The sequence below is a fragment of the Pelecanus crispus genome, chromosome 4 (assembly GCF_030463565.1).
Source record: "Pelecanus crispus isolate bPelCri1 chromosome 4, bPelCri1.pri, whole genome shotgun sequence".
NCBI lineage: Eukaryota > Metazoa > Chordata > Aves > Pelecaniformes > Pelecanidae > Pelecanus > Pelecanus crispus.
Window position 1 is genome coordinate 2,238,162 of NC_134646.1, and position 142,744 is coordinate 2,380,905.

General features: G+C 45.4%; 5 protein-coding genes across 9 annotated transcripts in view; 1 reads left to right on the forward strand and 4 right to left on the reverse strand.

Moving 5' to 3' along the window:
• Positions 1 to 1,708: 1,708 nt before the first annotated feature.
• DCK (deoxycytidine kinase) lies at positions 1,709 to 12,493 on the reverse strand. The gene is made up of 7 exons (XM_075709330.1): positions 12,424 to 12,493; positions 10,546 to 10,664; positions 8,055 to 8,248; positions 7,143 to 7,290; positions 5,517 to 5,632; positions 4,929 to 5,028; positions 1,709 to 1,743 (listed from the first exon to the last, which is right to left on the reverse strand). The coding sequence occupies exons 1-7, from the start codon at positions 12,491 to 12,493 to the stop codon at positions 1,717 to 1,719; spliced, it is 774 nt and encodes a 257-aa protein (XP_075565445.1). The 3' UTR covers positions 1,709 to 1,716.
• Positions 12,494 to 16,076: 3,583 nt separating this feature from the next.
• MOB1B (MOB kinase activator 1B) lies at positions 16,077 to 60,913 on the reverse strand. 2 transcript variants are annotated; one of them, XM_075709140.1, is made up of 6 exons: positions 60,880 to 60,913; positions 36,556 to 36,722; positions 31,508 to 31,601; positions 24,748 to 24,881; positions 22,268 to 22,431; positions 16,077 to 21,681 (listed from the first exon to the last, which is right to left on the reverse strand). In XM_075709140.1, exons 1-6 carry the CDS (start codon positions 60,891 to 60,893, stop codon positions 21,604 to 21,606), a joined length of 651 nt encoding a protein of 216 aa, XP_075565255.1. In that variant the 5' UTR covers positions 60,894 to 60,913; the 3' UTR covers positions 16,077 to 21,603. The 2 variants fall into 2 exon arrangements, with proteins under 2 accessions (XP_075565255.1, XP_009487043.1); XM_009488768.2 differs by lacking the exon at positions 60,880 to 60,913 and adding an exon at positions 37,914 to 37,933 and having other exon boundaries at positions 36,556 to 36,716.
• A 6,278-nt stretch (positions 60,914 to 67,191) lies between these two features.
• GRSF1 (G-rich RNA sequence binding factor 1) lies at positions 67,192 to 75,460 on the forward strand. The gene is made up of 10 exons (XM_075709385.1): positions 67,192 to 67,366; positions 67,851 to 67,863; positions 67,911 to 68,041; positions 68,939 to 69,094; positions 69,437 to 69,577; positions 70,989 to 71,118; positions 73,625 to 73,785; positions 73,933 to 74,054; positions 75,031 to 75,166; positions 75,399 to 75,460. Exons 1-10 carry the CDS (start codon positions 67,192 to 67,194, stop codon positions 75,458 to 75,460), a joined length of 1,227 nt encoding a protein of 408 aa, XP_075565500.1.
• Positions 75,461 to 90,968: 15,508 nt separating this feature from the next.
• RUFY3 (RUN and FYVE domain containing 3) lies at positions 90,969 to 126,724 on the reverse strand. 2 transcript variants are annotated; one of them, XM_009482515.2, is made up of 14 exons: positions 126,547 to 126,724; positions 113,309 to 113,362; positions 103,985 to 104,158; positions 102,524 to 102,641; positions 100,660 to 100,761; positions 99,524 to 99,647; positions 98,633 to 98,694; positions 97,451 to 97,516; positions 97,277 to 97,346; positions 95,025 to 95,123; positions 94,213 to 94,293; positions 92,962 to 93,129; positions 92,117 to 92,214; positions 90,969 to 91,041 (listed from the first exon to the last, which is right to left on the reverse strand). In XM_009482515.2, exons 1-14 carry the CDS (start codon positions 126,722 to 126,724, stop codon positions 90,969 to 90,971), a joined length of 1,467 nt encoding a protein of 488 aa, XP_009480790.1. The 2 variants fall into 2 exon arrangements, with proteins under 2 accessions (XP_009480790.1, XP_009480791.1); XM_009482516.2 differs by lacking the exon at positions 113,309 to 113,362.
• A 15,649-nt stretch (positions 126,725 to 142,373) lies between these two features.
• Positions 142,374 to 142,744, reverse strand: part of UTP3 (UTP3 small subunit processome component) — a 1,648-nt gene continuing 1,277 nt past the window's right edge. For all 3 annotated transcript variants that reach the window (XM_075709540.1, XM_075709541.1, XM_075709539.1), the window contains one exon: positions 142,374 to 142,744. This exon is cut by the window's right edge. In XM_075709540.1, coding sequence (XP_075565655.1) covers positions 142,420 to 142,744 — 325 coding nt within the window. In that variant the 3' untranslated portion in view covers positions 142,374 to 142,419.

Sequence of the window (142,744 nt, forward strand, 5' to 3'; positions counted from 1 at the left end):
ATCCATTCCACCTGACTTCATTTCTGGAGCAAAGATCTTAATTTTTTTCCTTTTGCTAGGCAACCTTGAAGTCCAAAACACAATTTTCTACCATACTGTCACTACATCCCACTATGACATGAATATTATACAAAACACTTCTGCTGATCACAAAGTTATACATGATACATTTTATATAATCCTGTGTCTCTATCCCAGCAGATCATTTCCCATACATGAAAATCTGAAGCCAGTCAGTGTTTCAGAAATCTTAGAGAATTTGTACACCAAATACACTCAGAATACATCACCTTAAATTCACCCATAGTACTAGTATGACGTACCAGCCATCTACAACATGATTTCTTTTATGAGACAAGGGAGCCAACACTACCAAGCATTGAAAAAGTCTTTCCAGCCACTTTTATTTTTCAGTCAACGGTTAGAGAACGCCAGCACAATTCCAACCACAAAGCAAAAAATTTCATCGCAAATTAGCAGGTAACGCAGGCACCACAGCAGACAATAAAATTTTGCATTCAAAAGCCAACTGTGCAATCATTCAGAAACGTTCAAAGCAGAACAAGGCAGCTCATAAAACACAGTACTTGAGATGTGTACCCTGTGTAGTTTATGTTTTCTGCACCTGAAACAAAAGTGGCTCAGTTAGTAAAACAAGATGCACTAGAACAGCAGCTACTCCACAAAGGTCTCCCCTTCGTCCTACAAGACGACGAGAAAGGACAGCCTACTTCCAATATTGCAGTATCTTGTATAAGCACTCGGAAGGCTCAGTCAACAAATGGAGAAGCTGGAACAAAAGCAGGAAGCCACCTCTGACATCCACAATGTAATTAAGGAAATGTTTAGAAACACGTCATTTACAGATGGAGGCCATTTGCAAAGTTTTCTTCTTCCTTTTATGGTACCCGTCAAGCCAACACACTCCTTCTCCAGGAAAAGAGGACTTCCCAACAACAAAAACCAGGTCTGTTTTCTTAAGAGCTTAAAAAAAAAAAATTTAAAAAAAAAAAAAAAAAAACCACAACCATGCCATGAAAGCAAACATGCTACAGAATGGAAAGCCTCTTAATATCCTTGTTTGCAGTGCACCATGAAAACAGATATAAAAACTAATGTGATATCTACACAATTTCAGCCATATTTGGGTTCATTTTCATTCAGTGTATTCTGCCAAGAACTTCATCCATCAAAATCTGTAGGGCGACTTTTTTTTTTTTAATACCTTACAATATAAAACTCCAGGTTATATTACAATTCCCTCACCAGCAAAAATGGTTTTTACTTCTTTCTTCCTCAGAACAATGAGACATCCGTTACAAATCAATTCCGCTAAAAAAAACCACTGAAGAGATCTAAAATACCACTACCTTCTTCAGAATTCAATAGCTACTGGGCACAATATAAATTAAACAGAATACAGTAAGATACTCCAGAACAACTTACTGGTCTGATTAGAAACAGGCGCAATGTTCCGGAACTCTCAGAATTCTAGTATCTTCAAATTTGTGTGTGTTACTTAATGTAATACTTGACAGACCTACTGATTTATTGAATAATTTCCCTATTCACAAAGTTTGTTTGTTCCTCACAATTACATCAACAGGATCGAGTCCTGCCTCTCCAGAGGCCTTCTATAAAAGCAGAAGCTGTACTTCAGACTTTGATCGCACAGATGTTTGGAACAGTTTGACTCTGCCTGTGCTTCAAAGAGGATTATAACGTGCTCAAAAATTCTTTGACCTGCAAAAAGAAACAAATAGCGTCAATCAAACCAAGTATTTATCAACAGAAACATACAGCAGCTACATTTACCTCTCCATTGCTTTACACTGTACTACTACCTACAGAAACAGGAACTGGGAAAAATAATCTTGGGCTCAGCTATGCCATTTCTTGTCCATCAAGGACTTTTTCAGCCACAGTCCCTGTAATTTAGCAGGTGCGGAGAGAGACGCATTGGAATGACGCTCATTCCTCACGAGTCCTAAACTACAGCCCTACATCGCAAATCAATTATCTCAAAAGCAGGTCTAACCTAAACACGAGGAAGATAATGACAACCTCAAAGGATCTGTCATTTGGAAAACACCGAGTCACACCCACTACCAGAGCACCGTTCATATTTAATGTCAACGAACAACCCAGTGCATCTAATGAGTATGTTCCTTGGAATTTGAGGTTGGCAAATGAATACTAAAACAATATCAAGCAAAACCATAGTACTTGAAAAAAAATCTGATACTGTAGAACAATGCTATAAATATTTCAGCTACTGCTGAACTCCATTTCCAGTATTTGAAGAGTGGCTCAAACAGCTACAGCTACCTAAAAATTCATAGTGAAGTTCTGGCCCATAGAATGCTACTAGAACCCCGAGTCAGAAGTCCGTGATTCTACACAGAGCACCAAGACCCAGCACAGCACCTCAAATAATCCATGCAGTTGCACGAGAACGGGATCCAAAACAGGCAGCGCAGCAAGCAGCAGGCTAGCGTTACACTTATAAGCGTGGTCACTTTAGACAACATCTTAAATTCAGGTCACTACCAAAGGCTGCAGGAAGACGACGTGCGGAGAATGCGCTTCTTGCCACAGGTATCCGTGTCCTTCTGTTGTCCTCCCTCCACTCCCCCTCCCCAAAAGTAGAGAGTTATTACTCCCTCCCTTTGAAGCATAGGAGTTGGAAGAGGTGGCAGCCACCTTTTTTAAAATACAACCACCCAGCAGACACAAGACCCAAGGAATACAGGCTCTAGGCACAAAACTCCTATCTCTCAGTTTTAAGAGCATCCTAGCACCTACACTGCGATGGAATGTGAACTGGGAGCACTGTCCACTCTGTCCACTCAAGCTAGCCTACAGCATAGAACGGAACCGACGGCTCGCCAGAGAACATGGTGTTATTCTTTTGGCAGAGGCTCTCATACACAGAGCGCATCTGTAAACGTTTTGTCCAAACTCTTGATGTGAAATGGAAACAGACCTTGGATCACATTCTCCAACTGTGACCCTCTCCTTCCTAGTTCAGGGCTCAAGGAGGTGGGGAATATAAAAAATTTTAAATAAGAGGTCAAATCCCTTCACATAGAGAAGAGAACACATAACCGTGCCACTGCTCTAACTGGAAAGGTATCATGAGAAAGCCACCCTCCACTTTAGAAAGTAGCAACAGTAATACTGGATGAGCAACCTTATCACGATTTACACACTAAGCACAGTCTCCGGGCCGGTCCCCAAAAGCGAGCAGCGCAACAGAGGTGAGAAGGAAACGCAGGTTTTGGGTCCCCACGCTGGGGACATAAGCATACACTGAAAGCCGAAGCACCCAGCCTCATAAAGAGCATAACAGTCCTGGGCCTGCACTTAGGAAATGCCAAAAAATAAGGCCAACGCAGGGCTTAAGCTGTTCCCAGATAACCTGACAGCTACGCAAGAGTAAACTCCTCTGAAATCCCTGTTGAGGTGCCTGTGCTTGGCCTTATCTCCTGGTGCAGATGAGAAGCATATTCAGTCCACAGCTGCGACGCCCAGTCATTCCATCAATTAACAAGCTTTAAAAGGGCAAATATCATGAAGGCTGGTTTTAATCAGGTGAACAGTTCTACTCCTGAGTGGATAAACTGAGATGAAAGGACAAAGCTGCTCTTCTCCTGAAGTAAACAATTTATTTCCAAAGAGCAGAAAAATGTGCACATACCATTGCTAAGGTCTGCAACTCATTGCAACTACACAAATAAAAGCCAAGTTGTCCTCAGCTGAATCTCATCATGATTCAAATACCAGACACCTGAGCAGTTGAAATGTTGCTCATTTGGCCTAGCTTTAAAATACATATTACACCCTTTTGTGCTGAGGATTAGATCTTCTTAATGCAAACAGAGATCTCAACTGCACTTCTTTTTATATCAAATAGACATTTTTTTTTCCATGCCTTCAAATAAAGCTAAAAAATACTTCTGATATATATTCGACATTACATCCTAAACAAAATAGAGAGCTACATTTGAAAAGCACTCCCCGAAGTTTCAGACCACTGCTTTCGAGCAGGACTTTGAATAACACTTTAAATAAACACAACTGAAGGGAAAAACTTCAGTGATAGTGCCAATTTAATAAACAAGACTAAAAATAAGCGGTATTGCAGCAGGCTAGAAGACTGTTCATTATCTGAATGTCACTCCATGACTTAAATATTCTAGAAAAATGATTATACAATGAAGTATATTTTTAGAGCAAAGGATCCCTGTTTGCATCAGCTGTACTGCCCTTTGCTGTGACACGCTAACCAGAAGAGAGGGTAGCCCATACTCTCTTTTGTTCAGCTAGAAAATCTGCAAAACCTAAAATAGTTCGCCGTTGGCTCAGTGCTTTGGATCAAAATTCAGCTGCAAGTTCAGCAAACTCATCCTTCGATTTTCCATTTTGACGGGTTTGTACTGTGTTTTCACAGTACCTTGGAACCAAAATTCTTTTACTGATTAGCACTGTAGGCTAGACGCTTCCACACCTAACACAAGGAAGACTTCAGCCCAGACATCCAGCTCGGACCTATGTAGTCTTCTTCCTCTCGCCCTCATCCTCTCCCGCCCCCGCCACATTTCTAACGATACCTGCACAATGTCAGAAGCAGGATGTAGCAAATAACCCTCAGCTGTTTAAAAGAACTGTTCTTTAAATTAGAAATCGTATTTGCGAACAAAGCTACTAGTGAAAGTCTTCTCAAACAAGCCTGGAATATTTCCTTTCCTGTTTTCCTTTTTTTAATGGAAAATTTAAGTAGGAAACAGCATGAAAAAACACAAGTTTTCAGTCTAGTCTGACTTCCAAGAATGCCATACTTGGAGATGCAAGAAGTATCCTGAATTCATTTTGACATGCTGGCAATAAAACTAAATCATCAGTTTGTTCTGCTTGTGAAATTTTACCTTTTCAGTCATGTGATCATATCTGTCCTTTTTGCCTTTGAAGTCTTCATTAACATCTAATGTTAAAATAGGTATTTCCTGCAGGTATTCAAAATCCGTTCTGTATTGAGATAGGAACAAAGATAATATTACTAGCTGGAAAAAAAAAAACCCTATCATTCAAGCCTCTGTCAGTATTTTCATTATTAAGAATGCCACGAAAAGAATGCATATGTAAAATTACAGCCATGAATTCTGAATAGAAAGCAGCTTGAATTTACAGTGTGGCTCCTAGGATATATTACTGATTCTTGAACATTCTGTTCCCCCAGCACCTAACATTGCATTCAACTGTGTATTAAAATTAGTTCAGCTGAATCCTCTGCTATTCAGAGCGCTACATGAAGAGAACTCAAGGCATGTTGCATGTCCTGGCAATTATTAACATGCTGTAAAGCCAATACTACTAAGCAAGTATAGATAGAAATATTCCTGGAGTTTAACTTCAATTATCACAGGAAAAGCTGAAGTCTCACTGATGGAAAAAGCATTATGGAACAGCCTTACAAAGATTTATCCATCTTTAAATAACCACTGAACAAACCCTACCGCAGTGTCCTATGCTGAAGCCAACTTTCATGTTTGTAATGAAGCTTCTCCAGATACTCAATGGGAATTTCTTGCTCTTCGTCTCTTCCACGCAAGTAAATCCTGTTTAAGCATTTCTAAAGGCAAAAGATATTGGGGGGAGGGGGGACAAAAAAAAAAAAAAAAAAAAAGAAGATTGGTTGTTTTTGCAAACCTACAGAGAAAGCCTACTTAGCTGATTTTTTTTTTGCCAACCCTTCCTACTGTGCTCAATACACCACTCTTTGCCAAAGATGAATATTCAACTTGCTAACTATTTTACGACCATAGAAATGTTACGCCTTGTTCAGCTGATGGAGCCCACAGACTACACACAAAATCAAAGGACCCAAGGAAAGGTATCTCATTATTTCTCCACTACAAGGAAAGGTCTCAAATAAGCTCTTTATTACAAGAAGGGCTACCAGTGTATTGCATGAAAAGAGCACAGAAATATCCATTTGACATTATAGACAGGCATTTCAAATTCTCATTATATATTTCCAGCTCTTAGGAACCCAGTTTTCAAATGTATTAAGTCATTTGTTCCTGTCCTGAACACATCCAAAGCCTCAATAATAAGCCAATCAAAACTGTTTAAAACTGTTGTACTTTGTAATTTAAATATACATTCTTGACTTAGAGGGGGAAAAAAAAAAAAACCTCAATAGCAAGCCTAATAAAAAAAGCCCTGAAAGAAACTCTAGTATGTTACATTACACACTTGTTTACAACAAAGTTGAAAGCATGAAGGTTGGAAGTCAGGAAGTATGGAAGTGACCTGTAAGTTAATGACTGTAATTAGAGCTCTTCTAACCTCTTACAGTTTTCTCTTGTTCATTTAAGTGTCATACTCAAAAGACATATTCATTATATTCTTTTCTCCTTTTAAACACTATTAGACTCCCCAAGATCAAAGCATTGTCATAAAGCCTCACATACAGTAGGTGCATTCACCTGGCTTCGCTCCGTTGCTCCAGGTGAAAGGGCTTCACGCACACATCCCCCAGATCAGCTGTGGCATTCACTATAAATTGTTATATCTATCACAGCAATGTTCCTATAGCTATTACAAGCTTTTTTTTTTTTTTTTTTCTCCAGTGGTATTTTATGGTTTGCGCTTGTCATATATTCATCACATTTTACTTAAAAATACACAGCCTACATTTGAAAGAACATTCTTTTTTTAAGTATTTCCAGACTGTATTAGTCATAACTCAAGTATTATAGTCTTCAGGGGAATACTACAAGCTGAACCGAACTCCAATCATTAGGACTTTAGCAGTGAAAGGTGAGGGTAGCTCAAGATTTTGAGAAGATTACATTTCAAGGAGAGTTTCTCGACTGTTTCCTTGCCTGTGACATTCAAAGCAATCCCTAAAACAACGATACAGTGATATGCAGTGACACACAATTGTGACCTTACTGGAGTTGACTGCAAGCGTATTATTCTTTTATCGTAAAAAAGGTCTAGAATCATAGTTAAATCCTACATTTTTTTAGGAAAAAAAAAATACTACTGAAGCATAGACAAAGATCAAATTTTACAGGCAAGGCATAGAACGTGTACTGTCATTCGCTGTGCAGTCATAAATTTTTATTCCTCACCTCAGGAGTGGCTCTGAGATAAATGATCCCATCCAGCGCTAGGCTTTGCCCAAACTGCTTATTCATCCAGTCATGCCAGTCTTGGTAAATAGTCCATTCAGTTTCATTCATGCAATCAGACTCGTATAAATTAGCTGCAAAGATGTATCTGTGAACACAAAATAGTTACGTAAACAAGAGTTAGCCTGAACACAGTTAGCACTTTGTTTGCCTGAAGTACCGCACAGTGACTAGAACAGAAGGCGAGCACAGCAATTCTGTAACTTCTTCAATGTATGCTTGGAGTGGAAAGAAACAGCTGGTATCCTCATCCCGTAACCGTGGCCACTGCAGTTGCCCATAGTGTCCACAAAAAGCAGTAACATTTGCAGCTCCGCTATCTGTTCAGAAATAATCTACAAACCACCACTGGTTTGTACACCATGGTCATTTATTTACAAATACTAGAACACAGCGAACACTTAAGGATTACGTGATGGGATTTAGTTATCAGAAACACAGGTTATGGCAATATGAAATAGCTACGTCTGGTTCAAGAAGCATAAAAGAAAACAAGGCTAAGTGACAAAGAAAGCAACTGCTCTTGACTCTTCTTGATGCCTACTCCCCTCTTTTCTTTGAAGGGAAATGTGCGTCACAAATCACAAAAAACCTGCCCACAACGGATGAGAAACTACACATAGTTAGGGTATACACCAAAATTATAAACCTTCAAACCAGTAATTTTACTTTGCTGTCAACACCAATGAGAGAAAGGTAACAAACCAGTTACTGAGGCTACTGTGATTCACCAGTATCAAAATTATGACGAAAAGGAGGTACAAAACTCGGTCGCGCTCTGCTTTTTATTTATTTATGCATTTTACTTAGGAGATGTTTGATCTTCGCTTTAAGGACTTCAGTCCAACATACCTGTCACTGTAGACAGATCGCTCGAAGAAGACCACGGGATTCTCCCCCTCGCTGAGTTTGCCATCAAGGGATCTGAGCTGAGCCCGGATCCTGCTGAGGCACGCGTACGTCTGGAAAGTGAAAGACCACCTCTCCGGTTTCTCGTACATCATCCGAAGCACATTTTTGCCGCCCTTCTGCGATGCAGTCAGCTCCTGGTTTTAAACAAACACAGTGACCCTTTAAGTTGAGAAGGCAGACCATTAAGGCGGAACAGAATTGCTCTACTACGTTAAAGCTGTTCACCCTTTATTTCAGGTTTACAATTGCATCATTTACGTCTCAACGCTATTCGCAATACAAGGCATACGTGCCAGTAATGTTATTCCTCCTATGGCACTGAGCTGAATACGCAACTCTGCCATCCACAACGTCAAAATGCTCAAGTACCCAAATACTTTGATCACTATATACAAGCTTTATTGAAGTAACAACATCCTATTAGTACAAAAAGTCAACAACACTGCAGAAAAATCCATGTGCCTTTTACTCTGACGAGCATGAGTTGAAAGTTGGGCTCGTTTTGGTTGTGCATCTATTAGTTACAGTTCCTATGGTAACAGCTGCTGAGGCAGCATCTTAAGATATGATTACACTCTCATCTTACCTGGGAGGAGGTTCAGAAGACACTCCAGGCCAGAGATGTCCCTCAGCCCGCGAGGCAGAGCTAACACCTCGAGACAGCCGCTAAAGCTCATGGGAACAGAAAGCTGCGTGCCTCAGTTTTACTAGAAAACACAGCTTATCAACAACGACTGCTTCTGTCTGAATCCTTTTGCTACTTTAACGCCGAATCCAAATATTAACATATTTTCAAAAATCTAGAGATAGAAGTCAATTCCTAGGTGACAACAATTAAGATTCTGGAATACCAGGCTTCATCCTCACCTCTAATTCCCCGCAACCATACCTACACTAGTAAACCCAACACCCCCAGCACCATGCTCAGACGCTGTGGCCAAGCGGCGCACAGGAGCAATATCCACAGCGCTAAACTTTCTAAGTCTCCAAAAGGAGGTAGCTACATGCAGCGCGCTTTTGGCCGAGTCCCCGGGCTAGCCTACTGCCCAACCCATGCCTGTGAAGTGCTTGGAAGAGTCCTAGCTGGCACGGGACAGAAGTATGCTAGGGACAGGGGACACGGCTTGCTTCCACTATCCAGGATACGCCCGCCGCCTCCACAATCAAGCAGAGAAGATGCAGCTACAGCGACCTTCCAAAAGTCCGAAGACCCTTATTTATCAGCTTCACCAGTAAGAAATAAAAGATACGGAACTATCCTCTGGAAAAGATTCCAAGATCCTTGAAAAACACTGTATTAAAAAGCACCGTACTAAGCCATCCGAAGTATTTCAGGTGCAACTTTCCTAAGAACTAGCAACTACAAAAGCAGTAATGCACACATCTTCCTGTGAAGGCATACACACATAAAAATGAACTTCCCAAATCTTCCCCCCCCCTCCCCCCCCCCCCGGTACTGTGGTACAATCAAAGTACCAGCTTTATTAAAGATGGAAAAGTCAGAGTTTACTTTTTGGTATTAAACTACATTAAAAAAAAAAGCAATTATAAAGATCTTGAATGCTGATAACTTTTCTCAGAAAAGGGAAGGAAGAAGGGAAAAAATAGGTCAAGGGCTATTGCTCAAGCTGTACAATATTCTTACTAGAAGCAGAACTGGCGCACAATAACTGTGCTGTTTTGCAGCAACTGCTGCTGTTCCCGCGTGAATTAGGCAACAGCAAGGAGAACATCACAAGCTACTGACAACGCACACAAGACTGTAAGAGATACATCTGAGAGACACATGCACAAACAACTTCATACCCCAAGTACAGTCTTGTCTTCAGGAACCTTTCTTTAAGCGTTTTCTGACTAATTTTAGGAGTCACATATAACATCGCATTTCTGCACACCAGCCAAAGCAAAAGGAGGAAAGAGCGAATTAGTAAGTCCAACTTCAGGGATGATTATGACAGATTGGAAATTTTATGCTAAGCTTACCGGACCTGAGTGGGATGGCGTTAACTTTCTTCGTGACAGCCCATACGGTGACATACTTTGTGTTTGTGGCCAAACCCACGTTAGTAACACACCAGTGTTTTGGCCGTTGCTGAACAGTGCTCTCACCTGGCTAGCTCACAGTTGCTAAAAGTAACTTCCACCTAACTTTTTTCCATCCCTTGCTTTTATACATAAAATAGAACTGGCTCTTACCGTTTTTATAATTTACATCCTGATGCTGAATAACGTTTATTCTGTAACACACCGAGCAGACTGGAAAACAGGAACTCAACTATTATAAGAACCAGCAAAAACGTTGCTATCGCATATATTTTCTAAAATACCTAGCCTACCAGATATATTGGTCTTCTCAAATCAGGAAAACATTTGGCTGGTTTTGGTTTTTTATTTTATTTTGAAAGCGTCACCTTAGTTTCTTTTACCATACCTCGCAATCCTCCTCAGAGCTTTGCTGAACATTGCACCACCTAGCTACAGGCTCAGGAACAACTTCCCATTCCTCATCAGCTTGCTTGAGAATATTCACAAATGTCGATTTCCCTGCAGCTGTAGAAAAAGCATTCAGGAAGAGAGGTCAAAAACCACCAATAGTGTCATTATTTAACTATCCAACTCTAGTTTCAAGTCCCACAAATGACTCTCCCACACCCACGTACTTCTGACTTCATGACAAGCCATGAATCAGAACCCTGTGTACCACAGATCATTAATTATTTGAGCAACAGGGCTTTTTATTTTGTACCACACGACACCAATAGCCAATTCAACACAAATTGATCATGACAAGAAGTCTCAGCCCACACCAATTATCTAAATTCCAGAAAATTACATTTGCAATTAGAACACCAAGTCTTAAATTTTTCAAGGTACTCCACAGTCCAGTCTCAGGCATGAAGGTGCAGTCTTCCTAAGTTATTTTAGGAAGGGGGGGGGGGGTAAAAAGAAAAGCGAGCAATGACAAAAGTAACACAAAGCAAAAGCGATGGTTTCTCAAAGCAAGACACAAAGTTCCATTGCTAGTTATTTCCTACAGCACAGACGCCATTAATCTGCCGCCAGCTGAAAAACAGCTCAGGAAGTTTTAAAAAGCGATCTTTAAACCTGACAGAGGCCAATCAGTTGGCTATCAACCACCAAAGTACGTATCAGCGAGCAAGCTGACACCCTGGCAACTCCAGTCCTCAATTTTAAGCACAGCCTCTTAGGAGGAGGAAAAAAAAAAAAAAAAAAAAAAAAAAAAGAGGGCGGGGAGAGGAAGAGGGGGAAGGAAGGAAAGAAAGAAAGGGGGAAGGAAGAAAGGGGGAAGGAAGAAAAAAAAGAAAGGGGGAAGAAAGAAAGGGGGAAGAAAGGGAAAAAAGCAAGAAAGAAAGGGGGAAGGAAGGAAAAAAAGCAAGAAAGAAAGGGGGAAGGAAGGGAAAAAAGCAAGAAAGAAAGGGGGAAGGAAGGAAAAAAGAAAGAAAGAAAGGGGGAAGAAAGAAAGGGGGAAGGAAGGGAAAAAAGAAAGGAAGAAAGGGGGAAGGAAGGGAAAAAAGAAAGAAAGAAAGGGGGAAGGAAGGGAAAAAAGAAAGAAAGAAAGGGGGAAGGAAGGGAAAAAAGCAAGAAAAGGGGAAGAAAGAAAGGGGGAAGGAAGAAAAAAAAGAAAGAAAGGGGGAAGAAAGAAAGGGGGAAGGAAGAAAAAAGAAAAAGAAAGAAAGGGGGAAGGAAGGAAAAAAAGAAAAAAGAAAGAAAGGGGGAAGGAAGGAAAAAAAGAAAAAAGAAAGAAAGAAAGAGGGGGAAAGAGGATGTCATTACAAACAGCCCATAACTTCTCCTGCTCGTTACAGCAGTTAATCAGGCTTCTCTTGTTAATTAGCAGTATTGAACACTACAAGTGGGACCCGACAGTCTGCATTTCCACAGGCGCTTCACGCCACAGTCACGAAAGGCATGGGAGAAGTCTTACCCAGGACTTCAGTGCAGCTTTAAAAACAGGTGAATCGGTTAAAAACTGTAACAGAAAGCCTCCCCAAAGAAAAAAAATCTCGTCATTTTTATAAGATTAATTGCTACGGGGTCTGCTGAACGCTGCTTCTGAAGGTACCAGCTGGCACGGTACGAGCCGTCTCGCTAAGTCGCCTCTCCCGAGCCGGCTCGGAGCCGCCTCGGCCGGGCAAAGGCGAGAAGCAGCCCGGGGAAGGGCCCCGCCGGCCGGGCAGGGCGGGCCGGCCCGGGGCGGGGGAGGCGGCCGAGCCCCGCCGCCGCCTCCCTCAGGGCCGCCGAGCCCGGCCGCCCCGCCGGCCCCCTCAGCCTCCCCGATGTTACTCACCGATGTTACCCTCGACGGCGATCTTCTTGATCCTGCCCTCCAGCCGCCCGCGCTTGGGAGGAGTGGCCATGGCGGCCGGGATGTGGAGGAGCGGCGGGCGCCAACGGCCGCTAACGGAAATAACCGCCGCCGCGCTCGCGCCCCGCAGCCCCGCACCCGCCTTCGAATTTGGCGGGCTCGCCGGACCGGCCCCTCGCGTCACCGGCGGGCGGGAGGGCGGGCGCCGCGGCGCCTACGGGTGGCCGCGGGGGCCAAAAGGCGAAGGCAGGGCCCCCGGGCCGGCCGCGGCGGCGAGCGCGGAGGGCGCTGGGCGGGAGGGCCCCGCAGGGCGGGCGGTCGAGCTCGGCGCTGCGGATCCAGGCAGAGCCGCGGAAGGAGAAGCGCATCGATGGGCGGGCGCCAGCGCTGCCGGGAGCTGCTCGCTGCTCGGCCGGCTCAGGGGAGGCGGGAGCGGGCCCGTGTCCGCCTGAGGGGCTGCGGCTCCCCGCGGCCGAACGCCAGAGCGCGGCCACGGCCAGCGGCAGCTGCTCACAGGCAGCCGTTTGCCTTAAAAATCTTCCAGGAATACCTTGACAGCGGCACGCAGGTTGGGTCTCGAGGAGCTCAAGGCCACTTGGGTCTTTATTATTAACCGAAAACCCTAAAACTGCCCCCAAACAGCCAGCGGGCCCGTACTTGGCAATGGCTTTCCCAAAATGCCGCCAGAGCGTATGGCAGTTTTGGTTCTGGAAGGGCCAGGATAAACGGGCAAAAAACGCCAACTCCACAAAATGGGCGGGAAAACCCCGGATCTACAAAAAGGGGGATAAAACCCCGAATCGACAAAATGGGCAGTAAAACCCCAAATGTACAAAACGGGAGGTAAAACCCCCACAAATCTACGAAACGGTAGATAAAACCCCAAATCATAAACAGGGAATAAAACCACAAACCTACGAAAAGGGGGATAAAACCCCAAATCCACAGAACAGGGGATAAAACCCCGAATCTATGAAAAGGGGGGTAAAACCCCAAATCTACAAAAAGGGGGATAAAACCCACACAAATCCACAAAATGGGTGGAAAAAACACACAAATCTGCGAAGCGGGCAGAAAAAAAAACAAATCATAAACAGGCAATAAAACCCCAAATCTACGAAAAGGGGGATAAAACCCCAAATCTACATAAAGGGGGATAAAACCCACACAAATATACAAAATGGGCGGAAAAAACCCAAATCATAAACAGGGAATAAAACCACAAATCTACAAAATGGGTGGAAAAAAACACACAAATCTACGGAGTGGGCAGAAAAAAAACAAATCATAAACAGGGAATAAAACCACAAACCTACAAAAAGGGGGATAAAACCCCAAATCCACAGAACAGGGGATAAAACCCCGAATCTATGAAAAGGGGGGTAAAACCCCAAATCTACAAAAAGGGGGATAAAACCCACACAAATCCACAAAATGGGCGGAAAAAAACCCAAATCATAAACAGGGAATAAAACCACAAATCTACAAAATGGGTGGAAAAAACACACAAATCTGCGAAGCGGGCAGAAAAAAAAACGCCAAATCATAAAGAGGGAATAAAACCCCAAATCTACAAAAAGGGGGATAAAACCCCAAATCTACACAACAGGTGGAAAACCCACACAAATCTACAAAATGGGCAGAAAAACCCCAAATCATAAACAGGGAATAAAACCACAAATCTACAAAACGGGTGGAAAAAACACACAAATCTACAAAGCGGGCAGAAAAAAAACAAATCATAAACAGGGAATAAAACCCCAAATCTACGAAAAGGGGGATAAAACCCCAAATCTACAGAACAGGAGATAAAACCCCAAATCTACAAAAAGGGGGATAAAACCCCAAATCTACAAAAAGGGGGATAAAACCCACACAAATCTACAAAATGGGTGGAAAAAACCCAAATCATAAACAGGGAATAAAACCACAAATCCACAAAATGGGTGGAAAAAACACACAAATCTGCGAAGCGGGCAGAAAAAAAACCAAATCATAAAGAGGGAATAAAACCACAAATCTACGAAAAGGGGGATAAAACCCCAAATCTACAGAACAGGTGGAAAACCCACACAAATCTACAAAACGGGCAGAAAAACCCCAAATCATAAACAGGGAATAAAACCACAAATCTACAAAAAGGGGGGATGAAACCCCAAATCTACAAAAAGGGGGGATGAAACCCCAAATCTACAAAAAGGGGGGATGAAACCCCAAATCTACAAAACAGGCAGAAAAAAACCCTAATCTACAAAACAGGCAGAAAAAAACCCCAAATCTACAAAACAGGCAGAAAAAAACCCCAAATCTACAAAATGGGTGGAAAAGCCCCAAATCTACGAAACGGGGAATAAAGCCCCAAATCTACGAAACGGGGAATAAAGCCCCAAATCTACGAAACGGGCAGAGGCAGCGAGCAGTCGCGGCCACCGCACGCTCTCGCGTCAAAGCGCGTACGCCGGCCGCAGGCTGCGAATGCCGCCCGAGACGAGACCCTTTCTGCACGGTCCCTCAACCAGGCACCAAACCCGCGATCTGTGGGGACCGAAGTAAAAGCGGGTTTGTTTTTTTTTTTTTTTTAAACCACCTTTCCAAGGCGATGGCCCAAAAGGCTTTCCAGCCGGAGGCGAGAGATGACTTACCACGGGACGGGGCGCTTTGGGGCTACGGGTGTGAGCGGAGAAGGCGGAGGGAGTCGGATGCGGATGGGAGGGTCGGAGACCTGGAGTGCTGCAGCTGTCAGGGTCACAGGAGGCTTTCAGGAGAAAGAAAGGAAGGAGGGGGAAAAAAAAAAAAAAAAAGGTGCCTGTGCTGCTGAGCACAACCAAAAGCAGAGCATGCATTTTGTGTGAAGCTGGTGACCCACGACAGCGGAGAGCTCCGGCTGCGACGGGACACCCTCCTCGTAGCAAAGCGTTCAAAACCACCCCGGGGATCGGCACTGAGATGCACTTAATGCGGTACCAAACTCGTTGTCGGCAATCCCACCCCGAGCTCCATCCGCACGAGGTAAATTCAGGTCATGAAACAAGGAAATGAAAAGGGTATCAGGTTGTTTTATTGCTTTTGTGTCTGTCTGCAATACAAATATTCACAAATTCAGACAAGGCGATTACAAAAATCTAATCTGTATGTGTAATGTTCGTATGTCTACAATATACAGAAAAAAAAATTCTATCTACAGGTAGAAGATAAGTTAGAAACAAGTTCAAGAAGGAAATAAAAACAATCATGGTCAAACATAACTATTTATTTTCCTCTTATAAACAGCCTTCAGTTTCTTACTGAAAAAACCTAGAATTTAAATATTTTGTCAATACAACAATCTGTATACATTATTTACAACTCTCAAATAAACGTTGCAGATTTTCAGACATTCAACTTTTTTTTTTTTTGTCATCAAAAGCTGTTCTCATTTAGAGCGAAAATACCAATCAGTGACTACAAACTGAAGCGATATTGGCACAGTTAGCTTACAGTTAAGGGTTCTCATCTCGCATTTTATATTTTACACCACATTCTCTCCCATGGATTTTAGGATTTTAAAGAAGGAGGAAAGGTTAGTGTTGCTTTCGTAATATCTTTTTTTTTTTTTCTTTTTTCTTTTTTCTTTTTTTTTTTTGCCTTCCAACACGGCCTTTTGTCAAAACCTCATTCGCTTTTATTGCGTTCTTCTCTCCCATTGCACATCAAGGTATGTGCTTCTAGGTACTAAGCAACACAACCACAGCATACCAAAGTAGTATGAATAGGCATGAAAATAAGTGTTCCCTCCGCAACACGTCTCTGAAAAATGTCAGAACTTGCAAACGTACAAAAATAATGAGTATAGTTTAGTGGCTATAAAAATTAATTTCCCCTAAAAATACAATACTCTATGAACAATTTAGGGAATTGGTTCTTCAAACAAAAACGTAATCTGCTATCCACCCAGACTGCAATCTTAACCTGGCACGAGGAAATTGTAAGCAAAGCAGGAAAATAAAAAGGTTTAACACTTAAAATAACCAATGTTAGTCTCATCTTAAAGGAGAAGATAGCCAGGAAAAGACGACAGGCATCCATAAAACTGCTAGTGGTTTTAGTAGTGCAGTTTGGAAAAAAGACAACTGATACCAGCAGCGAAGGAAACAAGATTCAGCGTAACAGGGAATCGTTTAGTGAAAGAAAAGCAAGGAGTCTGTGTTCATGCTGCAGCTTTTTCAATAGTCCAACTAAAAGGGGGCGGGGTTTATATACAGTCATACAGCACTGGCAGGTAGGGAGGGGGGAGAGGGTAGCACGAAAAAGAGTAACTATCCAAAAAGGATGTGTTTATACTGAAATTGTGTCTGGTGATTCAAGGAAAAGGGGGAGGAGAGGGGCGAGAAACAGAAAGGAACGATCTGAAAGGTATGTAAAGTCCATAGCAGCAAATCGGCATCCTTACCTGCTCAGTGAGTGTCAGGGAGACTGGGAGAGTGTTCAGTACCTAAATACCGAGTAAGGACAGTGCTCCTCTGTATCTTAAAGTAAAAGCAAAAGTTCAAAGCTCTACATTGCATAGTAAGCAGTAAAAGAAACTGGAGAGTTGCAGACGGGCCACCTGCCCCTCGAAACCTGTTTTCTCCCTTCAGCTACCATTCAGCTACCTGCAACAGCACAACGTGGCGTCTTGATTTTCTATTTGCATGATTAACTTGGATCCCTGACTTGAATTTGAAAGACTCGAAAAATTATTTCTGCAAACCTAATGTATCCATGCCATCTAAACAGCGTCAATATTGGCAACGGTGGCTGAACTTGACGAACTTAGCAGAGTTTGCCCCATCCCGTCTCGAGGTAGATGACCTCCTGAAGTTACCACCCAAATCACTGACACGGTCTAACACGCTGGTAGCTGAAAACCACCGCAAACCACGGATTTGAAGGACCCTACTGCACTGGAAGGCCTCAGCCAGCGCTGGCAGCCGAGCCTGGTTTAACCCCACCAGAGCGCCTTCCGCTCCCAGCAACAACGAAGCTCCAAGTTTTTGTCTCAAAGCGCTCGTGACGCGTAAGAGTCCATCTGCAACGCGGGGTTTGTTCAGGGTTCGTTCCTCTGGGTTTTACCTGGGGGGTGAGGGGGTGTCCTTCCCCTTCCCCCCAACAAATGCACTGTTTTATAAACACATTCACTCCATCCGGATTCCATTTGTACAACATGGCAACTTTTGTTTAGCATTTCAGCACGCACTTACTTCAAGAGCGTAAACACAAATCAGTTTCTGGTCCCACATCTTTTTGAAACAAAAAACCCCAATTAAAAGCTGCAAATATAAACAGCATAGGGATACTAAACCCCAAACACTGCATACCTATCTTTAATGTTGTTTTTTCAAGTGTTGTATAATTAAACAATGTGTTCATACAGCTGTCAGGCAAATCACGATCTCCAAGCTTTTATTACATGCCTAGAAAAAATTCTGTAAAAGTGTTTTCTACTGCCAGTTACTAAATACAAAAAAATACACTATCCACGTAAGACTGATTTTTTTACATAATACATTCTAATTTCTATCAGATGAACTGCAGCAGATGCCTCAACTTCTAGAACTGTCTATTTAAAAAAAAAAAAAATCCAGCAACAACAACAAAACCCAACCTTCCAGAGCAGAAGTCCACCAAAAACGAGAGCCACTGCACTGGCATCGCTCCAAGCAAATCCTCACTCCTAAGTATTTTTGAGTTTCTTGCTGGTACATGACATCTAAACCACCGAGAAAACTTTAAATCTAACGGAGGCTATCTCCTATTCAGCACCTCGGAGCAGGCTTCTGCCATTCTGGCTCTCCTGCCTTGCTGTGACGGGATGACATGAGCTCCAGCCCTGGCTAAAAGGCTGCTCTCCAGTAAGCGTGACCAGCACAGCGAAGGTACACACGCAGCCTCTTGAGAGGCACCGACTCCACTCAAAGCTGTTTTGATTGGGAAGTTTACAGTGGTTTTAATATCAAACTGCATCTACAGTGCTTTTCACGCCTCTGTAGCTGGAAATGTTCAGTCATTAAACACTCCTCAGATAGAAGCACGCGTAAAAGGCTGTGTGTGTAAGATCACGTTCTTAAATTCAGCTTCTTGCATGACTGCAGTCCGTACAGTTCAAATCTGGGAGTTAAGCTGCTTTTGTATAGTCAAGTGGACGCTGACCGCTCCCGTAACTCTGAAAAGACGACGGTCTTCTGTGTTCCTGACCTAAGAGAGCCCTCCAACCCTGCACCCAAAGCTAGCACTGCCGTCCTACCGCTCCCAACCCAGGCGTACGTAGTCGTGTCCAGGTCGGATGTCAGGTACGCTACTCAGTTAAGAACAATCCTACGGCTCCAAAGATATCACAAAGGATGCATGCAGTCCGTAGGAGTACTGCATTCCCAGCTACCTTGTCAAACATACCATACAGCACATGAAAAGGACAGTGCATACCGAAGGAACGCTTGTTCTCCAACTGTTTAACAGGATGGTACTTGCCCAGTCCAACACAGGGGATAATCTGCTTTCTTATCAGCCCATTACGCGACTCCAGAGAGCAGCATTTAGGTGCTACAGTGCTGACTGCCTCTTCCACTGGCCAACAGAACTGCATGGGGAAACCCAATGTTTGCCAGAGCAGGCATGTCCTACGAGCAGCAGGACTGCCAAGGGCACTGGGGTCAACGCCGCAGTCATCGGAGACTTGCCAAAGGACAGAAAATTGTGCTCCTGCTTCTTGTTTTGCTTTTGCCTCTAATTCTCTTAAACCTCGTACATACTTTTTCCAACCCCCAACTCCCTGAAGAGCTAACACAACATTCAGTATCTCCCCTCTTTTCCTCCCACGTGTGTATGCACACGGGAGAGTCAAGACCCTTACTGGCTCAGAAGGGACAAGACCTTGCTGTACCTTTTTTAAACTAGGACTTTGTTAAAATATTTGAGGGAAAGCTCTTTGCATCGTCAGCTTGACTCAGTGTGGAGGACTGTGGTAACTCCAATCCAAGTCCAACACTCGATGTTAAGAAAAACACAATATACAAGTCCCTTCCTCTGATGTCCACACATTAAGAAAACTTGATAATTCTGTGTGACATAGAAAAACCCAAAACATAAAGACAACTGAAAGTTTCACAAGCACACAATGCCAGTTTCTAGCTCAATACCAGGTTTTCTCAGTTGTTCTCGAGTCTGTTCAGGAGGGGGAAGGAGTGACAGAAGAGCTAACAAAACATTAAGTGGTTTCTCCAGGAAGCGGTTTAAGCAGACTAGGAAATTTAACTCTGTTGAAGGTAACATAGTTCTTAAAATAACCTTCAGATGCTTCCAAAATACATCCTTTTAACTCAGAAGTAGTGATTCTAGTCTCCCAAATGAGTATGTTTATTACTGTGCTTAGATGTTTATTAGCTGGCTATATTAATGGCCACTTAAGATATTTTGCAAGCTGCCGCACAGTATTTTCCACTTTACTCAGCATTTTCAGTCAAGCAAAGGCGCACAAAACCTAAGCTCAACTCTTCTGTCGCATGCTAACCTTGGCTTCACCTGTAAGTTCTAAGAGGACCACGAGTCAGTCTAGCGTACACCAGTCAGTTCAGGTCTTCACGTTATTCAGGTCTAAAAACGGTGCTTTTGCAGCGTCACAATCTAGCAAAGCCTGGCAACATTAAGCACCTAGTGTACTGTACTTGGCAACTAGTGATACCATGGGATAGCACGTTGAAGAACCTAACAGAGATTTCTTTGAATCCAAAATACAACGGCTTTGATGAGATCCATAAATGAACAAGAGAGCTAGTCACACGGGCTTCTGCAACGGGAAACCGAACTGATAACAGCTGCAGCAGAAATTTCCAAGTCATCATCTGTGGATCACCCCAGAGGTTAACTTCTCACAGGCGATTCCCATTTCTGGCTTGAGAAAACACAAGGCTAGAGAGGCAAAGACACTAACCCGGGTGGGGGAAGGCCACATGTTGATTAGCTTTTCTCAGAAACAGAAGATGCACTTACAAATTACTAACCACTAAAAACTCACCAGTATGTTCCTATTACTTATGCCAACTGCTGTAGTTCCTTGGAGATGGGCTGTAACGTTAAATGGGGAAGAACAGCATCGTGCTAACGGAAATCCTAAGCGGTCCTTGAAATTATATTTGCTCCAAGATACATTTCCTACCACAGAAAATGCTGGCCACCAGAGCTCCTCCACGAAGCCAGGCCTTTTAGTCATAGCTTACAAACATCATTTCACTAGTTATTTCTCAAGCCAGATTTTTCTCAGTATTATTACCCCAGTGCATTCTATTTTTTTTTATATTGACTCTTTTCCCTAACTGTATTTGTGCAAACTAACCTTTCGTTTGGCAAATGCTAGGAAACTTCACAAAAGTGACGGGCCCAACTTGACGCTTCCCTGTTAAAAAGAACAAGAGCAACTACGAAAAGCCAAAACCAATGGCAACAGACATATAACTACTTGCTAAGCATGGGTTCTTTATAATTTTGACACCACCTTCATCGTTTCGCTTTAGCGACTAGAACTGCACCATCATTTTTCTTTATAAGAAATATCTAGTTTTGAAAAATTCTATATTAATCTCTAAAAAAATAAGACAAATATTTGTATTAAAAGCTGGAGATCATTGATTTCAGTAAGTTATGGCTTTTTTTAGTGTAAGCATATATATATTTTTCTAAAACAAGCATCAGTAAGTGTCCTGGGTGTTAGTTCATATTTTCTGTTTCCAGCAATGTTCAGTATCGTATGTGCTTTGCACCTCAGAAGTGAGTCTGCCAAGGCACTTAGAGAATGTAAGCAAGTCTTTTAGGGACTTCATGAGAATGGGCTACCACTGACACAACACAAGAACCCATCCACCAGCAGAGTCAATCCCCCAACCAAGCATGTTTCCTTTATAAACACTCAGCACCTGCTAAAATTCCACAATTAATAACAACAGTAATTAAAAAAAAAAAAAGGCTATTTACCACGTGTCACTAACAGATAACAGATTTCCCCTAATAAAAGCACATAAAGTAGATCTTGGCTGTCTTTAGTAACAGCACAGGTTTTTGTTTTGTTTTTTAAAAAAAAAAAACAAATGAACAAAAAACAAATACCACACGCTTGCTTAAAGGAACAAGTGACTTCAAGAAATCCTCTTCCTTTTATCTGTCCTTAGAGGTGAGTTTTTCAATCAGTTCTTGAAGTGGTGCAAGTTCTCTTCTATCAATAAGGTTGAATTCCTGTAACAAGGATGAGGAAAAAGACATACATACAGACTTTTTTATGTGCAGCTCAGGTGAGAAGTCTTACTCAGATAGTAGAAGTTACTTGGTAGTAGGCTCTTTGATTCCAGGCTTAGCCACTACAGCATCTTCTGCCTGCCCGCCGTTAGCTGAACGGCAGCGCTCGACTGCCTAAAGCTTTTTCCCCCACTTAAAGGAAGGAAATGTAAGAAGATGCTCCTTTTTTATGAGGGGAGAGAGGGAATGTTGCTTTGAAGCAAGCACACTCTCTTCAGTCTAGCTTCAGATGCCATCCTCCCTCTTCCTTCTGTTAGGAATTACTGTTCTACTGAATTATTTGGTAGGGAACGCTTTTTGGTATTCAATTCTGTAGCAAACAAATCCTTTGTTGAAAACTTCTCCATTCCTCGAATGCTTCTAGCAGCGAATACACATAAAAATGGAGCAAGACACTATCTTAGGGTCCTGGAGGTGTTGACCCTCCTACAAACACACCAGCTGCTAAGAAACTCAAGGGGCATTCCTTCGATAGATTACTTTTTCCAGAACATAACTGTAACCATAATACTCCTGCCATGCTTACCTGAACAAAAAATATAAAGTGCTTGAAAGAAGTGTTAAGGTGTGCCTCTTCCTGTAGCTGGATCACTGGATCAAAGTGCTGGTGATAAATGTGAGCATAAACTCTGAAGAGACGCTTTAAAATTGTCTTTGCCACTGACATGAAATTCTTTGGGAACGGTACACCTGGAAAGAAGGAAACAGATGGCTTATTTTTTAACGCCCATGCCACGTTCACGTATTTTGAAAGCCATTATAACCCAACCCTACCTCTTGCACAAATAGGGCTGTTGTGCTTCACTCACAATTCTGGCTGTAAATCACACAACGTACTTAGGCTGAAGCATGACGACAAGCTCACCGAAAGACCAGAGGGGAGATTCCCCTCCCTTCAGCAGACCAAAATCTGACTACATTTCTATGCTGAACCCTCCTAGCTTCAGCTTCCAGCTACTAAATCTTTGTTATGCCTCAGTGCAGTTCAGCCTTCTCTCACCAACTAATCGTCCTCCCTTCTGGCAGGATTCAGACACCCAACCACAGGTATCCGATGTGCTTACAGATGCCCTCTCAGTACCTGCCTGGCCTCTGACTGCCGATGCAGAAAAGGGGAACTCTCCTGCAGGCTCCGAGACTCACCAACGGCTCTGCGCACGTGTCCAAGATACCACAGGATACTCCAAGGGACACCAGATACCTTCGCGTAGGTAACTGAAACCACTTCTGGTATCAGGCGTCAAGTTTTACACTTCTCTTGGCTAAAGTGAACTCAGGAAGAGGCTCTCTTCCACCTGTCTCGTGCCCAGCAAAAAAAGTTTCCATCCTGCTTGTCACCATCCCTTGACCCAGAGGCTGCTGCTTCCTTAACTGCCTGCTCAAGTACTCTGAAACATGCTCCCTTCAGTCATTTCAGTGAAAATGACCCAGGACAGGTAAAATCAGTTTCAACAGCAGATCTTGTCAGTGCACAAATTTTATTAAAATTGGTTAGGAAACAGCAACCAGCTACTGGGAGCAATAATCTCTTTAGTTGACACATCTGCAGGATAAAGAAAGATACGTTATCAACCATCTAAAAAGATTAAACCTGTCTAGCTTCTGATCACGTAGCAGTTTTCCCAGGCAGCTTTGTTCTTTTGCAGTCTTTCCAATTGCTGCAGTCCTGTCCAAGGGCCAGAGGCCCAAACTGGATGCTGTAGTCCAATCGTGATCTCCCCAGTGCTTGATAACCCTAGCAATAAAGTTTTCATACTCCTTACTTAAGGTTGCCCTGCTTACACGTACATCGCATTTCCTTCGCTGGCTGCTGCATCCCATGGGAAGTTCATATTCAGTTGGTTTTCCATTATGGCCTTTAAGCCTCTTTCTGAATCGCTACCTTTCAAAAATATATCCTATTAAACCAAAAAAGAGTCTGCAGCAAAGTATACGCTGCAGCTAAAGACAGATCAAGTCCTGATGTAGTCTTTTGAAAACAACTTTAGAATTAACTATTTTCTATCATTCCTATTAGTGGACTTCTACCCAGCTCTGAACTCTACCCTGAAACGCTGAAGCACATGCCATAGAACGCGAAGAAACCGTGCTCGCATCTACTGAGCAAGGACGACTTTGCTTTCTGTCGCTTCTTCCCAAACTAACCAGCCTTCCCTGCGTATCTGCTTAACTGTAAGTAAAAACAAAGGCCTCTCGATTCTGAAACAGGTGGCCCTGTTTCTCTGAAGAGGCTTACTGAAAATGGGTCAAATGCTTCAGAAACTATCCACAAAATACAAGCAATTTAGAGGTCTCCCTTCCTTCTTCCACAATGGATCATAAGCCTACGAGTAGTGGCATACTGGAAAACTGCCAATTAGGAGCTTTAGAACACGTAGTCCTTCGTGCCTCTAGAAGCAAGATTTTCTTCTTGTTATCGTTTCTGAACGAAATGATGCGGTTGCCGGTGGTCGCTCGTTATTTTCCTCCTGCTTTTCTGAAAGAAACCTCTTAAAAACATACCTCTTTCATCTTCACTCGAAAAGAAAAGAAATCATTAACTTAAGATTGAAGATGCAATTCAGGTTCTTTAGAGGAAAGGCCTAGGAGAAGCTCCTCATGAGGACCAAACATCCTTCCTGCATCGAAAAGCTGCCAGTTTGTAGCATTTACTGGTTATAAGGTTTCGAAACCCTCTGCCTTATTTCTAAGGAAACAACCCACTGGTCAAAACGAAAAAACATCCAATTTGATCAACACAGTCAGTTGTTAAATAGAAACAGTACTTCCTGCATTCTGGGTTATGATAGATGTTTATTAGGAGTAGTAACACATGGATCAGAGTTCAGGTACTACCGCATACATTTTATCTTAAGAGGTAAAAGTGCCTTTATATATACACAACGTAACCTCTTAAAGTTGCCCTACTCGTCAGTCATTTAGGAGACCTTTTAATGCTGTAAGACTTGAATATTCCTGTACAACTGTAATCCAAATACATTGTTCAGTTTTACTTGTTTACTTTACCTATTTTAGAAGGAAATAGCGTTTCATCATCCAGCTGATCCTGGACCCAAGTCATCAGGTAATCGATGTACTTTGGTGCAGAGCACTTAATTGGTTTCTTTATGTTTGTCCCATCTGCCCAGTGGTACTCATATCTGGGTTGGGACGACAACAAGACGACATTTCTTAACACAAGTGAATCATGAATATCAAGGCCTGGAAGGTTGCTCTTCCTGCTCCGCTCCCCGTACTCCCACACCCTCCCACAGCCCTTCCTTGAACCTAAGGTCCAAATGCTCCTGAATCATCTGCAGCTGCTCCGTACCCAGCCTCCCCACTGCAACCCTGCTTTAGCTGGACTCTCTTCTGCACTCTGTGAAGGCCTCCAAAAACTTCACCCTTTATAGCACAACTCACTCATCCTCAGTTGCAACCTTCCTGCCAAAACGCACGTGGCAGCCTGCGGTCAAACCTGCATCCCTTTACATCAAAAGGTGCTGTACGAGTAGGGTGCCAAACGCTGAGAGGCCAATAGCTACTTACTCTTTTCTAAAGCTTCCCCCCAACACCAAAAGAAAAACATTCCAGCCTGTTCAAGTGAAACATCAAGAAGTTACATGAGGTTCTCGCACAAATAAAAGCTAAGCTCCAGGGCCCATATGCGTGAAGGCACCTGATTGATTTCTAACATGAAATTTCACCCCATCAGCCCTAGCAATGGACTTCTCTTCACGTCCACTGGCAGAGAAGAACTGCAAAGCGAGTGGCAATGGTCAACATCTGCAGCAGCTACCACCCAGACACATAAGACCCCTAAAAATCACCGAGTTTTTACAGTTGAAAATATTCTTGTAGATTTTGCATAACTGAAGACCAAATGCTATTGCCTTTTGCCAGAGATCCCAAATTATGATCGTATTAGAGACACAGAATAGATTCAGAGGTAGGTTAATGGCAAGGAATACTATTACAAAACTAGAAGGTGGTATAAAGTGCCTTTCAGCTAACAGTTAGAAGAAAGCTTCTAGAGTAAATAGTCCTCCTTCAAAAAGGTTGATGTCTGAAGGTCTAGTGCTACCACGCAGCGCACCGAGATTCAGAAAAACCTTGGTTTCCAGTTATACCACTGACCCACTCGATAGTTGCCAGCCCGTAACTGTCTTTTAGCTTTATTTTTCCATCTAGGTGATATCACACCTTTACGAACCACTGACACGAGTATGGAACAGTAAAACATGTGCTCTTTCTACCCTTTTCCATTCACAGAGCTAGTAATGTTGACATCTTTCACGTAGCACATTTAATGAGCAGATTCCAGCGTCATTTATTTTACAGTTATCATTTTAACTTCAGGAATTTAAAAAGCCATGGGAAAACATATTAAATGGCATCCATTTACATGCACAACCAGACAGAAACAAGTCCTCGTGAAATTAGAATGGAAGAGATCTTTTGACAGGCTTGGGGAGTGCAACCGACAAGTCCATACACAGGAGAAGGCGGCTAATTTGGGGAACATAGAGCTTAAAAAACCCAAACACTTTTAACATTGGGAGTCTGAGAAGACCAGCTTTCAAGCGAACCACAGTGTTTCTTTCTATGCCTTGCTGAGTACAAATGCATGTATCTTAATATTCCTCGCCAACCCGTAACATCTGAGCAGTTTCTTCTCATCGGCACAGAGCCGTGCGTAGCCCTCTCTTTTAGATCTCAGCACAGCCTCATCTCCCACGTCGGTTTTAAATCAGCCAGCCTTGCTGCAGAACGACTATCCGTGGGGCGAGCCTGCCTCCAAGCCAGAAGCCAAAAGGACTGCTGAGCTCTGCAGCTCTGAAATCCTCCCCGAGAAACAAATGAACAGTGATTCAGATGAGCTGCAACACTCCTCTTTTACAAATACAAAATTAAAAAAAAAAAAAAAAAAAAAAACCAAAAGAAAACAAAAAAACACCCAGCAAACAAAACAAAACATACAAGGATAGTGATGTCAGCTCAGTCATGCTTTTACAAGAAACATACCCACTTCATGGACAAGTTTCATCTCAGTTCTTTTTAAAAGAAGAGTTGTAATTAATAGTTAATACTTCTTTTCACAGAGGACAGCATGCTCACTTTGGCTGTTATTTCTCAGTACAGTAGTAGCATACCCCAGCGTTTGGGCTGCGACCACCGCTGTTTACACTTGCCCTTGCTATCTCAAATTAGCACTGTGCCGACGCTGGAGAAGGTCTTCTATTTTAAAGACCATACACATCATTTTATGCAAAGCTTAACTGTATCTGATAATTCTGGCTTCTAATTTTGTTTAACAAATTCAGTTTTGTCAGAACAGCAACTGACAGAACATTTTCACAATAAACACATTTTACCAGTGGTTACGAGGGTGCTGAGCACAATGGTATAAAAAGATCCCATTTTTATAACGGCAACAAATCAGAAGGTCTGAAAGCGTTTTAAAGTTGTAGTTCAAAACATGCAAAAATTCCGTACACGCTGAATGGACCACAACGTGTCTGCATTTCTGAAAAATCAGTATTCCTCACCACTCGGTATTGCCCTAATACTGAGATTTAAGTGGTATTAATGTCAGATAAATACCGAAACTTAGGTGAGGTGCCAGGTTTAGTCTGGAGACAGAGTAAGACGACAAACTACATTGCATGCTAAAAATGTCATCCAAACAACACGTATCTATAAGAAGCCTCCCTCCCTCCCCACCCTCCAACACTAAGGGTTAGTTCTGCATTTTTTAGAGGAAGGAATGCCATAGAATGACCCTTTAAGCGACACAGCTCTCGTATATCCTGACAAAAATAAAGTCAGATCGAGAATCTGAAAGTGTTCCGGCAAACACCCCATGCTCCACACAGCGGGCGTAATGTTCACGGTTGTTCCTAGGCTGTTAAAAGGCTCAGGGTTCGCAAGGGAAGGGAAAATGAACTCTTCCTACCAGACTAAATACCTCACTGAGAACAAATCAAGAATCCTAGCCCAACTTCTTAAACTAACAAGCAAGAAAAAAAAAAAAAAAAACCCCAAAACCAACCAACCAAACACACACAAAATATTCCCACATATTAGAATAATTTGAACTGCTACAGGAAACAAAGGATAAAAATCAGATTTCTAGCTCAAGCTGTGAGCTGACACCTACAGCTCTGGTGATATAAACAAATTAACCTTATCATGATAGGCAGTTCCTCTACAGAAAATACATTTTTAGAAACCGCTACAGTTTAGTACAGCCTTTTAAGGGCAAAACAATATGTGAAGTATAGAGCAAGAAATATACAGTTCACTTCAGCAAGTGCAGGGGAAAAGCTAACAATCCCTTACGAATCTGGCAGAATTCTCTCATGCTAATACACACAAGTTATTTGCCATCTATAAACAGAAAACCCAACTATGCTTCTCACACTAGAAAATATCCCAAAGTATAAACAATCACAGGACCAGCTCCTCTACCGCACAATTACATGTACATGGCTAAAAAAAAAACCCCAACAAAACAGAACCAGCTTGACTAAAATTAAAGCTGTTCCCTTGTCCAACAACAATAAAACGCAGTGGCTCAGTAATGCCTTTTAAAAGATTCTCAGGCATTTATTTGGACCCATCATCTCTAGATCTCAGCAAAACTGTATTACATCAAGACCGCTGAAAAAAATTTATTCTGTTTTGTCCCTCAGTCAAGTGACACAGGCACAAAGCAAAGCGTCACAAAAAGGCAAAAGGATTGATATTGCTAAGAGACACAGGGTATTTCAAGGACCCAATTACACGACCGATTTATTTTTTTGCTGCAGAAGGCAGCATGCGAACATTCAATTACACCGTATTACGCCTGTGTAGGATTTATGGGAGCTGTCCACTTCGGAGCGCCAGCTACTCTGCTTTGAACATATGAAGACAGAAGCACTGCACACCAACAAACCTCAGGAAAATCAGAAGGATTTCACTGCCATTAAGAGTGAGCTTAGCGTACTCATGCAAATGCCTAAATATGGATTTCAGAGCTCTAGTTCAGACATCCAGCTTTGCAAAACGCAGCAGCCATGTCCCTCCTTCATGTTCTCATTGAAGACTTACAACCAGGGAGGAAAATAAAGAAAATTCCCCCACCCAATGCTGGTTAACAAACATATTACTTCTATGGAAGTTCTTAACTTATTATCATGCCTGTTGCACTGATGGCAATACTGCAACTGATAGAAGAATGGCAAGTGATAACCAACTAGGGCTGGTTTGGGTAAGAAATGATTGGTCTCTGCTGAAGTGGTAAGAATGGAACACTACCGTGAGTAATCATATGTTTTGGAACAAGTTAAACCGATACTTTTTTCAAATTGTTAGACAGTGAGCTGTGCAGCAGGAGAGGGAGATCTGTTCTTGATTTTATGTCAATCCTTAGCTAACTCAACCTACTAATGCTCCGATGCAAGCTAAGTCAGCAATCCTTCCAACAAAGGCAAGTGCATCACAAAGGAAACTGATCCCAAAGCACACAAAAACTTACCTGCCTCAGCTAAGCCCTTCTGTACGAGATGGCTACTGAAAAGAACCAGTGGGCCAGAGAAGTAGCCACACAGCCCCAAGCATTTACTGAAAGGTAGCCCTTTAGAGAAGATAACCCTCCCTGTATCAAAAATAAAACACAGAAAACCAGACACGAACCTCAGTGACCTGTCTGTTGCCAGGTCCAACTTTTTCTTTTAAAGGGGTTGTAAAGGCCAAACACCGTACCAGGCAGCAGGTACAGGAACCATCACACTTCTGCTCTAGTTACCCTCTCACTTCACATCTGGTTTAATTCTTCCATAGAGTGCTACAAGTTTGTCAGCTGTGCTATGAAAATTGTGACTGAGCCACAACGAGCTCTAAACAGCTACCTATGTATGCACCAGCACCTTACAGCCCTTTTTTAATATACGGACCATAAACACTTTTCCAGTGGGAACGCAAAAAATCAGACTTTAGAGCCACAGAGTGCTTGCTGCTTTTGATTCTCTCCAGCTACTCATGCTACAGCTGCCTAACCTGTTCCAAACAACTTTAAGTTGTTTCAGCTAACTTGTACTCTTTTGTCTGAAATAGATCGGGATGCAATATTGGTGGCAGCTCAGCCACGGATATGAGCAGACAGCAACCTTCAGCCTAGAAATACTAATGACACCTAACACTCAATGCCTCTTCAACTAAGATAGCTTGGGCCAGACAAGAACAGGAAACAGAAAAGAAACGGGGGGGGGGGGGGGGGGGGGGGGGGAAACCCAAACCTGTAGATATCAGTGCTTTCATGCTGACAGGTTTTCCAGCAGTGCTTCCCTGAAAAAAAATTTTGCAGGCCATCTTTTAAGTGAAAGCAAGGCACGCTCACTCGAACTAAAAACCAGCGTATATGCTCCGCTGCCAGTCACCGCCAGCCTCACAACTGGCCTGTTCCTGTGCCTGCCTGGCCTCGGCCCCGCATGTGCACAGGCGCTTCCGAGGCTGTCACAAAACCCATCCCTGAGCACAGGTCGGGGGGCAGAGTTTGGGGAATGCTCTACAAACCCCTGAGACAAGATCGCCTCATTAAAACCTCGGCAGAACGCATCTTCCAGCCTCTAGCATCTCTCTTCTACCCTGCTCGGTAACTACTGGAGTACGACATAGATTGCTGTCAATGGTTATCGGTCTCTCTGGAGAGAAATAAATGGTTCAGTCTGGCAACCAGAGAGCTAAGCCTTTAATAATTGACCTCCACCCCCAAATAACTGCTTCTCAGCAGACAAACAACAACGCAAAGAAGTATTTTATACTCTTATTGAATAAATAAGAGTCTGTTCTGCATGCCAAAGCACAAAGCAGACCATGGGCTATGCTATTGCACAAGCTTACGCCGGAGTTCCTTTGCATCATGGTAAACTTCTATACCTTTTGCCTTTTCACCCCTCCCCGCTTTGCAGCGGCAGGTCTGCCTGCCCACGCTGGTTTTGGCATTCAGCAGTGCCCATTTTCAGTTTAAGAACGAAACCTTTTTGCATGTCCTCAGCTCTCCATCACACTGGCTGGCAATTACTGGCTTCAGACAATAACAAATGTCATTATAAAGGAGGAGCAAGTGGAGGAGATGATTGTTTTTCTTTATTGTTTATTTAAGATTTTACAGTCTTTTGAAAGGAAGCAGTGCCCTCCCTCTCCACTCGCTTAGAAATGCAGATATTTTCCTCCTTAGAAGACACTAAGCAGCTTGAGAGCAAGAAAACCCACAAATGTTGAATGCCTGTACAAAGCGTAAGCCAGAATCAAAGAAGTGAAACTTAACTGAGGGACAGGGTGATTCTTATCCAGAGTACTAAAGACTGTAGCCAAGCTTATTTCTACAATACCTACTCAAACACCTAAAAACACAACCGTTTTGGTAAGCCCTAACTGAATGCTTGTATATAAAAACTTTAAATGTTAATTTAAGAGGCCCTCATTGACATTTTAAAAAAAAAAAAAAAAAAAAAGATAAGATAGTTTTGATAATAACTTCCCAAGCTAAATTGGGAATTTAAATTGGGGGGGGGGGGGAGAAAAAACAAACAAGAAAAACACCCCAAAACCCCACCTTCCCATTCCTCACTCCCTTAACAAAGGTTCAAATTTTTTTCCCTCCACAGTTAACAAGAGAACACATCCTTTCCACCCACAGAAGCTACCTCATCTTTGTCACTCAACTGAGCTAGTGTCAAGTTTTCAAATGCAGAATCATCTCAAAAATTGCACACTCTCAACGTGTAAAAAATAATCTTACTTTGGGCCAGCAGACATCACGGGGCAGCTCTCTTCTGTGCAGAAGTCCGTAATGGTTCCATAAAGCATATTGATCTGGTTGAAGAAGTCGACAGCTGTAAAGCATTTAAACCATTAATTAACACTCTGCAGCGTAACGGCAACACAAGCTTCCTACAGCCTTAACTGTAAAGCGCACACTGCTGAAGAGCGCCTTGAAATTCTTTTTGTGAAAAAAACTTCATTATTATTGCTTTTTAAGATGTATGAGAAAGGAGATGCAGAACGCAACCACCAACTTTTAGAACAGCCTCTGGCAATAACTATTTAATTGTTCACTGCAACAAAATCTTCATTTGAAAGAAGGACAAGAGAAAGACGAGTTATTTCCTTTTCTGAAAGTTTGGTGCATTTTAGTAGAATCCCAAATTCCACTGGCAAGTCTGGAATAAAACAAAGATTTTCAGCGTAAACTTTCCAACTAAAGAGCTGTTGCTCATTAGGTGACACTAACTTCCCTTGGGCTTTGTACACAGCAGACTAACTTTTCAAAGAACATTTCATAGAATCACAGAATGGTTTGGGTCAGAAGGTACCTTTTAACACCATCTAGGCCAACCACCCTGCTATGGGCAGGGACGTCTTCCACTACACCAAGTTGCCCAAAACCCCGTCCAGCCTGACGTTGAACACTTCCAGGGACGGGGCATCTGCAGCTTCTCTGGGCAACCTGTTCCAGTGCCTCACCACCCTCACAGTGAAGAATTTCCTCCTTACATCCAATCTAAATCTGCTCATCTTTCAGTTATGTTATTGTCAAACACGACATGTATGGGAGGTGAGCACAGAAGTCATGACATCCTTCTGTTTCTTAAATTACCAATTCATTACCACAAATCAATATTTCATCCATAATGTTTATTCATTATAAACTAGTCTTGGAGTTTTCTTCTGGGGGGTTATTGCTTAAGTTTTGTTATATATCTGGGAAAGCAGTTCTCTTAGCCAAAACTTTTTTTTTTTAAATGGGCTACAGTTGAATTACTGAAATAAAAGACCAAAAGTTAGCCTATTTAAATATTCCCATAGTTCCTACTACATTAAATAGGTGCTTGATTACTTAGAACTCTCAGAAAGCAAGGCTCTTCTTCAATAGCCTAACGGCAGGTTCTGTACTTAGCAACTGCGATCACTGTAATCAGTTTATAAAATCCATTTTGTCTCCCCTCAATGAAAGGCCCCCTTGCATCTGTTGGGGAGCACAGCACATTACCAAGGTATCAGTATGCAAGTTTATCTTTTCAAACTGTCTTTCAGACAATGGATGTCATGAGTAAAAATTGAAAGGTGACCAACATTAAGCACTAGGAAATAGAAATTTAAGTAGGCTGCGTCAAATTCTTACGACTAAGTGCATGACATGGTTCCAGAATAACAGTTTTACTACATATTCCTGTCTCCCTTATCCTGCAACAGTTCCTGTAAATTCTGCTTTTGGATGAACCCACGCAATACAAGCGTACAGAAACTTCAGACTTGTGGGACTAGCTTTGGTGCCCTTAATCATCCATTTTCACGCATGGATGAAATTCAGCAATCACATAAAAACCCAAATCAAGTGTGGTGGAGTTCAGCGCCTTCTATTGAACCGCAGTGCTTTGCAAATTTAACCATTCCACCGACATACCCTCACCCTGAAAGGAACCATATGTAACATATAAATAGATTTAATGCCCCAGTGCCCAGTCCAGGCTCCATCGCTTGTACTGCTAAGAGCGTTGGGCCTGCCGCCTCTGACAACAGGAGCCTTTACAGCTAGAAACTTCATTTATGAATCATGTCTGCAGAGCTAGTCCTCAGCATGAGAAACCAGTGCGCAGTCTGTCCGGGCTCAACATCACTTACAACTTACTTCACTTCAGTGCTACCCGTCTTACGCCTGCTATTCAGTGTGCCAGTGACAAACTGTTTCTTTATTGAGACAGATTTCGGGAACACTCAAATAAAACCCCTTATCAGCAGTACTGACAGTCTAATCATGTCACCAAATAGCCATGTGTTTTGTGAACACTAAATGTGTTCAGGTGACAAAGCTCTTCATTCGGAACCAACAGGGAAAGGTTTTCCTGTGACCATTCTCTGCAGTAGACAAACACGCTTGTCTTAACTTAAAAAATGAGTTTAGAAAAATGAGTTTAAAGAAGAGTTACCACTTGCAACACTGAATAGTCTCATACAACCAAGCTGCAGGACACTGTGGAATTAACACCAACAACACACTCCTCTCAATCCGGCGCCACGCCAAAGAGAAGCCAGCACATTACTGGGTAGCCTGCCCAAATTTGTGTCCCTTGCTTCACTCTATTACAGAGATATACAGTCTTGCTGTAATGAAATGGAGATTGACATCCTAAATGCAAGCACTAGCAGACACCACGTACTGTGGAAGTAACCCATGGCTGAAGGAAAGGGAGGCTTAAATACTGCAGCTCCCCGCACTGATTTTTCCAGAGAATAAACATTAAAGATTACACAAACATCACGGCACCAAGTTACAGCTACCGTTCAGCAGATGCAGGATACCAGCCACAACCGTGTCATGCAACTTCCCAGGTACCAAAAAAGGGAAGCAAATAAGGAGTAGTATGGCATGCACCTAGCACAGCTCATGTCCAGCAACAAAATCTTCCCCTGCCTCCCCCGCACAGCAAAAGCAGAAAACAATAAAACAACATTAGGCAAGGCTGATAAAAAAAAAGTTACAGGGGACCAGGAGGACTCCTGAAGGTTGTTTGGGCGGAGGGAGGAGGCAGTTAACACCGAAGGCAGCAAGAAGTCGTTATACACAGCCCTTGTTTCTTAAGCGTATACAAGAACGGTTAATTAAGTTTCCATTCCCTGCTCCCAGTAGAAACCACAGCCCAATGTTTGCTTCAAGGCAAGCATGTTCAAAAAACCCACACAGACTTCAACAAGATGACTGATTATTGTGAATCCCACACTCGCAAGTCTCCGAAGCCCACGAGACACACCACCCATCCACCAAAGCCAGCAGTGTGTGACAAACAAGAGAAATGCCAGAACCTCCTTTCCAACATGGGCAAAGCTGTACAGTGCCTCTGCATATTTTCATTTCCTCTTTTTACCCGTTGTTCTTAAGTTTCGAGGGCTTAGATAATTTTTTCCAAGTGCTTTTCTACTCAAAGAAGTGCACGCTGTCTGGTCTTCTGTTACAAAGATACGGGCAAGGTGTACTTCTGAAATTATTTTTTAGTATTTTCAAATCAAGGAGATTCCAAATGCAACTCAAAACAAACTGAGTACACACTTGTCACCTCTTTTTACTTTGAAAACATATCTGAAAAATCTACATGTACATCAACTCATTATCATAAGACAATCAGCAGAGAGTTGAGCAAGAAGTAGAAGAGCAGAGCAATTTGTTCCCGTGCTCTCACTATTGTGAAGGGCAAAACCAATGACATCAGGTCACCCATTTCATTTCCTTATGAGAAATCTCAATCAACCGAAGCAGCTCACAGCTATCCTGAACTGGCACTAGGTGTGGCAGAGGGATCTTGTAAATGATGGGAGCACGTAAGCAGTTGATCACTTCTAGATAAAAAAATTAAACATTAAAAACCCACTTTGCTGCAGGAGGCATCAAAGAGGACCATTTCATTACAGAATGCAGCTGTTACCAAAAGGCAGCTCCCACTCTTTTGTCAAGTGCTTCGCTGCCTTTTGCCACCCAGCTAATTTAGCAGTTAAATCATTTAGGAAGGGAAGAACACCGCCACCACACAGGAAAGAAGAGACATGAAGCAGAGGAACCACCAAAAGGGAAGGATGCCAGCAGCAGATGAGGCATCTTTAGTAATGCTTACTCATAAAAATGGGCTGGCCTTTTTTCTAGACAGTTTTGCAACACAGAGGGAATAAACTTTCATAAAGAATGGTGTCAGCAATTTCAACATACCCTGGAAGCAGTGGCAAGTCATATACCAGAGCACTGTGTGGCTAATTAAGAACCCGAAGGTTGAAGTCAGTAGGACAGTTTCACTTCCCAAAGACGTCAGAGAGCAAGAAGAAATAGGCAGAACCACATAAACAATTAGAAGACATTTATCTTGAGCAGAATTGATACTGCACTGCAGTGCACAATCAATACCGTACAATCACGGAAGCACGCCAAGCCAAAGGCACAAAAGATGAGGAAATATCCAAACAGGGCACAGAGTCTGTGGCAGCCAAAACTCTGCACGGGCTACGGAGCATGACAGGACTTGGGTTAATCCATTCCTTAAGAGCAGAAGGCAGGCAGCAAATTCATGCAGCAGAGAGAGGAAGGAGGAGGAAACGTGGTCAAGCAATCAGTAAACTCTAATTTGGGCATCATTGTTTGGCCTGACCTAGCATAAAAGGAGAGAGTCAGGACAAACAGCTTTAGAGGAAGTTAAAATAATGACATCAGACTTACCAGAGCAAAGGCTCACAACTTGGTAGAAACAAAAAGAAGGAACTTTAGGAAAATCGCAAAGATCGATCTCTGGGTTTGTTACAGGCAAAAGGAAAGCCAGGCCACGCACACGACTGTAGCCTTTACCATCTTTTAGAGCTGGCCCTCACACTTAACTAAATTAAGGTTTGATGCTTAGCACGTAGAGGCTTGACTATACCACTGGCTAACAACCCTCGCTGAAAAAGAGCTAGATTAAACATATAAAGATGGCACTGACAGGCGACTTTCTAAAAACAGCAGTGACATTTCTACTTCAGCACTTGTTTGTGATCAAGTGCTCAGACTTTAACCACTAAGACTAAGAACAATTTTGTTAACAGGAACATATTTTTTGGCACAAGGAGATTAAGCAGTTTTTGCCTCGGTGAGACGCTCTGCATCTGCCAGCTCTGAACAATATGACATTCGCCTCTCCCAACAGCAGCTGAGCGGCGCATGCAGGACAGAAGAGCCTACCCCACAAGAAAGGAGTACACGGCTGTCCTCCCAGAAGAGTCAGCCCACATTCAACACCCCACTTATGGAAAAAAAAGGAGTAGCCGACTTACTGTTAACTGCAACCCATTCATTTAAGTCTTCGCCCTCTGGAAGCATAACGGCCATCCGGAGATTACCACTTCCAAGCGTGGCTTCGGCATGTTTTAGCAGCTCGTACTGGTGAGACCCCTCTGGAATATTCTTCTTTGGTTTGAAGGTTTTGGAAGAGCGACTACCACTGCGAAAGGGAGAGGAAGTATTTAGAGAACTTGTGGAAACGGAAGGGAAAAAGAAAGCAGCCGACAAGTCACACATAAGTACGGGGTTAACATTAAATACTTTCCCCACACCCACATTTTCATCTCAAAAAAGGATATTTAACAAAAACTGGAATGCAAAAGCAACAGGTGCTTTCACTTGTTGTTTTAAACCATTAAATGATTCTCCACTACCCTGCCTTCTCATCTGCTCACCCTACTGTTAAGCCAGCCGGACAACTGGGAACGCTCAGACTCCCTTCCGCCTCTCAGCAAGCTGTATCATGGGCAAGAGGAGACCAAAAATATTTCCTTCCCCAGAATTTGGACAGCCACATATCAAGGGTAGCAACCCAGCCAAACAGAAACATTATTTACGCCAAACAGTCAAGAAGCTTGTCACAGTAATTAAAGATACTATTTATTTAACAGAAAAACCATGTTCTTTCTGTAACACCCACCGTCATGAGACATGAAATGTCATCACACCTGCACAAGTGTAATAAGGAGGCAGGCACAGCTCGTTCAGACCCCTGTCTTTCCAAATCAGGTATGATGTGTTAAATAGTTACCGTCAATTCCTCAAAACCAACCTGCTATTACTTAGAAAAGCGTACTTTCTGCAGGCCTAGTTGATTCAGAATATTATCATAGAATCATAGAATCATCTAGGTTGGAAAAGACCTTTAAGATCATCCAGTCCAACCATTAACCTACACTACCAAGCCCACTCTAGACTAATCAAGGGTAGACCAGACTAAACCATATCCCGAAGTGCCACATCTACCCGTTTTTTAAACGCCTCCAGGGATGGTGACTCCCCCACCTCTCTGGGCAGCCTGTTCCAATGCCTGACCACCCTTTCCGTAAAGAAATTTTTCCTAATTTCCAGTCATATCTTAGCTACCAACACAAAGTAACTGTTACAGTACCTGGTATTGTTTAGGAACTTAGTTTTTAAAATACAGTTGCTCAAAAATACACTAACGCTTTAGCTGAAGACTGATACAATTCCACATTTTCCACAAGCTTTCTGTGTCATTTTCCCCTGGTTTCACAGGTTACAAACTTTTCAGTCCGCCACTTGGGCAAGAAATAACAATGAAAACTTTTACAAGTTACATTTAAATCATTTCCTTATCTATAATTTTGTTTGAAAAACATGGACTGACTTAGAAAAAAGTTTAGACATTTGAATTTTAAACGATGGCAGTAAGCCAGGATGGCACATTAACCCCTAACGTGTCAGAAACATGACATGGAAAATTAAATATTTGCAGGAAAGTGTCAAATGAGCCAATAATTGTGAATGGTTTAGCATATAAGCTGAGAAAAGATTTCCGTCAGAAAAGGAAAACTGAGCTCTGAACTCCAATGAAAGAAAGTGGAAAGATGTGAAACCCAGACAGCCTAATTTTCGTTGCAAATATTATCCAGTTCTCGTTTCTTTACATAAAAGACTGGGCCAATTTCTCACCATCTCTCTACAGGACCGAACAGAAATTTTTGTTAATGGGGCGAAAGGGTTCTCCCCAGCTCCCTAAATATTTAAACTGCACGTTTGAACACACAAGAGCTGTAGCTTATCTTTGGGGCAACGCTAGTGTAGTGACATCGTCACACAAAAACACTCTAAGAAACTTAATTCTGCATCTCATTTTCCCCACCATACCACAGCCAGCAACAGAAGATTAACCAAGCTCGCTCGCTTCTACAATCCTAAATGCCAACAGCTCTAGCAGAGACACAACGCGCGCCAAAGAACGCAACAAGCATTGTTCTTTCCAGAACACATAATGACAGGTCATCACCAACATGTCATTTGCCAGGCAGATGACTAAATTGCCTAAGAGTTCATTAAGTCTCAGTTAAAACCTGGACAAGTGCAGCAGCAGAAGAAAACATACTGAAACTGGAGATAAATAATGAGTTGCCCCAATTCTTTTGGGCCGATGACAACATCTTTGGGTATTGAACAGATCCCACAAGTCTGGCTGGTTAGAGATTTACATGGCCCTCATCCTATTCTGACTCTCCCAAGCTATGGAGGAGCAGCAGCATCCTTGCCCTCCGGACTAATCCTGTTTTCTAATCCAGCCAAAGCAGCACTTGGCTGGACTAACAGGGATTGTGGGGTGATGCAGTTGAACAGACCATGTACGCTCACACAGACACCAGAACAATACTAATGCAGTCAGCTACTAAATGCAACTCAGAGCCAAAAATAGGTAGAGGAAACGTATGCCTCCCATATATTCTGTAACAGGACACTTTGAACATGCACCCCGTCATTTGCATTTCACCCTAAGCAGGGATACCAGATTCAAATCTTAAATAAAATAATTGCCTCCCAGTGGGAGTGAGAAGCTATTGCGGCTCAGGGAGTTCCCTTCACCTCCCACCCCTCCAGCCACCTGCATTTGTTGCCAGGCCAAGTTCAAACCAACTCTGAAGAAAAAGCAACTTAAAAAAACAAAACAAAACAAAAACAAAACAAACCAACCACACAAACAAAATAAACCCCAAATCTTTTAACTGACTGCTTAAAGACCCAACTTTTTCTCTTCAGGAACATATCCACTTCATAGCCACTATGCCAACACAGCGGGTAAATATACAACTTGAAACATCTGGCAATTGCTTTGGTGTATGGCTACAGGGACAGCGCTGACGCAAGGTAATTCACAACAACTGAAGAGCAGGAGAGACTGGTATCGTTATCTTCCCACACGTGACAGCATAAGCAGAAGAGAAACAGCACATGCTAATAACAAGCACAGCACTTCCTAACTTGCTCACAAGATTTTGCTCTCGCTCCGTCGTAACGAAATGACGAGCAAAACCAACTGCTAATACTTTCATGAAAAGCAAGCCAAAGGTTTCCACAGGCTTACCACCACTCCAAAGCTCAGGTCATTCATTCATCAAAAATGAGAAAGGAAAATAAAAGAGAACCCTCCCCCCGGCCCCGCTTACGTAGAATCCCAATTCCTAAAGCCTACGTCCTCCTTTCACCACGTTTCAAAGCCTAACGCGCATCAGCTTCTCTTTCGCAATACTATCATTTTCATACATTGACAAAGACTGAAAAACTTCAGTGCTGCAACTAGTCGTGCCCAAGGCAAGATCTACAAGCTCATTAGAGAGACTACTACTGGGTGTGTGGAGCTCCCCGAGTGCGATGAGGAAAGCTGTGTCCAGACAGAAGGAGCCCTCACCAAGAGGACTCAGGTCGTGAAGGGCAGCACCCCACTTACAGCTTCAGCAGAAAAATCTTCGCTCAGGAGGAGAAGATGGTATAGAAAATTATGAAGCAGTAACTGGAAAAAGGTTATGAAATAACTAACCCAAGAAAGTGTTTGCATTTTAGCAAAAAGGGTAAGCCAACAGAAGGGATGAGGGTTCAAGAACAAGGCACAAGGAAAGCATGGTGAAGGAACTCCCTAAATAAAATCCTAGAATCAGAGAATCATTTAGGTTGGAAAAGACCTTTAAGATCATCAGTCCAACCATTAACCTACACTACCAAGTCCACACTAAACCAATCAAGGGTAGACTAGACTAAACCATGTCCCGAAGTGCCACCTCTGCCCATTTTTTGAACGCTTCCAGGGATGGGGACTCCACCACCTCAAATAGTCTAGTTTGAGAAAACTCTGGGTAGGAATTCACCATATCTACCCCACACTGTGAGCTTGCCAGATAACAAACTGAGTCCTTGCAGATCTGCTGAATACCCAGCAGAAATCCGCCATGGTCAAGGAAGCAGCACAACACTCTGGAAAATCATTAGGTATCACTTAGTCCCTGCTATCCTCTTCCCAGAAACAGGGAGTTCTTCCCATTAACTGGCAAAAGCTGTAACAAGAGGATACACGATGATTTTGTCCCGCCAACTATTCCAAATAAGCCATTCCCTCCTCCACTACCTTTCTGATCACCACTTCTCAAATTCAGCACAGCCATCCCAAGACAGCAGGAAATGGTTTCACACAAAAGGCAGGCAGGCATCCAAAGGGAAAAGTAGTTAGGATAAATGCAGGCTGCTAGTCGTCACGCGCTATGGAAATATCTGCAATTTTGGCAAGAAATTATCAGAATTCCGTGCATTTATGCAGGTCACTGTATGTGAAGCCCGTTAACTGCATGCAGGTCATACACTCCTTAATACAAACAAAAGTTCAGGGATTCAACAACCTAATACAGCTTCTCTAAGCCAAAAAAAACCCCTTAGAGGCCACGTTTGCTCTTGGGCAGCCTAGTTGTAAATGTTGCTGCAAACATTATTCCAACTGTCATCTTAGTTCGGAAGCTCTCCTGTTATTTAACCGAAAAACATCCTCATTTATTTATGCCTTCGCACCATCAGCTCCCCATGAGAACCCCTTCAAATGGTGACCTAAGTAATCCTGCTTCCTCCCTAAACCACGACCGCAGCAGCATCTTGTTCCTACTATCCCACATTACAATTCCCAACACTGAGCTGAAGGCATCTTTAAAAACCAAACCAAATAAATAATAATTTTTTTTCTATTATGTCAATCTGTTACATGTGACAGATTTTGGAAGTCTTCTTGTTCCAGGTCCATTTCCTCAACTCCTTGAGCATTCAGTGAAAAAAGTAACTTTCAAGAGTTCTGTCTGGTGGCCAACAATACACACAGCAATAGATGTCTTGATCAAGTATGACATTTTATTTTCACCTACATTCCATAGCAGAATTAGCTGTATCTGTGAGCCATTTCTCCCGAGATCTGCTCCGAGCTAGTAGGCAGCATGTGCCTTTCCCTGCTAAGAGTCTCTGACCTCTCCTTCAGTTTCAAAACATGACATTAATGCAGAAGTGAAAGGGGACAGAGAAACCCTCAATAACGCCACGCTGAAGATCCCATTTTCCTTGGACACAACAAGGTCATGAAATCAGGAACACGTTGCATCATTCCACTATTTGTCACAACCAATTTCTTATCTCCCAAGTAAGAACTGACTTCTCAAAAATTTCTTGCAATTCCAAGGACGTTTTGCTCCCTGCACTCCCACATCCAACATTTCTAACAAATTATGACCTTCTATTTTTATAGGTAAGTACAGCTACAGCAGTGCCAGATGCAGTTTGCCCTAGCACTAAATCAGGAGATGTCTTTAAAGCAATTGACTCACTGAGCCGGGATGAGTCTGGAAGCCACACCTCCGAGGCACAAAAAGCGCTTCCCACTGTCAGAATCCCACACGCCGCTTGGCCTCACAAAGACGTCACAACTTGCTTGTAAGCAAGATGACAAAATTTCCTCCAAAGCTGTGATTTTTATCTAGTCATCTGCTGACAGGGAGGGTTTTTAATGATGAGGATTCTGCAGGCTGTTCCGTCTTAGGTTAGCAAGATGATGCTTCCAGCAGAAAGGAAAATGTTCAGGCGTCCTGCTTACACCACACTTAACCAAGCTGCCTCAGCAGCCCACTTCAGCTTCAAATGCAGCGCTGGCACATCTTCTACAATCAAAGCAGCTAAATATCCAGCGTAAACTCTCGATACGCTTCTTGTTAACCGCAGGAAAGGAGCCGCTTAAACCTTCGCACTCCTGAAAGAAGCACTTTGGCTGACCCTGCTTAGACCTCCTCACGCCCAACTATTTGTGCACTGGAGTCTTTCAGTGGAGCTTTTTTTATCAATTTCCATCAAGTCTGTTGCATATCCAGGCAAACTTGAATTAAAACAAAGAAATTTAGGCTCCTTATGCATAAAACTTAAGACTTCACAGCCTGTTCTTACCAGAGAACCAACCTCAAGCTCTTACCTACTGCTGTGTCTAACACGGCCCAAACTGACAGGGAAAAATCCTTGTCCTCTATCTAGCGTGCTTCATGATCAAACATATGGGTGCAGATCGAAGCCCAAATCCTGCCTCTGCCCAGACTGCCAACCTATCCACTTCGCAGCAGCACCACAACCTAAACCACTGAAATATTGGCAGTTCTCCAAAGTCTTCCTCAAATTCCTCTTGAGTGAACAAAACCGAAGCAAGTTATCCCATAATTCACTACCAATTCATTACAGCATCTTGAACTAATGCAGTACTTACAGTACCCCATTACGATGCCATTGGCAAAATGAAAGAAAAGACGCCACCCTGGAGAAGATGTGAGAATCCAAAACCCTTTCTTCACCCCCCCCCCCCACCCCCCCCCCCCCCCCGCACACCTACTTGCACACCACATACCAAACTGACATGTTTTACAAGAAATTAAGATTTTATTTTAAAATATCACAAGCATTCAACTTCCATGGAAAGTATAGACCACTGCTCCTCCAATCTGTTTCAGGCTACCTGTAGGCTCAAGAACACAGTGCGGCAATTACCGTAAAATCATTTCATACGGGGTTCACCAGTGGACTGTTTCATCAAACACTGCAAAGGACAGAAACCTCCCCTGGGGAAAAATAAATAGAAAACACGGCAGCGGCACCATTTTCAGGATACACCTGCCACCTATATTCTTCTAACTCGTACATAATGCTGAGACGGTGGATCATCATCTTTCTTTCTTTCTTTCCTCGAGGGAAAATGCAAGTAACTAACTTCTGCAAGTATAGCTGTACCGCTCAGTGCCTCCCAAAAGTGTTCAACACCATGGTCTGACTGAAATCAGCCTTTCAAAATACTTGGAATTGCTCAAAGAGTTTCTGAAAAAGCCTAACTCAAGACAGTACACAGAACATGTACCTGCGGCATGGAAACTTTTCGCATTTCAACTCCTGCTTTTTCATCTTCAAAGGCCTTTGCAAGCATTAATTAATCCTCACAAAGTACCTTTGAAGTGGGCATCATTAGCGTCTCGTTAGACACAGGGAAACTGAGGCAGAGACTCATTGCCAAAGGCCACTGAGTAAATTTATCGTCAAAGTCCCCAAGTTTTAGTTCTGTACCTCCTTGCCTCCCTTCTCCTGCTGCACCTCTTTTTAAACCCCAATACACAGAAACACTGTAAGGCAAGAACCAAATCCCAGAAAAGCAAACATTTCAAGCCTTCAAACAATAATATGGCACTCCAAATGATAACATCCTGCTAAGAACTGACACATCAGAGTATGATCACGGTAGTTTCCAATAGCCAACATGTCAAAATAGAAATTAAAACAAAAGCTCAAGCTACTTTTCGGAAATCAAATCAGTAGTTGCAGCATTTAAACACGTTTTCCCTGTGACAATCACAGCATCAGAAGGGCAGCAGGTGAAATTAAGTCGTACATGTTCAAAATCTGCACTGACAAGATTTAACTTGAGCATTTCTATTTATAAAACCCAGTAGTCACAACATTGCTGTTCTGAAGAGAGATGGTGTGCAAGCCAGGCATTACTTTCTTCAGCTCTTACAATACCAAAAAGCCAATTATCTTCCAGTCAAAGTCCCACTCATTAAAATAAGCCTGTCTCAATCAGTTCACTTGAATTTGGAGGTAATAAATCCAATGCAAGAATTCTGGAAGCAAGCATTCCACAACCTCACGTTCCTGTGACGTACCATGCAGCCGGCCTAAAGACAAATAAAGTAACCACCAACTTGGGACAGAGAAAGACGGCCAAGAAAGCTTCAACCCCATGCTGAGAGGTTACGTACAGCTGCAATGGGCCAGAGAAAGGAGCGCTTCTGCCAGGCTCGGGGCAGGATGAGAAACCCCACAGCCCAAGCTATTCAAGAGCTATAGGCAATTTTGCAAATGCTGTTCTACTCCCCAATGTTAGTGCCCATGAAGATGACTCTGAGACCCCTTGAGCAGAGCAGGTTAACGGTTTGAAATGAGACATGGTGCTATCGGGACAGCCAACTCGAATCCAGAAGACCGAACTGCTACGGGACAATACAATACTGGGTTACAACTCAACATTAAGAGGTATTTGAAGGCTGTTCGACACGCTCCGAGAGGTAAAAGCCAGCCAGCATACGGGTTAAGTAGAGACTCTAAGTGCACAAGCTGATAGCTCCCACCCTGAAAAAAAGTCCCTCTGTGTAAATTCTTCAGATACAGTCACTGTATTATTCTGAACACTAAAAAAAGCAACATGCTTCTAAAGAGCACTCCCATCAAACAAAAATAACTTTCACAAACATTAAGCTGTAAAAAGTATAATTCTCTTCACATGGAGGGAAACACAGGCTCTGCCAAGATCACTAAGCAAATCAAAGCAGCCCATCTGGGAAGCAGTTAAGAGCTGCCAAGTCCTTACACAACATAGCTGCTCTCCCAAAAGGTAAAGCAGTGGTTAGAAAGCAATTCCAGGCCCAGGGTTTTTGTTTTGCTTTGTTTCTGTTTGGTTTGTTTTTTTTTTTTTTTCCAGGAAGAATCAGTTGCACTGACTTGAAAAATTTCCACAGACATGGTCATTCCTATAGAAACAGAATACATGTTGTTTATTGTTTATACACTCTATTGTAGGAAACAGTAACTGAAAATACCTAGATCAATGGCACACAGCTGAAGTTGCGCAGTGTAACTAGTATAAGAATAACCTGTCCACTACACCTAGGTAAGTCCTTGAAATTAGAAATGTCAGAGTTAAACATGGTGAAAGTAGGGGTGCCTAAGAAATGACTCTTCCCAAAGCTAACACTGCACTTGGTAACCCAGAGGCCTCCCCTTTATACGGAATGTCTTTGTGAGATTAACTCACCTACTGCCTGCCCAAGCCACAGCCAGTTGCCAAGGCTACAAAAGACCCGGGCCACGCTTCAGAACCCAAGGAGGAGTTGAAGCCAAGTCACTCCTTTCCAGATTTCAGCATGCTCCTTCTGCAGCACTGTCATTAGGAAAGCCGCGTGGAGCATCTTCAGGAATAAGTACTTGAGCCTGCCAAAGTAATAATATGGCTTCCAGACCTTTCTGTGCAAACCCATCCCCATCATATTCCTACAGCAGCTCCCACTTGCTCCAGAACAGGACCGCTTCCTACGCTAAGCTGTCCTTTCAGTCGCCTGACCCCCTGTTGCAAGGCAGGGAGCTTGCTTTCCGCCTCCCGGTGTCCTGGTTTCGGCTGGGATAGAGTTAATTTTCTTCTTAGTAGCAGGCACAGTGCCGTGTTTTGGATTTAGGAGGAGGAGAATGCTGATAACACGCTGATGGTTTAGTTGTTGCTCAGCACTGCTGATGCCAGTCAAGGACTTTTCAGCTTCCCATGCTCTGCCAGGGGCACAAGAAGCTGGGAGGGGGCACAGCCAGAAGAGTTGATCCCAACTGCCCCAAGGGCCATTCCATACCATACGGCGTCATGGGCAGTATAGAAACTGGGGGGGGGTTGGCCGGGGAGCAGCAATCGCTGCTCGGGAACTGGCTGGGCATCGGTCGGCGGGTGGGGAGCAATTGCATTGGGCATCACTTGCTTTGGATATTATTACTATATTGTTATTATCTTTATTTTACCTTATTTTATTTCCATTATTAAACTGTTCTTATCTCACCCCAGGAGTGTTTCTCACTCTCACTCTGATTCTCTCCCCCATCCTATTGGGGCAGGGGCAGTGAGCGAGCGGCTGCGTGGTGCTGAGCTGCTGGCGGGGGCCAAACCCCGATGCCCGGTGACAGGCTCCCCCAGGCGCAGGCTGGCGAGGGGGCCCAGCCGTACCTTCCCCGTGGCCAGGCGCCCGGCGGTGGGTCGGGGAGAGCGGCTCCAGCTCCTGCCCTGGCCAAAGGCCTCCCCGGGGGGGCAGGCAGGCCCTGCTCCGCTCGGGTCCCCTCCGTGCAGGCGCTTCTGCTGAGCACAGCGAAGCTGCCCACGGCAGCTGCTTCCCCACAGATCTCTGTGGCAGTTTTTTCCCTAAAAGCCCCAGGTCCTTGAGCTTAGCAGCTTAACGAGAAATTCAGATTTAAAAATAAATCCCAAGGTAAGAGATACAAAACACAACCTTCTACAAAAGGCAGGGGGGCCTTTCAGAAGAGAAAGGAAGGTTTTTCAAACCTTTGGCTTAGTTTTAAACACCATTACTTTAAGTACTGAACACCACACTTAAGAAAAAAAGCCACCAGCAAACATGAATCAAAAAGTTTCCTCATCTAAAAAAAAAAAAAAAAAAAAGTATCACAGACCAGTGGAATTTACAACAATGTCCTTATCTTTCAGCACACAGAATTGACAACGATGGCAATACAACATAGGTTATTTCCAAAAGAAGAGCTTCTTCAGATGTCTGGAAATGGAATAAATACAAATCCAGACAAAGCCCCAGATCCCACCTTTTTTTCTTTTCAGTGAAACACTGTTACCCATCCTTCCTCATCCCACCCGTATTCTTTGCTACACTATGGAGTAAGTTCAATTTTCCGTAGGTTTTTCAATCTGAACGCGCTTCTCAAGGGATACAGTGACTGTTATCACTATAACTGATTTGAACTATGCCTCCTTCTACCAAAGTAGTGACAGCAAAATAGGTATTTTGATGAGATGTTTTAATTCTCTACCCATCAAGGCAGGGACTAACATCTGGCTTCCCCTTTTCAGAAAAATAGCAGTCTTCATAGACTGAAGTTCTACACAGGATGGTATGAGAGGAGGCAGATGAAGTCATCATCTCATCAATAGCTTTTCAAAAATACAGGAATCATTACACACAAGACTCTGCATGTTAAAAGAGCAGAAGTTGATCTGATGATTCACATCCAGTAAGGAGAAAGTTATTTAAGGTAGCCCTAAGGAACAGTTTTGCTTTTGCTTGTCCCAACCATCACCACCCAGTGCTGAAAGCTGTCATAACATGTACACGTCCACATTCTTAAAATACATTTTTTTCTTCTATACTTCTACACATACACATCTTAGAGTCGGTGAAATCAAGCAAATGCGGGATTCATCCAGCAGAAGTCAGCTGCTCTTAAGCGCACCGGAACACGGCTGAAGACAAACTTTTGCTGGCTGAGCTATGACTAGGGGACAGGTGAGCGGCCCTTGGAAAGGGGCCATTTAACTCTTCCCTCTGACACACGGCCTCGCTCGCCCTGCGGCGGCGGCACGCTTGCTGCCAAATCCACAAAGATGTTAGGTGGCCACAGACCGTTTTCTAGCCGAGCCAGTCACCTACGCTTCGCCGCGTCTCTCCGCCTCCGTTTTTCCGTCTGCGAGCTCAGAATGTGCCTGTAAACAAGGGGAACGTGCTATGCTACAACCCCCGCGTCTACTACAACCCCGCCCGTGTAGGTGGCAATGGTGTTCCTGCTGTTTACCCGGTTGGATGCAACCCTTCTCCCAAATAATCACAGCTCCTAATGCAAGGAACAAGCAAGCGTCCAGAACACCATCCCGCAACCAGGAAATCATTATCGGTTTGCTATGCTCACACGCAAAATAAATTCCCTTGTTTTGTTTACAACATGTTCGTTTAATACACTTTCCTCTCGTGGAGAATCCTCAAAATAAACAAAGCAAGTCACAATTGCCCTCACTGGATACTACCAGAGCTCTGTCTGTGCGCTCAAAACCACAATTAAACTAATTCCCAGAGCAGCCAAGAGTCGCGGAAGTGACTCAACTTCTCAAGCGTTGTCCTCTGTAGGACTAACAGCAGCGCTGGGCAATGCAAGGAGAGGGGTGGGCCAGAGATACAAGAAGTATACAAAAGTATCCATCAGAGAAAAACTTAGATGAAAAAAGAAAGAAGTATACTTTCAGCCAAGCATGCCCCATTGATCTGCAGAGACCACCAGGCAGGCGTGCAGACAGCAGAGGAACTGCAACGTGTTCATGGTGCAAAATCTGCAGCCTCCCGAAAGGCTCGCTCTGCATGTCTTACGAACATCACTGCACTGCTGCTCCCAAGTTTCTCCACAGACTTTTTCAAGAGCTTTAAGACCACCAAACACCACCTGAAACAAGTTTTCACTCCAATTTACAAGAAAGAAGCTTTTAGCAGAGACCCAGGTATCTCCACATGTTCTCCTCTGACATCCATTTGAAATCTTGTCACATGAGAGGAATCAAGATTATCCAGAATGTTTTGCTGCACGCTCCCAGGTATCTGCTGACTACCCCGAGGCGAACGCAACGCTGTCTTCACTCACAAGATTTCAGCCTTATTACAAACAGAAGTCAGATTTTTAAGAAAGCTGAGGACTGGTCTTGGCTGTTCTGTTGGGTTCTTTCAATCAGATCCAGATTCCTCAACTATTTTAGTACTAACGTTTACCGGGTACGTACACACACATCATGGAACTGCAGGGCATAATCAAAACCAGATTTATTTCTACAGATTCTAATACCCCAATAATCAGGTACTACTTCTTTAAAAGAGCCGGCTACTAGCAGCTTTGAAGAAGGTAAACACAAAGTATTCCTTCCACTCCAACTGCTTTGTTTTTTCCTACAGACCACTGAGATGGCGTTCAGTATCTTTACCATTTCAGACACCAATTAAGCTCTCTGCCAAATAAATAGCACTATTTTCTCACTAATGTTCCCCTCTTTTCTCAGGAAACCCTTATTTCTGTCAATTAGCACCAGCTCACTTAAAAGGGAGGGCACAGCACGAATTCAAACAGAAGTTTGAACTTCACCAAGTTATGCTTCAAAGTTTGATTTCCAGGAAGGTTCAAACCTCAGTTTACTGCATGAATGTACCTAATAAATCATTCAGGAGACATAACTACACTTCTTTTCTAAAACCTACCCTTTCCCATACATAAAACTTGGCATTAAAAAGCCATTTGAACACTTATTTCTGCTGTACGTGAATGTATGGCGTGTTTTCCTTTGAAGAAAGAGGACTCAATCAAGCTGTAAATAGCAGACTACTAAAAGCAGCTGGAAAGGCTGCTGAAAAGGATGCCGTACGTACCCTGCAGCAAGGGCTGCTGGAGGAGAACTCACGCCACAGAGAACGCAGTTCTGCCCTGTGGCAAGCAAATTCAGAAACAGCATCAAATGCCTGCGATGAAAGATAACATAGCATTTGTTAAGAAAAGCATACCTACGCGCTCCATACCCATCGGAACCTGCAGAAAGGCTCAACCCTGCAAAGTTTGCAGTCCAAACCGTCTCAGATGGTCTCCCTCCAATTTGCTACACGCATAATGAAGACACAGACCCCAGAGCAAATGCAGGAAGAACATTTGTGTATTTTTGAGAAATTCTTAAAACCTGTCACTCGGATGTTTCCAAGAAAATGCTATGTTCTAAAGGAAAACAATTACACAGAGGGAAAATGCTTGGTAACACATGTGGGAGTGAGGATGACACAGCACATGTTATGCAGATGCACGGAAACATGAAAAGCAGTAACAGACAACTCGAACGTCATGTAGAGCATAAGGGAATGGAACAATTTTTTTGTTTGTTTTTAAGAGGCAAGCAATAACATTCGAGTCCTGGCCTGGCAGTCAAAGTGAGTACCAACAGGAGAGGGAAATAAATCAACCACAGAATAGGAGCATCCACAGATGATCAGAAATCAAAAGTAGAAAGTAGCATTACGCATGCAACTCAGCAAATTATAAAAGACATGTAAGGAAATATATACAGCTACAAGTCTGGGTTATGTCTTTCAATAACACAGCTGATTGCGTTTAAAGAAAAGATACTGGAAACTTTAATAAAGAAAGAAGGTTTACTAAACCATTTAACTAGGCATCAAGGAGTTCAAGATCTTTCAAAGAGTAACGTGAAGTGGCCTGGAGAGCTGCAGCTTGCCTCGGGCAGCCTCACACACTGCCAGTCCCAAAAAGCATCATCCGGCTTCTGGGGCAGGAGGAAGAGGAGGGCATGTCAAATCAGTAAAGCAGGCAATTAACGGTATTTGCCTACCTGTGATTTCTTTACTGTAGTACTTTTTCAATTTCATAAAACAGGGACAAAAGTGTCCCATACAAAAAGGGATACGCTACTTCCCACAGCAAACTGTTCCTCCTGCTACAGAGGTTCCCTTACATTCAGCTAAATTCTCTTTATGTCTTTACATTACTAACACGCTCTGCATCTTAAACCGTATCTGCTGGTAACGCTCACACCCTTTAAATACATTTAAGCAAGTAGGAAGCAGAGCTCTTCAGAAAGCTATCTACAAGCCGTTGAGGATGACAAATTGCAGCAATAAAAGCTTGGCTCTAGTATCAAATTAGATCCTTACTTATACACCAAATATAGTGCTTGGAGAACATGCCTCAGAACATGGATGGTTTCCCAAAATGCTGATCAGTGCTTTTGAAAACCAATGCTTTATGAATGACTAAAGCAAATCTAGTCATAAAACCTAAGAAATCACAGCAGGGCATTAAAAAAAAAAAAAACAAACCCAAACCAAAAAAACCAACCAAACTAACTAAAGAGTTTAAGACAGTCTTCAAACCTTTTAAACACAATAAAAAGAACAATCTGTTAATGTGTTTAGGAAAAAGGCAAAATTAAAACAGGAGAGACTTAACTAAATTTTAATGGGTGAGGAGTCCCTTTAGCACTTTATGAAAGGCTGTCTTCTTATAACTCCCTTGCAAAACAGGCTGATGATATGAACGTGGCAAATGAGAAATACTCGGCAACTTCCCAACAGAAAACTTCAAAAAATATACATAAAATCACACTTACAGTTTGATTAATAGGCTAAAGGGGGTCTGAAATCGGGAAGTAACAGAACAATCATTAGAGGCAAGAAATAACGCAGAGAACAACAGGAAGAAGAAAGGGACAGGAGGCAGTAATGAATGATCTAACAGCTTTCCAAAAATACACCGCATTATCTCATCACCAAGCATTTCTTACACATCCCCCATATTTAATACCTTCTCATAGGTGCTGTGAGTAAACATCTTCAGTAAGATTTGCTTAGGTCTTGCAAAGTATCGTATCAGGAAAATCCACCTGTCTGAAGCATCTGAGGGGGAACAATAGCTCCTACATACACAGGAGAACATTACTTTTTAAATTATTTACGCTTGTGCCTCTGACAGTTGAGTCAGTTTAACTGTTCTATGGTGAATTTAAACATACAGGTTTTTCCTCTTGTACACTGCAGCAAGAAATTTTAAGATGAGCTGTCAACCACAGAATTTAATAACAGGACATTAGAGACACTGGGTTTTTTTGTACAAGTTACACTTCAGCATCAGAAAAAACAGTATTTTGTTGCCACAAACTATGACAAGTAAAAGACACAGTAATGCCATTTTGATTCCTAGATCTCGAACACTCAGCAAGTCCCTAAAACAATTACTCCATTCAAGCAAAACCAGGACCGTGCTACTGAAGCTGGTAAAAACACAATTAAAATACCAGCTAGCAAAACAAAATATGGGTTATTTTATTAAGGTCAACATAGGAAACCCACCCAATCATGATTTGGGTTGAAATTATTTCTGTATCAAAAAACAGACGTCTCAATTTTTAGCAGAAGAGGAATTTACCAAAGCTTACTTAAGCTCCTTTATTCTCTCCGTGAAAAAGAGAGGCATTAGACTTGCGATAAAGACAACAAATCGGGCATTATGAGTTCTTATCTGCAAGATACTCTTCTTCACTGAGGAAGGGATTAAGATTTTGTACGTCAGGGCTGCTCATATCTCTAGGACACGAGCAATTAACTCTGGAGGTAAGCTACCAAATTTAAAGACAAAGTGCAACGACAGACAACCAAAAAAAAAAAAAAAAGCCAAGTATGTGGAAAAGCAGCAAACTTCAAATAAAACTCAACTGAAATATGGGTAGGATCACAGGAGGTATGTAAGAATAACAAAAGGAATGGATTCCTGCCAAGGAACAGCTGTGAACTGGAGAAGGAAGAAAGGAAGAGAGGAGAGGTTGAACAAGATAGAAGTGTCTTCACAAAAAAAAAAAAAAAAAAAAAAAACCAACCACACACAACACCAACAGAAGGAATGTTGGGACAAGAAGCAAAGGTCGCAGTTGGGTTTCAAGATGAATAGGAAAAGACTGAACAAAGGAAGAAAGACCATTTACATTTCCAAGTTATATCAGAGCGACTGAAGTCAATATTTTGAAGGGCAAGGCCTAAATGGACCAAAAAGCTGTACCTTATCCTTAGCTTTCTCCTGAAGAAAAACAGAAAAAAATGCAAGAGAAGAGCGAATGAATTCACTTGAAGTATTGCTTTTAAAGTTTCAAAATACATTTGCAAGGAAAAAAAACCTACTGTTACCTTCATCAATTCACCAGGGGGGACTGTCTTTTTCTTAACACAAAATTACCATCTCATATGCATTAATTTACTGTCTGCTGACTCAGGCTACATATTTGAAACGGAAAGCAAAGACTTTAATTACACCAAAGATGTCCAAGATGCGCAACACATTTTACTACACTGCACAAAACTGGGTATCAGGTCATGGAAGGTGTACACCTACTAAGCTAACTAAGAAGTCATTTCAAACTTACTAGCAAAGAACCCAGTTAAGCTGCACGGATACATGCCCCCTAATTCCCTTCTTTCAAATCCCTTCCCCAAAATCTTGACCCAGGCGGCAGCGCCCTGGGAAAGCATTCGACAGATCCACATGCAGACTAACCAGCACGCTGGCTTTGGGAAATTATTTGAAAAATCCTAACATGAACTTACTTTATGATCCGCTTTAAACTGATCCAGAAAAGCTGCACACGCATGGTTTTAGATAACCTAGTCAGAATGTACTGTAACTCTGGAGGGAAACTTATAGCACCCTGCTCAGTTTTAAAATTCAGTGTATTTCCTTCCAGAAGAGGTAAATGCAATTTATGTCTTCCTCTCGAAGAGAGCCCCCTGAAAACTTAAGTATTTTTCTTGCCCTTAGTTGTCTCACAGAGACTCCGCAAAGAACCTTTCCCGTTCTTCCTCCCAAACGCTTTCAGCATTGCTCACTTTTTGACCTTCCTACAACACAGCATGGTCCTTCACACCAGTAGAAACACGTCCATCACAGCCTCTCTTCAGTAACATTCACGTACCACGCAGCAGGTGGAGTTACAATACCAACAGGCAACACTACACTAGTGCCACAGAAGTGCTACCGAAGTGAAAGGGAAGGACACGCCACGTTTTAAAATGCAACGCACACAGAGATGACAAAGCAAAACACTGGATCCTGATAGTCCCACGTCATGAAATTTACAGGCTAGAAAAATTTTAGGAAGTCTGTGAAAAGCAATGAAGTTGTATTCAGTTATAGCTGAAAACAGATTCTACAGCATTTGAATATATAACCCACAATGTCCCTCTGTGTACTTTAAGGGGGGGGAACAAAAAAAAAAAGACAAAAAACAAACAGCAAGTTCATTGTAGCTCGACTCATATTAATATGAAGTGGCCTAGTTTACACATGCTAAAAGCATCGCAAAGCATATCCTGTGGTTTAGGTTGATTTGTGGGTCAATGGCTTATTGATAGCTTTGGCAGCAATTATCTTTCTTCTTGCTTACTACGGAAGACTTAAAGTGGCATAATTAAATGCAGCTATTTACTTCTGTAAGTAAAACAAGCAGCTTCATTCTGTCAGCCTTGGGCACGAAAACATATTACCACACTCGCAACTCTTAAGCCACCCCTCAGTGGACAAATGCTTCTAATATTTTATCCTTTTCCAAACCCCAAAAAGAAGTCTATATATCTCTCAGGACACATACAGTGTAAGATGTAACTGTGACCCCTGCGCTGTCCTGACCGTGTCGCCACAAAGAGATCCTAAATCCAAAGACCTGACAGAAAAATCCCAAATGCTTTTGAGACCTTTTCAAGATTAAAAACCAAGCCACTCTACACATGCACAAATCCTCCCCTGAAAGCCATCCTTCTTCCACCGCTATTCTCCTCTGACAAATGTAAATAGCTTATGGCATAGGTTCACTTACACTGCAAAGACAAAGAGAGAAGGACAAACAAGGGAAAACAATTGTGGCATAAAAGCAAATAATTAGGAAGCAATTAAGACCAGCCATCACTGCGATGTAGTAAACACAACTTTCACACTGAACAATGCCTTTCTTCGTATGTTTTTTCCATATTTATGTAATGCTCCTATACTGAGAAGGAGGCATCTAAGAACCTTCACAAGTGCCAATCGCTCAATTTATCAATTGCATGTTCCCCGAAACAGAGTATTGGCAGCAAAAGTTGGCTTTTTTTTTTTTTTTTTTTTTTTTTCCCCTCCCCAAATACAATTCCAAGCTCAGACATCTTACAGCCTGAACCGGTCTGCACAGCTCACTCATTCTGAGGCAGACTCGTTCTTTCTGAAATAAAAGCCAGGCTGCAGCATAAACTCAGCTTCGCAGCCCTCTGCCTCCAACCTTACCGATAAGGCAGCAGCACTCATTTCATTGCCGGCTACAGTTATTTCCATTTCACCGTACGCAAATTTGATCAGCTACTTCTTGAGAGTGTACGCTTGTTCACCACAACAAGCAGGCATTTCACCAAACTCACCAAGGAAGAACAAAGTCAGCGATGGGGGAACGGCAAGAACTCAGCTACCTAAACAGGTAGTAACGCACACAGCAAGCCAAATGAAGTTTGAAGGACAGGGTTGGTGCCACTGCTAAGTTATTCGATTGCCAGTTTGCACAGAAAAAGAAGCTTCCTCCTCCTCCCTGTCTTTTGCCATGTCCAGACACTCCTGCTGCTTCCATTATTCCGACACCATCCCTCTTGTCACTACACAATGACGCCAAGGAACTACATTAGCAAAAAACTAATCCCACCGAAAAGGCATTAATAGTTTTCTGCTGCATCTTCTTCAACCAGCTCATTAGAAGGATGAGAAATGCCTCGGTGAGCTTAACCCTATCAGCAAACTGCACCCTAACAAACAGTTTTGGGGTCTTTGGGGAAGATAAATGAGGAGGGAAGCAGAGGGACAAGCACTTTAATGGGCCTTTTTCAAGAGACTTTGAGAACTGTAAAATGACTTGTACCACAGGCAGCACAAGGGGCAACATGAACACCTCTGCCTAAGTTTGTTGTTGCCGTGGTTTCCGGAAGCTTTCTGTTCCTTGGTGCTCCCTTCCTTGAAAGCAAAACCAGCTGCCAGCCAAGGAGCAAATCTTTTGACAGCAGGCATTTCAAAACAGGCATTAAACACACAGTTAACACTGTAAGTGAAGTGACATGCTTCAACAACAGTAAATACAAATTTCGGCTAAAAGCAGATACTCCCACAGCCAATCATTCAATGAATCATAGAATCACTTAGGTTGGAAAAGACCCTTAAGATCAGTGAGTCCAACCGTTAACCTAACACTACCGATGAAATCTATAAGCAGCTTAAAAAAAAAAAAAAAAAAAAGAGGGGGGGGAAAAAACCAGTTTACTTTCTGTGAAGTTCATTGTCCGAGCTGATTCCATATAAACTCTACCTCCAAGGAAACCTTTTGCTTTCCTTAAAATTACCGTTACCGAGGCTTAATAAAAAAAAAAAAAAATATTTAAAACATTGGCAATAACTTGGCAGTTCTCTCTCAAATTAACTCATGGGCAAACTCAAGAGACTTTTCATTCCTGGTACTCTTCCAAAAAAAAAAAAAAACCCCAAAAAAAAACCCCACCAGAACTGAACACATCACTAATGGTAGTGGTTAAACAACAGATTGTGCAGGAAGGTAACACATTCACGTGTCGAGAGCCTCTACTCTGATGTCTGTGCTAGGAACACAGCCTGCACTGTAGCATCACACTAATCGAGCAAAAACTGAAGAAAACCAGTACATTAAAATACAGGGAGAAAAGTATCTGAATGTTCGATAAGCATGTACTTCCCATTTCTAACAGTTTGAAAGTGCCTACATATTGATTTACAATGACCAAAATTCCAGTTTAGTCGTGCCTAACAATCTTCTGTGGGAGCACTCGATAAAGAGGAGATAAACACCACATTTCCAACTTTTAACTACACAAGGATCGCTCACTAAGCGCTGGGCTGCTCTGCAGCTGGAGTAAGCTGAAAAACACTGCCCAGTTTAGAAACGGCTTTCATTTGGTAAGTAACAGCAACTCAACACCTAAGAAAGCTGAGGAAGGGGAAACAACAAATAGCCATGATGTTCTTCAACAGCAGGAGCAGACTGAGAAATCAGGAAGGCCACAATGCTTGTCAATCTGGAAACAAACACACCAGCTCTGATTTTGGTATTACTCTGCAAGAGATTGAAAGGGAAAAAAGTCATGTCCCACTGCACCTTCTGCCCATACCTATAGACACAAACTGTGATTTTTAACTAGATTTTTTCAAACAATGAACCCACGCGCACCATCAGAAGCGGCTGCTAGGCTCCGCTGTGCTGCATAACATGACAGAGAAGAGCACAGCTTTCCCTCAATTTAGTTTACAAGTCAGCTTTGCAATGTCATAAACACATGTGCCCCAAACAACAGCTACTCGTCCTCACCCTTAACTTGCTGTTTCCACCAGCTCCTAGTCTTTCAAAGTCTCATCAGTTACGACCAATTACATGAATCTTATTTTCCAAAAATATATGCTGAGAAGTATTCACCAATACATAGATGGCTTTTTTTTTTTTAAGAAAACACAATTTCAAGACTTCAGTAATAAAAGCGAATCTTTTCCTTTTAAAAATAAATGGTTTTCATCTAGCTTCTTTTTTATGTAAGTTTTGCCAGCGTAGGATAACACAAGCATGTTACCATATGGCACGCCTACCAGAACTATCTTTAATTTTTTTCCTTGGAGATGTAAGCTGAAGTACCTGCAATTGGGCTGTAATTTCCTTTTAGAGAGAACTTACCAAGCTGAATTTTTTTTTTTTTTGGAACTGAAGATATTTTCAAGTTCAATTCCCATTTTTTAATTTTTTTTAAAGATTCAGGATAACCTATTCAGCCACTGGAGAGGTTTATAAAGTCTTTTCAGAAAGGAAGAAACAGATCAGAGGGAGAAAATAGTGGCACTGAAAATAACAATTGCTGTCAAAACCGAGCTGGATTAATTCACTGACTCGTCTCACAAAACAGCCTTTTTATAGCGTTACCCATAACGAGAGAAGACAATGGTTTCCCTTGATTTCTCCCCCCCCCCCAAACGTAGCTTTATATGTCACTGGCCCTAGCAACAGCAAAGAATAGCAATGGATTTGTCAGCGGACACGGCCCGTGCAACGGGCCCGTGAGGGGGGCCCCAAGCACCCTGTGTTACCCAAGCACAATCGCCCTGTTATTTGACATCAGGCAAGTCTGCAAGCAGAACACGGCCTTTGATACCAGACTGGAGTGTCAAACTGACAAACTCCAGCCAAGTTAGCGATGAGAAACCTGCGTGACAGGTTCACCGCAATTTAGAACACGTTTCCAGCCTAAGCGCGCAAGGACAGTCCTCATCTGCCGCGTCTTTAAGGCGAGTTCAAAATTGTGACTCGGTTCACAAAAAGACAACAGCATCACTGATGCGGAGAAAACAGCACGGACGAACAATCAATTTTGCTACCTCAACGCCAAGGAAACACTGGGTGAAAAAGGGGGTGAAAAAGCGCTACGAAAAACTATGTCAAAAGCACCGTGAAAATGTGGGGGGTTTGCAGCTCAAAATACAAGTTTGTACTACTAAATCTGTAAAAGTGTAAAGATATCCAAGCACTATCTTTGAATACCTCTATTGAGTTAACGTGAAATTGAAGTTTGACAAAAGGTGAGGCTAACTTTCTGGATACTTTTAAAAAAAAAAAAAAAAGAAAAAACAAACAAAACTTAACTACTTGCCAGTAACATAGAAAGTTTCCCTAGTCTCCCTGAGGCCTACAAGGCATATTTTAAATTTTTTTTTTTTAAATCCATTTCTAGGCTGCAGATGAGCAAGTTAGGTACCGTCTACAACACTCTGCCAACAAGAGCCAAACACAACTTTGCCAACATTTCTAGCTTTGCCTTGCAATAACTTCAGTTTCCATTTCTATATCTCATCCAGCAGAACCACTTGAACCAATGGAGGTGAGGGTAAAGGTTTGCTTTCCTAGGTTTCAGAAGGGTCTGGAAAAAGAAATAAGCATCTCATTATTGCCTGTGACAGAGGGTGGAGGGTTTCACGCTTTTCCGTTACCGGTTAGCCAAATGCCACGGAGAAGGAGGCTCTCTAATTTGCAAACCAGACTCCCAGGACACCACCGTACTCGAAACCCTGTCCCCCCTTCTCCGTCGCAGCAGCTGAGAATTATTGAAGGAGGGGGACAGCTGGGCTTCTCATTAGGAGCACTGCGCCTGAATCCACGGGCTGCCATTTGTACCCACCTCCCGTTCGCAGCTTCCACCCTGCAGCTCGTAGGTGTCTTTCAAAAAAATCTCTCTTGGGGTAAGGCAGCACCGGCGCAAGCTGGTTTGGTACGGCGGAGTTAAAAGATAAACGCAATGGAGAGATTTAGAAGGAAGCCGGCGTCGCTGTTATTTGTCTCCCTGAGAACACAACTTACTAGAACACTCCAGTTCCCCAGATAAAGTCTCTTCTCTAAAAGCAGGCTACATATACATCTGTTGGTTATCAATATAAGCCTTTAACAACTGTCAGATATTATGGCAACGGTCCCACTAACTGCTCGCACGTTAACCCTGAGCGTGCAAGAACGCTCAGCGAAGGCCTGAATGGAGCTCGGCTCTGCCAGGGCGGCTTTTTCAGCTGCTTGGATTTCCCTTCTCTCCCTAGAGCACATCTTCACTTTAATTAATAGGTCACTGAACCGGTTTATGTTAATTGTCAGAAGTACCTCGTCTTTGTTCCCAAGGGGAGGGACCAAAGTTCATTCAGTTGCTGTCTACCAAGCAAAATTGCAAATCGCAAGGTTTTTGCCCGCACCTAAATTGCCACCGACTCCTAAGGGAGCTTTTTTATGCCGCAGTAAACAATTGCCTTCTCATTAGCAACGTGGACCCTGCCAGCGAGCCCTCGCTCGGCTGTGTTTGCACCCGATCGCCCTCAGTCACCGCGCAACCATTACCTCAACCTGGAATTAACTTTTAAACGCTGCTGCTGCTGCTGCTCACCGAGCCCGATCCAGTTTTAACTTATCTACCGCAGATAACGCTACGGGCGCCAACTTCTGCCCGCGCCGTCCTTGCTACGGGTGAAAAAAGAAGAATATTATAGAAGAGGGATCGGTGCGTTTTCCCTCAAGGCTGCTCTCGCCCTTCCAGCGATCCCCCCCAGGCTCGCACCGCAGCGCTCACCGCCAAGGCCTCCCTCCCGCGGATGTATTTTCCACGCGTGGCTGCTTTTTTTTTTAAAGAAAAAAAAAAATAATAATAATAATAATTCACGTCCCCGCTGTGCGACTCGCCGGGCCGATAAAGGAAGGTGGAAGCCCCGCTGGCGGGGCGAAATGCCGCCCGCCCAAGGCCCTCAGGGCGCGGAGGCGCCGGCCGGCCCCGAGCAGCCGTTAACTGCCGGCTCCCGCGGCTGAGGGGGGCGGCCGGTAGAACCGTGAGAGCGGCCGGTAACAACCCCGGGAGCGGCCCGGTAGAACCGTGAGGGCGGCCGGTAACAGCCTCGGGAGCGGCCCGGTAGAACCGTGAGGGCGGCCGGTAACAGCCCCGGGAGCGGCCCGGTAGAACCGTGAGGGCGGCCGGTAACAGCCCCGGGAGCGGCCCGGTAGAACCGTGAGGGCGGCCGGTAACAGCCCCGGGAGCGGCCCGGTAGAACCGTGAGGGCGGCCGGTAACAGCCCCGGGAGCGGCCCGGTAGAACCGTGAGGGCGGCCGGTAACAGCCTCGGGAGCGGCCCGGTAGAACCGTGAGGGCGGCCGGTAACAGCCCCGGGAGCGGCCCGGTAGAACCGGGAGGGCGGCCGGTAACAGCCCCGGGAGCGGCCCGGTAGAACCGGGAGGGCGGCCGGTAACAGCCCCGGGAGCGGCCGGTAACAGCCCCGGGAGGGCGGCCGGCAGAGCTCCCCGGGAACCGGGACACAAAGGGAAAGAGCGGGCTGGGCGCCGCTCCGCCGGCGGGACGGAGAGGAGAAGAGAGGAAAGGAGAGAGGTGCGGAAAGCGGCGCCATGCCGGCGGGGAGCGGCCGCCCCGCTCCCTCAGGCCGGCGGGGAAGGGGGGCGGGCGGGCGGCGGCCGCCTCCCCTCGGCGGGCTGCCCTGCCCGGCGGGACGGGGTAGAGCAGAAGGGACCCTTCTCCCTCCTCAGGCGGCCCAAGCAAGGGCAGCCTCCTCCCCACAGGCAGCCATGCCCCCGCCGCGGCAACTCACAACAAGAAGCTCATGGCGATGGCGGCGGAGCGGGACCGGCGGCTGCCTGGGCTCGGCGCGGCTCGGCTCGCCTCGGCGCTGCTCGGCTCCCAATGGCAGCGGCGGCGGAGGGCGGGCGTGTGCGGGCAGAGCGCTGCGGGGCGGGGACAGGGCCCGCCGCGGCCCGCCCGCCATCGCCCCCAGCAGCCCCCGCGGGCCGCGCCGCCCCTCCGCCGCCTTCCCCTCAGGGCCGCAGCCCGTGTTCGCCTGGCTCCGGGCACGGCTCTCCTCCTCAGCCATCCCCCTCCGATATCCCCGGGTCCCTCCTTTAACCCCCGCCCCGCCGCTGGTCCCTCAGGCCTTTCCCCTCAGACCTCTCCCCTCAGGCCTTTCCCCTCAGACCTCTCCCCTCAGGCCTCTCCCCTCAGGCCCCTGGAAGCAGGCACCCCCCCGTCCCCCCAAATATCCCCCCCGCACCCTGCTCTGTGGCAGCGGCCTCAGCCCCAGAGGCAGCACAGGGCTCCCTGGAGGCATCTCCCCCAGCCCTGGGTGACCCGAAGGGCTCCGAGAGCAGGGCACAGCCTCCTCGGGTAAACCCCTGCACGGCTGCAGGCCGCAGCGGCCCGCTTGTCGCTGCGCAGTATTTCTTGGGCACGGGCATAACATAAACGCCACTGACAGCCTTTAGGTAGTCCTGGCAGCGAAATCTCCCTGGTTACCTACCAAATGTCGCAGGGGAACCACGAAAAGTGCCCAAGCAGTAGTGCAGCCTGCCAGCATTCATCCCTCTTCTACCCCAAACCGCCGTGCGGAGCGTACCCGTGGGGTACAGCAACAGAGCAGTTCGCTTCGCTTTAGCGTGTCGTGCCAGGGACTCAAACCACTTTACAATTTCATTATTTATGCCATCCAAGCTGTCTTAGGCGGTCTGTCCCCATTTTTCAGGTGCACGACAAAGAGGTTCAGGTACCCAAGCCACAGATAATCACCACGGTCACAAAAAGAATAGAATTCAGCATTTCTACCTTCCTCACACAACAGCCTGACCCTTTTGAAAAGAAGCGTGTCAAAATGGCTTCTAATATTTCAACACGAATGTGTGATTTGTGAGCAATTTTTAACTCAGCTGGATAGGACCAGCGGTCAGCGAAAGGAAGGGGACGCCTCAGATGTGAAGATAAGGGCAGCTGCAAACTACTGCGGTCAAAAAAATCCAGTTTTTCTTACAAACCCTTGGCAAGTCCTTCACCTGACCTCTGCCCTGAACCACCTCACCCTGTGTCAGCGCGGTTCAACGCCACATGTCCTCCCACTTGTGGAAATGTAACATGCAGCATAGTCAGACTGTCATTTCAGCGTAAGTTTTCAAATAAGCACGATCGCGTCTTTGCTGGCAGCGATTATCACACCGCCTGCGCTTCCCAAGCCAGAGGGCTGTTCCACGAGGCGCAAGCCGAGGGTGCGCAGTGCATCGCAAAAGATGTCCGGCTGCTCATTCCACACCAGCTGACAGCTGCAGGCTGCGTTTTTGGGGTCTGGGGACTGTGCTCTGGGAATCCCTACCTCCCCTTCCCAAACCAGGAATGATGTTCTTCGTTTTTAGGTTTGTCTCGGTCAGTTTATATGTTCCAGGGGAAACAAAGATAGACGGCAATATCCAGAATGCTTCAAAATATTATATTCGTATCCAACAAGGACCACCAATTCCACTGTAGAGTTAGCCACATCCAAGTGCCACCCCTTTATGGCAGAAATTACAATCCCGGGGTGTAATATCATGTGAAAATCTGCCTCCATTTAGGTCAATAAGAAGCCGGCTGGATTTCAGAGAGGGGACAGGACAGGCAGCACAACCCCCAGAGATTCCCTCCTGCCCCAAGGGGATTCTGCGAGCCCTGGCAACCCCGTAAAGCTGACACTGCTGCAGGTAGGCCAGAGGAAAATCCGCTGACTTTCAGATTCGTTATCAGGCAAATTCAGTTCATCGAAACACGCTACAATCCCGCATGGCATTACATTTCTGTACGGCACGTAAGGGGTTTCAGCTATAATGCCTTACGTGGCAACACTGACGCTCCTCTGCTTCTCTCGTGTTTTTAAATGCTGAAACAGCATTTTCTACTTTTCTGGCTCTGTCCTTCAGACCAAGTCAGAATGCCAGGTCAGTGCATTTGTAAGCAAATTAAAGTTACACGACTGTTTTTAGGACACTTTTAAAATCAAGCGTTTTACTGGGGCAGCGAAGGTGTGGTTAAAAAGCACTTAATGACCTTTGCAATTTTCCTTTTAGCTGTATTAGTAAAAGCAGGCATGAAATGGATCTCGGGGTACTTTTTAAAACAGATGCTGTCAGACGAAGTCGGCAACGTAAATCAAACTCAAAAAAATAGTGCTGATCTTTCTGGCACGTTCATGCTGGGACACGAATAACCTCCGTTCTCTGTTCCCACCCATACGCTTCCTTCTACCCACAGAACGTTTTATTTTAGCGGCAAGTTAAAATTAAGTGTCTGTTACTGCAGCAGTCAGTAGGAAATACTTGGCCTGGGCGGCTGTCAGGAGAAGCGCTTACGTAATGTGTACATTTTATGTCTCGCACGAATACTGCTCTGCTCGGGATGGCGAAGGGTCACATGAAGTGCTCGCTTCGGACGCGGCCGATACAAGGGACTGGCAGCGTGCTGCAGTCTTGCGTAAGAGTCGAACCGCTCAGTTGCTCCAGGAAAGGCACGCCGAATGCACCCGTGGCCTCATATCTGTCGTTTTGGTTTATGCATTATACTGTTGAGCTTCAAAATTCACTCTGAAAGGGCCCTCAAGCTGATGAAGTGCTTTGGTCCGGAACTGAACTTCACAGCTTTTGCAGCACAGCTCGGAAAACACAGAACCTTCCAGCTGAAAAAATTTCAAAAATTAAGATCACAATACTTAATACGTATGTTATCGGGAATACCAAAAAGGAAACGAAATCTTGTTTTGAAATGTAAATAATACAGTATGTAAATACTAAGCTCTGTAAACATTCTCCCCACATTCTAGATTAAACTGATAGCATCCATCAATTTTTATAATTGCATAGGCGTTTGTGCATTAAGGTAAGGGATTTGATTTCTGAACAAGCAATACCTAGAAGACTAGTGATATAAATGTAGTGAAGCATTTAAGTATAACCATCAGATCGAACCTGTGGTATGTACTTGGTAATTATTCTCCACAAAAAATGCAACAGATGAAGCAACTATGAGGTTATTACACAGTGGTCCCGAGAGTCTCACTAATTCTGGAGCTGGGATAGTACAGCTCAGCAGCTCTGTTATTGCTGGACTGTAGAGAGAAGAACCAAGTTTGGCCCTCTGTTGCCTTCAGAGCTGGTACGGTGCTCAGATATGCGTCATTCCTGCTACAACGCTCACACACTTCAGTAATAATGTCTCCAAAATTATTTGTGGAGGACCTGCTCCACGAATCTCAGCAGCGTATACGGAGTGGACACAGTCCGCAGGGGGGTTCACGCTACTTAAATTTCTCCACGCAAACTACGCTCTCCTTTCTGTTTTCCAGAGCTGGTGGGCTTGCGCAGGCTCAGCACGCTGTCTCCTGCTGACTGCCAAGACAGTTGCAGATGAGAAATTGTGTAACACACTCATCTTTCATAGGCAGTGGTAGAAGCCCCACTGCTCAAGTAACTTAAAGCTAAATGAATAATTTTGGAAAATACCACAACAGCACACAAGTTCCATTTTTCTTGATGACAGATTACACAGAGTGATAAGTAATGTTTCCCAGTAGAAGATAAACATTTGTTTTAGTACCAACTCAGAAGATTTTTATTTTTCCTCTGATCACACTAAATAATAGCTGGTCTTAGTTTTTCTTAACAAGAACCTGTTCAACATTAGGTATTGAAAAAGGCATCTTCCAAGGTAGATAAACCTAACATCTTGGTCAACAGCAGTATGGAGGGGCAGCTCCCGAGTCTTTTTATTTTTACCGACAGTAACAGTTGTCCTCTCATAAGTAGACTTCATTCAACACCAGTTCTGTCGAGTGACTAAATGCAAATTCTATTGTCCTAGGACGGTTTTTCTTTTCCTCTTCATAGGTGCAGAGGCTTTGATCCCTCACATTTGGAAAGGAAGCTCTGGGATTCCTGGAAAACTTCAGTGCCAACAGATGCCCAACAAAATGGTGCCCTCTAAAGGTAATTCGCTCACATTGACAAGCTACGAGACAAACAGCAGTGGGGTATTTTTTACTGTGCTTGGGAAGCAAACATATTGAAGGATAAAAGGGTGGAAGACGTGCATCTCTCAAAGAGACTCTTCCTTGCACCCTGCTCAATTCACAAGAGCGGAACGCACATCACATTCCCTTGGTCCGTAAGATTCAGGGAGCTGCTTATTCAATTACTTAAAGCATGAAAGCCAATCTAGATAAAGATAAGTGTTCAAGATGAATTCCTATAGTTATCTTAATTTTTTGCTCCCATAAAATCTGCTTGCTTATTTAAAGAAGGTTTTGAAGAGAAACCTGACATGTAGACTCTGAAGAACTGGAATGTGAACCACTTGAGTACCGAGGTCAACATTCCTTTGAAAATGAGTATAACACATGATTTACCTTGGAAATTCAAAAGAGTTGAGAGCGCTATTGTCAAGAGACTGTGCTATTATCAAGGTAGCAGTCTGTCATATGAAAGTTTGTTACAAGAAAGAGTTTATAAAAGCAAAAGCCAGCAACAAGATGACCTAAAATAGCTTGTTAACATTTTCGAAACGGTGATAAGGCTTCCGAGAAATTAATGGGTTGGCAGTACTACAAGCTGAAAGGCTTCTGCTGAAAAACCCAAGACTATATTTTGAGTGATAGTTTGCAGTGGCTCGAGATCACAGCTCTTACTTGGCAATCCCAAGGCTAGCACTACAGGAGGCCAGACAGAAAGAGGAAGATCTTCCCGGTCGTGGCTGTCATCGTCTTGCCAACGCCAGGGTCCACATGCCAGGAAGGCCTGGTGCGTTCTTTCCGAACAACCGCCCAGACACCTGCCTATGTACCCCGGATCTGAGCCTCTGCAGTCTCCTTTGGCTTCCGCCACTGCTGGGGCTTTTTTTTTTTTTTTCGCTTGTTTTTTTCCTCTTCCTGCTCATTTTGCTTCATCCTAAAAATTTTTCTTCAGGGTTCAGCATGACCTACCTTCCCTGTGTTAGAAGCAGCCAGTGCTGGCTCTTTCCCCCTTATCCTTCAGACAGATGCAGCAATAACAGCAGCACTGTTTTTCCAGATCACGTGAAAGTTCCATGTTCCTCACAAACAGGTTCAGCCAGTACTGCTTCTAATATGTAAAACTATCAGGCTTGATGGGAGCAAGGGGGAAAAACTCAGCTCTCTTTACAGAGGTCTACAGTAAAGGGGTGCGAAAGGTTGTCGTGCTTAAATCTGACTTAACGCTTTACATTGCAAATATACAATGTGGGGTTTTTTTCTTTCCTGTTTTCATAGAATCATAGAATGGTTTGGGTTGGGAGGGACCTTTAAAGATCACCTCGTTCCAACGCCACTGCCACGGGCAGGGACGTCTTCCACTAGACCAGGTTGCTCAAAGCCTCATCCAACCTTGGCCTTGAACGCCTCCAGGGATGGGGCATCTACGGCTTCTCTGGGCAACATGGCCCAGTGCCTCACCACCCTCATCATAAAAAAAAAAAAATTCTTCATTATGTTTTGATTAAAAAAAAAAATATATAAAAATGTGAGTGGTGACAGAAACTCCAAATGAGTATAAGCCAGTCATGACTTGTGAATCCCTGAACCTGACTAAAAAAATTTATGTTTTGATTAAAAAAAAAAAAAAAAAAAAAGTAAGAATGCGAATGGTGACAGAAACTCCAAATGAGCATAAGCCAGTCATGACTTGCGAATCGCTGAACCACGCTTCGGTGCTGAGCGCTGCCCCGGCTCCGCCATTTCCTCCACCACCCCCTTCCCGCAGAGCCCCGCCGCCCTCTGCTCCGCACGACGGGAGCCGAGCCCAGCCCGCTGCTCTCCCCGCCGCCTCCCCCGGCCCTGGGGCCAGCCTTCCGCCGCCTCCTCTCCCGCCTAGAGCTGCCGGAGCCGGCAAGCAGCCGCCGCGGCCTGGACAGAGCGGTGAGTAGCGGCCGGCTGCGCGGAGGCCGCCCGCCGGGCCCCGACCCCCAGAGCGGGCCCCGAGAAGCGGAGCGGGGCCCGCAGCAGCCGCTGCCCGGGGAGGAGACCCCCCCCGCTCCGCCCGGCACCGCCGGCGCCTCCTGGGAAGGGAAAGGGGAGGCGGAGCCCCCGAGCCCCCGCCCGTCGCCCATGGCCGTCGCCGCAGCTCGCCGCGGCCTGGCCGCCCTGCTGCTCGGCCGCCCGCCGCTGCCCCGCCTGCGCCCGCCGCCCGCCCGCAGCCTGCCCCCCGCCCTCGGGCCGGCCGCGCCGCGGGCTGCCGCTCCGCTCCGCGCTGCCCTCCGCACCTACAGCCAGGTAGGGGCCGGCGGGGCCGCGGCCTGAAATGGCGGCGGCACGATGCCGGGGGAGGCGGAGGGGACCCCGCAGCGCTGGGAGGGAGGGGGGGCGCGACCGCGGCCTGCGCCGGTGCCCGGCACGGCCCCGCCGCCTCGGGGGCTGCCCCCGCCGCCTCGCTGCGCCCGTCGGCGGGGCCGGGGTGGGTGCGAGAGGGGCGGCAGGGCCCCGGCAGCGGCGGGCGGCCGCGCCATGTGCACCGGCTCACTCGCCCGTGCTCCTCCCCGTCCTTCCCCCCGCAGAGCCCGGTTACCGCGCCCCTACCTAAAGCGCCGAACGTAGCGGGGTACCCCCCCCCCAACGGCCTACCGCGCCCCTACCTAAAGCGCCGAACGTAGCGGGGTACCAACCGCTGAGAGCTGCACCCTTCCACCTTTTAATTTGGGCTTTTGGGTTTCCCTTTCTTTTTGGTGACAGGGTTCAGTGCGCCTCCCAGGAAGGTCCCCTCCTCGGAGCCCCAGCCCCCGAGTCACCCACCCCCCCGGCCCACCCCCCCCCCCCCCCCCCCCCCCCAGGGGGACACGACCCTCCCTCTCGGAGCAGCAAGCAGAGTCACCCAAGGCAGAAAATGACAACGTCTTTCTCGTCAGGGCGCAAGGATTCCCCTTCTCCTGCACCGAAGAGGACGTGCTTACCTTTTTTGATAGTATGGGAGATCATTTGCCTGCATAACTGTTCACTCTTGTGTTATTGAACCCACCAGTTAACAGAAAGAAAATGTGAAGGTCATTAACCGGAGAAAGATGAGTTTTGATATTGCTGCAGAATTATTCACGATTTACACATATAAAACAAATAACCAACTTCCAAACTGCTGGAAAGTAACTAGAAACTCACCCTTATAGCATTTCATATTTAATTGGGCAAGTCTCTCCCTTCGTAGTTGGTATCTCCACAGTAAAGGCAATCCAATTCAAGAGTGGTTCCTTTAAAGACCATTATGGTTGGCTTTTTCCCCAACTCCACTCTTTTAAACAAACTGGAGTGGTTTTTACTTAGTAGTTTTAAGTTCAGCATTGCTTTCTGATCCTAGTTAATAGGCTTGTGCATACCTCTGCAGGGCTGGTCCCTCCGTACTGTAATATTATGATGCACCCTTCCAGAGTAGACTCAATGGTCACATCCAAGTTTTTAAAACGGTTTAATAACCTGCTGGACTAAATCAAGGCAGTTTGAAGTCCTAGGGGAAAGGAACACAGAGCAGGCAGAGTATAGCTGTAGAGAGTGAAAAACTGTAGTATTTGTTCTTGATTTCAAGTAACTCAGAAACAATTAAGTTTACCAACAATATGAGAAAATATATTGTCCGCTTAGACAGCTGTGGAAGCTAATGGATGTCAGATCAGTTTCTTACCTGTGACAAGCATTGTGTGTTAGAGTTAAGGTCAGAAGTAGGAGTTTCCTATCCTGTGTCTCGACAGTATTTTACCCCGCTAAGGGGGACAGCTCTACGCAGAATATTCAGTTTTCATCTGCAATCGAAAGAACCCCATGTTTGATGCAGTTGCGTATGTTTCTGTATCGTGTGTTCCTTGATTTCTAGGCTGTAGAATTCGAAACGGTGAGAACGGCATACACTTCCTCTTAAACAGGGATGGCAGACGCAGGGGGGATGCCTTGATCGAACTGGAGTCGAAAGCGGATGTCCAGAGAGCCTTGGAAAAGCACCTGAGGTACATGGGCCCACGCTACGTGAAAGGTGGGTTTGAAACTGCGGAAGTTACATTGGAAGAAAACGCCCGATAAAGTGATAAGAACTGCTTGAATAATAAAACGGGCTGGTGTGGAGGGGTGCAGGCTGCGGAACAGAGTGGCAAATTAGCCAACAAGGCGCCGTTAAGCCAAAACTTCCTAGGCTGGACAGGAAAAGCCAAGTGGCTTGTGTAGTGAGGGGCAGCATTGCAGGACCATAGAGTATGGGGTGCGGGAGGAAACATGACGTTTTGCCGGGGCGGGAAGGAAAAGCAGCCTTGAAGAATGTCTGCAGAGTGCCACCTTCCGAGTACCGGGAAAACATGTTTTGTGCCTGTATTCCTTGCAGTTTTTGAAGTACACGATAGCGATGTGGAAGGCTTACTACAAAGTCTGCGGAATGAGTCACATGCCATAAATGATGGAGTTGTACTACTCAGAGGCCTTCCATTCAGCTCCACCGAGGAGGATATTGCAGATTTTTTCTCAGGTAACTCAGCCTAGTCTGCACTTTTTGGTTATGAGGCGTTTACTGCTCCAAGTCGATGCTTTGATAGGCTGTTGTTCCTCTAAGTGAGAAAAGCAAAAGCACACACAGCCTTGAACACCTTAAATAGTGTAAGGAATCGGTGTCCCCTTGCAGCTAGAAGTAACTAAAGCTTTCTGAACAAGCATTCTTTTGGGGGGCCAGGGGAAGGCAAGAGAGGAACCTTGATCCTATTATCTGCAATTGGATTGCTACCAGTGCATAGTTTGGCAAATTTAAGACAGGCAAAAATGCCTGTATAATAGTTACAGTACAAGTGAATGCACTGTGGGTTTTCACAGCTGTATGATCATGGCAGTTAGATCACGTATGCCACTTAAAACTGTTAACGGCATTTTTTTTTTTTTTTTATTACTGGCTTGTTCATGGCTGTGAAAGTCACCTGCATCATTTCTCAGCTGAGCAAGTACTGCACAGTGTGTGCGCGCACGCTCGTGTTCCACGCTCGGTGCTAGAGCAGTCCAGGCGGTTGCTGCCTGCATTTGTTGGGAGAGAAGCCTTTCCAGGTTTTGCAAAATAAATTGACATTTCCTTAGGGCAAGTTTAAGTTGTAGACTAAACCAAAACCAGTTCTTCCCCCCAACTTATTCCACTCGAGGTAGGCATGCACACACAGTCCTATAGCACTAAGGCTCATAATAACCACCACCATGCTGAAAACAAAGGTTGCCAAGAGTAAATTTTTCTATTGATAACCAGTAGTTCAATAAGTTTGAAGGCATCTAGCAGCAGAGTTACCACAATGAGGTGACTAGGGCAGCATTGTGGAGCAAGTATTTCCTTTTCTTCAAGAGCTTGGGGAGACCCTTTGAGAAAATAACAACATGCAAAGAGGTACACAGAAGCATTCCCGGGGGAAAAAAAATAAGTGTAGTAGCCTAGCGCAGTGTGCACTCTGTATCATGTCAGATACAGCTATTTACTGGATTACAGGCTCCCCAAGAGCATATTATACAGCACAAAAGTGGAAGTTCAGTGAATTGGACCTGGGTTTTAAAGAGATAGGAAAAAATTGCCATAATATTAAGAGAAAGTTTCGAGAACATTTGTGCTCTGTACCTCCTTGTTGTCTAGAACTTGGATTCACTTGTTACTTTCATAGTTATTTGAAGACTCAAGGCGATTCATTATTGGCAATTAAGCCTTCTCTGAAAACTAACTTAAAGCAAATAAATTGGACTTAAAAGAAAAAGATTAAAAAAGGTATGTAAGCCAGCATGAGCAGTTGTTAACGAACTATTTAACTGCCTGATTTGCTTGCAAAAACCAGAAAAGTAAGGGGAGAAATGTCTGTTTGAGCTGTGGCACAGGTTCCTGACAACGTAAATGTCATCTTCTCCTCACCCTTCCATAGGTTTGAAAATAACTGACATAGCTTTCGTTTACCGGGGAGAAAGAAGAACAGGAGAAGCTTTTGTGCAGTTTGCAGCTCCCGACATGGCAGCTAAAGCCCTCTTACGACACAGGGAATATATGGGAAGTAGGTAGGTGCTTCACTGGGGGTCACGAGGGTAGAAAAACGTGGTATGAAGCGTGCTGTGTGGCTTACAGCTTGCTTCTTGCCAGGTGAAACAGCTCATCTTAGGCTGTCCCATATTCACATTATTATTATTAAGGAAGCTTCTGCCTTTATTATGGTTAAAACCTAGAACTCAAGACTTTAGACTCAAATGTCAGTAGAAATCCTAGCTAAACCTTTCTCATAATGGTGTCAGACTGTTACTGTGTGGTTTAAAAGTTTCTCTTTTTTAATAGCACCCTCTGAAATACTTTGTGCAACCCAAGCTTTACCTACTCTGGTGAGGTTTGTTTTTTTTTTTTTTAGAACTTTGACAAAATTAGAAGAAGATGAAGCTTTTTGCAGGCTTCCATGCACTACAGAGGCACCTTCAGTGCTTGTAGCTAGGGGGAAATTTGGGGCCTCTCAGAAGAAAGTCTCAGTTCTTCTTAAGCATGCGTGAAGGCAGGCTCATCCCAACCAAAATGGGGTGACCGCGTTCAGAGGGGGGAACGCCAGACAGACACCACCTGCCCAGTCACAAGCACACAGGGATCCCACGCCTCCTACAGATATTTGCCCCTGCCAAATTTCCATCGTGTCCCCAGGGGTTTTCCACAGTTTTGGCAACCCTCACCCTTCCCTCCAGCCCAGTACCAGGCACAGTCCGCGTCTCCGCTTGGAGAGTACATTGTGCTAAGCACAGCTTACCACTCGCTTCTGGCTCGAATCCGTTCCTGACGTTGACTGCTGGCCGATACCATACAATCATCTACCTCTGTGGTGACCACATCAGCTGGGCGGTTCTCCTTCCTCACCAATCTACATTTAACCTTTTTCTTCCAGAGCACCGAGCCCTGTGCCCCATACTTCTCTCACAAGAGCCTCTTAAGCAGAAGCATGTACTGCTTTTTCCCAGAATCCTGAGCTGCACTCAGGAAAAAAAAAACCCCTAAGAATGCTTTTAACCTTTCTGATTGTTCTTAAATAACCCACTAAGTTCTCCTTCTGAATACCAGACAGCAAAAGACCTTTCCCACCCTTACCACTTCTCTTACACTCTACATAGCACCTACTTCCTTTCTTCTATTTCCTTATTCCTTGTTTCCAGTCTGCATTCTTTTGTGTTTGTCCCCCCACCCATATTAAAAGAAAATGGCTGCTCTGTAGCTGTGCCCAATAATTGAATTAACTGACACACATCCCTACCCTCCAATAAAGATCAATTAATTTGCAAGCTGCCATTAATTTTTTCTTCCTCACGCCTGAACAAGAGCTGCTCTGACTCACCTACCCGAGCTCATATACCCCTGTTTCTGTATAATTAGCCAAGAAACCGAGTGGTTTCCAAAATGGCTGTCAACTTGGCGCTCGTTCGTTCTTCCTGGGCTATCAATTTTATCTGGAAATGGCCTTCAGCTGTGCCCAGAATGGCGCGTGGGTTCCTGGGGGCTGAGCTGTAGGCTCTGGCAGCCTGTACGGGGGGGTTACTTCCCGTACTGTAGCCGCTCTTTAGGGAGGGAGGAAAGCCTCCTCACTTGGCGGTCCACATTCTCCTCTTCCTCACATTATTCCATCAGTGCTGTGGAAACCGCCTAATTTAGCACTGCTAGTTAAATTTGTGCGAGGCCCAGCTGGTACTGTTGGCAGCTTTCTGAAGGATTAGGACAGGCAGTGCCGAATTAAGGGGTTGTGGGGTGGGTAGATAGAAATATAACGCATTATAAAGTTACGCATTGACTAAACCTGCAAATAAGGCTTTGTTGGGTGTTCTTTTTGTTCCCTTTCTGTGGTGTAGGTGGGCTCTTGCTAGAGCCCCTTAATGTTGCATTACATATTGGTGTATTAGCCCCATGACTTTCTCCCCCCTCCCCATTTTCGCCCATCAATTTCACAGCAATATGTAAAAGCTTATGGCTCCGCTGAAGTATTTTGTATGATCCTGTGCATCTTCTCTGCCTGCCTGTTTCAGTAACCTGGTTTGGGTTTGGCTGGTTTTTTAATCTGGGGTTTGCAGAGATGGGAATAGTGCAGTTTGCACTGAGGGGAAAACAGCCTCGCATACAGGGCTGTTCAAAAGGGATGCATGCTGCTGAAAGAAATAGAAAACATTTTTTTTCCGCGGAAATAGATCTGTATTTTTGCAACAAAACAGATTTTTTTTGCTTGTAAGTACTGATATTGCTCCTACAAGAACTTTGTATAAGGCTGTAAATGAAAGAGTTAGCCCAGCCCAAGCCGGTAATCTGTCTCTCAGCATGTGGGTTTGTACGGCAGAGGGGCTGTCACTGCAAGTTGAAAAGGGCTTTCAGAAACATAACTCTGCATTTGAAATTAATTAATTCTGCAAAACCGTTGCTTGCCGTACCATGGCTCTCACACCTAGTACGTGAGCAGAGCTGAGACAGGAGAATGGCCTGAAGGTACTTTCTCAAAACAGTCCTTCGCGGAGGCACGAGGTGTGCCACGTAATCTTTTCCTTTGAATTCCAGATACATAGAAGTGTACGTAAGTAGAAAGCATCAGATGCAAAGGCACGTGCCTTACGACAAGCAGCTGGCGACCTACCACAAAGCGAGACGAGAATACGAATCTGTTTCTGAAGCAAGGGGCTTGAGCAACACGGGAGGCTCCGATGCTGAAACAGAAAATAGTGAGTCCCTCCGTCGGGTGTGTTCTTGGAGGCCTCTTCCTTTCACCCCCTTTGTCTGCTCTGAGCACGGCCCTGCGCATCTACAGCTTTCACAAGAGGGAGGTGATAATTGCAAGCGCTAATTATGTTTCTTTCTCTGTTCCACAGAATTGTGCAGGGAAGGAGCCGAAAGCTCTGGGCATGTAGAATCTGGGAACATCTCGTCACCACTGCACTTTGTCCACATGAGGGGTTTTCCCACCCAAGCTAGCGCCCAAGACATAATAAATGTGAGTAACGGTAAAAGTATGAATAAAATTCCGTCGTCATTATCAGTGCTAGCCCTTGATTAATTGTTACAGATGAAGTGCCCTCCAATTTTTGATTTATCTGTGTCAGTCCTCAGTGCCACGTGGCTTCAGGCTGAATGCATTTGCAGCCTTGAGCTTGCTGAGGGTTACGGGCTCCCTGGGGCAGCTGCGGCCTCAGTAGCGATACGCTCACCTCCATAAATAGAATAGAATAGAATCGTTTAGGTTGGAAAAGACCTTTAAGATCATCCAGTCCAACCATTAACCTAACACTACCAAGTCCATGCTAACCCAATCAAGGGTAGACCAGACTAAACCATGGCCCCAAGTGCCACCTCTGCCCGTTTTTTGAACCCCTCCAGGGATGGGGACTCCCCCACCTCTCTGGGCAGCCTGTTCCAATGCTTGACCACCCTTTCCGTAAATAAATTTTTCCTAATTTCCAACCTAAACCTCCCCTGGCGCAGCTTATATAAGCTTAAATAAGAATGGGCAAAAGCTTGCTGGGCTGCCTTAATATCCACCCCTTAGACTTGAGTAGCCATTTATATAAAATCTTAGCTAGATTTCAGAGTAGCTGATTGTACAAAAACGAATTTCAGAACCTTTTTAGTATCAATTTTCCTGTATTTTAATAGTGTACAGCGTCACAGAGTGAATGTAGCTGCACTTAATGACTGGCATGTACAGAACATTTGTGCTGCGAGAGGATTTTTGTTCAGAATTCCTCTGCCAGGAGCTTACAGAGGGTGGGAGGCTGTGCACGGTGGGGTGGGGACTTGGGTGTGCCTCAGCTTCCCCCAGATGGGAAAGGGGCCTTTTGCTGCTCCCGAGCGCAGACTCCCCCAGAGCTGGACAGGCTTCATGAGTGAAAACATCAAGTTTCTTGATAACAGGGCGCGTTACACTTCTGTTTCTTTCTCACCAAACTCTCTTTTGTTTTCCTCTTTTTCAGTTTTTTGCTCCACTGAAGCCCACAAGGATCATGGTAGAATACAACGCCCACGGCGATGCCACAGGAGAAGCGGACGTGCATTTCGAGAGCCGCGAGGACGCAGTCGCTGCAATGGCTAAGGAGGGGTCACAGCTGCGTAAGTAAAGGGAGGGGGGTTTACAACCCCGAGACTCAGGTCCTCGGGTAGTTTGGCACGGCTTGGCAAGCTACTACTAACACCTTGTGCAAAAGGATCATCTTAAATGTAAATTCCCAAATTACCCTATAATGGGATGTTGGCTTTGCGAAAGGAAAAAAAAGGAAGAAAAAGAAAATGTCACACATACAAGTCAGTCACCACAGCCTGTCTCTCTGAAATTGTTCCCCAGAGTGCAGTGCCGTTGAATTATTCCTGAACGGACACCCAAAGGCAAAAGAAAACTGCCAGTGACAGCGGCGCACTCTCAGAGTTGGTAAGTGCAGCCTTCTCTGTTGTTGCTGGCCCGTTTTTAGCAGCGTGTGCCTGAGGCTTGCTATTTCTGATGCTCTGGACTGCAGCTAGCTTAAAGGCTAAAATTGAGAGGGGCTGAAGGGGATCATCACAGCTAATCTGAGGGCAGGCAGCGAGCCTGCACCCTCTGGCCTGCGAATCCAGCGTCCATGGGCTGAAAGTCCTGTGGCGAAGGGGCCGCAGCTCCTTGCTGAGGCTACAGCCAGCGCTAGCCCTGCTCCGCAGCCGCTTGCCCTTTCGCAGCTGAGCCCTGCTGGAGTGCACAAGAGATAATTTTTTTTTTGTTGGTTTGGTGGTTTTTTTTTTTCCCTCCTCCCCTCAAAACTCTGCTAGTGTGAGTGATTAAAGGTTCTGAGAGGGCTGTATTCATTCCCTGGCATGAAAGAGGAAAGGTGGCTAGATGTTTTCCACAGATGTGGCTTAACAGTAACTTGTCTTCTGGCGGGGGGAATATTACTTACTTATTATTACTTAACATTACAATTACCGCCAGTGGACTTTGACAAAGTAACATGCCACAGGTGATTTTTTTTTTTTTTTTTTCTTTTTTAATCCATCTGCTGTTCCAAAAGCAGGCCAGTAGCCTAGGTAAGTGTGGTAGTCAGCCTGTTGTCAAAGCAAACAGGTTGTAATGTTTTTCACGACGCTAACCTTGGGCAGGGGGGTGTCCTGTAGCAGGACACTTTTTGCCTTTTTATGTTTTTTGGTTGTTGTTGCACAGAAACTGCGTATCTCTCCTTGCCATTTACAACAGAAAAAAAATTGCAGGCGGTGTTGGGTGTGAGCACGAGGGGGGGTGGCCCTCCTGCCAAGGCGGGCACGCTGCGGGGGGCAGTTCTTGCTGCTGAAACATCACCAGGTCACAGCTGTGACTGAAAGCAGCAGGCAGCCCTCCCTGCTGCCAGAGCAGGGTTTCCCAGGGCTACAAGCGTGAGGCAGAACGTTTGTACCAGGAAGGACATTTCCATGAATTCCCTTCTGGAAGTGGGGGGTGACAGGCGCCGCTCCCCAAGGTCCCGGCCCCCGCAGCAGCAGCAGGGAGGGCAGGCACCCCCCAGCCCTGCATTTCTAATCCAGGCCAGGGCTGAGCTCTCGGGGCAGATTCCAGACGCGCGCCGAAGCGTGCCCTGCATCCCACGCAGCCTCCCGGCCGCCTTGGCGCAGCAACAGCCGGAACGGTTTCTGGCTCCTGCGCTGGGGCTCGGCCCCGGCAGAATTAAACACCCCCCGCCCCCCGCCCGCAAACGCCTCGCCTGTCGGAGCCGTTTGTGTCACCTTACCTTTCTTGGCGAGATGCTTTAGGATTGCCAAATTCTGCTACTCTAAGTATTGGAGACAATAATTCGGAATAAAATGCAGTGGTGCATTTGAAAAAAGGAAAGCGATAAGCTGCGGTAAGGTAGTGATTTTTTTTCTTTTTCCTCTTCCTTTCTTTTTAGGCCAAAGCGAACACATTCCGTGGGTACGAGCGTAAAGATGGAGTACGAGTGTCGCTGCTCAGTAACAAGAATAAACTGTATAAAATTTAGTTTAGCCTTGTGTAAAAGCATGTAATAAATTGTGTTGCCATACTGTGGAAACATTGTCTCTTGCAAAAGCAGCTGTACGGGAGGAATGGCAAATGCTGCATGACGGAGCAGTTCTACCCTCCCGCTGCATAACGGTGCACAAAGCATTAATAGACCACCCGTATTCCCAATTTACCAAACCAGAGCCGTTTAAGCTCCTCACATGCAGAGGTCAGCGGGCACGCTGCGTAGTACAGCCACTACCTCATCCCTCCTCTCGAGCTGCATAAGCATCTGTCAGTGGTGCCCAGTTTTGACATTTTTCATACGTGTAGCCAAAGCAGAATGGGATCGAAAGACCAACTCGGGACACGGGATACAGGTGATCAAGTTTTTATTACCGTGTGGAAAAAAATTAACATCAGAAAAAGTGCCCCCTGCTCCCCCCCGAGCCGAATGTCCAGGTGTCAGCCCACGCTCCAGCGTGACAAGCGGTACCTGAGCAAACGCGCCTTCAGCATCCGCAGCATCCCGAAGCCTAACGTCCAGTCCTTGCAGGCAGGGACGGTCACCGGGAAGCGACGCCAGGAGACGCCAGGAAAGAGGCAAGCGCTGACACAGGCAGCTGGCAGCGAGCGCAGTCTCGCTCTGACCTTTCCAAATGCCAGTTCCCATTACAGCCGCCAAAGCTGTACGCTGACGGGTTTTGGGCCGCCTCCCTGCTCCGTCCTGGGGACCTCGCGTCGCTCCAGAGGACCCGCTCGAGGGCTGGCCTGCTTTTCACACGAACAACACTCACAGCCTTCACTTGGAGCAAGCGGAGCGGCAGGCGCTCCTGCTGGCACAGTCGGAAGCTGGGTACAGGTCACAAATCGGCTGTCGCTTGGGAGCTGCAAAATGCTGGACACACCAGCATGAAAATTACTGACAGTAAGGGGCCGCTTTCCAGTTTAATCCGCTTAACATGGAAATTGCTTGGGGCTCGCTTTCTCCTGGGGGATGAGCCACGCTGGGTTTGGGTGCAGCAATCTGCAATCTCGTAAATGCGTACAGCATGTACACGAAACTAGTAACACTAAATTCCTTATCTCCTCCATTCATCCCTGGTGTCGCGCCCCCGCAAAGCAGCGTGCCCGCACCTGAATTCTAGGCTTTTCGTATTTTAACCCTGTTTACAACTACAAACCTACTTTAAGGGACAGCAGCAAGGAAACCTATCTGGTAACTACCATGAGGGGGGAAAAAAAAAAACAGAGCAGAAAAAGAAAAACTTAAAGTTGCTCCCCTGTGAAGTGCTCTGGCTCCGAAGGGCACTGAGAGCAGCTGGAGAACTTGGGTGGCTGAACACGCCGAGGCCTGGAGGGAACTAAAGAGAGTAATTCCTGCTACAGACTAGCACCAACCACGTCAATAACCTCAGCTCTGACACGCTTTTTAGCGCCGTTCCAGCCAGTCTAACGAACAGAAAAATCCCCACTGAGGAATTAAACACTAACCCCTAGTAAAATTTGTACAAAACCAAATGTTTCTGTCACATATAAATACATCAGCTTTCTATGGACTACAGAACATTCTGCGGTCTTAGCAGGCTTCCAGTATAAAACAGACCAGACAGAACTGTGACATGCTGCGGGCTTCCGGAGGAAGCCACCACCGCTTTTTGGAGCAACGCAAAATTCCTTGAGGTACCGGCAACAAAGAAGGCTGTAGCATGAACTGTGAAACCTCTTTAAACTGTGTTTCAATCTCTAGAGTAAGTGAAAAGCATTCCCATTTCATTTCACCTTCATTTTGATCTAAAAAAAAAAAAAACCAAACCAAAACCAATCAAACCCTGCAATGCCAGGTTTGTGACACTGATTTTTTTTTGTGTGCACAAGGGGGAGCGGCGATCGAAGCGGCCCTAAACCACCTGTGTCACGATGAGGATTTGATATCTAAGTACCGGGGAGTGCAATTCCTCCCGTTACCGAGATAGGAAGTACGGTTACACCCTTAGCGCCGACCACCATTTTGTAGTCACAAAGTCACAGTGAGGGTCTCCGAGGGGACCGTGGGAGATGCCCGAGGGCACCTCCGTGCCAGATCAGTGCAGGTCGTCAGTCCTCGCATGGGGCGCGCCTCAAAAGCGCCCACCCCACCCCCCCCCCCCCACCCCCCAAAATGCAGAAGGAGAACTTCCACAGCTTGGGTTGGGTTTTCGATACCGATTTGCATAGCAAGCCCAGGGCCAGAGGGCTGAGCCACCGAAGCGAAGCCAGAACGCGTTTATTGGCGCCGTCCCTGGCCGCCCTACAGCCGGCACCGACGCAGCACGGTTGAGGCAGTCAAAGGCAACTGGGAAGAGGGAAATGAGATTTCAAGTGCAGCCAGACAGGAGGATTACAAATGCTCCCGTTTTGCTTCCAGCGAGCCTTTGCTTCGCAGCAGCATGCTGTCACGCCACACGCCTGAGGACGAGACCGTTCCCGACTTGCACACGCAGACACACACGCGCACGCACACGCGGAGCTCTTTTTTTGGGCGAGGGCTCCCTGTTCTCACTGCGCCCTGAGGCTGCGTGGGCGCACCTGGGGACAACTTTACGCGACATTCCCAAAGCAGTTCTCCCCAGCACAAGCTCAGTTCTGAGCCCAGGCAGGTTGTTGTACAGGGGAAGGCTCAGACTGTTGTTTCAGTCACGACAGACTGTAACCACCACGAAGCTGCTTCCCCTCCGGCTTCCAAAGAACACAGGCAAGCGTCGTCTCTTCACATTCCCCCTGCACAACTCCAGAAACCATCCATCGGCCACAACCAATTTTTGGTCACCTCTCTTGGCCACCCGTTCCCTACAAGGGACTGGTGGAATACTGCTGGATGAGCTGCTCGTGACAGGGGTTGCAGACGCGCTCGGGGTTGATGCTAGACGGGAGGGGCAGCTCGTGCGCCGAACAGGCTTCACAGAAGATGCCGCCACAGTTCTTGCAGATGTTCTGGAATGCAGGAAGAGGACAGAAAAATTAAGGAGATGCTCAAGTTACAAGCAACACAAAGCAACTTAGGTTTTCTCTATCATTCTGTCAACCCAAATCCTCCAGTGGGCTAGAGAAAGACGCTCCAAAACTCTGCTCTTGTGCCCTCTGAAGACCAAAAGTTTGCTCCTGTGCTCAGGACCCGTTTCTAGCAAAGCTCCTTAGGTCAAATGAGAGCAGGTGAAGGCTTGCAGTGAAGCAGGTTAGAGTCACCCATAAGGAACCATTCAAGTTTCAGTTCGGTTGGTCTACTTGAGCATTTTGTCACGAGAGGTGCACGTGTATATTTTACAGCCATATAAATACACTGGAACAACAAGTCTTGCCCGAGATAAGTATTTCAATGTGCACATGCATTTGGAAATGTATCAAAGCCGGATATAAAGCTGTGGCATTTGCTTTGAACTCACGTGTTTTCTCAAAATAAACACAGGAGAACGGGAAAGACGAGAAATCCTACACGGAGTACCCACGCGTGCAACAGGAGAGGTTCATGGGGGGTTGCGGGGGGCAGTCGGGGCCCCCCTCCCTGCCTGTTCTAAGCGTCACGGTTCTGCGGCGCTGGGGAGCAGAGCGCTGGCTTCTGACCACGTCGAGGAACGCCGCCTTCGCAGGCGCCGCGGAGCGGGCTGGCTCGGGAGCAGCTCTTTACTCCGGCAAAATCACCGATTGCCAGGCCCGGCCGTGTGCCAGGCGGCACTGCGAGCACAGCCGCAGCTGGGAGCCCCTGCCCGGAAAAGCAGCAGCTCATCACCCGTCCCTTGGCCCGACGCGGCCTCTCCACCTCAGCCTGAAAGCCTCCTGGCCAGGTAACCTCACTGTGCTCCCCAGTCGCCCCCCCAAAATTTCCCAAGACCCATCTGGAACCAAGATACAGAGCCGGCATCCCCGGCGCTGCCCGACAGGACTCCTCCCTCCATGCCCAGCTCCGCAACCGCCTTCTGGCTCAGGTTTTGCGGATCAGCTAGGGGAAAGCATCCCCAACCCAACGTCGCCGTCCAGCACCCCCCTGAAGTACTTGCACCAGCGTGACCAGGACGCCTGCTGCACCGACAGCAGCCTTATCAGCGCCTCGACTTGTTTCCTTGCAAACTGCTCCGGCTCCTCGGCATCAGTGCAAGAAAATATCCGGATGAAGGCAGCCCTCCCACTGAACACCCTTTTGGGTGACTCTTGTAATCCCTCTGGATTCAGACTGTAAAGAAGTCAGGAAAGGAAGAAGGGCTTCGCCACAAAAAAAGAATAAAAAGAAGAGAAAGAGGCAAGGTGGCTTAAGTGGAAAAATAACAAAGAAGCGTTAACACCTCCTATTCTCACTTCTGATTGATCCCAAAAAACCCCCACTTAGCTAAAAAGGGGAGAAGCTGCTAAGGGGAAGGAAAAGCAAGGCCACTGAACACAGAGCAGAGTGGGGAACCCTCAAGCCACCGCTGTTTAACAAGTTTAAGGGTAAAGCAGACTTCAGGAAAGGGCTCATTTCTTTGTCCCACGTCAGCAGTAGGAACTCTGTGCTATCTGAAAATGAAAATCAGAGGAAACGCACATTCAGCAGGTGACGGAGATGACGATACAAGTCCTCGGCGTTACCTTTTTTTTGTTTCGGCTGCTTTCTTGCTGGCAGAGCTGGCAGATCTCGGCGTTTCCAGGTCCTGACAGCTGTTCCTAAAGCCCAAGCAAAAACCAGAACGTTCTGCTTTACACGGCACCTGTGTTACAGCTCTGCGGCTGACCCGCACCTTACAACGGGGAGGAAGATTTCACGCGCTGGTGTTTTTCACCCCTCTCTATTCACGGCGCACCGCGCAGCCCCACGGGCCCTCCGTGCATTTGCAGTTGCCCGGGGCGGACGGGCAAGCACAGCACGGCTGCGTGAACCGAGGACCACGCAGCTCGACTTTCAGGCTGAGATCCAGGCTGCCGGCCCAGCAACAAGGCGGGAACTAAACGTCTTGTTCACTGTGAAAAAGAGCTGTCTGGTGCAGAAATTCCCCGTAGACAGGAGACAAGGCGGGTGTTGCAGCATCCCACTGACAGCTAGCAGCCTAGCCGTGCTTTGCCAGGCAGCCGGGGGAGAAAGAATGGATTCCGGTCGATTTGCCATAGGTGGAAAAACCAAACCAAGCCAACTGACCAAAACACCCCTTCCCTCTAGCCTACAGCGCAACTGGCAAAGCCCTAGCCTGGACCAAGGAGGCTAAACACCGCCACTCGCACAAACGCTAAATTATATTACGCTTTCGTTGTTCTTCGTAGACACACCAGCCCAAGGAAAGGCATGGAGCAAAGGAATAATGAAAGGGGTTAATATTAATTTGAAAAACAACGTGGTTGTGCTGAGGAGGCAAAATGAACTCACGTAGGTGCAGCGCTGCCAACTAAAAGCCTTTCTAATGAGATAAGCAGCACTTTTCCACGAGGGAATGATTGCTGCTACGGACTCAACAGACAAATCCTCACCAAGGCAAAACCTGAAGGACAAACTTCAGGGTATTTGGGCAGGGAAAATGCTGCAGCGACCCAGGAGCTCCCTCAGGACCCCTTGCCCTTCAGTATTTCAATGCAAGGAAAAGAATCACCAACCTGCTCTTCCTGTGTGCCGCTCGGTAACCTGCAAGAGAAGAACATCGTCACTTGGAGCTGACACTTCAGTCACCGCTACACTTAAGAAAAACATCTGGGCTATCAGAGAATTCCCTCATCCTGTTTTTAAGATCCTACCCGGACAGATTTTGGGGTTTGTTTCTTCAAAACCCCGCTGCCAAGTCTGCTTGCGTGAGGGATGAGGCATTCAAAAGCTTCGTCAAACAGCGAAGCGAAGAGGCAGCGCGTGACTGCTGCCATTTGGACACGCAGCACCACAAAGGGGAAGAGCGGGAGAAAAACGTGCAAAACGCCTTCAGAAGAGCGGAGGAAAGGGAGCACGAACATAGAGAAGACCGCTTAGATGGCACAAACACGGTTTAAAACTGGCTTTAAACGTATTACTGCGAAACGTTTGATCCCCTGCGTCTGCGAACAGGCAGCAATGATGTGTTTTGAGGCCTCCCGGATCCATCGGCAGCCTGACGCTCACACTGCCCGAACACTCAAGGTGAAACGGGGGTAAAAAGCATCCAGGGCCTGGAAGGTTTTTAGTATCTGGTAAAGCAGATTTGAATTGAGCTCATGCTATTTTTAAGACAATACTTTTCAGATTAACTTTATAATTGGCATTCAGCGCACTGTGTCAAGAGCACCGCGTTTTTTCACTGACATTCAGAGTTCTTCAAATAGGCTGTGACCATCTCTGAGCAAAGTCCTCGTTACAGAGCTGTTCCTGGTGGCTTTTAAAACGTCTTTTCACATTTAAAACCAAATCTGAAACTTGGCTTTCAAATACTAAACAAATTCTGCAACAAGAATCGTCTCCTCCGTAATACTGAGTTTAGCAACGTGCTACCTGAACTACATTTTTATACAACCCTCTCCTTGAAATATTATTTCAAGTTCCCTTTCTCCAGCAGCTTCTATTCTTCTCTAGAAGCCACTGGTTATCAGCTCCAAACGCCATCGATCCACCAACCCTTCTCCTTTCCCTCACCAAAGATACCTTCTTTGGACTCGGAGTACCAAAGGTCCAGGTCTCTGCAGCATTTGGCTTATGAAGGTTCATTAAGAAAAATCAGTAAACAGCAGATTTATACAGAAACACATTCAAAGGTAAATTGGGAGAGAGAGCTTTGCGGATCCAGAAATGCTGATGGCCAGTAGTAGAACCTCCTTCTTCCCTTTGAGAGCTATGAAACAGAAGTGAAGAGACCTCAACAAAGGGCGTAAGGTTGAAAAACCTGTTTTAGAAAGCGAAGTTGCGCTACTCCAATCAGTACAGAAATTAGGGAAGGCAGGACTTAGAAAAGGAGAAGGCAAAAATGAGATTTCTTTGCTTCCATACTTGTGTGGCAGGACGCTGTTCTCCTCTCTTAGCGACTGCTTCAGTTTAGCGTTTTCTTCCTGGATTTTGAGCTTCCCATCCTGCCAAAAGGAAACATTTACCCATCAGTCGAACTATAGGAAGACTCCGGTTTCACCCCCGCCACCCCGCAAAGGGCGACTTCACGTTGCTATTTCGGGAACACTGCTCTGCCCCTCCTTGGCACAGCGGTGTATTTGGACACGTGAAAGCATACAAACACCAACCCACCCCAGGAGCAGCTCTGCGTGCTTTCCTTTTGCTGTGAACAACAAAGTCGACTTGACATTTTAGAGATGGGCACTTAAACATATCCAGTGACCTCCTTTTCAGCAGGAAGTACAGGAAACTTCACAGTCACCATTTTTCATTTTAACAGCAGAGGTTGAAAAGGTAGACGGGCTGGAAAAGGCTTTTTAAAGACTGATCAGCGAGACAAATCCTCTCAGCCAGGAAAGGAAACAAATCCCCCCCTCCTCCCCAGCTAAGACCTGGGTCACAGCCCGAGCCAGGTATCTACGTACCACCACGCCGAAACACGACCGTCAAAAACCAGCCGCCCGCCTGCGCGGCAAACGCTGGCAGAATCACCCACGCATGCTTTGCTCCCAAGCTGGGACTACAGCCTCAGTGGAGCTCTTCAGTTCCTGCCAGCGCAAACCTCCACCGGAGCGAGCACCGCCTCCAAGTTTTGCGGCAGAAGAGAACCCCGCTCTGAAATCCCTCTTTTTGTGTGTTGGCCCCTTCGTTCCTAGTGGGAACGCCCCACTCGCGCTACAGCGCTCGCCTAGCGAGCGAAGGAGGATAACCCCACGCAGTAACCCGCTCCCAAACCCAGTGACAGGCTGTCAGCTAAGCAGCAAAAAAAGCAGCTATTCTGCCTTCCAGAGAGCTAACCGGCTTTTGCTTTAGAGATCAGGCTACCCAGGTTTGGGTTTGGGGCTTTCTTATTTGCATTTTTACTGGCCAAGCGCATGGCACTTAGCTCCCGATTCCCTCTACTGAATTGTAGCTGTTCTGCTACAGCAAACATGACTTTTCGATAAATGACTCATGATGTGGAAATAGCTTCACTGAAATTATGTGTAATATTGGTTAAAAAAAGAGAAAAACCCCTGAATCGTTCAAGCAGCCCGGGGAGCCCAGTGAAGGCAACTCTCCAGTGCAGCAGCACACACAAGAATTGCTGAAACAACCCCTATTGCTTCACAGTTCTCATAGCTACAAGTTTTGTTCTCCAAAACAACTCCTTTACTTCCAATTCCCAGCGAAAGAGCCTGTTTCATTTCACAGAAAAAGCTGCAGAGCCTATTTTTTACTTTCAAAGGCAAATTTGCTGCTAAAAAGAGAGGTTCACTTGGGGACTATGAGGTTTACTCTTGAGATGAACGCTGCGCTTTGTTTTAAAACCTACCGAATTCACTAATGCGCAGCACTGTAAGAACACTGGAAGTGATTTGTGATGCCCTCAAGAGAGAATTTTCTTTTCCAGGGTTTGCTATTTACCTCTTTCGGGAGAATTTTCCTTATTACGATGCAAAAAATGAAAACGAGCAAGTGTGCTTTTCCTAAGATATAACATGTATCACATCTCTCCTGCTGTAATACACTTGGTTTTATTAAACCAGTGAAGGAAAAGCACAAGCGCTGTGAAGATTTTGTCAGGTGCCCAGCTTGGAAGAGGAAACCAGTGTTGTGCAATGAAGTGTAATGCTTGCAATGTTTTTGTGAGGCTCAACTCAATAAACTGCCTATTTAGCGCGTGTAAAAAATGTTCCAAAGCTCATTTTGTTGTGGCGCATTACCAGTATGTATTTAACGCCTAGTAAAGCTGCGGAAAAGCAAACGAGCAAAATGAAAGTACACGTCAAACACAAGCCAAGAAGAATAAAAGTTGTATTACCTGTCTCATCCAATTCTTTGCGCCTTTTTTGTTTTCTTGGCTGTGTAGGTGACTGCGCGACCATCTGTCTCTTTCCCGCCTCAGCTCTAGTTCAAGGTGGTTCCTAGAACATCGGGGCGGAATTGTGAATACAGGCTCTGGCTTTGTAACACTCAACATCGAGAGCTAATGAACTGGTTAGCCCGCTCTTCATGCTAAAGCAATCAAACCCCAACTCAAGAGCTGAAAACTGCCTCTTTGAATAAAAAAAAAAAAGTTGTCTCGCAGCGTGTTAAGCCATATGTCAGGATGGAAAATCTAAACGTTCCTCATCTAATTCTAGCACAGTTTTGTGGGAAATAAGCCTCTTGATTAAGTCTGCAAGTCCTTAAAAACCACTTTGTTTTTCACCTAGCACAGAACTGTTGATCAGCGCCCTGTTCAAAAAGACGTTCTTCAGCACATCAGCTGCTGCGGGACAGGCTCTGAAACCAAAGCCAACATCCTTGACCATTCCTCAAAGCCATCCACGCGGGACGGATGGACTGCTCCTCCCCGAGAGCCGCGGCAATTCTTCTGACGCCTCACCTGAACGCGGGCCGTGGGCCTCGCGGAGCAACCGAGGGCTCCTCGGCAGGAGCGCTCTGCAGCCTGCTCTGCGACCGGCGCTGGCCGAGCAACGGGGTACGAGCAGGTCAGAACCTGGGCTTGAAGAGGAGAGGCGAGCCCAGCGGGCCGAAAACGGGGTGCGTGTGCTGTTTTATGGACCGCAGTCCACTCCCTGGTCTAGCCTAACCTGTGACGAAGGGACGGCGCGTGCTCCTTCAAGACTGCTCAGCAGCTCTAAACCTAGCTGTGGAGCGCAGAGCCTTTACTCGGGGCCACCAGAAAGCTCGACGCCTGCAGCCTGCCCGCGGACAACAGCGACAAAGCTCTCGGAGCACACGGGCCATCGGGGTCTGAAGCGCCAGAAACCCCATTTTCTGAAATCATTACAAGTAGAAATACGGTAGGTGCCGTAGGGAACGACCCCTGCGCCGAAGTCAAAGCCTAGAAACTGAGTATCTGCTGGTAAAAGCAGTGGCAAGACTCAAACTACAGAATGTTCAGAATCCTCGTTGCTATTAAAACCTACATTATCCACTATTACCCTCGTTAGCCTCCATATGGCTCCAACAGTTTTTTAAGTAACTCGCTATGACTACAGCGTCATTAATTACATAGCCTAACCGAAGTGACTAAAGCAGGTGGAGACTTAGATCCAGAAATGAATCCTCTCCCGTGATGACATTTAAAAGCAAACCGAGGGAATTTTTGTTTATAACTTGATTTAAAAACGCCACCACAAACATAAAAAGCCCGGTTTCCCCTTAAAGGAATATAATTCAAGCAAGCCTACCCACCAGCCACTGCAGCACCCTCCAGTAACTCGCTGCTTCCGAAACTCAGTTAAATCAAGCAGTACAGCCTCTCGGTAAAGGAGGCTCAATCATTTTCATACTGTCATCTTGATTTAGTTTGAGCGTGGAAGGAATCGGAAGAAGTCCAACTCACGCAAAAATAGACCAATTTGCAAACGTCCTCCCCAGGTAGCTACGCCAAGTTGAAGTGACTCAGCGTAAGGTGCATATGTGGAGAGATGCATTGCCCATTTATACCCAAGAACACCGCTAAGCTCACCCATGCGCACCCGGGACCTCGTACGAATTTCTGGTAAAAGCCATTTGCTGGCTTTGTGGGCACCCTCGGCAACTTTTTGAAAAAGGAAACAAAAAGCTACGCCAGGAGGAGAGGAGGGGACAAAAGAAAAATGCCTCCAGCGATGCTTCCACACAATTCATTGCAGTGACCTTGCAACAAACAGAAGATGCATCATGGGTGCAGAAGGAGAGATGCTCTTCTGTTTTAAGGTAAGAGGATTTCTCTGTTTTCCTGATCCTGGTAAACTGATGACATTGCAGGAGAAAATACGATAGCTCTCACCAAGTTCTCTACATTTGGTTTCCAACCTTCTGGAAAAAGCCAAATTACGCCATGACAGCGGGAAGTCTGATGCAACGCTAGGCTTTGGAGAGGTCTACGTTGCCGCCAGCGAGACCTGACCGCGCTTTGAAGCGCACATCCAGCTAACTCATTCCCTAGAGCAGCCTAACCCGCAACGCGACCTCGGCGCGCACTGAGGATCTACCCAGCGTCTCAAACAGGTTTTGCAGCTTGGGGTAATCTCCGTCCTGTATCTCTAGTGCCGCAGGTTTTCAGAAGAGATGGTTATCGGCAGATGCCCAACGGATCTAACCGCAGCGCGGAAAGCCCCCACAAACGTTTCAGTGTTCAGAAAAAATATCCTGACATTGCATTTCCACCCAAGAGATGTTCTGCAACCTGCTTCTGATATTCCACCGCCACGTAAGGTTTGTACTTCCGCTGGCGGTTTCTGCTGACCGTGTAAGCTCTTTTGCGTTTCCTTCCAATCTGATTCTTCAAGTTGTAACTTTAAAGACACGCGTGTTAAAAGGCTTGCCATCTTGCAAAGCATTTCACCTCCCCAGAGTTAATGCCCGCCTGGCGTCTAGAATGCCACTGTCTCCCTCCGCCTCCAACCCCAACCTCCTTTTGCGATCGCCCTGCCTGCTTTCCTACTAGACACCGTAAGAACAGCCCAGAAAATAGATTAGAAAAGGATCTCTTCACCGCTGCCTGGAGAGCTCTTCCACTTCTAGCTGGAGGCTGTTGATTTTGTCCCCAAACTCCTGCTTGAAGAGACGGTTGTCCTGCTGGGCCAACTGACGGTCCTTCTCTGCCTGTCGCAATCTGGATTTGAGCCACATGAACTTGTGATAAAAAACAAAAGCCATGGTGGGGAGGAAGACCGAGTTTAACCAACAAATAAAAAACCCAGTGAAAAGGTAAAGCCAAAAAAAAAGGAATGGTAAAAGCAATGGAAAGGAAGAAAATATTTTAAAGAAAAGCAAAATGTAGGTGAACCAGGCAGAAGCTCTGATTTTCAATAGTTTTTATTCTATTACTACAGTTTACAGCCATTAGATGAAAAACATAAAACATCACTTTTATCCAGATTCAAAGCAAACCTCAAGTACACAGAATTTTAAGTCAAATTTGATTTTAATGTACGTTACATTTCAGCTTTACACATGTAACTGGAACTTGCAACATAGGTTAGCTACTATATTGAGAATTAGTGCATTTTCCTGGTCTCTTCCACGGATCGACACATTGGCTCAAGCGCCCAGGCATTAGCGCACCAAAGCGTTTCCACTTTGGGCCTGACATCAGAAATGGCCAGATCCTTAATTCTGTCTTATTTTAGCGTTACTGGGAGAGCAAACACCACCAGCCCAATCCCCTACTCCTACGGAAGAAATCTGGGGAGGGGCAGGGGAGTTAACTGCTCCAACTAGCTATTTGGACACCTTGATGAAAGCTTCCACCTTTCTCTTACTATTTTTCTCCAGGTACTTAAATTGAGCTTCTAGTAAAAGGTTAAGTTTATACTTTCAAGCACGCGACTTGGGCATCGCTTAGAGATTTAAAACAGGTCTCCAAGTCTCCTTGGGTGCGGGAGTCCATTAAACAAGCCAAGCGGTGGTGCACGCTCACGTACAGGAGGACTAGGCTGAGCCTCGCAGATTTTTGAAAGGTACCTAGTGAGAATCAATAGGTGATCTTGCCCCAGTTGCTTTTCAGTCACATTTGCCACCCACGGCCCCAAGGAGCACTACCCCACAGGACAAAGGGAGAACTGGCACCGAAGAATTTCTACAGGCATCTCACCAGAGCAAAAACCCCTTATTCAACACAGAAAACCCCCAAACGTGATCTTCTTGAAAGGAAAAAAAAAAAATCTCTAGGAGCACTTATAACCTAAAGCCTGTGACAGGCCAGCACGGTGAACTTCTGCGGCCACAGGGAAGAGGACATTAGTTTCTAATAGTCCAAGCTACAGTTACTTAAAGTTTTGCACTGGGGTGTTAAATTGGCAATTATTTTTCCTATTGAGAGCTGTTTCCAAGCTTTAGCTGTTCTTTCATTAGCAAATTCCATTTGTATCGAGCAACAGAATGAAAGAAGTGTAATAGTAAAAGGCAACTCTTCCTTTTAAACCACTAAACTACTCAGACAAGGAATGGTCAAGTACCAAATTACCATTTCTACTCCCCACCACTGCACATCTTGTTCCTTTTTTTTTTTAATTATTTTTGTTTCTTTTAGAGTATAAAGATCAGATTATTTTCCGTACGATGTGTAGCTTCCCTTTCTAGGAAGGGGAGCACCTCTCCTCAGCTTCCTTCAGTCGGGAAGAACCGCAACGTATGTCTAGAGGGATTCATGGCAGAGGTAGAAGGCAATGCAAAGAAAAGGAGGTTTCCACTGAACTTACCACTCTATCATGTTACTCTAAGACACCTAGCCACTAATTCTGGACACATGAAGTTTAAAGGAATAAGGATAAGTCCCCACCCTCCCACCAAGTCCCTAAGGCGAAATCGTTGCAAGCAGTCTCGGTTACAAGAGGGCTGGTCTTCACGGTGACGAGCTACGGAGCAGCGCCCGTTTGTCTCGGACTTGGGGCTGAACCCGCAGAACAGAAGTGGATGGGTAACAGCTTGGGGTACGCACACAACTACTTTCAACAACTTCCAGGGATGCATTTTTTTCGTCTACTTCACAAAAAGGGTAACACAGAAAACTAGTTGACTTTCCAGAGCTGGCCAATCTGATATTGGCTTGACCCACGCACCTAGTATCCATAAATGCTGAAGACTTGTGCTGCTGTATACGGTATGCATCACCGGGATGTACAGAGCCACATATCTCCCGTTCCTTATGCTTTTCTGGTGTGTTTATTGGCCAACTCATTGGTACTTTAACACAGTTTAAATGGCAAAGTTAGGGATTTTTATACCCGACTCTAAATCTCTGAAGAAAAACTCACTGATTTTAAAAATTCAGCAAATTCCAAATCAACTTTAGGTGACAATTAACATTTTAACAGTTGCTTTTAGCAATTCTCAAGTTCTCCCCTCATAAATGAGTTCTGATGTCAGAGCTGTGAGGTGACCAGACATAAAAATGTCTAATGATGCTTCTGGATCAGTTTGTTTGCTGCACTATTTAAGGTTTTTGCCTGTTTCACCAAATCCTTTTCACTGTATAAGTAAGTCAGAATGAGGAGGATGAGAAAATGGAAAAGTAAGAACAGCAAGAGAAAGAGAGCAAATCAATTAGCTGAGTAGATATCATAAAACATTTCAAAATACAAATTTTCTACAAACAAAATGATCTTTTTTATAAAGAACCATTTACAATATAAACCCTAAAATAGGAGCGTTAATTTAGCGCAATGCCCTACTCATTAAATAAGTCCCAGACAATACACGTTGCTGAAAGCTATGCTTTCCCCTGATTTTCTCGGAGCTAGCAGGACAGTCAGGGCAATTCGCAGACACTGAAGTTCTGAACCTTTGGCCAAAGCCCCGCAAGGCCTGGCTTTGCGAGCAAGACAAAGGGGAAAAAAGGAGCACTGCTCCTTATCAAATCAATCCGACTGCGATGCTGAGGCCCTCCTAATTTCGTGAGGGTTAGTAACATGAGAGCAACACGGTCATCAGGATGGAACTTGTCCCAGTCCAAATGGATATTTTACCTATGGGCTATCTTTATCAACTTCTAGCAGCAGCCTGGCTGCCCTCTCATCTTCCTCCATTTACTTTCACATGAGGATTTTCTTCATGCTCACCTTCCTCAGAAAGTACGAGGCTGTTCATGAAGAGAATGCTTCAGCTGGGGGTATTTTTTTCAAAACGGTACCAGAGAGATCTGGAATAACCAGGCACCTCTGAGCCTGGCCTCTGCTGCACGCTTGTCCTTCCTGCTCCCACTGTAATACTGTCACTAACAGGCAAGAACTTCTCTGAGTTCATGTTTCTATTTTTTATCAGTGCTACTAGAGATAGTGATTGACTTGTAATGACTGGATACCATACAACAGTGCAGCTGATGTAGATAAACAAAGCTGCTATGTTAATTACTGGTTTAGTAGAATATTCTTTTCTAATGGAAGCTCTCCTGAGCATGCAAAGCATTTCTCCTAACAGCAGCTCAGAAAATTAGCAGCAGCTCAGCAGAGCACTCGGACTCTCTCCTGGTCCATTCAGGGTCAGTGGGACACTACCACTAGAATACACACATGATTTTATAATTGTAAAAGTTTCTTTTTTTTACCTTTGTTCAAGCTGTTTGATGGTGGCAGCCATCTGATTTGTTTTTTCTTCCAAACGGCTGTTTAATTCACTCTTCTGTTTCACTCCCATGTCCGAACTCTGGAAAAAGGAGCATCATAGGTTTTTTGTAAGTAGCAGTAAAACCAAAACGAACCACGATAAATCATGTGGCACATGAAACGAAAGGGACGGAAGCCAAAGAGGCAGGAGAAGGTGCTCAGAAAGCAAATGCCAGGTCCATATCGTGAGGACAAATGTCTTGGCACAGAGGTGCAGGCTACGTCTGGACCCTGCAAAAGGGCAACGCCATAATCAATGAAGCTTCCCCTATAATCCCTATTAATGCAGTACCTGCTAATATCATTTGACTGTTTTGCACAGAACAATTGACTCAAGGAGACCAGAAGCTCCTCTTTCCTGTTCTAAAGTTTATTTTAGGATTTCTTTCTGAGCATTGTGTGCTGCTCTTTGTCTTAAGAGTCTGCTTTTGTTATGACACAGTAACGTACCTAATTACACCATATACCTTCAAATACTAGATCGTACTGGAAGAGAAGCTACCATGGCTCAGTTTTTATACCACAAAGACACAGAAGATGCTTTCCCCAGTCACACACATTCCTGGATCGTCATGAGTCTTTCTTCAGCAGAAGCTGCATTTTCCTTTAACCTCCACCACATATATTTTTTCAAGCCCCGCAGCTTTCTTGCAGCAAGACAGAAGTATGCTATACGGCCTGTAACCCTCCCACACCTAGCACCTTTTAGATTCATAGGGGGGAAAAAAGAACAAGAGCTATCGCTTTTATCTGGAATTCACTGCGTCCGATTTAATTATTTCCCTACCTGCAGCTTGAAAGACAGTTCATGCTTTAGGGCCCTGAGATCATCCAGTTGCTGTCTGAGCGCCACCAGCGCATCTTGCTTCTCGCAAACATCTTTCTCCAGCATCTTCATGGCTAGCTCCATCTCCTGTCGCATCCCGATCTGCACCTCCAGCTCTTTCTCCACATCCTGGAACATACGGATCAGTCAGCGTTACCAGCCAGCTTTCATAGAATCATAGAATCATAGAATCGTTTAGGTTGGAAAAGACCTTTAAGATCATCCAGTCCAACCATTAACCCACACTACCAAGTCTACTCTAAGCCAATCAAGGGTAGACTAGACTGAACCATGTCCCCAAGTGCCACATCTACCTGTTTTTTAAATACTTCCAGGGATGGGGACTCCCCCACCTCTCTGGGCAGCCTGTTCCAATTCTTGACCACCCTTTCCGTGAAGAAATTTTTCCTAATTTCCAACCTAAACCTCCCCTGGCGCAGCTTGAGCCCATTTCCTCTCGTCCTATCGCTAACTACGTGGGAGAAGAGACCAACACCCACCTCACTACACCCTCCTTTCAGGTAGTTGTAGAGAGCGATAAGGTCTCCCCTCAGCCTCCTCTTCTCCTCACCACGCACAAGATAACCACCCTCGACCGGTGCTCCTGCCAATGCAGTCGCTACCTAGAAGCATGCTGCATTGCCACAGCGTCACAGTTACAGATCTGTCCCATCAAAGACGACTAAGGACAAGAAATCCACATTTTCGGTCCAATATTCAAGCAATGCAAACAGCATTACTAACAAAGAGTCAGAAAGGACTATACAGGCCCATCTTTCTGAGGGAGGGGACTAGAGAAAAGCTGGCAGACTTTTTATTTCCTAAAATCATTCTTCTTGGGCATTTTTCTCCCCACCAGCTGAACACGCTATATTGAATAACAGTTCAGACAGCAGCAATATGGTTGGGCTTGATGATCCTAAAGGTCTTTTCCAACCTAAATGATTCTATTAATATCCTTGTCTGCAAGGGAGATGTGTCAGACCTTGAAATGCAAGTGTCTTGCTCATTTTGAGAAGCAGACCTCGAACTGATCAATAGAGCCACAAAATTAACATCGCTTCTGACGAGACTGTCTCAGGTCAGGCTGAAGCAGGCTGGCAGGAATGAAAAAACCCCCCTAGCCAACCATTTTCAAAAGAGAGTGTCTGACACGGAGTTATTATGTGAAAAAGCCATTTGTAGCGAGCTCCAAGCTCACACAGTCCTTACCAGCCGCAGCTGAGTCTCCTCCTTTAACTGTTTTCGTGCCTCAGTCAGTGCATGTCCATCAGCAGTTCTGTCTTTAGTGACCTAAGTTAATGAAGACAGCCAATTAGCTTGTCATTATATGCTACTAACCCTCACATTTGTCGATTATTTGCTCTTCCCACCACTTTGAACACGATTTCTGCAACTATCAAAACTCAGAGCTCCATTCAGTTAATGCAGCATGCAGCTTCCACGTGAAATTACTCTATTTCCGTTTCTCCAAGGTGCTCAGTGCACTTCAACGGATGTGAAATAAATGGACAGACTGCCTGTTTTCAGAACCTTCACAATATACTAAGTACGGTTATACAACCTCAGAAAAAGATCTTATGGGTTTTAAAACGAAAACCAGATTCTGCCATAGTTACTAGTACTTTCAGTAAATCAACAACAAAAAAAAATAGTATAGATCCTGCTCCTAGATTTCCAAAAAGGGTAGCATTTCAGGCCAAAAAAGCAGAACTCCTATGTCCAAATTTTTCTGCCACCCCCTCAGTAAATCATCCTTCCTCCTGGCCCTTCGGACACCTCCGCCCAGCAAGCCAGGAACACGCTGTGCTAGCCCTCGGCTCTGCGCACGCTCACGGTTTCATCAGCTACGGCCAGGCAGGATTTACTGTGGCCAGGGTCCATCTGTCACCCTCTGCGGAGGACCCACCTGGAATCACTTTTATCTAGTGCAGTTTTTGTGTGAGATACATAAGGAAATACACCTACTTCTCAGTCCAATTTGGGCTGGGACTGCCCAAAAGGTTCAGTAATCGTTCACACACACCAACCTTACGATTGGACTCTAGGATGTAAGAACTTTCTTCTTTAACCCGTTCCATCTCTTCTTGCAGTGTAATAATCCTGTTGTTTGCAACCGCAAGCTGTGAACAAAGAGCAATGGTAACATATCAAAAATATACTTGACCATTTTTTTCCCCTCTCTAGACACATTTTCTGTACTCATTTTTTTACAAAGAGAAAAAAAAACCCAATATTTGGAGGTGGCAAAAGACAACTCGGCCTCTACCATGGCGAAAGACTATCTGGGAAAGCATCAATTAGTGCCAGTGTGATGGATTTCAAATATCAGCTAAACCAGAGACTTCCCAACCTATTTCGGTTCCTGTCTTTCAGTGAAGTTACTGACTTCTTCAGGTCTCTCTACCTGCTAGACTCTGCGTAACACGTGGCTAGCGCAACTCAACAGAAATCCTCACTCCGTTCCCCTTCCCTTGCCAAAGATATCAAAAAGGAAAAACGTGAAGGCACGGCAGCCAAGTTTTGTTGACTTCTAGCAACTGAGATGCATTACCAGAGAAGAAATACTCGCGTGGCTTTGCTAAAGCTTCAGTAGGTTTGGGCACACTGCTAGGTAGAGCATCTGAGATGTAAGATGCTCAAGGATTTGGGCAGGAGAGGCACAATGAGGACCTCATCAGAAGAGGAAGATTTGGCTGGAAACGAAGGATCATTAGCACACATCACCCTTACGAGACGGGGCATCTGCCTCAGAGGAATTCCCAATGAAGACATCACCGCAGACTAAAAGATTACTTTGAGCGTGTGGTCAAAGGCCAAAACAACTTCAGAAAACTCCTTCCGGCTTTGTAAATTGTAACTTACATAAGCCTTGCGCACAAGAAAAGCTCAGTGACATTCCAAGAGACCAGCAACCTTAAGTGACAAACCCAAAGAGAAATTACCCTGATAAAACTGCGAGTCTTTGGTACAGCTCAAGCCAAATACACAAACTGATGTGACATGTGACGCAGTTCATTAACTACACCCCGCAAACAGCCCTGGTTGGCACAGCGTGTTCCAGCGTCACTTCAATTCTTGCTCTGAACAGCATGCAGACTTCACTAAGATACAAGCAGGTAAATTATTGAAAATAAATAAAATACTTCAGTCAACATTGCAATTAATCTCACAGGTACCATGCCTAATGGGCACGGCACTCATACTCTGCGGGTAATAAATCAAGAGCCACTTATTATAGTAGCGCTGAGAAAGGTAGCCTCTACTGCAAATTTAAAAAAAAAATACTTTAATTGTAAAAAACATTTCTTACTCCTTAATTGCAAGAGCGGATACACTAATTTCCATCACTACAGCTTCTCATCACTTGGAATGCATCCATTAGAGTAGATGTTCAATAACCAGACACACAAACCTCCTTTAGCGAGGGCAAACAAGCAAAAAAGAATTTCTATTTCATATTTCTACTGCAAGAGCACTGAGACAGCCCAATCAAAATCATTCTGCTGAGCTAAGTGACAAGCGGGCAGAGATACTGTAAAACCGCTAGGATGAATCCTACTGTCACCCATTTGTCAGGGAACTGACCCCAAAAGATTTTATTACATTTATGCCACTACTAATGAAGCTGCAAGACCAGTTTTAAAACACAGGTTACACCTATGACTCACGCACCAACCATTTTTCACGCTCTGACTGAACAACGTTTTATCCATAATGATAATTTTTCCTTTATTTCTTGCAAATTGTGACAGGCTAGAGGGAACGTTATTGAAACATTTCAATTACTATCTTTACACCGTAGCAAACTTCTGCACCTGTCAAAATAATATAATAATAACAGACATCTAAAAAATTCTTTGGCATGTCTGGACATCTGGTAAACCTACATCAGCTGTACAGCATCCGAAACCACACCCACCGTGCAATTTATTCTAAGACATATTCAAAATATCAGGAAGCACTCAAAGACTTCAGAGGGATGAAGTGTATTCAGCAGCTTTTGGTTTTTAACATAAACATTTGGTTGTTTTTCCACCTCATGCTTAGTAGCAACAGCCAGTGTAATTCAGGTTACAGGCAGGTCAGTTATTCCAGTTCCATCGTTAAACACTCATCATTACCTACACCAGAAATCTGAAATTAACTCCTCCCTTACCTTCTGAATGCCCAATTCCAAAACCTACACCAGAAATCTGAAATTAACTCCTCCCTTACCTTTTGAATGCCCGATTCCAAAAGGCCAAAACATCCGATGATTTTCTATTACACTTACCTCCTCGGTCAGTTTAGTGTTGGATTTTTCTAAGGCATCCACCTTGGCCTGTAGGTTGTTTACTGTAGCGCTGTTGGAGAGAAAAAAGAACCCTACAGTAATTCCTTCTTTTTTAAAAGCCATTTTTCTATTTTGCTCGACTACATAATAAAGAAGAAATGAATCATGTCTTACCTTAAATGTCTATTGAGTTCTTCTACATAGTTCTTCTGGTCCAAAATAGCAGTTATCTGACCATCTCTGGGAAAAAGAAATATCATTCAGCTCAGCCGCCTGGATTCAAAGAACTAAGAGACGCCATTAAAGGTGTAAGAGGAAATGTGGCAGCATCGCCTGCATATCCAGCGTCCCGATACCCTAGGTCCCAATGAGTCTACGTGGTGCTTATGAAATAGCGAAGCCAAGGTGCAGTCTATGCCTTTATAATCACTCACTGTCCCCTGACTGCCAAGAAGCTGAAACCGCTCCATTTGCCTGGACGACGTTCAGGCATTTTGTGACACACAAAACAGAATGATTAAGGCAGACGACATTTCAAAGAGTACAGGAGTATTTCAAAGAAAAAAACCTGGTTTCGCACCACATTTATATTGGCCAGGAGTCATCTCACCAAAACCCATTCAAGGAAAACTGTCAACAAATGCATGTTTTGCATGCACTTCCAGCAGGAAATCTTAACTAAAGAAAAGGATGTTCTAAAAATGAAACTACAGATAAAATAAATGCAATCAAAACACCTGATCCTGAGGGATAATTATTAAATATATACCTGAATTCAAACTAGCAGAACTTCCTTAGAAGGAAGAAGTACTCTTGAAGAACCTCAAAAAACCGCAACACCTGACCCGTTTGTCAGTGTGCCCACACTGTAGTTTTCACCTGCTTGCTCTGAATATTGCACAGCTCCATTTGTGTATGCTGGTACAAGTACCTCAGGTTATTATTACAGTTACGACCTTTTCCAATTGGAGAATTTTTTTTTCTAAGGATATTAGGGTGCCAAAAATAAACTACTATCCTGCTAGCCATACAACTGGTGAAGGCTGCTAAGCTACTTACCTGAAAGGCTTTAAAGAATGGCAGACCTAACTCAGCAGAGGATCACTTGTAAAATATTTTTATCTTCAATCGCTAGCTAAGGAAGAACACACAGAATTTCTGGGAGACTTTCCTTCTCCCCTGCTCCCTCCCAATAATTCCAGTATCTTTTATATATATATTATGGTTTATTACAGAAGAACAATTCAGTCTAAGTAGCTTTTTAATTAAAAATGTAACAGCTTGCAAGGCAACCTGGAATTCTTGAATAACAAGTTACCAAGAGATAAGCAGCAGGACAATTGCGCTTGTACCTACCCTTCGCTGCCTTTCGTGCTGTTCCCGTCTTTCAAATACATTGAGAAATCAATAACTCCAACCTAGAACAGAAGAGCATGCATTTTACATTAAACACTTTTTCTAAGACTAAACACTGTCCATAGGCATGAAAGTTTAGAGTCATTCAGTTAGGACATCAGTACATGTTGTATTACAGCAAGGATTCATTATACCAGTAATCTATTCAAAATTAATGAAAACGTGGCGTATTTCAAGCAAAAATGCACGAGGATAAGCAGCAAGCTGGCAAGCGAGTCTTAGGACATAAGGACAAATCATTACCATCACCCTATCGGTATATACACTGCTTATGCAAGCTGGAACATAACTGCATCCAGGCTCATTTTCTTTTGTTCAACAGCTACAATGATCTCATCACACAGCATGAGTGAATTAACAGTTCTGCCCATCTCTCCCCTCCTTTTGGCTAAGTCAAAAAACAGGTAGATGTGGCACTTCGGGACATGGTTTAGTCTAGTCTACCCTTGACTGGCTTAGAGTAGACTTGGTATGTAGGTTAATGGTTGGACTGGATGATCTTAAAGGTCTTTTCCAACCTAAACAATTCTATGATTCTATGATTCTAAGTCCTTCCCCGTTTTCGCCTCCTTTTTCATTTACTACACTTCACTCCACAGCGACCTGCACACAGACCACAGCAAAGCATAACAGCAAGAGAAAACCAAAATCCTGAGTCTGACCTCAGCGCCGCCAGCTAACCAAACACCACAATCGTAGTAACAAGCTTACATCAGTCTTCTGCTACGTGTAGTAACAAGCTTGTATCTCAGTTGATCCAAGTCCTCTACAAAGGAGAATTCTTCCAATTTAAGTGAGCAGAGAAAAAAACATTAACTGAACACCCAGTACCTGTGAGTCCAGGTCCTCTCCTTTCATGCAGAAGTTTGCGTCGATGACATTCAAACCTACTAGGAGGCCAGCAATGATCGCACCTTCTTCTTCCATCATCAGTGCATTAGGCTCATAAAATTCACTGCAGGATGCACAGCAAGAGAAGACAAGTGTTGCATCTTTAAGAATCAACTAGAAAGATGCCAACTAGCACGGGATCCCTGCTAGTTCATAGGACAATATAATGCAATCTCAGCCCTAACAAAAACCCAGGCAGCGGCACATAGTAGACGCAGAAACTTACTCCTACGCGCTATCAACGTACTCCTGCTCTGCCTGAACCAATCTCTCTTAGCACAGGGAGTCTTTAGGTGAGCCGAAGACCCAATACGTAGGTGACCTGGCCCCTCAGCTGTTGAAAGGTGATGGAAAGTACGCATGATTCTTGAGTAGTGGTACAGCACACTGAAGATTTAAGACTGGGGCTTAATATCAGAGTTTTTTAAGTACCATACTTCTACTACTCTATTACATACTACTATTAACACAAGCCACTGCCCCATTTTCCAGTGGACGACACCACATTCACCTTTCTAACCCCAAGTCAGCTATGGCTTTACATGGACAGCCAACAAAAACCTGCTTGTTTGAGCAAAGAAACACCAGCGTATTTATTCAATCCTACCGCATTACACAGACATAGGAGTTCAAATCCACAGACTTTCAATTAAGCTACAAAATTATTGCTGGTTTATGAGCGGGAAGCAGAAATAGAGAGAAGTGAAATGACTTGTTCCAAGCCAGATGGTAATGAGGTGGCAAGGTCAGAAATAAATCCAGGGCCAAGATTTTGCAGACAGGGAATGCTGTATCCCCTCTGTACAAATATTTCACCCAAATAATCTCTTAGGAACCAAAACTTGTGTTTATTCTAATGGATATTTGAGACAAAGCAGAGAAATAAGAGCTTCTGAATTAAGAAAAAATGCTAAGCATTTTTAATTCCTTTACAGGAAGCTCTGCATTTCACAAGTATTACCTTTTCTCAAAAAAAGTACATGCATACTTTACCATTTGGGTGTAAAAGATCGTAAAGTTCTTACAAGAGGGCAGAAGATAACCTAACCTAATCCGAGAGCGAGCTCGGCGCTCACCTGAGAAGATCCTTTCTGTTAATCAAGGCTTTCATGTATTCTGAAAGTTTCTTCTGCATTAGAGCCAGGCGAAGCCAAGCTCTTCCTCTACCCACAGGTGTCCTGCAAAGGCCAGAAACAAAACAGTTAGAGATACTGCAATGCACACTCACAAACAGCTTTAATAATCCCATTCTATCTGAAGTTTCTGCATCTCAAAGATAGAGCTGGCACTGATGAAAACAGGGAAATACAAGGTATTTAAGTGCAAATAGTTATGGACAAGTTTATCCAAGCAATCACTGCTTCTCTCACAACTAATTATCTATTTTTTGTTATACTAAAAATATTTCCCTGACTTTACCCCTGATGGATGTGACTACATAGACAGAGATCAGCTGCTTCAACACCTCACCTTCTAATTCAAAATCAGTTTTGCATACGGCAAGTCAGAAGAACACGTGTATACTTCAGCTCAGCACAGATGCCCGAGCACCACTCTTTCAGGTAGGTGTTAAGTTGGGTGAGACTCCACAAAGACAACCGGAAACACAAATTCAGTACTGTTCAACTATTTTGCTCACGAACACACTCACAGAATGCAGTGGGTTATAGTCACAGTCCTTCCCCCGCTGTTTCTCCTGGCAATCTGAAGCACGCAGCTTTACAAATACGGCAACCGATACGCTGCATCACAGCCCTGGCTCATCTACCCTGGCACGCTGGCCAGGAGCCAGGGCCAGATGCTCCCAAGGAAGGTGTAAATCCCCCGTGTTGAGCAGTATTCGGATTAAAAGGAAATTTCTTGTCCATCTCCAGCAGTCAGTCAGCTGTCTTATAGCAAACAGCACGTGGGGCACTTTATTTTCTAACCTTAACTAGTATACGCAGCAACTGTCCACGGAAGCCAACTTCATTACTCCGCACTCTTGACCTCACTAATACATGACATGACGTTTCCCAAGAGTTACTATGAACTCAAGGCCAAGGTTTAGAAACTTATTCTAAAACTGTTCTTTATTTCGATTTATTTAACGTTTCCATATTCTTTTACAACAGGAAAAGGTAACAGGAGCTCTGGCACAACACTGTTGGCACTCCAGGCTGGTCCTGTAAGCTGTTCCAGGAGAAGTCCTGCACAGATCTCCAGTAAAAAGCACTTGTCCATATGTACACCGCTAAATACTAACACGAAAGAAACTGTTATTGAATCTATTCACCTCTTCTTTCAGCAAAGAAGATTTAATCCTTAGTCCTGCTACTCATACAAAAGCTTCCTTATACCCTTTTTTCTGTTCTCCAGGCTGAAAGCTTCTTACAGTTTCTTTTTAGTGTGGAAAAAGCAAACCTGAATGTGTGGTCTGAAATAACTATGACATTTTTAAAAGCAATATATGCTTAAAGTGTTTTTTTTCCTCCCCTCTTTAACATAAGCTAGTATCTTCTCCAACTTTGTGACTGAGATTCCCTTTTACACAAACTTCACAAGTTTACCTGAATTTATTTAAAAGAAAAACTACCTCTATCAGCATCAAAACTATTTAACCTGTAACCACCTTCCTTCCAATTCCCTTCCTCTTCAGTCTGACTTCAGAGAGTCAGTAAAGGCTGTTCCCATTCCTGAGACACGTCGTCACACGTTCAGTGCTAGCAATAAATGCACCGTTGTCCATAACACCCCATGTACTTAACACGGAAAGAATATATCCTATCCTCTCCTTCTGCAGTTCCCTGATTAAGAATAAAAGAGAGTAATGATCCATTTTTATCAGCCAAAGGGGGCAGATGTATTCCTGAAGGTGATGTTTGCCCCTCCTTCTCTTCTTCACCATCCTTCTTAAAATAAAAAAACATACGTGCTTGCGCAGTAGGAGACTGTACTTACTTCAGCCCTGGGAGATCCTTAACACTTGCTGTAATTTCTGCTGCTTCAGGAACAAGTTTTTCTACTAGTTCTAGAGGTCCCCAAAATGACTTATTTTGCCCAAGAAAAGTCTTTTTGGCTAGAAAAGAAAAAGATATAAAATGAGCCTGTTAGACCCGTGCTGACTAAATACATTCTCAAACATGGTCAGAGTGCATGAACGGTAGACAAAAACTGCCAGAAAGATTCTTCTGGGACTGCTGCTGGGCAAGTACAACAGATGACTTTTTATGGCCAAGTGTGGCAATTACCGGTATCATTCAAATAAGGTAACAGGAGCTTGAGACCGACGCCAGAAAATATTCCCTACACCCCCAACATGCCAAAACAACAACATCTGGTGATAACCAGCAACTTCGATTCAGTGCTAGAGGTCAAAATTTCTACTAGGATGCTGTCACTGTCCCTAAGTTACACTTGTGTGTGCATGGGAATTTCTTCTCACTGACCATCACACTACAAAGAAATGGACCGCACCACTTTGAACCTGCTCTTTCTCCGTAGCTGCCAGGGGCTTCTCTGCACATCCCTTCCTCCCTCAGAAAAGCTTTCTAGTGAGCTCTAGGCACTAAAGCTGGAAATTATTTTTCTTATTCCATAGTTCTTACTGCTAATTTCACAGCAGCAGTGAGAAGACCCGAAAACTCTGTTAACTTCAAACTGACGACACTGGCAAATGGACAAAGGAGCTGAAGAATAGGAACACTTCTCCCTTGCACAATGTTACTTGAACCAGCATAGGAATCACTTCTTCCACACATAATGCTGAACACGACTACTAAAGAAGCACCGCAGGATGTACGTATGGGTGCCGAGAGGGCATTTAATATCCTCTGCTTTTCCTCTCAAGCTACTATTGTGCAAGGGCGGCACATCAAGAGAAGTACTCTGGTACTTGGCAATTTTAGTTGTGACTCCATATTACATCATTAAGTATATGCTCTGCTTGCTATTTTAGAAAGCAGCTTACAAGACATTAGCTGCACAAAGCCAAAATCCTCAGTTTTGACAGAATTGCTGAGATAGGACCTCCGTGTTGCAGTTCCTCTTCCAGCAAGAGGACCGCTGCAACCCTAAAGCACGAGGAAGTGCAGAAAAAAAAGGGAGTCATGAGGTTGCTGAGGAGCTAATTTTATCACTGATCACTTAGTTAACACTGGAGTCATCTGAAAAGCTGTTTTAAAACCAGCAAGCACCTGCAACAACTGTGAACTTTTCACCTGCAGTGTTATACCTTCAGGAGATATTTTTTCTTCCCCTTTCTGTGGCCTGTCAAGCCACCTGTGACCACAGCAGTGGCCCTGCTCACCCTCTCTTTAGTCTACTGTAGATTACAAAACCAGATTTTTACAAGAAGATTGCTCTTTATCGCTCCTACACTATGACAAACAGCCCGGGAGGACTCTCCTCAAGCGAGGTTACCTTTCAAGCCGTGCTTAAGGCAATGTTCCATCACAACGAAGAACTGCTGAAGAGGTGCATAGTCGGAGTCCAGCGTCCTGCCCAGATTGAGCGCCGATTCAATCAACCCCTTGATACTCAGTTTCGCCATGTTCATCAGGTTCATGCGTTCATTAGCCATGAGATAATTAGGATCTATTAAAAAAGGAAAAAAACATACTGTTGAGTAACAAAAGCTATTTTTCACACAGTAAGATATCCTGTATACGCCTCTTCTGTCCCTCAGCTTTGAAGCTGTTTTCAGGGGCAGTGACAGTTTCATGCGACGCACTCTCTTCAGGCCTTTTGTTGAGAAAAATCAAAACCTAACTAGCATTTTATGGCCGAAGCCACAATGACACAGGAATACGTCATATATCACATTAAGGGTGCCTCAGTATTTTAAATAACCACAAAACCTTTAAATTTTCAAATTTTGAAGACAGGTATTATATTGTGCTTTACATCTCGACAATGTGTTACTGAATGCTACAGCCGTCACTTGCTCCAACTCAAATCCCCAGCTACATCCAGCAGCTACAAACTGGTAAGAGTTCTCCACTCGTGATTTGTTCTTCCATCTAAAGCCAACCAGGAATCCGCTCGCACTTAATCCATCAATGCGTCTTTCCACCCAGGTCTTGCATCTTTACTTCTCATGACTTAGAAAAACCCCAACCAACCAACCAATCAAACAAACAAAAAAAACCCCCCAAAAAAACCCCAAAACTTAGATGTAACATGGAGCTAACTCCCAATCATCTCTCCATTTTATCAACACTACTGTTTTTTACCACTGACAGTAGGGAGCTGATCTTCATGGCTCCTCTGACAGCTCACTCTAATTCCCAACACGCATAGCTCTTCCAAGACTACGCTCTTCCTCTACCACATTATAAATATTCAGACCTTTATGCTTGCTAGTTGCAAGAAACAAATAGACATCCATCTTCCATTCTACACCCTGCCTGCAGGCCTCCCGCTCCCTGACCTGTATAACGTGCCCGCGCCAACACCCATCCTTTCACAGAGCACCTCTCTTCCCAAACACCATCAGTGCATTTCCAACACCTCAAGAAACAAACTCGTTTACAACAGTACTGTCCCATAACTGGAGTGAAATTGTCCTACGGCCACAACAAATAAAGTGCACTTAAGCTTTAGGCCTGGAGATACCCAGTAATAGAGAGAAATTCTTCCTACAAAAAGGATGTTGCATCAGTTGCGAGTTTCGTTCGCATCTGTTGCGCCTGCAATCTCCCACCCAATTTTTGAGCAAAAGTTCCTTGGCGCAAGGGGGTTCATAACCCTGTAAGGCACATTTACTCTAGGGCTGCTGCAAACAGCCATGGACCTGTGAACCAATTTACCGCCTTCGCGAGGGAATTTAGTACACCTAGCAGCAGAAACATGACCAGAGGACATCTAAGACGACATGTCTAAGCACAGGGCACACATTTTATCTGCCGTACTTAGAAAGCATGCTTGCATTCAACAAGCGAGTAAATATCAGAGACTGAAAACCCTCAACTAGAACAAAAGAAGATACACTTCTAAATAAAATGCAGGGGAGCACGTAGCTAAGTTCAATGAAAGAAGCCATTAAAATGTCTAGAAATCTAAGCAGGGGAAGAATGGCTGTTCCTGCCAGCTCTGTGGAGTACCACCACACAGACCCACCCAGCGACGCCCACAACCCTCGGGGTGTTCTGAAGCTCTTTTTGACTGTTTGTAGGCTCTGTCTCTTCAACATACGGACAGCTGAGAGCGATGTTTTAAGGAGAGACATAGGAACCTCTCATGGTGAAGGAGGCGGGGAAGATGCAACCCTCATCCTCAGGGGATCCAGTTCCTAAGTTTGGGTTTGTACTCAGCAGGTTTGCCTCTGAGTAAACATCAGATCTCTACTAGTCAGGTGGACTTGAGCTGTCTGGATCATTAACAGTTCTCATCCTCTTGTCAATACAACCATGAAGAACGATTCCATAGAATCACAGAATCATTTAGGTTGGAAAAGACCTTTTTTCTTGCCATTCAAAACACAACAACTTAGCCAAAAGAGGCCAAGGGATATATTCTTCTGAGACTACTGCAGTCTCCTACAGGACTTGTCCTGATGATGCAAGTGATCATCGTGTTTCATCACGATGCTGATGCTGACAAGTCCAACTGCTGGAATGCGAACACCTTGTCATCTCAAATGTACTGCCACTGCAGTGAAGCATCTTGTCAGCACCCACCAGCCAAAAAGAGAGCAAGGACCAAAACTTTATAGAACCACAGAGTCATGACAAAGCACATCGTTCACACTCCCAATCCTGGGTATCTCCCGCAGGTTGAAAAGCACTGTAGGCCCAGCAGCGTGTAGCCAACAGGAGTCATATTTGATGTCAGTAACCCATGGCTGTATCCAAAACAGGCAAGAAGAGTAGCAACTGCTACCGCGCAACTGAGACTCCTTACGCCAGACAGGAGACACTGAAAGGCACCTTAGGGTTGGGAGACAAAAAGCAACTACTGAAGCGGAGACACAAACATCCTCAATCAAAGGACCTGAGAAATTATGAAAGGGAATCAAAAGAGAGCATTTGTGAAACCTGGGAACAAAGGCGCATTTGCTGAATCTGCCCCTGAAGCATGCCACGGTCAGGTTCCCAGGGCTCCAGGGCTAGCTGGCACCCAGGCTGGTGAGGTCTCGTTATTGCTGCTTGGTTTTGGGTGGCCTGTCTGCCAGAGGACAGGCTGCTTTTATCAGGGATGCTGCTGGTGGCTCACAGAAACACTCAGACCTAGCCCTGGGGCAATAGCACTGGCAATACTGCAGTACCCCTCATCAAAGGGGCTCTGATCAATGCCAGCTGCAATTGCCATCAATCAACAGCCACCCATCTAGTCATGCTCCAGGCCACATCTGCTGCCACGGACAAATGCCGCTTTGTTCTGAGAAGTGGCAAACAAGTCCAGTTGTTCCTGTGTTTCCACTCGATCGTCTACTGCCGAGGGACAAAGTGATCAAAACCCCCCTGAGAGTTTTGTTTTACTAACTGTACCGCCTTCGAGCACTGGTAGCCTGGGCTCACATCTTATAAAAACGCTGAGACTAGGCATCCACAGTTTATTTTCATAGTTTAGTAAACTTCTAAGGACTCATTTAGGAACACAATTCTCACAGCAGCATTGGACTGTATAGAAAGATTTAATTTAGTGGGTGATTTTTATCGCCTTCGCAGAACTCCTACTGTTTGGAGCTGATACATTCGGCATGCGCATCAAGCCGATTACCTGTTTTGTGATTTGCGATCCATTTTACGATTTGCCATGTAGCTAACTGTCAGCATTACTAGGAATGCAGACTCAGCAAAAAAGTCAGACGCAATATTACACACAATTGCAAAAACTGATTTTTGTACTTGCAATTAGAAAAACCCTTCTGTATATCTTCTTCTCTGTACTTCTGCATAAAACTAGTGAACACTGTCTCCGACAGCATCCATCACAGTCTCCCTTTAAGAGTGTATGAACGTCACTACAGCATTTGCTTCTACCGCAGAGAACTACTGTCACAAAATTGTGCTTTGCTTCAGTGCCATGATTCAAAATCCGCTCATAACAAGCTTATCTGGTAAAAAAACCCCATCCACCACCTCCCTCAATACTTCTGGTAGCACAACTCTACCTACAGCACGTCCGTGCTTCTGACCACGACAGATAAACCGGCAGGAATCTCTAGTAGGTTTGAATTATCTGAGGCAGTTTTTATACGTACCCTCAAAAGAGTAGGGTGCTGCAGTAAAAGAAACAAATAGACTTTTTTTCTTTATGGTTTAAATACATTTCGAAGTCTAGATTGAACATGATTATTCGCCTGGCCAGGCTTTGAAGAAAAACTCCTATGCATACCCACGCTATGCGTACTGATCTCAGTAGCGAGATCAGACCCTTTCAAAAAGCTGAGTGTTTGCCTCCTGAACATAGCTAAAACTTTTAAGACTTGACTTAAACCTTGTTAATAATCACAGCTTCTTTCTCTTCTCCCCTACCAGGGGAACAGCGAGACACGGGAAGACAGAAAGACCTCCTCTCCTCTCTAATTCTATGATTCTACAACCAAGACAACTCCCCGCTGGTCCCGCAGCGGCGTGCCCCAAGCAGCAAAGCATTGCCGCAGTACAGAGCAGCCCCGCGCCCGCTGCCCGAGCCGCTCATTGATCCAATCGGTAGCAAGGCAGGCACGCAAAGCGATTCTGCTTAGGTGGCGAATCAAATGCTAATGCAAAATTAAAGAAACCATAGAAGACAACTACATGGAAAATGTTACTTTGGCTATGGTTATTAGCTAATTTGAATTATGGTAGAGTCCAAGGACAGAGTTAGAATCAGAATTAGAATCATAGAATCGTTTAGGTTGGAAAAGACCTTTAAGATCATCCAGTCCAACCATTAACCTAACATTACCAAGTCCACACTAAACCAATCAAGGGTAGACTAGACTAAACCATGTCCCCAAGTGCCACATCTACCCGTTTTTTGAACGCTTCCAGGGATGGGGACTCCACCACCTCTCTGGGCAGCCTGTTCCAATGCTTGACCACCCTTTCCGTGAAGAAATTTTTCCTAATATCCAATCTAAACCTCCCCCGGCGCAGCTTGAGCCCATTTCCTCTTGTCCTAATTAGGGTCCTACGCCATTATATACTCACAGGTAACCATGCACCTTTCTTAATATTATCGAGAGCTGCTGCCTCACACAGACCTACACCGAGGTCAAGGGCACCGTATGCTTTTTGGGGCAAGGCGCATGGTTTTCCATGAACCTGAGAGGTCTGTGACTGCTGTGTGTCAACTGGGGTCAATACTACCCTAATTAAAAAAAAAAAAAAACCAAAACAGCAAGCATAATAGAGGGGCGTATGAAGCATGTTCAAGACAACTAGATTCTTTCAACACTTTTAAGAGCTAATGAACATCTGAGCTGATGAAAGCGCTTAGGAAAAAGGAAAAAGGGCTATGCTTTCATTTAAGAGTAAAATGCGCAGTCACAGTCTAAAGAAGTGAAAAATGTTTTCATCACATTAACTAATTAAAGGTTTCTGCTTCATTAGTCTGTTGTGAATGACGGTGCTCTGCATACGCAGCTTATCTAAGAGTCTCATCTTGCAAACCGATTAACTGTTACATAGTGCAAAAATGGATAAAATCCCGAAGATTTATTCCAGAAATTAAATCCTAAGTAATTTATACCATTTTTATATGTGCTGCAACATATACAGCTTTAAAACTGAGTATAAAAGAGCAGGGTAAGCAAGCAAAGATGATTTTTACACATTGAGGCTACCCGCCTGGCTTCAAGTCAACCCAGACACTTTCTGCTTTGACAGTCTGACCCTGATGTGCAATTGAGATTCTCTGTTTGAGTCAATACCTTCTCCAACTTTCTCTTTCTGCCTCTAACGCAAAAACTCTACCTGGGTTTTACTACGCATGCCATGTCGTAAACCTTACAAAGCAAAGTCTTGGCCCTTAAACTTCGCCTTTCAACGTGGTTTGGATTTCAACTGAAATAACCTGAAATTCTCAAGACACTTCCGCTATTTAAAAATTGTAGCTTCTACACAACAGGCGTGTTTTCTAACCAGCAACCTTGCACATGGGATGTAAGTGGTCATGACTGAACTGGACTTGGGTCCCACCAGAATGCCAGGGTAAAATAATCAGCTCATCTGACTGTTTCCTTAAAACACTGAACTCCCAGGTTTCTAAAGAGTTAAAACTGCCACAATCGTTCACATGCTAACAGCACGAAGAGCAAAGGGTTCCTGAGAAGCTTCCATGAAGACATTTTCAAAAGCATCCAAGAATCTCAGGAATCCTGTAATTTGTTTAAAAGGTAACATATGTACCTAGGAACCCAAAAGTCAAGGGAAAAGTCAATGCCATACTGGACCTCAAAGGGTTAAGCTGCAACCGTGGTCTAAATACTTCTCACCTGGTGACAGTCAATTTTATCCCTCCTCATACTGAATGACCCTAAAAGAATTAAGAAACTAAAATAAAGCTAGATCTTTGATCAAATGCATGGAGTCATGAAACACTGCCGATGTGAACAAATCTGGCAATGAATTAGTATTTCAGCAAGGTTCTGCATGTCCTGAATCCATCTTAAATCAAGGATCCAAACGTAAAGCAGTGTGAAATTTAGAAAGGCTGCTTCTGTGCATGGAATAGAAACGGCATCTTGCAAAGAGTTCATGCCGTATTCGGATGAACTGGGATATGTTAAGGGTGAAACATGTGCTCTCGAAACAAACCAGCCAGCGATCTACAGTGCACCGAGTTTCAGTTAAGCAAATTCACATTAGGAGAAACATTAGTTCCAGCTGCTCAGGCTATGAAATCATGAACACATGTATAATTTCAAATAAACGTGGAAAGCAAATCCCTAGATAAATTAAGGACTTTCATCATTTTAACTGTCTTTTCCTTAGCCTCTGTTCCACCACACCGCACCATGCAGAAGGTGAGAAAATTCCTCTGGGCTGACGCTCTCTCTCCACAAATTATCGACCGAGAGCCAAAAAGCAGCAACACAATGTGCATTTTTCTCCGAATAATTAATTTAGTTCTCCCCTAGCAGCCTCGGGTCCTGGGCCGGCCTCCCTAAAATTCCCGCCCGTGCACAATCTGCTGCAATGATCTGCCATCCAAGCTATTTGCTCTTGTGATCCAGACTCCTCCATTCATGATGAACAAATAAGCTAAAGCCAACTAAGGCTATTTTAATGCTGCAAAAAGAAATAGGGAATTCAACACCATTACGTATTTTTCAAGCTTCAGTTGAAGCTTTCCTGACATTCCCTTACATCCAAATGCCTCATCTGCCTTCCAGCAACGCAAGCCCCTGACTACCATTCTCAAGGATGAGGTGATCCACACTTTGCGTATCATGCAAACACTCCCTTAAAGGTAAGCGATGAAAATAAAAATGGGGATTCACAAGTGAAAAGCAGAGGCATGTCTGTTTCTGCAGAAATTCTACTCATTTTTTGCTTCTATATTCAAAATTCAACCCGTCTACTCTGCGGGACTGTGGATCAACTGGCACGCAGCTGAACTAACACCATCTCACCAAAATGAAATCTGATTTCCCACGAGAGGAAACATTTTCACAGAGAATTTAAAACATTGCTTCATTTGTTCTTGCTATTATGTCCTTAATGTTGACTTTGGAGGGGGAAAGCACACTCCACATCAAGCACCCATCGGTCTCTATCGACTGCCGAGGAGGACAGTTTCCCCACACACATCTAGGCATGTAAGAGTTCCAAAAAACCAGAACAGAGTGGTGGTCATGGGAAATAAAGATACAAGTGAAAACAGGCAAGACGCCCATTTCAAATGCATCCCACCCCGACAAAATCAATGCAAAAAATCTGTACAGTGTTTAATGGGAAAAAAGTCTCAAACCCTTTTCTTCCTCCCGCCAAAGACTACATTGGCTATACCCGCTGCTGGAGCTGCTGGGGAAGCAGAATTAGCTCTTGTGCCAGGAGGGAGAACATCTCCCTCGTTTACGAGGCCACCAAGCAGAAGCCCCGGCACGTAACCAAGCCCAACAGCTGAGAAAGGCACCATTCGCAGATGACCAGCAAGCGGTCCGTGGAGTTAATGCATCTAAACTCATTTTTGTGCACAACATATCCTCTTTCAAAAGATTCATACCATCTGACTCTCCAAATATACATAAAAGTAAGTTTTGCTATGTCATGGTTGATTTTGCTTTTTTCTTCTGCCAGAAACATGCTTAAAACTATCTGCACTGGAAGGTTTTTTGTGAGTCCCAAACCTAGCTGCGTTACTTTGCCGTCCTGAACTAATCAGTTATGATTCTAATGACAATAGCAACGACATATTGGAAGACAGATGTATCCTTCACAGTGTTGCTCATGCTCTACCCTCTATTTATAACCCTGGGTCCATAACATAAAAGTGCTTCGCTTAATTTCACCGTTTTGCTTTACCGAGTTTCACGTTTAAATTGCTTATCTGTGCTACAAAGAAACAAATGCAGTTTTGGGTTAACATCCTACCAGTGAGAAGTAGACCAAAACTGAGTAAAACACTGGTATGAAAACCATGGGATCTGCAACCCGCAACACCTTCGAAAACACTCAATGCACAAATTGGCAAGAAGAGCTGAAACGCATCTGCTGACCTTCGTCCTTTGGGATTATCAGTGTGAGACTAACGGGACAGGCTCAGAAGTCTTCTAGATACCAAGAGCCCTGGCTTTAGCTTCTAATTTGAGATTGCCATTTTAAAAGAATTTGCCCTGTATAAATACTCCCAACCATCCTTCTCTGCTGAAATCTATATTCTTCCTAATGACGAGCGCTTCAACTTCTCAGCCAGAAAAGGAAAATTCCCTTGCCTCCAAAAGGTGTATTAGCCTTTTGTGCGGCAAACCCTTTCATCCCAAGCATGAACAGTTGCATTTAGTCAACAAATTACAAATTTACTTGAGTGCATGCTGAATTGGGGATTCAAGTATTTCACGCTTGCATCATTTTTAAGAATCAAGTAAGAGTCACTACAAAAAAAAAAAATTCTCATTTAGTACTTCACAAGAGTTAATCAAAATTTGCAATGCAAGTTTTAGAGTCACTTGTGCAAAATCTCGAGTTGATAAACAGAAATACTTCAGAAAATCTGAAGCTTCGGGGTGATTTCTGAAATCGTTTTTAAAATTTAGCTTCCACATATTGCTGCAACCTTTTAAGCTGCGTTCGTATCGGGCTCAGGAAAATAATTGTCTCGGAATGCATTTAATATAAGTAAACTAGCCCCTTGTCGATTCACTTTTTCTACCTCTACTAAGTAAAAATAGCCGAAAATTTTTAAAGCCATTTTTTGAAGCAACATTGTATGCACATATTTTCCATAGAGAGATCAGTTCAGAACGTAGAAACCAAAACTGATCACACGGAACCCACGAAGGGGCTGATAAAATTGAGAAGAAAATCCTTCCCAATAGCCATTTTAAATGTAAATTAATACAATTGCAAGAGCAATGCATACACTCGAGTGATCAAAGGCGTTTTCTTTAACACGCTAACAGCAGAAACCAAACATCCACACGGAGTGCAACTAGTACAGCATGTTCTGGTTCAACCAGACAAGCATGTTGGGAAAGCCACAGCTATTCACGCTGGAAAGGAAAACTCTATTTTGCACTCGGGCTCAAAATCAGAAGTCAAATGCCAATCATTAGTGGAAATAATAGCTGAAAGATGTTGGTGTGGCACGCACCTTCAGTATCATCGCGCAATTGCTCCACCACATCTGTCAAATCCTCCCAAGAGTCTTTGCAAACAGCAAAAAGAAAGGAAAAGAAAGAAAACGTCATGCAAGCCATGGTCTAAAGGAAAGATTCAAAATCAAGGTGTAAGAAAAGGATAACTGAAAGGGAGATTTGCATAATACAAGACTTAATTCATAGTGGGAAGAGATTTGCAAGTCAAAAGGGTTTATTAGTCTGCACAAAGCAATACAGCAAAGCGTTTTTTTTTCCTGGGGAGTCAAATTAAGGTAGGCTTCGGCAAAGCTTTGGAAGCTTTGTTTCGTTCTGCATTACGACGAGCAACGCTTCTGTAAAACACATCCTAAAAAGCAATAAAAGCATTATTTTGTTTGTAAGAGCAAAGCAGTAAACCTTTGGTATTTAAGCAACGTCAGCATTTGCTTCGATTGCCTCCTACCCAGCCCCCAAAGAACCCCCCAAGAGGGAAACACAGCCACATGTGAAAAGCAAACACATTTCAGGAACAGGACACGCTGAGGACATTTAAATAAGGTTAAACAGAGCTTTAACTCCGTTACGACCGTCACTCCAAATGAAAAATCTTGCAGAGCTGATCCAGCTGAGCCTGGACACGGGTCACGGGTTTTACATCGCCGTTCTGAGGATGATTCAGTAAGGCAAAATACAGTAAGGCAAAAATGAGGAAAACACCTCTATCTCCTTGCCGGGAGCCTGCAGATGGCTGACAGGCACAGGGAGGAGGGAGGTATCCGGGGAGAGGAGCAGGCAGGACAAGGAAAACTTGTTTCAGCGTGCCCACTAATTCCCTGGTTCCAAACCCAGAAAGCAAAGCCAGACAAAGCCGCGGAGGGTCTGAACCCGGTGGGATTTTCGGCTCCCTACTTACGTGCCTGCTCTGCCCAGCAGAGAGGGGAGCTAATTTGCGATCGGTTGAACAGCCGAAGCGCAAGAAAGGCTCTGCTCCCCTTTACGGGCCAACTGTGCCAAAGTCCTGAGCGAAGTACACATACTACTAGGACCTCCTCCCTCCCACGGAAAAGCTATCACCAGCCTCCTCCCGCCGTAGGAGCCAGCGCTGGCCAGCAAACAGCAGAGGCACAGTCACTGCGTTTAAAGAAGAAGAAAAAAAAAGAATTCTAAATACCAGTACAACTAACAATTCCACTGATCCCCAAAAGCTTCCTGCACTGCAGTACCACTCACCAACAGTCTTGTCATCCTTTGAAACCGTTTTATTCACATAGCTGATTTTTAGCCATCAGTTTTCTTCATAAACCAGAAGTTCACTTCTTCCCCTACGGCTAAGCATTCCTGCAATACTGAGTCCAGCAGAAAACCACCACTCCTTGGGTCCTGCCTGTGCACCCCGGTCGAAGCGATTGACTGCTCTAGATTCAGCAGGGATTTCTCCTCTCCTTGTCAGGGAGGGACAAGCATGATCAGGTTCACCTACCTCTCCTTGCTAGGAGCAACAGGGAGTTTCGCTTGAGAAATTCCCCGCTATTGCAATAACAAAGCCCTGGCGATGCTCCTCCCACGTGCAACACTTTCAGCTTGTGGTCTTTTATTACAGGTGTTACAGCTTTCTGTAGGTTTAGGAGACTTTTTGTAGCTCAGTGCAGTGGTGGACTGACGGGTCTGATGCTTTCCTGGACCCTACTGCACTCTTACCTTGGAGTGCTACAAACTGGACTCCGTGACTCATGGGTCACTCCTTTCCCTTTTTTTTTTTTTTAGGACTTAAAACAGAGATGTTAGTGTGAGTGAGAAATTTGGTATTTGTAGAAAATGCTTTGCGTAACAACACTACATAAACAAGCTAATACGGCTAGTATTTTCTAGCTGTATTTCTAGCATTTCTGCAAATGAATCAGATGAGAATCCACCTGCGCGTGCAATGATTTATTTAACAGCAGTTTCCATCGCGTGCAAATATCAGAACCAGATTCTGACCATCCTAGAATCCCCACCTGCAAACTGAGATTGAAGCCAGACACCGTCACTGAATGGTCTAACACCAAGGGTTTGGGTTTTTTCCTTTATCTGAAGCGTAAACAGCGAAGAACATCTCATAACCAAATACATTAGCTTGGTAACGGGGACAGAGACAATTGCCAGGTTTCACTTGATCTTTCACGTGATCTTTCTCGCTTGGATTTTGTCGCTTCAAACCCCTCCCTACGCGCACCACGTAGCCTGCAATTATTTAAGCTCTCTACTCCTCTAAGCCTCTTTCTTTGCTCAGCTCTGTATCCAAAACACACCCAAGACCTCCAACCTACTATGAGAGCCGTTGCCTACAGGTAGTGAGGCTTATACACAGCAGAACAGGCTTTGCTTTCTCACTGCTTCGATTTTTTAATTTTTTCTTTTTTTTTAAATGAACATAGGAAAACGCAGTGCAGTCCAAGCAGTCAGCACCCCCCCTCACGTATCTCCCGGGCTACCTTTCACAGAAAGGTAAAAGAAACCTCACACCACTCTGCTGGCTCTATCTGGACAATTGCTACCCACTTCATGGCAAAGGATTAAGGCTTTTTTTTTTTTTTTTTTTTGACCCTTAGCAAGCGATTCATGTAACGCTGACAAACATCCAGTGGAGTCACAAATATTTTCTGCTATAATATCCCTACAGGCAAAAATCCTATCCTCTTTCTAGCGAGAAATGCTTGCAAGAATTGCATGAATTCGTATTGGCACAAAGGCACTATGGGATTTGTACAGATTTAGAGGCAAAAGCACACATTTAATTAGCACTTTCCTTCCTATTTTTGTTCATTTCTTCATGCATCTAACTGCGGTTTGCATACATTTCATTTCTTCTTTCACACTGTACAGTTTTCCCCACTTGTCTGGAATTTCCACCAAACAACAGTGGGGAAAAAACCCTTAACACACACAAAAATAAAATAAATGAAATCACAAAGCCCTGCAACTTGGTAGTTTCCATGCTCCTTACCATGGTACATCTAGGACAAACTCAATACTTTTTTGCTAATTATGGAAAAATATTAAAGGCTGTAAGTGATTTGTACCAAGTTCAGAAAACAAGACTTGTAAGTCTTCATAAAACGATTACCTCATTCCAACTCGATTCCCAGGAAGATTAGTATTATGGAACTGAATATCCCGCAAGCAAGTTCTTTACAAAGGAACTGGAGTTCTTATCATCACTAATATATTAATCACGAAAATCCCATCCGTTATTGTAACCATCAGGTTTTTCAAAGTTACTCTCTTCTCTGCTTCGCTGACACAGCAGCAGTGTTTTTAACCGGTCTGACTACAGGAGACAGTCCAGCGGCAGCACGGGACTCGGTTTGGGCCGATTTTCCCAGTTTAGCACTGGAGCAAGAAACCCCTCGCAGCCTCAGCGAAGCGACTTCGGCCGCAGCGGAGCAGCGCAAGTTTAGGCACTCTTACTACCAACCGCAAAGTCTTTCAAATCCAATGGCAAATAAGGTTTACCAAGGCTTTTTATCCTTTGCTAACAGTTTAAAAAAAGAAAAAAACCCAAAACCATCTTAATGAGCAGGGATACTAACATGTATGAAGAAGCAGCTTGTGCTACCACTTCATTCCCGCTAATAAGAATGCTTAAGAAGAGGTGGTGATCAATGATTAGCGAATTATGACATACAGTAAGAAAACAAACAAAAGAACTCTCCCTCTTACCTTCATCTTCCTGAATTTGCTCATATCTTCATTTTTGGTTTAGTATTTCTCACAGACGTACGCAATACCTAACAGTTACATTGACACTTGGAACAACTCGTGCAGGAATAAGGGATATTGCCAACGGATACACTTTCCCATGCAAATAAAAGCTTTTAAAAATAAACCCTGGGAGAATGTACCAGCATAAAAAATATTTCATGCTGCTATTATAACAGAAAGAGTGATGATCTCTCAAGGTCCCTTCCAACCCAAAGCGTTCTATGATTCTATGATTATTTTTTTTTTTTAAAAAGGTTGAAGTTATTAGCCTAAAATAGGGTTGGGAGCAGAAACCTTTATGAATATTCCCAACTACCACCGTACCTCTCCAGCTCCCATCCAGCTGAGCGCTGCGATGCAACGCTCCTACACCTCCTGGCAGCCCCCAACACGGCTGTGAAGAAGGTCAGGTCCAAAGGCAACCTGGCTAAGCAGTGAGTTGCCACACTACCATGCAGTGCCGAGAAAACATGCTACATGCAAAAGTTGAGCACGTAAAGGGGAAGTCAAGATTGTGCCTTCTCACACTGTGGGCAGGATGGGCATAAAAACAGCATCCAATGCACGTTAAGGGGTTTTTGAACAGGTGTCTCATGAGCAGAAACCAGCAAAAGTTTCCAAATATACAGGAGAAGTATCCCTGGGATACTTTAAATAAACCTAAACAAGCAATGAACACGTGCCCTTTAATAAACGTTGAGGAGTTCCCTAGCCCAGAGCGGCACAAATCCCTAGATATTCCCTTCCAACTGCCGATACAGAACGCGCTCGTTAAGAAATAACGCGCAACAAACTTCATCACCTCAAACGCAGCGTCTTCGCCTGTACCGGGGTACCACCTACGAGTAGACTCCCACGATTTGCAGTAAGCCTAGCAGCAGAACTGCAAGTTCCCCAGTTCACACAGGTTCCTAGGCCACCAATTTTGTGTCCACGTCCAATTTACTTTTATTAGTAAATACCTGTGAGAGCAACTAGGAGGATGGAATGCTCCAAACTTCTTATATGGCATTTTTTCAGGTGTAAAGACAGACGCTCGGAACAAAGCAATGAATCCACACATCCTTTTTACAGTTTCCAAGCACAATGTGAGAATCAAGTTCCTCCAAAGACAGACTAAATTGGTCAGGGTGGGTTTTTTTGGGTTTTGTTGGGTTTTTTTTAAGTAAAGTTCTTAACAAATGCATAAGGAGAAGCAGAGAAGTCAGGAAAATAAGCAAAAAAAAAGAAAGAAAAAAACTCCACCACCACAGCACCGATTTTGGGAAGTGAAAACTGAGCTTGATAGAGAAAGTACCCAGCAACGGTGAAACGTCAGTTATGCTGCTTGGGCTGCTATGGAAGGCTTGACCCAAATCTGTTTGCTTTTGTACAGACCCTTACAGAAAACATTAACTCTGTTGAAGAGTTTATAAACAAACAGAACTGCCACAAGGCCAAGGTCCACAATAAGGGGTTATTTTTTCAAGCTTGCCCACAACAGCAGTCGAGATAAAGGCTAAAGACATCAGCAGCTCAACGCCGACACCAGGGAAGACAACTAGACTGCGTCCAGTCAACGCGTGAGTGTGAAATCCCCTCCGCTCCCGCCTGGAGATTTGCCATGATTGAAAAAAGTTCTGAGGAAAGAAGAAAAAAACAACAGACATTTAAAACCAGCCCTACAAAAGTGCTGACAAGTTAGTGAGGACTGAACAGGAAAGGCAGGAATCGGGATGATGATCAAGTGAACTGAATCAAACCAAACCAAACCGCCAACAGAAATGCCAAGCGGCAAAGGTGGCTTTCTCCCAATCCCCCTTTTTTACGCAACATCTTTCTTTTAGCTAAGCCCGAATATTCAAAGTACTCCAGGAACTCTTTCTTTTTTCTCCAGAAAGGAAAGACCACTCATAGAAAACCATGACCTTTAAAAGGTTAATTACAGGATTATTCATCAGAATTTAACTTTCCGTCTGCTGGCCTAACCACTTGCTGTTCGTTTTTGGGCCAGAGCATCCCACGACACAAGGGAAAGTCGGAAGAGCTTACTGAGAAATACTGACTACACGTGACAAATTGCATTCATGTAATTTTTTTTCTTTAAGGCTAGCACATTCTCCCTCATCGTATGGACAAATACTGCTTTTATCATGAAACGGAAACCTATAGTCACATTATTATATTTATTTAAATTGCGTTGTCTCATATTTGTTGCCTTAGGAATGATAATACATTTAATAAATAACTAAAGTGATTAAGAAAGAAAATTAAGTGGATGCTGTTAATATCATCGGAAGTATGTAATTAATTTTTTCAGATTAGATTGCAAATCAGGTAGATCATGAAGCGTCAATGAAGAAAAGGGACCAGCAAAGAGAGATTCGACGTCATGTTCCACATGTTGCAATCCAAAAATTGAGGAGGCGACTAGACAGCCTGCAGCCTAGAATGCCCAGAACAGTCTATTCAGAACTTACCAAGTAGCTTAAGAAAAAAACATTTTTTAAAACCCACTACACAAAAATCCCATCTCTAAATTTATACGTATAAAGAAAGAGCTTTGCATAAAGAAGAAAAAAATAAGTCCATTCATTTCACCCTGTAACTTCTGTCTGCGAAAGCTATTTTCAAAACAGGAAGGGTGAAGAATGGATGCTAAAAACGCTCGACACACACTCATTCTCCCGTGCAAGTACCGCTGCACCAACGCGTGCCCGCTTGCAAGTCCCGGCTATACTTCCAGAGCAGGAGAACAAAAAGGAGAACACGGAGTGCTTCGGTCGTCGGGGAGCCTCTGCTCTCCTCCATCGCCTACAGCTGTACTTTGCTGACGCTGCTGACCTTGGCGCTATCCGCTCCCTGCGGATAATAGTTCATTTTATCTCTTTCCTCTGACCACACCGAGCACATCAACCCAATCCCTGGACCGTCACCCCGCACCTACCTTCTTGGTTCCCTCAGCTAATGCAACCTTATCCGGCACCCAACCGCCCAGAACTGCTTCAGCTCACCTTACAGCAGCAACAGCTTGTGCTTTCAGTATAAATTGTGACAATCGACTGCAAGAGTTTAAGTGTAAAACTGTTACAAGGCTGTTTGGTTTTTTTTGTTTTTTTGGTTTTTTAAAGGCCATTGTCCTCACTCTGTTTTTAACACATGCTACTCCTCCATTTGGCAGCATCGGGGTCACAGCCTGCCGGGACCAGGTTTCCTATGCCACGGACATTTTGACATAAGTGTGACATAAGGCTTGCACTGCGCCGAAAGAAATAGCAGTCACAGATCTGCAACAAACTGGGAGGAGGTAAAAAGGAAGGAAGGAAAAAAAAAAGTACAGAGGACTCAGGAATTCCGCACCCATGCTCCATTCCATGTATGGGACAAGTAAATAGCAAATGTACATCACATACATTAATGCTGGAATCCCACCCGAAGTTTTATTCCTGTCTCCGCATGATTACCATCAGGCATTTCTGGGTGTTGCAAATGGAAATTCTCTCCACGACCAGCCTCTTTCCAGAGGGAAATACATGAGTAACTGCTACGGGAAATTTCTCGTTTTATTTTAGCACTTGATAGTTTGCAGAAAGAGGAGAAAACCCCAAATCCTACCTCCCCCCCCATCTTTCACTTCCCATCTCAGCTGACACCTAGGAGGCTTCTCTGCAGCACTTTTGATTCATCTCAGAGGGAAACAAACCTGCCCCGCATTTCCCAGATCTGACTTCATTTAAACTGAACAAGCTTGAAAGAGCAAAGCAAGCAACTCGTGATTGTAATTTCTTAATAACAGCATTGAAAATATCTACAAAAGTTACAAATTTAAAGCAAAATTAGAGTAGCCCTGACCTGGGTCTCACCCTAGCCTTACAGGGCACTCACTCCCTCTCCTCTGAATTTCTTCAAATCAACTGGAGGGCTGGCACGGTGTACTAATTGTCCTGAGGAGCTCTTCAAAACTCAATCGTCCCTCGCCTTTGCCTTAGGGTCAAGTGTCCACCTTCTCTCGGTCATCTCCCTTTCTTCCCGGCTCGCGATGGGATTCAGCGTAAATACAGTAAGCAGGACGCCTCCTCCGTCCCTGGGGAGATGACCCTCTTGATGATGGTACTTTTCAGTGCGTGCTGTCTGGATTACATGACCTAACTGCTATTCAAAACATTTACGACCATTGACACACTGTCGTTCATGTGCCTTGCCCATTATTGACTTCACATTTGTTCTATTAAATCTGGTCTCCAGCGCCTTCAAACTTTTCACCTGTTTAGGGGTTTCTGCCACCATACGTATTTTTAAGAGGCACTTTTCTAATAAAAGAGCAACCCCATGCAGTTTCTGTCAACACGGGAAAGGTCCCTGCTACTCTCAGTACGGCGTTTACGGCAAATTTGATTTGTAACGGGAAAGGCACAATCCACGCAGCAATTTCCCCTCTCCCAACAGTTTGCTCTTCCTATTCCACGCTACAAGAGAAAACCCAAACCAGAGTAGCAGTTACCAGGGTTTCTTCCTAGGTGTGCTCCGTTCTCTGCAGACCAATGTGGCTTTACACCGGGACCGCAGCTCCCCCAGTAGCACAGCCCAGGAGGGCAGATGTGCCCACCAAAACCAAGGTGATTCTCGCTTCCCCTCCCCATGCAACCTAAGTGCCAAGGTGGCTGCCAACTTGCAAAGCGAAAATGGAACTCATAAGGTCATGCTGCTTCCTGAAACCGCTTCAAAGTGTGCAAAGAAACATGGAAAAATGCTTGAACAGAAGATGGAGAGAAAAGGTAGAATCTGAAGGATGATGCAATAAAAAGTGCAATAGATTAACAGGCAAGAGGTATTTGCGCGCTGAGAAAGGCATTTGCTTTTTCTCAAGAGCTGTACCAGTTCTACTTAGGGCATTTTACACAAGCATGGGTCTGAAAGTAAAACTTTTAAATTACTGGTCAAAAAAGAAAGGGAAAAAAAGTCTGACCTTAGCTACCAAAAATTATACTACAGAAAAGATAATTACCTCTTTGCATGTTATAAACACAGCACTCTAATCACCCGTTTTAGTGCAAACAGAACAGGATTTAAGAAAAAAAAAAAAAGGATCCTGTAATTCTTGACACTTGCAAGTAAATTCAGATCATACACTTATCACATGTTACTCTTTCTGTTCTCAATTACACGCTGATCCCATGAGGATTACAATTTCCATTGCTCAGATATGAAGCTCCTCATAAAGACGGCCGATTATTCAAAGTAGAAATTTAACATCCAGTAAAACCGTGCGAGGCCACTTAGCATTTCATAACTTCTCCCAAAAGTCGAGATCAGTGTTCGAGCCCATGTACACATGCACTCTTGAACGTCCAACAGAAATACAATCAAGATGTTTTGCACACCTCAGTCTCTCAAGATGCCTCCATGATCATTATACATATTGCAAACAAACGAGAGCTTAATAGCCACTAGAGGCGCGTTTCGTGATGCCTGCATAGCACAGTAAAGTTCCAATTACTTCAGAACCACTGTTTGTTGAAAAAAAAAATAAACAACTCATTTTCTAAGCCAAGCAGATTTACAGTCTATAGCAAAACCAGCTTATTTTCATACACACAGAATTGCTCCAAACAGGTGAAGAAGAAAATTAATTGCTTTTATTGTTAAATTGAGCATCCATGTTACATGCTATACTGAATACATATAGCTGGCAAGAAACTCCGTACCTATGCTAACGCATCCACCCTTCTGCTACATGCTGCTCTTAAACGGTATGAAATTTAAGTTTTGCTCAGAGTTACACTCAGAAGCTCCAACTCTGTGGCAGGAGCGGAATTACTCCAAATTCACACTGTTTCATCTCGGATCAGAGTCCACGTCCCAAAGTATACTGCCTTTGGCTTCAGGAGTAGCAGAATTTGGCTTGGTTTTACCAGAAAACCTCACCACCACGGGAGGACGCCTATTGGTTTGCAACGTCAACGAGTACAACCATGATTACCATTATGAGCTTACATTACCAGCTCCTTCCCTTTCTCTCCAGCTTCTAGCACAACACTGGCCTCAAGCGGGATTGTTCCCGAGAAGGCTATGGAAAACGGGCTCCTGAGGAAAGGGCTGGCCTCAGAAGTCAGGAGCACCAGCTGCAGTTTCTGCCTCTCCGTTTGGGGAGCCCTTGGAGCACAATCAGAAAGCACAGCCGTCTGCCTCTAGCTGCCCCAAACATCCCAGTTCTAAGACTAAAACCATTAAAACTCTTCTTCTGATGCCCCTCTCTTACTGGAATTACAACACACGTGTTCCGGTGAGGGATATCGATCCACAGCAGATAAAAATCACTTACTTGAGCCTCCTCCTGCGTGTTTAAACCGTCTCTCCTCAGTAATCGGCTTTAAAAAAAAAAAAATCAACAAAACGAGAAATAATAAAACTAACCACTATTAACAAACTACTTCCATTGGAAAGAAAAAAAAATGTACCACAGCTTCTTGTTTAGCAGCAATTCAGTTTCCTCAGATATTTTACTTTTTGGCCCTACCTTTGGTATAGCTACAGAAGAAAAAAAAGCATCTTGCAAACCAGCGAAGCGGAAACTCACACCATAGCCAATGGTATGGGGCAAAGCTTGAAGGGGTAAGGCCTGTAAGACTACTCAGCTGAAAAAGCTGGGAACCCAGAAGAGGAGAAGCTAGGGACCGCTAGCCCCCGGACCCAATTTAACAACCGAGTCATGGCAGGGCGTTCCGTGAGAGCAGCCCAGCAGAAGTGTATGGCAGTCAATTCTGGAGACTAAAACCTCATTTTCTCAACGCATTTTAAACCTTCCCCATGCTGCGTGCTGCTCTGTTCTTGACCCTTTGCCTTCCCGTCTTACTTCCTCACAGCCCAGAACCGCTCTCTTCCTCTTCTCCTACGGCACCGTGGGCCGCAGGGATGGGCGCAGACACCTACGGTGCAAGGCCAGGAGCACAGCTTGTGTTCGTCCCCAGCGCGATGGGCGCACGGCGAGGAGGGGGAAGGCAGGGTGGCCGCTCGCGGGCTGGGGGCACAGCAGATCGCAGAGCGAAGAGAGGCCAGGGGCGAAAAACCCTCGGGAAGCAGCAAGAGCTGAGGGACAGCAACTGGAGGTTTCAAACCCTTATTTCAACAAGCTGTTGGATTTGCTGCTGCCATATATTATTTTTTACACGTCTTCGTTTGTAAGTAAGAAAATGCAACCTTTTGTTATGCCTTTGGCAGAACTCTAGAGCCTTTTCTTTTCCTCCTCCTTCATAACCCCCACCTTTCTACATCAGTTTTACGGAGATATTACAAGACACGCCAGCCTCAGCTCCTAGGTCTCCTGCTTTTCCTCTCAGACAAGCCCTTGGCGTCTGCGAGCCCCGTCATCCCGTCCCCTCAACCCGTGCACGCTGAGGACGCAGCAGCAGTGTTGCTGCAGTAGCGCCGGTTTGAACGCTAGGGATAAAGCTGCGTCAGCTTTTCTATTATGAACACTTTTCCCTGACCTTATATCTCTGTTAAAAATAGGACTTGGGTCCAAAACCACCACCACCCCCCCGAAACAAGCAGTCTTTCTGCCTCCCAAGCAGCAACCTTACTTTATGAGCGTATAAACATGTCCATAAAGGTCATGATGATACACTTTTCTCTTTTTTTATTCATTTTTGACATATGAATTCAATAATATAGCAATGAACTGAGCAAATGCTATTTCCTAACCTTTTCCGGTACTTGCAAGGGAGTGACTGTAATTACAGCTTTAAAACCAATTATTTTTCTAGTTTTGGGGGAGGGTTAGCCTAATGTTTGTGTCTGAATTGTTTACACAGGCAGGCAAAACTGCAATCTCTACACTGTAAGGACACATATTCAGCATAGTTCAGAAAGACAACCCAGAAAAGCTCTGTTACAGACACTGGATTCATCCAAGCCTACCTTCCCCGTGAGCGTGCTCCGAGCAAGAAGGCGAACAGAGAGCAGAGAGTCATGTATAAAAATAAGGTTCTAAAGAACTGACTCACAGCACGACCGAAAGGTTTTCCAGGCTGTATTATGAGAAGAGCCCTAGATTGCTTGGAAGGTCATTTACTAACTACAACATGACAGGTCAAAAGAGTAGTTACTGTTTATGAGAGAAAGAGAGAGAGAAAATGTATAAAAAACAATCCACCTACACTAGAAGGTACTGTGAAAAAACCCAAACCACTGAAATCCAAAAACATACGAGTAAGACCAAACAAGGTTTGAATAAGCCTGTGCCACATGCAAGAACACGGGAATTGGAAGACGGCTGAATTACTGCGCCCTTGGCTCACGCTGCACTCGCTACTCCGGTTCTGCTTTCCTGAGCCTACAGCATCTCTCCGAAACCCTGGGCCATGCTTCAGAGGGAGCGCTAGTCTCTGCTTCTGAAACCTCTGCCTAGTATCCCACTGTGTGACTAAGTATTTGGCAAGCAAATCCAAACCCAAGGGCTGCTACCACTGAAGGCAGCTGTCAAATGGAAATTAAATTATCACCCAGGAATTAATTTTGAAGCTCAAGTCCTCACCACAATTTAAGTTGCCTCACCCAACAAGACAACATTACAGCAAGACATCACTGACTCGACAAGCCAGCAATCAAACGGGTCCAGCGAAACTACTTGGTGGCACCCCACTTCAGTAGTTACTGGAAAAGGGTCAGGCGTGAAAAGATGGAGCCCCCTCGCTGCAGGACCGAAAGATGCTCAGCATCCAGCCAGGCACGCTCAGAACCTGGCAACGCTGGTGACCACGGGAGCACCGGCTACTGTGCAAAATTCCTGCAGAAATTGCTCCTATCTCCTCATTCCCCGCTTTTTTCCTTGGTAGAGCGAGGCATAGATGTCCTCTTGTGTTTTTAGTACTCACAAAGCTTTCAGTCCTCATTTTACGTGACCTGGTATTAATCTGTTTTCACCATCAACACAGATCACAAATCCTTTTTCAGGAAGAAAGCCAGATGTGTTACACCTCCGCTTTTCAGGCTGCCAAGCCATTATCAACAACAGCACGCTCAACAGCAGCGAGCTGGAAGACTTGTGATGGCATTATCACCTGACAATAAGCATAACTGCGTAATCACTTGGGGCTTTCCAAAAACTACCCACTGACCGTACGCAGACACGCATCTGTGTTTTGACAGTACGCTCCATTTGTCAAAGCTGACTAAGAGAGCTATAAGCCCTGTTTTTAAGAGTAAAATTGTGATTAAATGTATCGCTGAGCACACATCGTGGTTACGTTCCTTCCCGAGACACGCAAACCTGATCTTTCCAGATACATCTTACAAAATAACAACAATTAAGCACAAAGCTGTCTCTCTCAAAGGGGTGGATTACAAAAGACGCAATAAAGTCTAAGGGCGATCTGAAGCGCCAATTTGGCTTTCTGACATGTCAAAGGGTGTCCAGGTTCTCCAGGCAGGACGAGAGCATCTCATCCCGGAGACACCCCCTCCCAGCTCACGCAGCGGTCGTAACAATGCGACGGCTGCAGGGATCCCGAGGCAGGGAACCGGACCGTACCTTCGTGGGTAGGCTCTGGGTCGGGTGTCAGCGAGATGTCGTCCAGCTCGCGCAAGCAGAGCCATTCTCCATCCATCGACACTCGGAATTTGCAAAGATAGATGGTCTCCATGGCAGCCTGAGTGATCTTGTCTGTGGTGGGGGTTGGCATGTCGCTTTGAGGCGTCAGAGCAGACATGATGACTCAGCTGGTACGACAACAACAGGGGGGAAAAAAAAATAAGAACTAAAAAGAAAAGCTTTCTGAAGAAGAAAATGAGAAATACCTTGCTGTTAAAGGACAAATATGCTCAGGATCGCACAGACTGCTCTGGCCTTTTCATATATAAAGCAAGGTAAAAACGCTGCTGCTTCACGCTCGTCTCTTCCTCCCTGCTTTCCACCAACCGCCGCCGTCGTCAGCTATGCTAGAGGCTATTGATCCTAAGTGACCACAGAAAACCTGGCTTCTGCATCAAAGACAGGAGGTAAGGGAAAAAAAAAAAAAAAAGGGAAAAAAAAATATAAAAGGAAAAAAAAAAAGCAGAAGGAGGAAAAAGAATGGCTTCCTCTGATGATTACCCAAGCAAAAGCAAAGGAAGACTGTAGAGACGGATATCCAGGTTTGCTGAAATCAAACTGCTGGTCCCTTTCTTCCCAGATACGCCAGGACAGCGAGTGCCGATAGGATTGGTTGTGCGCAGTAAGCAGGGTGTTGACCAAAATGGCTGACTAATGAACTGAACTGAAAATTCAGGCTCATGTGATCAGCTGCTCTGAGCGTAGGGCAAGCAATTCCCAGGATGCTTCCTAGACGCGGCTGATGCAGGGAGGGCAATTAGGCTCTCATCATCCACAGCACCTTCTCATCAGGCTGCGCTCCTCAATTTGCGAGCCAGCAGAACGCGCCACGCGGATTTCTCATCCGTCGCCCCCATACTACAAAGGAGAGCAGACCAGCAGCGCGAGGAATACAAAGACGCATTTGTATTCCTTTCACGTGCCTGGATGTCACTGCATGAATTAAATAAGCACCTTTGTTTTCACGGCAGGTGTGCAAGTTGCGGTTTACGTTTTACTCCCCGTGCGACCTTCTCAAAGGGTACCTTTGAGCTAAGATTTCCAACGTAGAAAAAAAATATTAGGATGGATTTATCCTCTCGGGGAAACAATGAGGGGGAAAAAACAAGATCTGTCTCTCAGCACTTGAGCGATCGAGGATTAAGCTCTTTTCGGAGGGCACGTGCACATGGCAAAACAAGGAGGGACAACACCTCAAACATATATAGCCACTTGACTGAATCTTACGCTTTAACAACCCTATCTGAAAATTGGTACTGCTCAGGCGAGGCTGATGAAGAAGTATTACCTCTCAGCAGGCAGAGAAACAGACTTTCTATCTCTCAAGATTAAGATGACAGCGCTGCATTGCCCTGTCCCTTCCCGGCCGGCTGAATCTCCCCCGTGTCCCCAACCCAGGCAGCCCCACCTCTATGGGACAAGAGGTCCCAGGTCAACAGACACCCTTCTTATTCCCGAGGTCGCTATTTCACCAGGGCACGGGACACAATATCACCACCCACTTCAACTACGATGCCGGGCAACAATAAATTACCTTGTCTTACTTAATTCCTGTGTGGCTCCGGTATATTCGTGCAGAGCAGGCGCGTAGCATCCATCTGAAATGGATGCCTGGTCCTCCCCCATGTACATTGGGAGAAGGCTGACTGTTCACCAGAAAAGCACACTGATGGAACATACAAACAATTAATGCAAGGGCCCTTCATTATTCTCCCTACTTTTTCTTCCCTAAAGAAATGCTCAAAAGGATGTGCGTGTGTTTCTTAGGGATGTGAAACACAGAAACTGATTGTTTGATACAGAATTCAGCATACCAATGCCTACAGCTGTTTGAAAAAAAGCACCCATTAGGCAAAAACCTCATAGAACTGGAGAAAAGGGTTAAGAGCTGTTATTTCTAACAGGCAAGAGGAAGCAGTCGCTTTCAGTGAAAACTTCCTGCTTGGTGCATAACATTTTGACTCAGCAACTCTTTCCCCCCCTTAAACTAAAACAAAGAGCCATGCAGCCTATTGTTACAGTGATGCAAAGGAGAATTATTTCACCGTCGACAACAGTTACTATTGTTCCTTCCGCCAGAAAGAATGGGATTTATAAACCGTGCTGACAGCATTTTAACTCATACGATATTTATACATCCTTTCGGCAACGACAACCTCGAGTTTTAGCACCGCTCTTCCGACCAGTGAAAGTCGCCAGACGCGAACAGCTACAGAAGAGCTGCGCACTCTTGCTAACCTTTTGAAAGGGTCTAAACAAACAGCAAATAATCAAAATAAACCCTTTAGAATCAACGAAGTACCATAAGCTACTGTGCAAGCCCTTATCCAACATATCTAATTATCAGTTTAATTTTTTTTTGCATTGAAACAGTCAGAAAGACAAGCAGCGTTAGGTGTAACCCTGCAGCTCCCATTTCACAACACGGGTCCTCAACCGAATTCAGCACTGGCAAGCGACCACATACCAGGATCACAGCGGAGGTTTGTTAAAAAATTAAGTAACCGTTCAACTGGTTTTCTTTTTAGGCCATTTGCTGCTTCTTGGCATGAAGAAATAAAAGAAGCCAGCCTGCCCCTTCCAGCTCAGTTGTATTTTCAGGCTGCTTCATGCAATGTTCCTGCTGCAAGTACTCCACAGGGATATTTAAAGTACTTGCAAAATATTTTTTTGGCTTTTATTAATTTCAGTTTAGTAGTACGTTTTGCCCAGAACAAAACTTTAGACACAATATAACGCCTAAGAGATTTAGAACAATTGCTACCTTAGAAGAAACCGAGCTACTTCACCTCCGTAAAACTGTACCTTTTACTCCACTACAAAACAAAAATGATATGAAGTATGCACATGCTTAGAAACTCTGATGAGTTGTATTTGGTTTTTTTTTAAAACAACAATGACAAGTTCAGAGCTCATTTTTCAAGCTGATTTGGTTTTTCTTCCAGAGTTTTGAAATGGGTATTTGAAGACCTAAGAACTCTTCAACTGCCCAGAGGAGACGGTAACCTCCAGGTTCCAGAACATGGCTGAATTTACACCTACGGTATGAAAATGGAGAATTGCCTTCCCAACACAGCTTTCAGGGTAAGCTAAGGCAAGTAGCAAAACCGTAACAAAAGCGAGTAATGTCCATATGTCAGCTACAGTACTATGGGAAAATGAAAACACTGCTCAGAAAAGGAAAGCAAAGACCAAAACAAGACCAAAAAAGACCAAACCAGGAACTATCCTACGACTTGCTGACCTGTGAGCCTTTTATCACCACCTGGAAAGCACAGGACAAACCTTCCTCTACCCCCATCCTATGCCTCAAAGTTATAAAGCAACACAGCAGAAACAAAAGAAAGGCATCAAATATTTGCATTTTCTAAAGCCTTTGATAAAACTACCATGCACCTCAAGGCCAAGCGATAAAGCTCCATCAAGGTTCAATCAGTAGACAAAGGACAACAGAAGACCAAGCGTCGGTATAAACGAAGAGGAGGTTGGGAACGAAGAGCCACTGCCTCAAACGAGTCAGACAGCCTTGACGGGTCTTACAAAACCCTCGCATTCACCCCACTTTGGCGAAAGCGGGTAGAGCTTTGGCTACATGACAACACAAGGCAGTTTTCTGCAAAAATGTTTTCAAGATAGAAGAATTAGAAGTTGACCGTGTTGGAAATTTAGGACTAACCATCTGAAAGCAAAGCACTCCATCAGCAACTCCTACTGTGGCACTCCAGTTGTACTGGAAAGTATTTTTAGCTTCAAAAGCTGAATAAATTAGAATAATCTAAGCAATAAACCCCAAACAAATTCCCTAACAACCTTTTGGGCTCCAGGAGGCACCTCTGGGTGGAGTTTTACTTCAATGCCTGCAAGCCCAGCCCGCGAGCAAGCCGAGTTTCAGTCATTAGGAGAAGACTTTCCCCCATCGCCGCGTAGAGGTTGCAAAGCAGCCGTACGGCCTAACAGCAGAGTTAGCAGACGAGACGACTGCTTCAGATGACTGCGCTGCTTCTGGTTATTTAAAAATCGCAGGAGACCACAGAACCATAAAAAAGCCACCGATGCTATACAAATGGGAACCACTGCCGAAGGAAACGGTCCGATGGTAACAGCTCAGATGCACCGCTGAGCTCTGAAATAGCTGCTCGGGGTGTCCGAGAGAGGCTACAATGCCAGAGGTAGCTCCACGCAGACAGGATAAAAATCATGAAGGAACGCAAACCTTTATATCGCAATCTAAGACAAGCGTGAATCATGAGCAGGTTCTTGCAAGTTTTTCTACAGCTTGTAACCTGTTTGTGGCTGCTCTATCAGATTAGGCAGCCTGACAGCCTGGCCCAGCGAGGCAGCTCCCACGTTTTTAAGTGAAACAACTCTGACCTTCGTATTTTCTGCCCATGCTCTTGCCTGAGACGTGAAAACCTCTCGCTAGCAAACCTATGACCATGACTTTTGCTCTCCTGCCCTCTCAACACTCTTCCAATAGCCTCTCTCCACGCCATCTCTTAACGTGGAATGTAATCTAAAAAGATAAAATTAGTAACAAAGCATCTGCGTTGCAAAGTCTGTTTCGGACTCTCCTGCCAGCACAGACAGGTACGTTACCTCAAGTAACAGTCGCACTTTGAACCCTGCGTGCTAATAACATCAGCGGGCAAAAAGAAGTTTAACAACCCGAAAACCAATGACAGAATTTCTTAGTTCCCAGACTAAATGACAAATTGTTTTTCTGTCTACCTACTGTGAAATACAGAGATATTATTTAAGGATTCAAGTAACTCCCATAGTTGAGGGTACAATTAAAAAAGAAGAAGGAAAAGTCTGCTGGAAGTCTTATGATATCTGGTAGGCTTTCACTGGGAGTAAGGAATGGGGTTTGGTTTTTTTTTTTTCTTTGTTTGGGGTTTTTTGTTTTTTGGTTTTTTTTAAGACAGCATAATCAAGTTGCTTTTACTATATTTAGAAAGTATTCTAAGGTTTTACTGCAGCTCAGCATGTTTAAGTAAATCTTCTTGTTCCTTCTGCCTGTCTGGAACCATCTGTATCAAAAAAGCAGGTGCTGCTGGCATGAAAAGCTTTTTCAGTCTCCTTCCCTTAGCAGCTCTCACCTTCACCTGATGTTTGGAATCATCTCATCTCTCCCACCTCATAAATACGAAAATTCGGGTAACATGGAGAAAGATTAGTTGGAGGGGAAAAAAAATATGTCAGAGAGAAAATGCGTAGAGAAAATGAAGTTGCATTAGAGATAAATTCTTACGATTTCCTTCTTTACCAGATATTCTTCCTCTCCGTTTGTCGCTGGGCTTCAGGTCACCAGCGCTACGGGGCTTACACCACTGCCTGGGTTACAGAAGCATCGTGCCTGCGCCTGGGTGCGAATAACCCTTGGGTTGACTTCTACAGCTGGAAGCAACAGCTGCATGCAGAATCCCATCAAGTCACCGCTCTCCAGGAAAACCCCAACACGCAGCTCTACGAAGGCTGTAATTAGTGCACAAGCAGCAAACGTACTTTTCCAGATTTTCAAATATAAAAATTAAACCCTTCAATCCTGTGGCGAGACCTCTCTCAAGAGAATGGTTTAATGATTGCCTCGTAACGGGGGGGGGGGGGGGGGGGAAGAAAAAGACGGCTTCAAATAAACCTCCAAAATATTCTGAAATATTGACTTGTCGGTGTGTTGGTCACTACCTCCACTATGGCACGTAAGTGTCACTACAGACTAATTATTTTCACTACTACTCATGGAAAGGACAGCCTTTGGGCACTGGAGGGAGGAACTCGTCATCCAGAAGGAAATACCCTTCGCTTAAATCGCTGCTTTCAGTTTACAGCTACGTAGAGAGGGATTAGTGTTCATAGAGTACTTTTTTTTTTTTTTTTTTTTAAATACACACACAAGACGCAAAAATAGCCTTCTTTACGCTCCTCAGTTTATCTTAACTCTAAAAATAACTCCAGCACTAAGGAATCAAAGGAAGCAGACATGAACAATCACTTCAGGTACTATTGCAGAAGAAGGAGCAGCAGATCAAGAGTAGTTGATATGTTATGGCACCTGAATTCACGGGGACTTTGAGAAGAGGCTGTGAAACAGGGCTCCGCAGGCCACCCATGGGTCTCCCCAGCAACACCAACACAGACATGACAATCTTTATAACCCAGACCAGGATTAACGCCGCCACACCTCAACGCCGCACCGAGTAATTGCCATTTAGAGGAGATGCAAGCTGCGATGCCACGTACTCTACAGGCAGCCAGGATTAAGCTCAGCAGTTAAACACACAACATCCTTTCTGCGCCAGAGTGAAGTTCTACCCACGGCTGTAACAACGAGCCCAAAGCAGCCAGGGAACAAGCAAAATTTCGCAGCAGAATCCACTGCTGCTGCTCAATGATGAACAAATTAAAGCCTTTTTCGCATATGAGAACTGGGGGGGAAAAAAAACCAAACCAAAACAAAATCAAACAAACCAGGGATGATGAAAAAATTGATTTACAGAGCGAGTTTGCCCCAGGAGAAACAGAGTCCAAGACACCATGCAAACAGATTATGATTCCTGTTTCCTTCAGACACTGCTATCGCTGCATCAGTCACTGAGTTACCGAGCGGGCTTTGACATACAATATCGCACGGGCAGCTATTACCCCTGAGGCCGAAAAGCACAAGGGAACTTCAGCAGACATTTTATAAGGCTTTTTCACAAAGCTTACGTGAATAGCCACTGCAGAGCAAGGCTAACACGAGGGATAAAGCGTTGCTCAACCAGTGAGTTTTCACACTGACTCCTTGTGAACAAGCATGCTCACCTCAGTGCCTCAGTTTTGCCGCATCTACACAGAAACCTTCTCACAACAAAGTTTGAGCAGTAAAAGCACGTTGGTTAAGATCAGATATTTTTCTTAAAGGCGTCTTTTCTATCAGAAATAGCTCGGTTCCTTGCGTGCACGTCACAGGACTGCAGTGGGTAAAGATTGCCTGATTAGTGGGAAAAGAAAAAAAAAAAAAGTAAAAATTAAGGTTTTGACAGGAAGCTACCAGTTTAAATAACAACTCATCAGGGAGGGAGTTTCGGACTGCGGACAGAAGTTTGCAGTCACAGCCAACCCTTCGCATAGCTCAAAACAAAGTTAGGTGCTATCATCTACTCTCAGCATTACTGACGTTGACTTCTTCCCTCACTGCTTACAGCTCTGCTGAGTAACAGCTTAAATATATCAGCTACGAAAGGAGAAAATTAAAAAAAAGGGAGAAGAGGAAAAAAAAGGGATACCCACCCCAAAATAACCATCTAACATGCGAATGAACGCTCACCTGGGATGTAGGCAGAAGATGACGAAGCAAAGGCAAAAAGCTAGGTCGCCCAAGCCCAGAAGACGAAGCCACTGGCTATTTTGCAGCCAGATGGGCGGAAAAGGGAAGGTCTCCTCTCTACGCACCCATCAGCGTAGTTTTTGTCTTTAAAGTACAGGCAACAACTACTTGACGGTACTCCAGCTTACCCAAACCCGCCGCAAGAACGTTACGACCAACGTTACGAAGCAGAAAACCATTTCCCGCCCGGCGCACCCCACACGAGGGCACGCGCAACCACGCGCTTCAACCTTGTCACCGCGCGCTTCAACCTTGTCGCCACCTTGTTGCCGCGCGCTTCAACCTTGTCGCCACCTTGTCGCCACGCACTTCAACCTTGTTGCCGCGCGCTTCAACCTCATCGCTACCTTGTCGCCGTGCGCTTCAACCTTGTCGCTACCTTGTCGCCGCGCGCTTCAACTTTGTCGCCACCTTGTCGCCACACACTTCAACCTTGTTGCCGCGCGCTTCAACTTCGTCGCTACCTTGTCACCACGCGCTTCAACCTCGTCGCTACCTTGTCGCCGCGCGCTTCAACCTCGTCGCTACCTTGTCGCCGCGCGCTTCAACCTCGTCGCTACCTTGTCGCCGCGCGCTTCAACCTCGTCGCCGCGTGCTTCAACCTCATTGCTACCTTGTCGCCGCGCGCTTCAACCTTGTCGCTACCTCATCGCCGCGCGCTTCAACCTTGTCGCCGCGCACTTCAACCTTGTCGCCACCTTGTCGCCGCGCGCTTCAACCTTGTCGCTACCTTGTTGCCGTGTGCTTCAACCTCGTCGCCACGCGCTTCAACCTCGTCGCTACCTTGTCACCACGCGCTTCAACCTCATTGCCGCACGCTTCAACCTGTCTCTACCTTGTCGCCGCGCACTTCAACCTTGTCGCCGCGCGCTTCAACCTTGTCGCCACGTGCTTCAACCTTGTCGCCACCTTGTTGCCATGCGCTTCAACCTCGTCGCTACCTTGTCGCCACGCGCTTCAACCTCGTCGCGCAGCCGGCGCACGACGCCCTCGCCTTAAGTTTGTTCTCCACGCCAGCACGACGAGGGAGCCAGAGGGCGGGAAGCGCCAGCTCGAAGTGCATCCCAAGCCAAGGACAGCTCGTTAGTCGCGAAGGGCGGCGCAAAGCCTTGCCTGAGGAAAGGGTCCAGAAAGAAGCCGCTGGTTTTGCTGGCCTTGTGGATCAGCATTAGCCACAGATGCTCCTTCCAGAGCCCTCGCCGCCCCGCTCCGCACGCACGCTGTCAGGGGAGCGGCCAGGCCGCCACGACACCGCTCCGGGCCCCCTTCCACTGGAGCCCAGCTGCCTCAGGGGGACTTTTGGGACACCCCACGCCCAGGAGCCCGGGGCGGCAGAGGCTGACTCCCCCTGCCGAAAGCCTCCACAGCCTGCGGGGCACCGCTCCACGCACCCTCAGGCGGGAACCCGCCGAGCCCCCCCCCCCGCCCTCAGCGCCGCCACACCGCGCCCGCCCGGCCCCGACCCCCCCCCCCCCCCCCCCCCCGCCCCGGGACGGCTCCCCCCCGGCTTCGGGGGACGCGGCCGCCCGCGGGGGAGCCCCGCAGCTACTCACGGCCGCCGGCCCCGTCCGGCCCCGGGTAGCTCAGCAGCAGCACGGGCAGCGCGGCCCCGCCGCGGGGTGCCGGGGGTCTCCACACGCCGGGCGGCGCGGCGGCGGCGCCTCCATGGCCAGGGTAGAGGAGGAAGAACGGCGGCGAGGCGGGCGGCGCCTCCTCCTCCTCCCCTTCTGCCGCCGCCGCCGCCTCCTCCCCGGGCTCGGCCCGCCGCTCCATGGCGGGGGGCAGCTCCGCGCCGGCCCCGTCCCGGGAACTTTCCTCCAGCGGCGGCTGAAGCGGAGCCCGCTCCGCCTCCGCCATCGCCGCCCCGGGCCCCGCCCCGGCCGGGAAGCAGGGCCGCGGCCTCCCCCCCCCCCTCCCTCCGCCCTCGCTCCGCCGCGGCCCGCCTTCCCCCTCCCATCCCCCGCCGCCGGGCCCGGGCCTGCCCCGGGGCGCAGCGCTGCCCTCCGCCCGGGCACGGCTCCCCCGGCACGGCTCCCCGGGCCCGCAGGCCGCCGCCCCCACCCCGCCCGCCTGAGGGGCGGCTGGCAGAAAATGGAGAAGGGCGGCGGGGTCGGTGCCGGGGCGGCGGGGAGAGGAGCTTGTCGCCACCCCTCCTCTCAGAGCTTTGGGGGTTTTGTCCGGCCTCATACCCTTAATATTCTTCTTCATCCCTGCCAATTCGTCTTTCTCGCGCTAAAAATAAAATAAAGTAAAAATAAAATAAAATAAAATAAAATAAAATAAAATAAAATAAAATAAAATAAAATAAAATAAAATCTTATAGCACAAGCTTCTCAGCCCTGCTACCAACATCACCTGGGCTGCTGGATGTGGAGAAGGGGCCCCAAGGTCAGGCGCAGGGCCCCAAGTTCACGCGTGGGGGCCCCCACGGTTCAGGCACGGGGCCCCAAGTTCACGCGCGGGGGCCCCCAAGGTCGGGCGCGGGGGCCTCCAAGGTCAGGCGCGGGGCCCCAAGTTCACACACAGGGGCCCCAAGTTCACGCACGGGGGCCCCCAAGGTCGGGCGAGGGGGCCCCCAAGGTCAGGCGCGGGGGCCCCAAGTTCACGCACGGGGGCCTCCAAGGTCAGGCGCGGGGCCCCAAGTTCAGGCGCAGGGGCCCAAGTTCAGGCGCAGGGGCCCCCAAGGTCAGACATGGGGCCCCAAGTTCACACACAGGGGCCCCAAGTTCACGCACGGGGGCCCCCAAGGTCAGGCGAGGGGGCCCCCAAGGTCAGGCGCGGGGGCCCCAAGTTCACGCACGGGGGCCTCCAAGGTCAGGCGCGGGGCCCCAAGTTCAGGCGCAGGGGCCCAAGTTCAGGCGCAGGGGCCCCCAAGGTCAGACATGGGGCCCCAAGTTCACACACAGGGGCCCCAAGTTCACGCACGGGGGCCCCCAAGGTCAGGTGAGGGGGCCCCCAAGGTCAGGCGCGGGGGCCCCAAGTTCACGCACGGGGGCCTCCAAGGTCAGGCGCGGGGCCCCAAGTTCAGGCGCAGGGGCCCAAGTTCAGGCACAGGGGCCCCCAAGGTCAGACATGGGGCCCCAAGTTCACACACAGGGGCCCCAAGTTCACGCACGGGGGCCCCCAAGGTCAGGCGAGGGGGCCCCCAAGGTCAGGCGCGGGGGCCCCAAGTTCACGCACGGGGGCCTCCAAGGTCAGGCGCGGGGCCCCAAGTTCAGGCGCAGGGGCCCAAGTTCAGGCGCAGGGGCCCCCAAGGTCAGACATGGGGCCCCAAGTTCACACACAGGGGCCCCAAGTTCACGCACGGGGGCCCCCAAGGTCAGGCGCGGGAGCCCCCAAGGTCAGGCGCGGGAGCCCCCAAGGTCAGGCGCGGGGCCCCAAGTTCACGCACGGGGGCCTCCAAGGTCAGGCGCGGGGCCCCAAGTTCAGGCGCAGGGCCCCAAGTTCAGGCGCAGGGGCCCCCAAGGTCAGACATGGGGCCCCAAGTTCACACGCAGGGGCCCCCAAGGTCAGGCACGGGGCCCCAAGTTCACTCACGGGGGCCCCCAAGGTCAGGCACGGGGCCCCAAGTTCACGCACGGGGGCCCCCAAGTTCAGGTGCGGGGCCCCCCAAGGTTCAGGCGCGGGGGGCCCCCCAAGGTTCAGGCGCGGGGGGCCCCCCAAGTTCACGCACGGGGGGCCCCCCAAGTTCACGCACGGGCCCATCACACGGGTGCCACGCTCTGCTCCTACACCAAGCCAGGAGGAAGGCGGCAGCGGCCCCGTGCAGGTGGAGTCACCTTCGCAGGACCAGAGCCCGCAGGGGGAAAGGCCGATTTTCATCTTAAGAACCCGCCTTCGTACAGCAACGAGGAACGCGGACTCCCGCGTCCTTTAACTCACGCACGAAGCGAAGCCTTACCCTATCCCCTGCTTCCCCCTCGCCTTCCCGAGGGCGAGACCTCACGGACAGCAGCGCTTTCAGATCCTCTGACAAAAGGTGACAATACATGGTCCAAATATATTCCTTACTCTTAAAACTACCAAATAGGCGACACCGATGGGAATTTCATTTAGGAACACATCTTTCTGAAGACAATAATAAAGACTTCTCATTAAGGCAGGGATTATTATTAAATAAATTAATGTGGACTGTAGCGTTGTCACCGGGCAGGGAGAAAGACCATAAATCTGCCGGGTTTTAAAGAATATCCTGCATTCGGTGCACTTAGGTTAAGCTGAAGCATGTTGCTGCTTTCTTTTCAAACCTCACATAAAAACTGCACGAGCAAAGCTGTAAAGGCAACTGATTTCTGGAAACTCTTTTTTCCAGTGCTGCCCCAAGTCATGCAACATGTTGCAAGTAATTTAACAGATGCTGTAATCCATTTTACAAATCTCAAAGCTGAACGTTTGAATTTCTGCTTGCCAGTGCTAGTGAGAGTAAAACAATGTCCAGACAGTTGCTGATAGGGTATTACGGAAGACAACTAGGAAAGCATTGACAAAATTTAAGGCGGCAGCAGTGTATTTCCATGCGAGTTATTCAATATATTCTCCTTACGCTGGTATAAATAGAAATGTCAGGTTGTGATGCAGAAAGTGCTGTCTGCCCCTCTGCCACTGTACTTGTTCTGCCCAAGCTTCCAAAGGCAAGCCAGGCTTACTCTGGATGCTTATCACCCACCGAGGATTATGTTTTCCAGGTGTAGAAAGACAACAGAGCAGCTCATACCTCCGAGCTTTCTACGCACTGCCTACGCGCTTTTTAAATACGAATCATTTACACGCAAGTGCACACGGATTGACTCGAATTACCGTGCTCCGAGCGAGCGGATGGAAAGGACGGAGGGGCAGGTATGTCCATGGCCGTGTGGGGAGATTCAGGTGAGGCATCGCTGTTGCCTGAGCACCTCAGCCCTAACCTGCGTTAGGTGCTGCCGAGGCAGACCCCACCACCGGTCCTTTCGGAGCGGGGCAGCCGGCGCTTGCTAAGCGGGAGCCTGGCGAGGAGGAGCGCATCCCACGGCTGGAGCACGGCGCTTGGCAGCGGCAGCGCCTTCTCCAGAAACACTACTGGCAGAAGGAAAAAAGAAAAAAAAACTGTGTTAAGACTTCGCTCAGCTTCTCGCTTATTTTCCTGACCATCATCTGTGGTCCTTCGCCTGTGTCCATTTTCACAGGGATCTTCCAAACCTATTTACCACCGGGGATTTCCCTTCAGCACGAACCATCCCTCTAAGAAATATTTCTTAGAGCAACGTTACAGGGTCCCCCCCCTCCACGGCCTTAATAATCACGGCCTTCCCGTGATCCCTCATACATAAAACCATACGGGAAAGAACTATTTATGGCTTTGTCCAATCTCCGAACCAACCAACTGAACATAACGCCGTGTTTAATCTTCATTAAAACGCGTTGGCGCAGCGGTCCGGGGAGACGTGCTGTGCCATCTGCTGGCTGCCTGCGCTGGGCGGGCTGAATCGCTGCGTTCCCTCTTCCCTTCAGCCTTCATCCCAATGTTTCTGGGGAGCGCGTCCATAACAGCGCACTGATTTATCACTTCCCTTATTTAGTGCTCAGGTGGAAGTTGCCAGAATGTTGCGTGCCAGCTGCCTAAAGCTTTTCAAGGGAACACAAAGCTGCCTCGGATACTTACAGCTTGCCCGCAGATCTACGAAAGATCGTCCGCCCTTCGTTTTTGCACAAAGAGCGAAACGCAGGTGAGCAGGTGGTGTAGGAATGAGATCAGTTGGCATCTCTGCTGGATATTGTCCGCATCCCATGTGATGCAACACCATTCCTCCCCAGCAAAACCACCTAAGATGCTTTTTCTTTCCCCGGTAACCCTTTTACCGACCTCTTTGCAAAGGCTCAGGAGCGTAGCTCAGCATTATCAGTGGCGGCTTCCATCGTGATCCCAGCGCGGAGTTAAAAGGTGTAGTTTTGGGAGAAGCTCTAGTTCCCTCCTTGGTAAGGCTGGGAGCCACTAAAAGCCATGCATTTCTCACTGGGAAGAGCAAGCAGCAATGCTGTTGCTTGCTGCTCACAGTAAGGGAGGATGAGTAAGCACAGGTGAAGGACACCTCTGTCCCCACGGGTAACAGGTTACCCATCTTACCTGAGGCAATCGGGTTACAGAGAGCATTGCTCAAAGGAGAAAACACCTTCAGGGATCTCTCCGGGCAAGCCTTGCTTTTGCCCCAGTGAGCCTCCCGCAGAACAAAGCCCAGGGTTTGGCACACGCCGCGGCCCGAGGAGCTGAGCGAGCCCCAGCTTCCCCGGAAAAGCAGGGCTCCAGACTGCGATGTTCATCGGAAAACAGCTGCTGCCAGGAACCCTCACGCATCAGATGCTCTCTGGCTTTTGACCTCATACAAGAGCCCCCGCTCCCTTTTGCTACATGCAAAGGACCGTATTAATTTCCGTGTCCCAGGAGGTTCTTTTGATCTTAACATCCTTCCTCTCCTTTGCAGGGATTTTGCCACATGAAAAGCACATCTAGGCTCACCCCCAGCCACTTCAGGATGTGACAAATTAATCCTTACTCCTGCACTTACCTGCCACCTTTCCTCTCCCCGTACAGACACCTGCTACCAGCACAGGCAGCAAGTCCCAGACTGACCTGAAGCACCGAGTTTTTCTTCTCCGCTGCCTTCAACGCTCCTCTGCCCCTTACGGTAGTTCCCATTGCCCCTTGCTGTGCAAAGCACCACGGTTCTGCAGGCAGGCAAAGACCTCCCCAAGCTATTTCATGGAGGGGATCAATTCCCAATGCTTTGTAGCCTGTTTCTGTGGAGCAATTTTTTTTTTTTTTTTTTTTTTTTAATTACACAGCATTTAACTGCTGTTTGGCCTGTCAGCAGCAGGGGGCAAACAAACGCAGGGCCACTGAAGTCAGCAGAACTAGTTGTTTCGCTATTTTGTCCTACACATCTACCATACAAGAATCTCCTCTGGAATCACCATGCATAGCTCCACATCCCATGGATTCAGGACATAAGGACTACAAAAAGGCTCCTTGCTTCTGGTCCCATGTGTCCAGCTTACGTTTACTGTTTTTCTACTTTTCCCTTTAACATTCAGCTTTGAAAATTAACAAAATACTCTCCGGTCAGCAATTAACAGGGTGTTCCTGGCAGAAACAGGCCTAGGGTGTAAAGATTTACATTAAAACCTATAGAAGCACATTTCACTTGCAGAAAATGCGCCTGCATGTTTGAACTATAGCATCTAGCCTGTCACAGGATCAAGAACACACGCTCGTATTTTGGCTTCCCCCAAGAACTATCGCACACACACACAAACAAAACCCCAAAACAACCCCTCAAAACAAACCTCCTAGATACACTAGTGCTTCCATAACACGAAACCGCATTTATTGACAATTATTCCCCTTAACTGATTTCACGTGGGAAACAGACAGCAGTACCTTTCAGATGCTACTGGTACACAAACCAAGGCATGGGCTCCCCGAAACCTGTCCCTGGTACAAGCGCAGGTCTCACTTGAGACAGCGTTTGTTAAACTTTTAAGAAAAATTAATCAGTTGTTCCTCCTTTACAGCCTGAACTGGAACTGGCCACTCACAAGCAGCTCCCAGCAAGAACTTCAGTGTGGGGTGAAGTCTGTTTTCCCACCAAAAGGCATGGAAGCAATCGAAACGTTTTGAAAGTTTACCTTCAAACTGAAGACAACGTTACATCTTACCAGTTTGTCCTGTAGCCATGCTACGTCAGACCTATAACGGCAGACAACAGTTAACATATTTATCATGGATGAAGTGAATGTATTTATCACAGATATAAATAACTATCAAGTCCAGAAAAGTCCTTGCTTTGCTTCTTACTGAATTCAGGAGGGGAAATGGTATCTCAGGCCACATGGATTTAAGTAATAGCTTTGTGTTCAGTTACAAAATTAAAAAGATAAAAGGGAGCCTAAAAGTAGTTAGTTCTTAAATGTATGAGCACAAGGAGTTAATCAGAACAAGAATTAGAGAAAACGCCATAACCACACATACCTCGTTCTGCGGCTCAACACAGAAAAAGGATAGACCGGAACAAGACAATAAAAAGGAGGGGAAGGCAGGGACAGCTGCACAAATCCCATCCTCGCCCACCCTCGGGAGGTGCCTCCATCCCACCCCCATCTCCCCATCAGTCCCGCATGGCCCATTTCATTCCCTTCGCCCGACATGTCCCTTGCAGCCTCTCAAAGCCAGCGTTTACAGTACGGAAAGACGACAGCATCGCAATAGAGAACACCTTAACACACAGGCCAGCCGAGGAAAGGGCCCTGTGCTGCTTTTAGAGGTGGCACCTTCTGAAAAGCATCCCTGAAAAAAACCCAATACCACCCCACCCCTAGTTTTCTTAAGGATAAAAACCACAATGTGCTTTATAAAATTTTTATTGCATTCAGTAGTGCTACTCGCAGCTCTCAGGGACAGAGAAAAGTAAGTATCATTGAAGCTTCCTGCTTTTCTTAACTCCTGCGCGAATGCCAGACAGCTCCCCGGCATATCTGTGCAATTCTGTCCGAACTTCACGGACCTGGCCCTTGCGGCGAATCTTGGCTCGCCGAAACTTCTCCCGATGCTTGACCCTGGGGTTGCGATCGATCTTCTTCCTTTTGGGCGTGAGGCCTTTGTTCTTGATCATCTGATAGGTCACACCTCTCTTTTTATTTGGATCCTCTCCTTCCAACACCGCTTCTTCTTCAAGCGTGTCTTGGTCTTCAGCTCTCTTCCTCTTGAGTTTCAACTTCTCCTCCATCATCTTATAGTAT

Excerpts from the sequence above, each read along its gene's own strand:
- DCK (XM_075709330.1), bottom strand. The coding sequence starts at position 12,493 with ATGGCCACTCCTCCCAAGCGCGGGCGGCTGGAGGGCAGGATCAAGAAG. Across the intron at positions 7,291-8,054 it reads CGATCTGTCTACAGTGACAG|ATACATCTTTGCAGCTAATT; the intron begins GTATGTTGGACT and ends TTGTGTTCACAG. Across the intron at positions 5,633-7,142 it reads ATCTCAGAGCCACTCCTGAG|AAATGCTTAAACAGGATTTA; the intron begins GTGAGGAATAAA and ends TTTTGCCTTTAG.
- MOB1B (XM_075709140.1), bottom strand. Across the intron at positions 31,602-36,555 it reads TGAATGGGTTGCAGTTAACA|CTGTCGACTTCTTCAACCAG; the intron begins GTAAGTCGGCTA and ends AATGCTTTACAG. Across the intron at positions 21,682-22,267 it reads ACTTTATATTTTTTGTTCAG|GAATTCAACCTTATTGATAG; the intron begins GTAAGCATGGCA and ends TCCTTGTTACAG.
- GRSF1 (XM_075709385.1), top strand. The coding sequence starts at position 67,192 with ATGGCCGTCGCCGCAGCTCGCCGCGGCCTGGCCGCCCTGCTGCTCGGC. Across the intron at positions 69,095-69,436 it reads GGGCCCACGCTACGTGAAAG|TTTTTGAAGTACACGATAGC; the intron begins GTGGGTTTGAAA and ends TATTCCTTGCAG. Across the intron at positions 73,786-73,932 it reads CGATGCTGAAACAGAAAATA|AATTGTGCAGGGAAGGAGCC; the intron begins GTGAGTCCCTCC and ends TCTGTTCCACAG.
- RUFY3 (XM_009482515.2), bottom strand. The coding sequence starts at position 126,724 with ATGTCTGCTCTGACGCCTCAAAGCGACATGCCAACCCCCACCACAGAC. Across the intron at positions 102,642-103,984 it reads CCTTAAGCACGGCTTGAAAG|CCAAAAAGACTTTTCTTGGG; the intron begins GTAACCTCGCTT and ends TTTCTTTTCTAG. Across the intron at positions 97,347-97,450 it reads GAACTCAATAGACATTTAAG|CGCTACAGTAAACAACCTAC; the intron begins GTAAGACATGAT and ends TCTCTCCAACAG.